At 39.4% G+C, this 144,179-nt stretch overlaps 3 protein-coding genes and 3 pseudogenes across 17 annotated transcripts; 1 reads left to right on the top strand and 5 right to left on the bottom strand.

Annotated features, from left to right (window-relative positions):
* Positions 1-11,442: 11,442 nt before the first annotated feature.
* LOC308490309 (fatty acid CoA ligase Acsl3-like) lies at positions 11,443-13,773 on the bottom strand (annotated as a pseudogene). The gene has a single exon. The product of its transcript is annotated as a fatty acid CoA ligase Acsl3-like (transcript).
* An 11,810-nt stretch (positions 13,774-25,583) lies between these two features.
* ZNF568 (zinc finger protein 568) lies at positions 25,584-88,645 on the bottom strand. Of its 7 annotated transcripts, XM_081032331.1 has the most exons (9): positions 88,379-88,511; positions 83,784-84,604; positions 82,262-82,320; positions 77,476-77,602; positions 77,113-77,208; positions 41,323-41,372; positions 32,526-32,649; positions 32,110-32,208; positions 25,590-28,780 (listed from the first exon to the last, which is right to left on the bottom strand). In XM_081032331.1, the coding sequence occupies exons 2-9, from the start codon at positions 83,857-83,859 to the stop codon at positions 27,336-27,338; spliced, it is 2,076 nt and encodes a 691-aa protein (XP_080888457.1). In that variant the 5' UTR covers positions 83,860-84,604; positions 88,379-88,511; the 3' UTR covers positions 25,590-27,335. The 7 variants fall into 7 exon arrangements, with proteins under 7 accessions (XP_080888456.1, XP_080888457.1, XP_080888455.1 ...); XM_081032330.1 differs by lacking the exon at positions 83,784-84,604 and having other exon boundaries at positions 25,584-28,780; positions 32,110-32,205; positions 88,379-88,527; XM_081032329.1 differs by lacking the exon at positions 83,784-84,604 and having other exon boundaries at positions 88,379-88,527.
* On the bottom strand, positions 51,435-54,549 carry LOC308490105 (translocon-associated protein subunit beta-like; annotated as a pseudogene). Its single transcript has one exon. The product of its transcript is annotated as a translocon-associated protein subunit beta-like (transcript).
* Positions 56,117-57,862, bottom strand: LOC308490311 (merlin-like; annotated as a pseudogene). The gene has a single exon. The product of its transcript is annotated as a merlin-like (transcript).
* Positions 88,646-88,698: 53 nt separating the features above from the next.
* Positions 88,699-103,817, top strand: ZNF829 (zinc finger protein 829). 5 transcript variants are annotated; one of them, XM_081032339.1, is made up of 6 exons: positions 88,699-88,962; positions 89,647-89,710; positions 94,755-94,881; positions 95,189-95,284; positions 96,018-96,095; positions 102,093-103,817. In XM_081032339.1, the coding sequence occupies exons 1-6, from the start codon at positions 88,934-88,936 to the stop codon at positions 103,073-103,075; spliced, it is 1,377 nt and encodes a 458-aa protein (XP_080888465.1). In that variant the 5' UTR covers positions 88,699-88,933; the 3' UTR covers positions 103,076-103,817. The 5 variants fall into 5 exon arrangements, with proteins under 5 accessions (XP_080888465.1, XP_080888466.1, XP_080888463.1 ...); XM_081032337.1 differs by having other exon boundaries at positions 88,870-89,159; XM_081032340.1 differs by lacking the exon at positions 96,018-96,095.
* Positions 103,818-117,695: 13,878 nt separating this feature from the next.
* Positions 117,696-143,106, bottom strand: ZNF345 (zinc finger protein 345). 2 transcript variants are annotated; one of them, XM_081032342.1, is made up of 3 exons: positions 143,019-143,106; positions 138,282-138,356; positions 117,696-120,555 (listed from the first exon to the last, which is right to left on the bottom strand). In XM_081032342.1, exon 3 carries the CDS (start codon positions 120,369-120,371, stop codon positions 119,184-119,186), a length of 1,188 nt encoding a protein of 395 aa, XP_080888468.1. In that variant the 5' UTR covers positions 120,372-120,555; positions 138,282-138,356; positions 143,019-143,106; the 3' UTR covers positions 117,696-119,183. The 2 variants fall into 2 exon arrangements, with proteins under 2 accessions (XP_080888468.1, XP_080888467.1); XM_081032341.1 differs by lacking the exon at positions 143,019-143,106 and adding an exon at positions 139,207-139,323.
* Positions 143,107-144,179: the final 1,073 nt, after the last annotated feature.

Genomic DNA, 144,179 nt, shown 5'->3' on the forward strand with positions numbered 1-144,179 from the left:
ATGTGTGTAAGTTTCAATGAAATGTTTAAAATCGAAACTGAAATTACAGACTACTTAGAAATGAGATGCCTGCGTATCTAAACTTGTCAGATATCACCAAAGTTCTTCTATTCAGTGAAAAATGAATACCCTTTAATGCACTAAGGAAACTTCGTTTGTGGGCTCAGTCTTCATCTTCTTCACTTATCCACCGCTATCAACTCTGGGCCTGTCACACACATAAATGTATTAAAGGAATGAATAAGCATTTATGTCAAGAAATCAGAAACAAAACCAACACAAGAGAAGCAAAGTATAATTAAAAGGATAAATTAAGGAACTAGACAATAGTTGATTTTTTTAAAATAAATTTTTATTTTTCAATTATAGTTGACATTCAATATGTTGGATTTAGGTGTACAGCATAGTGCTTATAAATGTATATAGCTTATGAAGTGATCCCCCTAATAAGTCCAGTACCCGTCTGACACCATACATAGTTGTTACAGTATTATTGACTATATTCCCTATGCTGTACTTTACATCGCTGTGACTATTTGTAACTGCCAATTTGTAATTTTGAATCCCTTCACCTTTTACACCCATTCCCCTAAGCCCCTCCATTCTGGCAACCATTTTGTTCTCTGTATCTATGAGCTTGTTTCTCTTTTATTTATTTTGTTTTCAGATTCCACATATAAATGAAATCATATGGTATTTGTCTTTCATTGTCTGACTTATTTTACTTAGCATAATACCCTCTAGGTCTGTCCATGTTGCAAATGGTGAGATTTCATTCTTTTTTATGGCTGAGTAATCTTCCGTTGTATGTATGTACCACGTTTTTATCTGCTCATCTATTGATGGACACTTAGGTTGCTTCCGTATCTTGGCTGTTGTAAATAATGCTGCAGTGGATATAGGGATGCATATATCTTTTCGAATTAGTGTTTTGGATTTCTTTGGATAAATACCCAGGAGTGGAATTGCTGGGTCATAAGGTAGTTCTATTTTTAACTTTTTGAGGAACCTCCATAATGTTTTCTGTAGTGGCTGCACCAATTTGAATTCCCATCAACAATGCAGGAGGTTTCCTTTTTCACACATCCTCGGCCAACACTTGTTTGTTAATTTATTGATGATAGCCATTGTGACAGGTATGAGGTGATAACTCATTGTGGTTTTAATTTCCATTTTTCTGATGATCAGTGATGTTGAGCATCTTTTCGTATGTCTGTCGTCTCCTTGGGAGAAATGTCTATTTAGATCCTCTGCCCCCTTTTAAATTAATTGCATTGTCTTTTTGGTTTAAATTGTGTGGGTTTCTTATATATGTTGGATATTAACCGTTTATCGAATGTATCCTTGGTAAATATCTCTCTCCCATTCTGTAGGTTGTCTTTTCGTTTTGTTGATGATTTCCTTTGCTCAAACTTTTTAGTTTGAGGTAGTCCCATTTAGTTTTTCTTTTGTTTCCCTTACCTGAGAAGACAAAACCCCCAAAGTATTACTAAGAGCAATATCAGACAGTTTACTATCTGTGTTTCCTTCTAGGAGTTTTATGGTTTCAGGTCTTATATTTAAGACTTTAATACATTGTTAGTTTATTCTTGTATATGGTATAAGAAAGTGGTCTAGTTTCTTTTTTTGTTTCCTTTTTTTCTCACACATATCTGTCCAGTTTTCCCAACACCAATTATTGAAGAGACTGTCTTTACCCTGTTGTATATTCTTGCCTTTTTTTGCCATAGGTTAATTGACCATGTGGGTGCGGGTTTATTTATGGGCTCTCTATTCTTCTCCATTGATCTATGTGTCTTTTTATGCCAATACCGTGCCATTTTTAATTATCATAGCCTTGTGGTAGCTTCTTCAATTTCTTTCTTCAATGTCTTACAAATTCCAAATACAGGTCTTTTACCTCCTTGGCTAGACTTATTCCTAGGTATTTTATTCTTTTGATGCAATTGTAAATGGGAGTGTTTTTTTAAAATTTCTCTTTCTGATAGTTCATTATTGGTGTATAAAAATGCAACCAATTTCTGAATGTTAGTTTTGTATCTTGCTACTTTACTGAATTCATTGATCAGTTCTAATAATTTTTTGGTGGGCTCTTTAGGATTCTGTAGTATCATGTCATCTCTAAATAATGACAGTTTTACTTTTTCCTTTCCACTTTGGATGGTTTTGTTTCTTTTTCTTGTCTGATAGCTGTGGCTAGGATATTAGGATACTAGTATACGATACTTTACTATGTTGAATAGAAGTGGTGAAGGTGGACACCCTTGTCTTGTTCGTGATCTTAAGGAAAATGCTTTTGTCTTTTCACCATTGAGTTTGATGTTAGCTGTGGATTTGTCAGACATTGCCTTATTATATTGAGGTATATTCCCTCTATCTCCAATATCCTGAGAGGTGTTTTTTCTTTTTAAATGATGAATAGATGCTGGAATTTGTCAAATGACTTTTTCTAAATCTATTGATATGATCATGTGATTTTTATCCTTCATTTTGTGTATGTTAATTGATTTGCAGTATTGAATCAATTTTGCATCCCAGGAATAAATCCCACTTGATCATGGTGTGTGATCTTTTCACTATACTGCTGAATTGATGTGCTAATATTTAGATGAGGATTTTTGCATATATATTCATCAGGGATATCAGCCTATAGTTTTCTTTTTTTGTAATGTCTTTGGTTTTGGAATCAGGATAATGCTTGCTCTTAAGCTTGGGAGCCTTCCTCCCTCTTCAGTTTTTTGGAATATTTTGAGAAGCATAGGTGTTAATTATTCATGGAATGTTTGTTAAAATTCACCTGTTAAGCGATCTTGTCCAGAATTTTCTTTTTGGGGGAGTTTTTTGGATTACTGATTTGATTTCATTAGTAGTTATCGGTCTGTTCAGAATTTCTGTTTCTTCTTGATTCAGTCTTGGACGATTATATGTTTCTAGGAATGTATCCATTTCTTCCAAGTTGTCCAAATTTGTTGGCATGTAATTGCTTCTAGTATTTTCTTAAAATCCTGTGTATTTCTGTGGTGTCACTTCTTTTTCGTTTCTGATTTTATTTATTTTGGGCCCTCTCTCTTTTTTTCTTAATGATTGTAGGTAACATTTATCAGTTTTGTTTATCTTTTCAAAGAACCAGCTCTTAGTTTCGTTGTTCTTTTTTATTCATTTTCTTGGTTTTTTTTGTTTGTTTGTTTGCCTCTGTTTCATTTTCTTTTGCTCTAATCTTTATTGTTTCTTTCCTTCCACTAACTTTGGGCTTTGTTCTTCTTTTCTAATTTTTTTAGGTGTACATTTAGAATGTTTATTTGAGATTTTTCTTGTTTCTTTTTTTCCATAACTTTTATTGGGGAATATTGGGGAGCAGTGTGTTTCTTCAGAGCCCATCATCTCCAAGTCATCCTTCAATCCAGTTTTGGAGGGTGCAGCTCACTGGCTCATGTGGGAATCAAACCGTCAACCCTGTTGTTCAGAGCTTGCGCTCTAACCACCTGAGCCATCCGGCTGCCCCAGATTTTTCTTGTTTCTTGAGGTAGGCTTGTGTTGCTATGACTTTTCCTCTTAGAACTGTTTTTGCTGTGTCCCATATATTTTGGGTTGTTTTGTTTTTATTATCATTTGTCTGAGGGTATCTTTTGATTTCTTTCTTGATCTCATTGTTAACCCTTTTGTTGTTTAGTAGCATGTTATTTAGCCTCTATATGTTCGTATGTTTTTAGTTTTTTTCTTATTGATTTCTAGTTGCATACCACTGTGATTGGAGAACATGCTTGATATTATTTCAGTCTCCTTAAATTTATTGAAACTTGTTTTGTGGCTTAACAAAGCCACAGATGTCCTGGAAAATGTTACATGTGCATTCAAAAAGAATGTGTATTCTGCTGTTTGGGGGTCAAGTGTTCTAAAAATGTCAATTAAATCTGTCTGGTATAATGTGTCATTTAAGGCCACTGTTTCTGGATGATCTACAGAGGGTGCCAAAAAAATGTATACACATTTTAAGAAAGGAAAACTGTATTAAAATTGTAACTATCAACATATACCGATAACAAAAGATGAATACAAGACATATTTGACTTCTGCAATTACAAGAGGTGCACAAAGTGGTAACCATCAGCGTCCAGACACTTCTGATTATGGCAAACTACTGCTTGAGCAACGTCGACCAAAGTGTCCACTTGTATACATTTGTTTTGGCACCTCTGGTATTAATTAAAATCAATGAGATGTTGAAGTCCCCTAATATAATTGTAATACTCTCATTCTCTCATTTTATGTCTGTGAATATTTGCTTTATATATTTAGGTGCTTCTACATTGGGTACATAAATGTTTACAAGAGTCGTATCATCTTGTTGGATCGATCCCTTTAATGTTAAGAAATGCCCGTCTTTGTCTCTTGCTACAGCCCTTGTTTTGAAGTCTATTTTTTCTGATATAGTATTGTAACCCCATCTGTTTTTGCTTGTTTGTTTCCATTTGTGTTCAGTATCTTTTTCCATCCCTTTACTTTCAGTTTGTGCACACCTTTGGATCTGTAGGGGGTTTCTTGTAGGCAGCACATGTAAAGGTCTTGTTTTCTTATCCATTCAGCCCCACTATCTTTTGATTGGAGCATTTAAACCATTTACATTGAAAGTAATTGTTGATAGGTATGTAGTTATTGCCATTTTATTATTCAAATTTTTTATCTTTTTTTTTTCTTCTTTTTGAAGAAGGCACTTTACCATTTCTTGTCATACTTGTTTGGTGGTGGTGAACTCCTTTAGTGCTTTCTTGTCTGGGAAACTCTTTATCTGTCCCTCGATTCTAAATGATAGCTTTGCTGGGTAGAGTAATATTGGTTGTAGGTCCTTGCTTTTATCACTTTGAATGTTTCCTGCCAATCCCTTCTGGCCTTCAAAGTTTCTGTTGAGAAATCAGCAGTCTTATGGGAGCTCTCTTGTAGGAAACTAACTTCTTTTCTTTCTTTTTTTTTTTTTTAAACAACAACATTGTACATGCTTTTTTTTTTTTTAATTTTTAATTTTTATTGGGGAATAATGGGAAACAGTATGTTTTTCCAGGACCCATCAGCTCCAAGTCAAGTCGTTGTTTTCAATCTAGTTGTAGAGGGTACAGCTCAGCTCCAAATCAAGTCATTTTTTTCAGTCTAGTTGTGGAAGGTGTAGCTCAGTGGCCCATGTGGGAATTGAACTGGTGACCTGGGTATTATGAGCACTGTGCTCTAACCAACTGAGCTAAACGGCCATCCCCTAACTGCTTTTCTCTTGCTGCTTTTAAGATTCTTTGTCTTTAACCTTTGCCACTTTAATTATGATAAGTCTTGGTGTGGGCCTCCTGGAGCACCTGGCTCAGGTTCATCTTATTTTGGAGACTCTGCGCTTCCTGGAGTTGGGTGTTTATTTCCGTTGCCAGGATAGAGAAGTTTCTAGTCATTATGTTTTCAAGTGGATTTTTAATCCATTGCTCTCCTTTTTCTTCTTCTGGGAGCCTTATGATGCAAATATTGTTACATTTGATGTTGTCCCACAGATTTCTTAAACGTCCTTATTTTTAGGATTCTTTTTTTTTTCTGTTCTGATTGGGTGTGTTCAGCTTTTTTTCCCAAATCTCTGATTTGGTCCTCTGCTTCATCTAATCTGATGTTGATTCCATTTAATGTATTCTTGATTTCAATTATTGTATTCTTGATTTCTGACTGGTTCTTTTTTATGTTTTCTATTTCTTTGTTAAAGTTCTCATTGAGTTCATCTATTCTTTACCTAAGTTTACTTAGCATTTAATAATCAATGTTTTGAACTCTGTATGGTAGATGGCTTGCCTCTATTTTGTTTAGTTTTTTTTCCTGGAGTTTTCTCCTGTTCTTTCATTTGGGACATGTTTCTTTCTCTCCTTATTTTGGCTGCCTCCCTGTGTTTATTTCTACGTGTTAGGTAAATCTGCTACATCTCCCGATCTTGGCAAAGTGGCCTTATGTAGTGGGTGTTGAATAGGGCCCAGTTGCACAGTCTCCCTTGTCACTTGAGCCAGGTGCTCCAGGAGTGTCCATTGTGTGGGTTGCGTGTGCCCTCCTGTTGTAGTCGAGCCTTGATTCTGGTAGGCATGTCGGTGGGTGGGATTGATGCTCAGGCTGACTGTGAGGACTGGCCATGCCCACAGTGGATGAGCTTTTGTGTGGGGGCCTATTCCACAGAAAGGGATTTGATGTAGCAGGGTTCTGGTGCCTGCTGAGTCCACTACTGGGTGTGTCATTTGTGGAGCTAATTGCATGGTGCTCTGGTGTGGCCAAAAGCTGGTCACTTGGTGTATGGGTTCTGGGGCCTCTTGGCTTTGGTGCCAGCGTAGGTCAGCTGCTGCCTGTGTCCGGTCCATTATCACCTGGTGGCAGCTACAAAGTGATCTGTGGTTGGTAGCTGCGTGTGCTGGGTTTGGAGGCACCTGGGAGCGGCTACACTGCAAACCAAGGCTGGCTGCCATTAGTGTTGGGCTGGGGTCTGCTCAGCAAGAGACGCTGGGCACCCGGAGTCCAGCCACCGCTTGTTTGTTGTTTGTGGACCTTGCAGAGGTTTTAGGGATGTCTGCAGCATGGGTCAAGGTTAGCTGCTTGTGAGGAACCTTAACTGAATGTTAATAAGGACTGTATTTTGGCAGGTCTAGTCCTGGAATAGAAAATGAAAGATAATATGTTTAGACCATTAACAATGATAAAAGTGACGTAACTATAGATTATCAAAAGAAATTTTGTTTTAATTATAAGGTAATACTATATATACACATATATATGTACTATATGTGTTTCAATACATGTAAAAATATAGAGGGATTACATTTTTTTCCATAAGAATATGTTGTCACAATTGGCTCTGCTGTAGAATCCAAACAGACCCACAAACAAATGTGTGGGTATAAAGTTTCTGTGTAAGAAAAAAGTCTGATAGTTGTATTGATAAAAGTCTTAAGAAATAGATAATCCTCTATTTAGAGATTTAACTAATTAATACGGCACAGCTAAAATAATCCTGATGCAAAGTAGATGAAGATAGCTCCTGAAAAGCAAACTCTAGACCAACTTTATTTATGAAGATTCTTTTTCATAATTCTAAGATATACTTAGAATTACAAAGTCAGTCTTCACTAGTAGGTCGGTGTGTTGCCTTTCCCAAGTACCAGATATCTCCAGAAGACCCATGTTTAACATAGCATAAGGCCTTAACATAACATTCTCCATAAGTTTGCTTCAGGGAATACTAGTCCTTGGTGATATTTGAAAAAATAAAAAGATTTCTTAGGAAAAAGTGTAAATGAAGCAAAGCAGAAAAAAATCTACTTTTGGGGAAATCCAAGTATACGTTATCAGCTTGTCAAAGGACATAGTAAAGAAATTTTTATTTATCACAGAGTATCTCAAGCTTACTTACTTCATTGTAGAATTCTCACTCCCAGTAGCTATTAACATCTTTAGAATGTAAACCATTTTGGTAGATGCTACCAGTAACCAGAATGAATGTCTTCAAAGGTGTCATTTCAGACATTATGGTGAGTAGATTGTGTTGGGAAGAGGTGAGGAAGGACACTTTTCTTTGCAGTTCACATCACACTCTGAAAGTAGATTCCTGCTTGAATGGAGGACTTGTGGTTTTTTATAGAATAAAAAGATTCCAGCCTGGTCCTTGATATGTATATATTAAACATGTTTAAATATTCTATTAAACAGTGTTTAGGACAGAAATGATTTTTCATTGTAATAAAAAGGCTACATGAAATACCATTTTGTGTATTTTCTTATTTCTTTAAAGTGTGAAGAATCTAAGGTGCATATCTAGAAGTGAAATTGTTCATTGTAGGCTTTATACACTTTCAGTTATACGTATTGCCAGATAGTTGCTTCACCATTGCACCAGTTTTGAATCTCTTCAAATAATTTAATACGAATGTCCACATTTTCCTGTCTCTGTTATGGGTTGCAATATTTAATTTCCCTGTTTACAAGTGTGTTGAGCATCTTTTTTTCATATATTTATAGACCAATTATGTTTCCTTTACAGTGTTTTTTATTCATACCTTTTTCTATTTGGGTCATCTCATTAATCTTTCAGGATTCTTAAAATAATCCAGGCATTGATCATTAGGTATTACATAGGTATTGCACATGTATAAATATAGGATTTGTTTTCTCTCAAGGTGGCTTGTGTTAGATGTAGTTTTTGTTTTCAATCTTATAAAATACCTGTACTCTTTTTTTTTGTCTTTTATGTTTTCTGCCACGCAGTCATGGCATGTGCAAATAGACATAAGTTCCCTCCATATTTATATTATTCATTTTATTTACATTTTTAGCTGCAGTAGCTAGAACTTTCAGAATAAAGTTGAATATTAGTGGGGATAGCAGACATTTCCATCATTTTTCCAAATTAATAGAAATCACTTAACTATTTCCCTATTTTACTTAATGCCTGCTAGATTTTGCCAGAAGCATTCTATCATCTGTTGGTGTGAACATGTTTTTCACTTAATTTTCTTATGTGATGAATTAACAAATTTGTCAAGATTTCTTGACAAATTCAGGGGTTCCTATAACCACTCACGGGTTCAGTAATTCACTGGAACAACTTGCAGAACTCAGGAAAGTAATGTACTTATGATTAGTTTTATTACGGTGAAAAGATACTAATTAGAATCAGCTAAAGGAAGAGACACATAGGGCAAAGTGTGGGAGGGATCTCAATGTGGAGTTTCCAGTCATCCTCTCCCTGTGGTGTCATGGATGGCATTACCTTTTCCTGGTCATGACGTGATGATGTGCACAGGAAAGCTTGCTGAAGTCTTTGGTCCCCAGAGTTTTGGGTTTTTTTGTTTGTTCGTTTTTGGTTTTGTTTTTGCTTTTACATATCTTTATTATTCAAACTTCATGTCAAATTACATATAGTCCACACCATGTAGCTTCTTTATGTACACTTCAGGCAGAAAAATAAAAACAACCAAGTAAACATTGAAAATTAATTCACAGTAAATAACCAACTGTTAAGTATAGAAAGGAGGCGTTACATTTCAGTGTGGTCCAATATGACATTGTTTAAAAGTGGATGGATCCCCTTTAAAACGTCACAGAGGTACATAATTTTCTTTAAAAAAGATCACAGGGACTAATTGTTGAAAAATTCTAAATCTTGTGAATTTTAGCAGGAAGTTTATACCAGGTTAAGCCATTTTTAAACATTGCTGAAAAACTTGCAAACTTTAGAGAACATTGTGGGTACCAAATCCATTACTTAAAAACAAACTACTCCTTAGAAAGTAGGTAACATCTTCAGCTTTGTTATAGATAAAAAATGAAGTTGAAGCTAAAAAATACCAGCAGGGGTCATGGAGGTAGTCACCCATCTATGTGGTATAAACTAAATTTACTGTAACAGGAAATGTTTAAGAATTCTTCAGATTCTTCAGAAAACAACAGGTCTTAGGAACCATTCTTTTAGGCTCTATATTCAGATGTATCAGATTTAGCAATTTACTTCGAAATTCCAAGTTTTGTTTCCCAATTATCTTCTCAGTATTTCTTGTAATAGTTATAGTTTAGGGTTGTTTTTTTATCAACCAACTTTTTCTTTTTGAAAGTATACTAAAACATACTATTTTTCAAGTCATTAAAGGTGGTTTGCGTAGAAGAGTTGTTTGAAAGGGGATTCTACTTATTTAATTTCCTACTCTGCTGTGACATCTGACACCAGACATCTGATATTTTTAAGGCTGAAAGAATTATAAAAAATGAGAAAAATGGAACTAGATATAGATTAATCCAGTCTTATTAGGCATTTCTGAAAAGAAACAACTTTTATTCTGAATCAGTGATAAGCTACATATTTACCTGACTCTATTTCAAGTCACAATTTGTAATATTTCTCCATTGGAGCATTGAACCTTCTTTTTCTAAACACAACCTTTTCAAAATCATTTGAAAGCAAACAATTATTCTGAAGGTAAAACATCTGAAACAAATTCCACTCATCCCAATTTTAATTTTTAGACCACAACATCCTGATAGAGAGGTTCCATTTAATTTCTTATTTTAACTTCTTTTCAGTTTTTCCAAACTTTATGATAAACTATGACCAGGAGAAAAACATTCAAAACACAACACAAATATACAAGAATACAAGTAAAGTTCAATACAAAACACCATATTGCAGTATCTCCAAGTACAATGTGTTTGTGATCTGACCACAAACTACGTACGGGGCCTCAACACTCCCACCATCCTACAGATCCGTTCATCTCTCCTAGTTTTCTTTTGCCTTTTGATGCCTGAAAGTAAATGAGAATCAACAAATCAAGAAAATAACTAATAATGACATAAAAAACATGGTACCTATGACTTAAGTTTTGACTTGAACGCATCTTAATTGGTGCAATATTACTCTTACTAATGCTTCAATAAAAAAACACTGTATTTTACAAGCAGTGTTTTTAGAATCACAAGTAACTTGCATATTGACATAAAACCCTACAATTTAAATCTTAACACACTTCATTAAATTAAGTTCTCATGTAAATTAGCAAGAATAGTATTATTTGAAGCATTTTGAATTATTTTATTTTCTAGTGTAGAAACGTTATGGTGGAAAGAAAGGGTAAGGTGCTTTTTAATAAGCTACCAACAGACACTAACACACACACACACACATACCAGTGCAAACTATCAAAACAGAATCCTAATTTTGAAGCGAAATAGATTAAATATCTAGACTAAAAGTAGATAAATTTCCATTATTAATGTGTCATAAATATAGACAACTCAATTTACAGATGGTCAATGAAATGAAGAATAACTTTCTATCCTTCGTTTTTTAAGTGCTACCCTGTGTAACTTTTAGAATGAATTGCTTCCAATTCTAAAAGTTTGGGTATTTTCCTGATTTCAACAGCTAACTAGAAGACTGAATATTTAGATGGTAAGCTACCAGAGACTAATCCACTGGTGCTACACTGGTTGTGTTTTCTTCCTTACTTTTAAGCCATAACCCTGTCCTGCTATTTTGTTTCATGCAGCACCAACCAAACTTCACTTTTTTCTAATAAAAATAAATATATAAAGACGCTGTCCAAGCATATATTCACAAAGTCTCAATTTCTTAAAACATAAGCATGGGTATATTTATTTCTCTCAAATGCATACAAGACAATAATTACACAACAACAAAGCTTTTGTTCAACAATCATTTGATTCATAAGCATTTGAAATTTACATAATTTCACATCCATACCCTTGCATTTTTAAACACTGTAAGTAAAAAAATCCCCCCAAATAACCAATTCTTATATTTCCTATTTATCCCTCTACACAACCAAACTTTAAAAAGTTACAAACTGAACATTATACAGAACATATAAATCATGTTTAAAAACTTGAGGTTTTAGAATCACTGTTCCTCAGTATGATTCAGAAAAGTCCTCATGCTGACAAAGGCAGTCCTAGGTGGCGGAGCAAATTACAAGAAGGTGGAAGAAAGAAGAGACAGACACAAGTTTGCTGTCTTAATATTTTACTCATCCTGTCAGTTAAAAATGGCGATGTCATGAGAAAGAACAGTTTAGGTTTAATATGAGGAATGGAGTTTGCCTCACAGTTTGGGACATGCATTTCAAGTGTTTTCCTATTTGATCTGAGCTCCCTGTAGCAAACTGGTGTCCTGTAGCAAACTTTTCTTCCGTACATTCGCTCAATGTCCGCCTGGTAATGTGTTTTAAGCTCTTTGCATTTCAGCTTGAAGGCATCTGTCACCAGAACAGTTTCAGGGGTCCATGGTTCAGGGCTCAAACGAATTTTCACTGGAATTTCAAACTTTTCCAGACTTGCTGAAATAGCAAGCATCTTCAGAAAGCACTTTAAGTACCTCATTTTCCATTTCACAACTGTTATACAGCTCCTCCCAAGTCCGTTTAAGTCCTTTCTTTCGCGCTAGTTCTGTTAGTTCCTTTTGATTTGGCACAACAAATCTAATGACGTAAGAATGATAACTGCATATGCACAAATGTTATCTATTAGCGGGAGGTTCTTTAATGCTGCCTCTACTTTCCCAAGAGAAACATATTCTCCTGCCTGTAGCTTTACAAGGTCCTTTTTGCGATCAATAATCTTTCAACAACCATCAGGGTCGAACTCTCCAATATCTCCAGTACTGAGCCACCTCTGTCCATTTTCATCTTCAAAGAATCAGCTTTTGTTTTTGCTTCATTTTTGTAGTATCCCATTGTGACATTTTGGCCACCAATAAGAATTTCACCGCTGGGATGTGGTTTATCAGAATTGAAGTATCCGCCTTCTTCCCAGTTCTTTAATTTGATTTCATAGCAAACTAGTGGTTCTCCCACTCTGCCAGTATTGTAGTCCCACACTTCTGTAATTGTCCCAGCCCCCGCAGATTCAGTGAGTCCATAGCCCTGACCAACGGGGCAGCAAAAACAGATATTCATGAATCGCTGTGTGGTTGCAGAAAGTGGAGCAACCACTTTTTAAATTTATTCCACACAATAAAAGCCGTATATTTCCCCCTAGCAAGCTCTGAACTTTCCGGAAAATGAACCTGTCACACAGTGGAGTACGACGCCCTTTTGAAATCTGTTCCATTTTGTAATTATAAACCAAAATAAATAGATTATGTTGAAAATGACTCATTTCATTCACTTTATTCATGACCTTTTTGTAGATCCCATTCATGATTTCCAGAACCACTGTCATCAGTCTTGGTTTCAACATGGACGTATCCCCTTTGCTCCATTTTTTTATTTTTGAAGACTGATCTGCTAAAGTCTGGTGAAGAGTAGCCAATGCGACACCCACGAGAAAGACCAATGAGCTCAGCACTCAATTCTAAAACATGGGCCACAGGCAAATATCCGATGTAAACATCTTCCTCTTCCAGCGTGGGATCCTCTCTGCCATCCCAGTTATCCCAGTGATGATGTTACTGTGCGAGATCATGACCCCCTTGGGCAGCCCAGGGGATCCACTCGTGTACATGATTACTGCAATATCTAAGGGAGCTGGTTTGCTAGGAGGTTTGTCCACGGTGATGATGTGCCGCAGGCTGGGGACGAGAGAAACGATATCCTTCAATTTTGTTTGTAAGAGTTCCTTACTAGTAATGATGTTGGTCTCCTCGGTTTCATTTAATCCATGGACAATTGCTGGGCCTCCTAGAGTTGCATATAAGGTAACAAGCTAAAAATTATACATAAAGCACTCCTGTGCAGCAATCATCCACTTGGCCCTGATTTCACAGAAGATGGCAATGTTGGTCTTTGGTCTCTGACCCAACATCTGTAAGCCGTTTCCAAAATTAAAAGCTCTAACGAAGACATCTTCATAGGAGAGCCAATTGTAGTGTCCAAGCATAACCTTTTAAATTTTATTTCCATTTGGTTGCACTTCATCTTCCACATTTAAAACTTCGCGTGTTCCCAAGAGTCTTTTGTCCTTAAAATTTGTTTTGTTGCATACACAAAAGCTTTATCTAGTGTATCACATCCAGGGTATAATACTGAGGCCAAGCCATCCAAACTGTTAACAGACCTGTATGCAGACTCAGGTTTTGAATTCACAGGCTTTGCTTTAATTTGGTTTGATTTTTCTTGTCTTGACTCAGAAGAAAAAAAAATAATATGGAATGTATGTTAAAATAGTATAAAGTGATATTATAAAATGTATGAAATATAAAAGAATGGGGTTGATGGTCTGTTTTAGCTTCCTGGTTTTTGGTTTTGAAGATACGTGGTTATTCATAAATGCTCAAAAAGCAGAATTAACAGATCTCCGTAAGAATCAGATGACAACGGTAGGAGGTGCTAGTACCTTCAAGATATGCGCCTTTGTTTCAATACCGCGACGCCGGGGCCCCGGTTCCTGCGGCCTCGGGCCCACGCAGGCCTGGCTGCACCCCAGAGCATTCACGACCCGCGCCGCCTGCTGGAGACTCGGACGCAGCCGCCGCGGCAGCACTGCGAGGGGGCCACCGTCTGCTGCCCCGTCTGCCGCCGCCGCCGCCGTCGCCTCGTCCCAGCCCCGGCCGCGGCGACAACTGCAGCGCACCTCCCCGGCGCCGGCAGACCAGCTTCTCTGGTCCCCAGAGTTTTTACTGGGGCTCAATCACAGTCTGTCCAGGAGGCCGAAGCTCTTTCTGAAGGTGAGAGCCCATACCTTTAGTCTCCACGTCTTCCAGGGGCCGGAACTGACATGGTGTGTTCCAAAAGCCCTATCATAAACCATATTGTTAGACTCTGGTGTCCAAAGGCCTCGAGGAAGCAAAGACACTCTGGAAGGCAGGACATTCCAGGAACCTGGTGATCACTAACAAGTCTAGAAACATGTTACCTGTAAGTAAAATCCTATAGAGTCCATGCTCAGACGCTTTCATTGAGAGGATATTTAACTGGATGTCCTCATATTGGGCTGACACCAAGAATTAGTGTATTGTGGGCTCGATTAGAGCCGTGCTGTGAGTCAAAGTGAATTTTATGCTTGTCTGTATTCCATTTTACCAATATACCAGGAAAAATAAATGTTTTAAAGGCTGTAGGCACTTCAGAAGAATTATTGGGAAAAGAAACAAGAATAAAGGGGCGGTCAGATGGCTCAGTTGGTTAGAGCCCGAACTCTGAGCAACGGGGTTGCTGGTTCACATGGGATGGTGGGCTGCGCCCCCTGCAACTAAAGATTGAAAATGGGACTGGACTTGGAGCTGAGCTGCGCCCTCCACAACTAGGTTGAAGGACAACTACTTTGAGCTTGATGGGCCCTGGAGAAACACACTGTCCCCCAATAAAAAATTTTCAAAAATAAACAAGTAAATATCCTACTGCAGCAAGGGATAGAAGAAACATTTTAGTGTTAATTTTTATTATACATAGTTAATATCTGTTTAATTGGTCCTATTATATTTCCATTCTCCTTTTAAAAAGTTTTACATGTATGTATCTTAAGAATACAATATAGCCTACAAAATTTAAATATCAAATAGAGTCGAAATAAATTGCTGAATCAGCAAAGAGAAAGAACTTTATAAAAATACTGGTATATTCTCTTACATATTTTATGTAATTAGTTCTAATAATTAGTACTAATTACTACTAACTAGTCCTGTTGTTTTAAATGATAGCCTGTATGTAACATAGAAGTAAATATTACAAAATAATATTTAATTTCAAATCTGTTTCATATTAATACATATATATAGTTATTTATTATAAGTAATTTGTTATTCGAGCTTTTTGTTTCATTGCCTGTGCCACAGGTTGCCTCTCTAAAAAGCTGGTCATCCTGTTATCCATTGCCCATTTAAGATTTAAACCAGACTCCCTATTTGCTGTGCCACAAACCACATTTCCCAGGGAATTTGATGGTTATGTTCTTTCCCTATATTTCATCAAAAGTGGGAGGACAAGGAGAATTTGATATATTTGAAAGGTTTGAAAACTATCACCTAGAAATAAGTGCCTCTTCTGGCATCATCAAATTCTACAAATTCAGATTTCTTTTTAATTGATTCTTATCAGTTTCCTAACTTTTTGTGTAGCTGTCTATTGAAGTGAGTCTTAAGGCCAAATTTCAACTGAAGGAGAGATGTCCCCCTCTCCAATCTAGGAATCTTATCTTACCGGCCGCATTTTTAAAACAATAATTTCATTATTCCAGTGGGTAGTCCTTCAGACTCCCACCTCTTCTGTATCCAAGTGTTGCCCAGTATTTCTCTCCTATAACCAACATATTCTGAACATAGCCTCTGGGCCCTATTCACTTTTTTGAGGTAAGTACTGACATGCAACAAAAACCTTCCATCTTATTTAATACTTCAAAAAGAAGATAAAAGAATCGCCAACACGCAGGTGAAAAGATGCTTAGCATCATTAGTTATCATGAAATGAAAATTAAATCCACAGTAAAATACCACAACTCTAACATTAGAATAGCTTAAATTAAAAACATTGACAATACCAAGTACTGGTAAGGATATGGGGCAACTGGAACTCTCAAATACTGTTTGCGGGAATGTAAAATGGTATAACCATTTTTGAAGACTGTTTAGCAATTTCTAATAAAGTAAAACATAAACTTACAAACCAACTAAGGAGTTCCACTCCTAGAAATTTACCCAAAAGAAATAAAACCATATGTCCAAAACATGCTAAGTGAAAGAAACTGTTAGGTCAGCTGCGGGCATGGCCAAAGCGGCTAGGCGCCAAGTCATTTCCCCTTTGCTAAATTAGACCTCTCCTCGACAGACAGAGACTGGGGCCCCTGGCATTTCCCAGAGAAGGCAGCAGACCGCTGGTGCTATAAGCAGCCCCAGACATAGTCGCTTCCCGCCCCCCCCCCCCCCCCCCCGCCCCCCATCTGCTGCTAGAGGGGCCTGCTTATTTGCCACCTCACTCAGCCAACCCCAACCCACAAAATCGCATAAATGCCTCCCTCCCTCTACCCTGGGCCCGACTTCGCCGTCTCAGGGAGCGCAGAAGAAAGCACTCACTTTTCTCAACCCGCCTGACTAGGCTCATTGTTTCTCCACAAGTCTTACATCTTTCCAGCCTTTTTGGTTCTAAAGGGGCGGCGAGGTCAATCTTACTGCTTCCTGCTGATAAGGGGCGGAGAGGGGTACTAGGCCTGGTCAGCGATGGGAGGGCTCGTGGGCAGCAGGGAGTATGGGTGGAGTAGAAGCTGGTTCACTGCAACTCTGGACATCTCATGGAGGCGGTTCTGTAGAAATTTTAAAACACAGGCGGTCATTAGAAGCAGGAGACTGATTAGGACGATAGTGTAGTCGCACAACAGCCTAGCCCACTGTCCCTCCATGTCTTTCCTTAAGGAAAGAAGAGTCTGTAAGACTGTGCCTTTCTGGGACTCTGTTCCATCCTTGTGTTTACACCTTATGTTTCTCTGTCTGGTCCCCAAAAGATGGTTTGCAGCCAAAGACAGGTAAGATATCTCACGGGAGATACAACCTAAGCCAGGCGGAACCGAGTGGGGACCCCAATGAGCTGCCTTAAAAGAATATGGGAAGGGGCCTTGCCTCCCCTTCCCCCTGCCTGGGAAAAGCTGTTGCGGGCCCTGGCTTTTCCCTTGCACCTGTTTGTGAGAGAAGTCATGAGGATAATAAAGATCAGTTCTCTCCACTTATCTCAACGGAGCTGTTACAATATGAGAGACTTGACCCTGAGAAGGTACATACCTTAGGTAAGACATCATGGAACCTTGTGGTTCAGCTGTTTACAGACAAAGGATGATTGGAATAGACATTTTTCTACTATGATGTATGAGTCTCACAGACCTTGTAAAAAACAATGTTACTTTCTTGTAGTTGTATACCTATCAATAAAAACCTTCAGTCAGCCTTATTCTGGGCTCCAGTCCTCTGAGATTGAGAGACCCCTGGCCTTCTGAGAGATTTAACAACATTAAGTCTCTGTTTGTTTCTTTCTTAAAAACTTAACCCAAACCGCCCCTTCTCGCACCCTCACTGCCCTTGTTGTGCTGGACGCAACACGAGTGGGCTTATTAGTGGCATTACCCATGTAGTCAGTGGTGATTGCCACCAATCTGAGAGAGGGTTGGTGGACCCTCTCCGGCGCCAGAGCTCCTCTTGTAACTTATTTAGGGTCTGCACATTTTCCTCGACTAATCCGGACTCGTTGATGTAGTAATAGCATTCTTCCCGGAGAAAGAGGCAGGTTCCTCCTTTCTCAGCGGTTAGCAGGTCCAGAGCCCATCGATTCTGTAAAGCAACTTGGGCTACAGAGGTTAGTTGTCGCTGGAGCGATGCGATGGAGGTTGAGGAGGCCTCTATGGCAACCTGTAGGCGTGTTTCTAAGTCCTGGGCAGAGTGGATGCTGTGCCCGAGAGCACCAGCACCCAAACCGGCAGCTACAAAGGAGAAGGCCAGGGAAACCCCTAGGATAAGGGGTAGGAAAGCAGCCCTCTTTTGAACTGGAGTGGAAATTTTCTCATAGTGAGACTGCAGTTCTGTGAATTCAGCCTGGCTGTAGAGCATTAGTTGGGGGGCTACGGTTGTCGGGATGCAGGGGGTAGGGGAAGAGGTATTTATACACTTGGTGAGTGTCTTGTTGCACCAGAAGAAAGTGCCAGAGGGAGCCTGGAGAGTGGTCGAGAGTGGTCGGGTTGTATTGCATAAGGACTGGTTAGAACCACCGTAGCATATGGGTAAGGTGGGGTTAGATGGGGGAAGGTATAATGGTATCTTGGCGATGGGGGAAGGGCACTGTATGAGTTGTCACTAGGAGCAAACTGTGTTAAAGGTACAGCCGCTAAAAGGGGGCGTTGCAGAGACGCACAGAGAAAACAATCAGTTACGTTAGGAAATCCAGAGATATTAAGGAGGGAGGCAGCTTCTTGTATTATTTTCAGCCAGGTGAACGGGATGGGCGGATCTGAGCTCTTGATCTGTCCTGCAGGCTGTAGTTGGGTTTTTATAGCCTGTTCCTGCTGGAGGATGTTTTGGGACATGTCTCTTAATTGTTCTAGTTGTGGAGGGATAACTCGGATGTACGCCTGGTAAATATAAAGTGTTGCTACGGGCTTTGAAGAGAGAGCCCATGGGTAGAGCTTTCCTTTAACTCCTGATGCCCACCTTTGATGCCAGGGATCTTTAATCCTGAATGTATATTGGCCTTGGCTGTTACCAAAAAAGAACCCCGATTTCCTGTTGACGGTATTTATGTAACAAGAAGTGTAGGGGCATCCACCATATGTGTCCTCCCCCTGGTGGCAGTAGTCGTGGATTTGGTTGTGGGGAAAGCAAACAGCCGGATCAGAAGACCACCGAGTGATAGACTTGAAGGTGTTGGGTGGAATGATAATGGAGACCTGTTGCTGGCATCCTTCAGGCTTGTAATCCCGGTTCCCAGAATGTGGGTGGAGGCCTTCTTATTGCTATGGTATGATTGTTATATAAAACCGCCACACATATGGGTTAATGGGGGAACGGGGCTCTTGGGAGGAGGATAGGGTTAGGGTTAGGGCGACTAAGGCGAACCTTAGTGGGGCCCAGCATCTTACAGGTGTAGAGGTCATACTGCTCTGGGGTCCTCTTTAGTCTGAATAAGTGGTGCCACGAGGGATCACCGAGCAACTTGGCTGCAGTGGGAGTTGTAAGGATGATTGTATGGGGCCCTGTCCACCGAGGCTCTAAGGTCTTGGGGTGTAGATTCTTGAGGAGGACCGAGTCGCCTGGTTGTAGACTTGGTCCTTGGGCTCCGTATTGTGTTGTTCCTGGCTTGGGTAAATACCTGTCAGCGTGTTCACGGAGAAGTTGCCTGAGCAGCGACAGGTAAGGGAGGTAGTCGGCCAGCGGTGGAGGGTCTGTAGGAAGATGGTGATTAAGCAGAAAGGGTCTCCCATATAACAGTTCAAAGGGACTTAGGAAGGTAGGGTTTCTAGGGGTGCCTGAATCCTGGCCAGGGCGATGGGCAGGAGCTCAGGCCATGATTTCCGGATTTCTAAGGACAATTTAGTTAAGTGATCTTTGAGGAGGCCATTAGCTCTCTCAACCTTACCGGAAGATTGGGGGTGGTAGAGAATATGGAGTTTCCAGGCGATGCCTAGGGAAGAGCTAACTTGTTGGACAATATTAGAGATAAAGGCAGGACCATTGTCTGATTGTAGCGAGTTGGGGAGTCCAAACCAGGGAAGAATGTGTGTCAGAAGGACCTCAGTTACTACTGCTGCGGTCTCATAGCAGGTTGGGAAAGCTTTGACCCCACCCTGTCAGTGTGTCAACCAAGGTAAGCAGATATCTGGTCTTTTTGTGGGAAGGCATGTGAGTAAAGTCTATTTGCCAGTCTTGGCCAGGGAGATGGCCTCTCATTTGATGGGTAGGGAAGGTGGGGCGTAGTCCCCCTTGAGGAGAGATGGTAGCACAGGTAGGGCAGGAAGAGCAGACGGCGTTGACCGTTTCTCACAAAGCTGCTGAAGTAAAGAGCGGGGTGAGAAACCTGTAAAGAGGGAGAGCTCCGATATGGAGTGACTGATGGACCTGTTGTACTATTGTTCTGACCTGACCTTGAGGCAGGACGATTTTGTTATTTAGGGAAATCCATCCATCAGGGCCTGGGGTACTACCAAGCTGTAATAACTTGTTCTTTTCAGCTTCAGTGTATTGGGGTTTGACGGAGGGAATACACAAGAAGAGGACTGGGGCTGGGGAATTAGTATCTCGGGTTAGACTTCTGGCTACTGCGTCAGCCTTGATGTTCCCTTACGTGATAAGGGAGGAATCAGTTTGGTGACCCCTGCAATGTATGATGGCTACCTGGGATGGGAGCTGTAGAGCTTCGAGTAAGCGAGTGATGAGGGTAGCGTTGATGATAGGGGAACGCTTGGTAGAGAGAAAGCCTCTCTCTCTCCAAATGGCTGCATGGCAGTGCGCAATAAGGAAGGAGTATTTGGAATCTGTGTAGATGTTTACCCTTTTCCCCATGCTAAGTGTAAGGCATGGGTGAGGGCGATGAGCTCAGCCTTTTGGGAGGTGGTCCCTTCTGGGAGTCGGGCAGCTTCTAGAGTCTGCTCGGGGGTAACTACTGCATAAGAGGCTCTCCAATGGCCTTGGGGATCAAGGTAAGAACTCCCATCGACAAAGAGTGTTAGGTCTGGCACTGAAAGTGGTTGGTCTGAGAGTCCTTCTCGGGGCTGAGTGAAGGCTTCAACTATTTCAGTGCAAGAGTGCGAGGAAAACTTAGTTGTAGGGGTAGTGGGAAGGAGGGTAGCCGGATTAAGAGAAGGAGATTGGGTGAGAGTAATATGAGGGTTCTCCAGAAATAGGAGGTGGAACTCTTGTGTCCAGGAGGAGGCAATGAGAGAGAGAGAGCAGTGGGAGAGCAAGTGCTATAGCCAATAGGTGGAAAATACCTGCAATGGTTGTTGGAGGCAAATTTTTTGGGCCTCTTTGGTAAGAACAGCTGCCGCAGCCAGGGCGCGGAGGCAAGGCTGTCACCCCTGGACTGTGGGATCGAGTTGTTTGGACAGGTAAGCTACTGGGGTTAAGGTAGGGCCTAAGGGTTGGGTAAGGACCCCCAAAGCGATACCTTGTTTTTCATCAGTATATAAATGAAAAGGTTTGTTGATGTTGGGCAGAGAGAGAGGGGGTGAATTTAGGAGGGTGTCCCGGAGTCGGGAAAACTCTTTAGAGACAGTAGAGGGGGATGAAAGAGGGCCGACAGGCATCTCTTTAGCGGCTTGGTAAAGAGGCTTTGCCAGCAGGGCAAAATTTGGAATCCAATGCCGAAAAAATCCAACAAGTCCTAAAAAGGACAATATCTGTTCAGCACAGGTGGGAGGCTGTAGGTCCCTTAATGCCTGTGCCCGGTCTACTGTTAGGCCTCAGGAATGGGGAGTGAGACAGATTCCTAGATAGGTGACAGTGGGCTTCGACAGCTGCGCCTTGGCATGGGAAACACGGTATCCTTTGTCCCCTAGGAAATTAAGGAGGGCTGCTGTGTGCCTTTTGGATATGTCTAGCAAAGGGCTACAAAGGAGGAGATCATCTACGTATTGGAGGAGGGTGCTGGGGGCTAGGGGGCATTGCAGAAGGTCTTTTGCTAGGGCCTGGCCAAATAGGTGAGGGCTGTCTCTAAAGCCTTGAGGCAAAACTGTCCAGGCCAATTGTTGGGAAGTCTGCGTGTCAGGGTCTTCCCAGGTAAAGGCAAAAAGGTGGTAGGAGTCTGGATCGAGAGGGATGGTGAAGAAGTTGTTCTTGAGATCTAACACCGTGAAGTGGGTGGTACCAGGCGGGACACGCGAGAGGAGGGTGTAGGGGTTTGGAACCACTGGGTGGATAGGAATGACAGCCTTATTGATTAGCTGGAGGTCTTGAAGTAGCCTATAGGTCCCGTCTGGTTTCTTGACTGGGCAGATTGGGGTGTTACATGGGGAGTTAATGGGTATTAGGAGTCCTCGACTACGTAGCCGGGTGATGAGGGGCTTGAGCCCTTGGCGGTGTGTAAGAGAGATGGGGAACTGAGGACGAGAGGGAAGGAAGTTGGGTTTTTTAAGAGTAACTTTTACAGGGATGTGATGTCTTCCTACTATAGGAGTAGAGGTGTCCCAGACTGCCAGGGCGACTAAGGATGGAGGGAGAGGGGGTCAGGATTTCTGTGGGGAGAAGGGGAGGGGAGCAGAGTAAGGAGTAGGGAAGTCGAGGGGCCGTGGGGAAACTGAAGTGTGGCCCTAACCTTGGTAAGGAGGTCTCAGCCTAAAAGGGGGACTGGGCATGAAGGGAGAACTAGGAATGAGTGGGTTAAGGACGTGCCTTCTAGGAGACAAGGAAGGGGTGCAGTGGCTAGTGGGCAGGTGGGCTTGCCGTCAATACCCATGACCAAGATTGTGGAGGAGAAAGGGGGCCCGAAAAGGAGGGCAGGACAGAGTAGGTAGCCCCCGTGTCAACCAGGAAGGAGACTGACTTACCCGCTACCTGGAGCGTTACCCTGGGCTCGGTGAGGGTGATGGGGGTCTGGAGTTGGGGCACCGTCAGTCTTCAGGCAATCCCAGCAGGGCTAGTGGCGGGTCGTTCCCTGGAAGAATGGCCCCTCCGCGTCGAGGCGCCCAGAGTCCATCATTCTTCCAGGGGCAGTCACTTTTCCAGTGGCCACTCTGACCACACGCCGGGCAGGGCCTCGTGGGGGCCCGAGGCTGGGGGCATTGCCTGGGCCAGTGACCATCTTTTCCGCATTTGAAGCAGGCTCCTGGTGGTGTTCGTCTCCCCAGCGAACCCCCACCGTGTGCAGGTCCCCAGGGGTTGCCATGGCTGCGGCTGCCGTCGCAGGGCTGCTACCAAGGCTTGGGTTTGCAAATCTACCTTCTGTCGGAGGCGTGCTTCTCGAACTGATTCTGCCTGTTCCTATCGAGAATTAAAAATTTTAAAAGCCATATTCATTAAATCTCGGACCAGGGTTTGAGGGCCATTTTCTGCCTTTTTAAATTTCTTTCGGATGTCAGGGGCTGACTGCGTAACGAAATGCGTGGCCAGTACTGTGGCGCCTGCAGGGGACCCAGGGTCCAGACGGGTATACTGAATAAGGGCCCCAGCCAGCCGATTAAGGAAGACTGCAGGATCCTCGTCTGGACTCTGGGTAATCTCCCTAAGCTTGTCAAAATTGACAACTGTGTGGGATACTGCCTGCAGGCCTGCCAGGAGACATTGGAGCATCTGATCCCTGCAATGACACCCATCTCGACCTTCAGGGGTTCCTACTTGATAGGTCCAGCCCGGCTCTTGGCAGGGGACTGCCTGGGCCCCAACGGGCATGGTAGCATGTGAGATGGGCCTGGTCTGCATAATGGGGGGCTGCCTCAAAGACTCTTTCTCTCTCATCTGCGGTTAGGGTAGAGGAGCAGATGATGTGTATATCATGCCAGGTAAGAGCATATGCCTGGGTTAGATACCGGAATTCTTTGGTGAAGGCAGTGGGGTTTGAGGAGAAGGACCCGAAGCGCTTTTCGATTTGTGACAGGTCGGTGACGGAGAAGGGGACGTGGACTCGGACTACCCCTTCAGCCCCTGCAACTTCAAGGAGTGGGCAGGCAAGGGGGTGTTCAGAGGTAGTAGGAGGAGGATCGTGAGAACGGGTATGGCTACTGACAGGCGACACGAGCCGGGAGGGAGGTGGGGATGGAGTAGGAGAGGGAGGTAAAGGTAACGCAGGAGTGGGGGTGTTGGGTGCCCCGGGTGGTATGGCGGAGGACGGGAACGGGGCCAAGACAGATTTTCAGGAGGCTCGGAGAGGGGAGAGGGGACAAGAGAGGGGAGATGAGCGACAGAGACAGTGGGTTTCGGTTTTTCGAGGGCTATGAGGATTTGAATTGTGGCACAGGTGGAATAGAGGGAGGGACAGGAGCGCAGGTCCCAGAAAGCCTGAACACAGGGGACTTGAGACCACTTCCCGGTCCCGCGGCAGAAATTATCCAGGTCCGTGAGAATATTGAAATTGAAAGTCCCGGTTTTAGCAAATGAGAAACAAAAACTCATAGACACAGACAATAATTTAGTGGTTACCAGAGGGTAAGGGGGTGGGGGGTGGGTGATGAGGGTAAAGGGGATCAAATATATGGTGATGGAAGGAGAATTGACTCTGGGTGGTGAACACACAATGGGATTTATAGACAATGTAATACAGAATTGTACACCTGAAATCTATGTAAATTTACTAACAATTGTCACCCCAATAAATTTAATAAAAAAAAAAAAAGTCCCGGTTTTAGGCCACTGTGACCTGTTTTCCAAATCATATTGGGGCCAAGCGACAGTACAATAAAAGATCAGGCGCCGAGGGCGAAGATCCTGATCAAGGCCCAAAATTGAGGAGGAGACACCCCAGTGGTGTCTGAGGGTCAGGTTTAGAATTTTGGTTTCCCAGGTCTGTTCTCAGGGATCAATAGCCAAGACCAAAGACCAGCGTCCCAGTGCTTTGACCTAGACTACGGACGGACGGAGGGCCCGAGGAGCACCTGGGACGTCTCCACAGCTGTCCTGGGACGAGGACAGAACGGAGGACAATCTCCGAGGCGGCCGCGAATTTACGGACGGAGACGTGGGCGGACGATCGCCTGAGGCAGACACTGAGGGACTCACCTCTCACACAGCCAGGCCGGGTGGAAGGTCACAGGTCCTAAGTCGCAAGGGAGGAAAGGAGGGTCGAGCCCAGTGCGCCAGTGAGCCGGCCGCCTCCCTTCCCGGGTTCAGCACCAAGATGTAAGGCTTGCGGGGAAATAATGAGCCTAGTCAGGCGGGTTGAGAAAAAAGTGAGTGCTTTCTTCTGCGCTCCAGGGTGAAGTTCACCGGTCCCGGAGCCGGCGAAGTCGCGCCCAGGAGGGAGGCATTTATGCGATTTTGGGAGTGGGGGGGGGTGGCTGAGTGAGCTGGCAAATAAGCAAGCCCCTCTAGCAGCAGATGGGGGGAAGCGGCTGTGTCCCGGGGTTGCTAATCGCACCAGCGGTCTGCTGCCTTCTCTGGGAAATGCCAGGGGCCCCAGTCTCTGTCTGGCGAGGAGAGGTCTAATTTAGCAAAGGGGAAATGACTTGGCGCCTAGCCGCTTTGGCCATGCCCGCAGCTGACCTAACAGAATCCATACACAAATGAGCAAATACTGTATGATTCCTTTTTGTGAAATTATAGAAAATGCAAACTATACCGTGTTTCCCCGAAAATAAGACTTAGCTGGACCGTCAGCTCGAATGCATCTTTTAGAACAAAAATTAATATAAGACCAGGTCTTAGACCCGGTCTTATATAAGAGCTGGTATTATACTAATTTATGTTATATTATATTATTATATTACCAGTCTTATATTAAAATAAGACAGGTCTTATATTAATTTTTGCTCCAAAAGATGCCTTAGAGCTGATGGTCTGGCTAGGTCTCATTTTTGGGGAGACACAGTAGTGACAGAAAGCAGATCAGTGGTTGTCTGGGACAGGGTGTGGAAGGAGAAGTTATCTGTAAAGGGCCATGAGGGAACTTTCTTGAGCAATAGAAATGTTCTGCATCTTGTGATGGCAGTTACCTAGGTATCACTTTTCAAAACTCAACAGTACACTTAAAATGGGTACAATTTATTGTATATAAATTATGCCTCAATAAAGTTAAATTACATCAAGCTTTACATTTAAGATTTATGCCCTTTATGCATTTGAAAAAAGCAGCCCCTGACATGCTGGAGCTGGCCTGGTACTATCACTAGATCTTGTTGTTTTCCTGTTGATCATAAATGATTTCACAGAACAACAACAAATCAACTCTGTGACCCTGATGGAACAAGACAATAACAAGATCACTCTGTAATCATATCTAAATAGATAAAACATGAACATTGTCCACACCACAAAATGTCAGAACACTTCTGGATAATATGAATGACGGCTCTTCTTTACCAATTAAAACTTTAATCTTGCTTTAGTCTGTCCTCCCGATAGTAAGGATTTATGACGATATGCCATAGAATTACCCCTGATTTCCTGACAATATCCTATCCAGAGCAAAGCCCCACTTCCTGAAACCTGCTCTAAATCAATAAACACAAGCCTACATCTTTTCTAACACCTTTCTGACACATCCCCATGGTTCCCTGTGATGAGGGCTCAGGCCAGGTTGGACAATTAAAATCAAAAGAGTCGAGTTTTCCGGCCTCAGTAAGCACCATGGGGGTCTTTTGTAAAGGGCGCACAAGGGAAAGGTGCTGAGAGGACTGAACCCATAAGACCTTCTTCTCGTATAACCTTTAATGATACACAATTAGGAAACTAAAGAAAAGTAATAAGAAAAGCAGCTCGTATTTATCCCTTTCAATACAAGCCAGACACAGTTCTAAGGGATAATGTAATTACAGTGGTACCTCGGTTTTTGAACGTAATCCGTTCTGGAAGACCGCTCAAGTTCTGAAATGTTCAAACACAGCCGACAGCTAGGCCTCAGGATCTTGCACTCAGCGGGAGCCGCGTGACAAGTTCGCCTTTCGAGCTGTGTTCGAAAACCGAAGCATTTACTTCTGAGTTTACGGTGTTCGTAAACCGAAATGTTCGTCAACGGAGATGTTTGAAAACCGAGGTACCATTGTATTTAATCTTCATAATGCTACTAAGAAATATGGTGCTAACATTACTAATTTATAAATGAGAAAAATTAAGACATAGTTAAGTAATTTGCCCTATAAGAAATGAGTTTATAATGGTGAAGGTAAATAAAGACTAAATATTGGTTAAATCCTTTCCCACTCTGATTCAGTTAAGGTTAATTTCAGAGAATGAGCTTGCAAATATTAAGATTTGAGCAGGAAAGAAGAATTCGGTGTAACTTTAACTTTAATGTAGCCTTCCTCAGGTATGAATTATCAGATGAATTGTTTGTTAGCTAAAGCAAATGGGTGTCCCACACATATGACAGTAATATTATTAATCCTCTGATTTCCCCTAAGGGCTAATGACTCTGATGTTGAGAAAGGTTTGAAGAAGTAATGTCTCTAACATATTCACTGCCGCCCTAGGCCTTCCCACTTTCCTTACACTCATGGAGTTTTTCACTTTTCACCAACTGAACTCTGATGTCAAATGAATTCGGAAAACACATAAATTCTCCCAATCCTCAACAATTGATAAGGTTTCTCATCAACTACAAATGCCAAATAAATTCTGGCTCTGAAATACTTTATATCCACACATGAACTCTGATATTGCTTAATTTGTTATCCTCGAATGCTTTCCCACATTTCTTATAATCACAGGTCTTTTTGTTTTTATTTCACTAGTATGAATTTCAGATGACAATTAAATTCTGAGCCTTCCCATGTCTTCATTCACTCCTCTGTACTGTATGAATTCTTTGATGTTGACTAAGGTGTGAGCCACGAATAAAGGCCTTCCCACATTGCTTACATTCATAGGGTTTCACACCAGTGTGAATTTTCTGGTGTCGACTAAGTTCTGAGCCTCGACCAAAGGCCTTCCCACATTCTTTACACTCATAGGGTTTTTCACCACTATGACTTCTCTCATGATGAGTAAGCTCTGACCTTCGAATAAAAGCTTTCTCACACTCCTTACATTTATGGGGTCTCTCACCAGTGTGAATTTTTTGATGTCGAATAAGTTCTGTGCTACAAGTAAAGGCCATTCCACATTCCCTACATTTATAGGGTTTCTCACCAGTGTGAGCTCTCTGATGTCGAGTAAGTTCTGAGCCACGACGAAAGGCCTTCCCACATTCCTTACATTTATACGGTTTCTCACCAGTATGAACACTCTGATGCCGAATAAGATGTGACTCAGAGATAAAAGCTTTCCCACATTCCTTACATTTATGAGGTTTCTCACCAGTATGAATTCTTTGATGTAGACTCAGTTGCGAGGCACAGCTATATGCCTTCCCACATTCCTTACATTCATAGCGTCTTTCACCAGTATGAATTATTTGATGAAGACTAAGTTGGGTGTCATAACGAAAAGCTTTACCACATTCCTTACATTTATGGGGCTTCTCACCAGTATGGATTCTCTGATGTCGAAAAAGGTGTGAGGGACGGGTGAAAGCTTTGCCACATTCTTTACATTCATAGTATTTCTCATCTGTATGAATTCTCTGATGCAAATTGAGTTGTGAGGTAGATGGAAAGGCCTTCTCACACTCCTTACATTTATAGGGTTTCTCACCAATATGAGTCCTTTGATGTTTACTGAGTTGTGAGCTAGAATGAAAGGTTTTCCCACATTCCTTACATTTATGGGGTTTCTCACCGGTATTAATGCTCTGAGGTTTAGTAGTTTCAGTGTCACAAGTAAAGGCACATTTCTTATTTTCATTTTTTGTCTTGCTTTCATGAATCCTCTGATGCTTGATCAAGTCTGACCTACTATTAAAGACTGTCCCACGTTCTCCACATTTAGAGTCTTTTTCTTTATTATGACTTCTTTCGTGTTGAATATGGTGTGACTGGGACCTCAAAGCTTCTTTACATTCCTTGCAGTCACATGATTTCGCTCCAGTATGAATTATCTGAGGTTCTCTATGAGCTGTGCACGGAATGGAAGTGGACCTTTCTTCAGAGGTTATTGCAGCTGGTCTGAAATGTTCATCCTGTTGTCTCTCCAAGCAGCATTTGAGTGCACTATTATCACTGACCCTAGAGCACTCAAGGTTAGAGATTATAGATTTTCTTGTTATCTCCAGTTGCAATGCTTTCATTTCATAACTGTCCTCCTTCAGAGATAAATTCTTGGTTTCTCTTCTGGACTCCCAATCTGTAAGATAACAAGAAAGAAAATAGAAGGTATTTTCTTTCATGTTGTAGGAAAAAGGAAAGTTGTAAGGCAGGAAATGACAAACTAAAAATAGCAAATAAATAGCTCTTAACACTGCACTGCAATTAAAAAAAAGAGGGCGGGTAATGAGAATAGAGAAGATGAAGAGAGCTTATAAAGGAAGTGGTTCTTCACCTCTGGTGAGAATCAGAATCAGATGGGGAACCTGTTAAAGATACGATGTCCAGGAACCACCTAAGACCAATTAAATGAGAATCTAAAGGACTAGGACATTACATCTAACAACAAGTCCTCTCATCTCTAGCCTCAAAATACATCCAGATTATGACTACTCCTCTGCCAGTATCTCTACCACCTGTCCAAAGCCATCCCTCACTAAGATTAACACAACACTATCCTAATGGTCTCTCTACTGCCACTGTTGTCCTCTAATATCCCATATACCCAACACAGTAGCCAGAATGTTCTTGTTAAGATAAGTTAGATTATGTCATTTTTCTACTGAAAAATCTCCAATGGATTTCCCTCTCATGAAGAGTAGAAGTCAAAGTCCTTACGTGGTCTAGAAGGCCTTCCCTCAACTTGTCCTGCACTATCATCTTTCTGACCTCACTGCCGATCTCCTCCCTTTAGCTTGCTCTGTTCCAGCTCCCTGACCAACTGGATGTTCTTCGGACTTGCCAAGCACACCCCACACCCTTCCTTCAGAATGTCTGCCTATAAGTATCTTCCCTAAGTTATCGATATGGCTCATTCAATTACTTCATTCTGACCTCTATTCAAATGCCAACTTATGAGATCACTCTTTATAATACAAGACCCTCATCACACTACTTACACTTTCTTTTTTAAACATGTGTTACTTTTTGTTTGTCTTTAATTTTATTGGGGAATAATGTGTTTTCCCAGGGCCCATCAGCTCCAACTTGTCCTTCAATCTAGTTGTGGAGGGCGCAGCTCAGCTCCAAGTCCAGTGGCCGTTTTCAATCTTTAGCCCACCATCCCATGCAGGAATTGAACCGGAAACCTTGTTGTTGAGAGCTTGCGCTATAAGCAACTGAGCCATCCGGCCGCCCATCTGGAGCCTCAGTGGCAGCTTGTTGTCTTCAATCTAGTTGTGGAGGGCGCAGCTCACTGGCCCACGTGGGAATCAAACTAGCAACCCTGATGTTCAGAGCTTGCGCTCTAACCAACTGAGCCATCCGGCCGCCCCATACTTACTCTATTTTTTACAGTGTACTTTCATCATTGTACCTATTTCCCCAATATTATTATGAAAACTTTCAAACATACCGAAAAATTAAAAGAATTGGATTGTGAACCCCCATATTCTCACCATCTAGATTCTACAACAAACATTTGGCTCTTCTTCCTTTACACATACTTATCCCTCTAGCTACCCATCAATTTGTCTTGCAAACATCTGGATATTTCACTTTTAAACTCAACAGATTATATTATGTATATGTCGTTTACTTCTGTATTGCCTGTCTACCCTTCACAGAATACAGTAAGTACTTGTTAGATGAATAAATGACCACTGGTATTTTTATTAATCTTCTTCAGTGTTCTGAGGCAACTCAAAGTATGGGACTCACTGTTTAAATACGGTGCATTTCGTCTGCACTTAGAATAAAATACAAAATTTCTTACCAGACCTGCAAAACTGCATCATCTGGACCCTGCTTCCTATTCACCTTCATTTTAAGGTGCTCTCACCTTCACTCACCATGCACCCACCATACTGGCCTCCATCCGACTCCTATATCATGATAAATACTTGCTTATCTTAGGCACTTTCAGGAAATGTTTCATATCCCATGAATGCTGTGCTCCAAGATCTTGAAATGGCCAGCTTCTCTCATCCTAAATATCTTAATTTTCTGTCAAGTCCTCTGTTCTTCACCCTCATAATCTTTTTCTCAATTCTGGAATTACATGTTAGTTCATCAGTTTTTCACCAGTCTAGTTCCTTTCAAAGTGGCCTAGAACTAGCATAACACTTATTTCACTCACCATGACATAACCAATCACCAGCACATAGTTCAATTAATGTTAAGTAATTACTAGATTAAGGGTATTCCAGTGGAAACAGAAGGAAACATACTACAGATAATGAAATTAGGAAAGTGACTTAGGAATCAGGTAATCACTTCATGCTTTTAATTATTTAACAGGTGCTGGAGGTATCAGATCCCAATTTCAATATGCTCTCCCTACATCACTTCCCATGCACGTAACAGGAATGCACAAGCAAGCTGGCGCTCGAGTGCGTCTGTACATATGTCTGCACTAGTCTCCTAGAATATTGGCAGCTTTACACAACAATGAAAATTTTATGTAATTCTGAGAATATTCTAATGAAAACTGAGGATACTATGGCAAACATTTATGAGGTTGTATGGTGTTGTGACAAAGAACACAACTTTAGGGCTGGCCCGGTGCCTCAAGCAGTTGGAGCTCCGAGCTCCTAGCTCCTATGGCGGTTGGATTCCCACATGGTCCAGTGAGCTGCACCCTCTACAGCTAACATTGTGCATAACAGTTCTCCCTGGAGCTGGGCTGCCGTGCAGCCCGTGGGCTACCGTGTGTTGCCATGGGCTACCTTGTGCTGCGGTGGGCTACTGTGTGCTGCCATGGGATACCGTGTGCCACCATGAGTGGCCGGTGGCTAGCGTGAGCAGCTGTGAGCTACTGAGAGTGGCCGACCGACGATGGTGACTGACTGCCTCAGCCAGGGGGGAGCGCAAGGCTCATAATACCAGCCTGGGCCAGGGAGCTGGGTCCTACACAACTAGACTGAGAAACAACGGCTTGAACCGGAGTGGCGGGGGGAGCCAGCTTGCTTGTGCATTCCTGTTACGTGCATGGGAAGTGATGTAGGGAGAGCATATTGAAATTGGGATCCGACCTGTTAAATAATTAAAAGCATGAAGTGATTACCTGATTCCTAAGAACTGTATACTTTAAATAAGTGAATTTTCCAATAAGTGAATTATATCTCAATAGAGCTATTTTAAAAAGTCAGGACAAAACTGGACCCTAAGTACAGGGAAAATGGATGTCTCTTGTGAAGGAGGAAGGCACTTCCTTTGTGAAATCAGAGGGAAATATGAGAAAGGATAGCAAAAGAGTGGCAAGTGGAGTAAAAATTGGAGGCCTCATGCTGAAACATCCTTACTTTCTTTTCCAGATCTCAGGCCTTTTCAGGGAGCTTTCCTACCAACATCTTAGAAGTGTTACCTTCTCACAGGCGAGCTGGGTGACCACCTGCCATGGCCTCTCCCCTACGAGTCACCATCACTCACCTGGGAACCATTCTTTTGTCTCCTTCCTTTCAACCATCCAAGGCTCCTTCCCTTGCTCCAATAAGGAGATCACATCTGGCTTAGACTCAGAAAGTCCTGCTCAAGAAAAAAAAAAAAGGGATGAAGTTATATTTATTGTGAGTGTCCCCAAATTAAAATCAGTTCACGATTATCAACAAAGAGGAGTAATTAGACTAAGGGTCAGCGGAAGAAGTTAAGGTCAAAGGAATGAAAAGGATAGAGTTGTACAATGGAACAGCCAATTTCTAACTTCACCAGAAACTAACTATTCTTTGATAAGCAAGAATCATAACTTCAACCAGGCACTTGAAAAAATACTCCCAAGAAATTCATAACAAAGAACATAAAAATTCGAGGAGGCCAATTCTGAATTTTGAGGGGGCAGATGAACTTACCCAGTGAGATCAGGTTGTTATAATTCTCCAACATTATATCTCGGTACAAATCCTTCTGAGCAGAATGTAAGCATTCCCACTCATTCTGGGAGAAATAAATGGCCACATCTTTGAACTTTAAGCCCTGAAATCACAAATAAATATACTACTTGTGAAATTAATGGGCTAAATCTTTACAATGGACTAAAAGGCACAGTAGGGGAACACCATTGGGAAAACAGGCTGTGCTTGACCCTTCAACATGGATGGGTCAGTGGGGGAACAAGAGAGATCAGAGCACGCATCATTCTTGGTACAAACATTGTTCTTAAACATTCCTGTAACTATAGATGTAACCTCTTGGTATTATCCTCTTTCATTATCCACTAAGGTGTGGAAGCAAAGCAAACAAAGCCCAGATAACTGTGTTTCCCAATTAAATAAAACTATGCATTCAAGTCCACAGCGTATACCACTTGCAATCATCCCCTTCCCAATCATCCCCTTATAAAATTTCTTTTTCTGAAAAAAGGATTTAAATATAACTTTGTGACAATAATTTCTTAAAAACTCAGGCTTATAATTATGCCAGAATATTAAATCCTAATCACTTTTCATGTCACCAAAAATTCTAAAATAGACTGCATTTTTCCTGGTTATACGATACCCCATCTTATGTATTCAATGTTCTTATTTTGGGGTACTAGGTGGGACAAGTTCTCTAAGGTTCTTTTGCAGTTATGAGAGTCATTACTCTTCAACAATCTGGCTCTTTATACATCTGGCTATACTGTTCTATTACCATAAATTATCCCTAACTATATACACTCCTTGTTCTTGAGCTACCAGAACTGATGGAGGAAGACCTAGATTCACACTGATGTGACCCAAGAAGAACATACAATACACAAGATCAAAATGGACTCACTTATTGGTGTCTACCTGGCACTGATTCCTTGGAATAACACTTAACTCCATGCACTGAATCTATCATATCCCAAGTACTAAAAATCTCAGAGAGCTGGAGATATGGGCAAATACTGAGACTGCGACAAATCAACAATTACCTTCTTGTCTAACTGAAAAACCCAAGTTTGCAACATGGGATCCCACTTAACCACTCACCTCCACTTCATTAAATCACAGCTCTAACAAAACAGGTATACAATTTCCAACAAGGGTTGGTTTCCCCACTCCATTAGTACTCCTGGTGGAAGGATATGCACTTAAGAAACGCTAAGTGGTTTGCAAAATGAATCCTAAACACTTGGAGAACAGAGGGATACTTATGGGATAGCAGCCTGTGGGAGCATCATTCACTGGAATGGGAAGAATTGGCGAGCAAGTTCCTTGAGGGGCTCAGGGAAGTAGGAATTTTCAGAAAAAAGAAATCCACTGTTCAAATCTTCCAAAATAAAAAATGCATTTAATGAAAGAGAGGAGAAATAGAAATCCACATACATATAAGGTCTGACAATTAAGTTCACGAACTTGTTGAACCGATGTTGCTAACCTGTTTTGATATCAGAGGGATTATTCATTATGAAGTTGTACCAACTGGACAAACAGTTAACCAAGTTTACTATTTAGAAGAGCTGAAAAGGCTGTGTGAAAAAGTTAGGCAACCTGAACTTTTCGCCAACAATTCATGGCCCTTGTATCACGACAATGCACCAGCTCACACAGCACTGTCTGTGAGGGGGTTTCTAACCAGTAAACAAATAACTGTATTGGAACACCCTCTCTACTCACCTGATCTGGCCCCCAATGACTTCTTTCTTTACGTGAAGATAAAGGAAATATTGAAAGGAAGACATTTTGATGACATTCAGGACATCAAGGGTAATATGATGACAGCTCTAGTGGCTATTCCAGAAAAAGAGTTCCAAAATTGCTTTGAAGGGTGGACTAGGCACTGGTGTAGGTGCATAGCTTCCCAAGGGGAGTACTTTGAAGGTGACTGTAGTGATATTCAGCAATGAGGTATGTAGCACTTTTTCTAGGATGAGTTCGCCAACTTAATTGTCCAACCTTGTATGTAAATGCCAGTAGACAGATTAAAGAAAACACAAAGAAGATTCTAGACCAGGCCAAAAGGCTACACAATCTTTTTTTTTTTTTTTAAGTAGGATTACTTCATTTATTTTAACATTAAATATTCAGAATTTCTCTAATTCTATACCTTCAAATATATTTTACAATGAAAATAAAACCCAATCCCTTAAAATAGAGAAAATATAGAGAAAAAATTGTAATGTAATTTTCACCTTCACTCACCATGCACCCACGATATTGGCCTCCATCCGACTCCTATATCATGCGAACTACTTGCTTATCTTAGACCCTTTCAGGAAATGTTTAATCTCCCATGAATGCTCTGCTCCAAGATCTTGGCAAGGCCAGCTTCTCTCATCCTAAATATCTTACTTTTTCTGTCAAGTACTCTGTTCTTTACCCTTATAATCTTTTCTTCAATTCTGGAATTACATATTTGTTCATCAGTTTATTTACTGGTATAATTTCTCCTAGAACTAGCATAATACTTATTTCACTCACCATAATATAACCAATCACCAGCACATAGTTCAATTAATGTTGAGTAATTACTAGATTAAGGGTATTTCAGTGGAAACAGAGGGAAACATGCCACCAATCCACTAGAATATTCATAGCTTTACACAACAATGAAAACTTTATGTAATTCTGAGATCATTCTAATGTAAACTGAGGATACTATGGCAACCATTTATGAAGCTGTATAGTATTATGACAAAGAACACAACTTTAGGGCCAGAATGCCTGTGTGTGAATCTCAGTCCCATGATTTGCTGGCTGCATGGCACCAGACAGTTACTTAACTGCTCAAAAATCAAAGGCTGGTCTGAGACAGGGAGATGCTTGTTCTCCATATGCTCAGTGTACGGTGTCAGAGCTTTACGCAGGCACCCTCCTGCACAACCTATTCCCTTTACTTTTGTTATGGTCCAGGATTGTTGGATTGGCCCAGAGCAGGATGCAGAAAAGGCAAACAGCTGGGAAGTCTAGAGAGATGAGTAAGCCTGGCACAACTGGTGAGCAGAGAAGATTCTTCTGTGACTAATGCATGATCTGTATCTGGGATCTAATGAAAATGCCGCTTACACTGGAGATAGCTGTAAGTTTGTCCTTGGAAGAAGTAGCACTCCTATTCTCAGGGCTACAAGGAAGATGGCCTGACTTGAACCCTGGCAGTTGGTGGAAGGGAAACATTCTCCCCTGAGGAACTGTAACCACAACTCAGCCCTCCCACATGTCTGTGGCTTACATTCACATTACTAAGGTGAAGCTAAAACACTAGCCATTTATGAATCTACTTTAAGGTGGTTCTGGTTTGGCACTACTGTTGGCAGAAGCAAACAGTCCTATTCTAGAGGAAAAACCTTCAACCATGACTCAAGAATCCATGGGTAAAATTCCAAGGAAAATGACCCAAGAGTCAAAAATAACACAATATGGGGGCTGGCCTGGTGGCTCAGGCGGTTGGAGCTCCATGCTCCTAACTCCGAAGGCTGTCGGTTCGATTCCCACATGGGCCAGTGGGCTCTCAACCACAAGGTTGTCGGTTCAACTCCTCGAGGCCCTCAAGGGATGGTGGGCTCTGCCCCTTGCAACTAAGATTGAACACGGCACCTTGAGCTGGGCCGCCTCCCGGATGGCTCAGTTGGTTGGAGCGCGTCCTCTCAACCACAAGGTTGCTCGTTCGACTCCCGAAAGGGATGGTGGGCTGTGCCCCCTGCAACTAGAAATGGCAACTGGACCTGGAGCTGAGCTGCGCCCTCCACAACTAAGACTGAAAGGACAACAACTTGAAGCTGAACGGCACCCTCCACAACTAAGACTGATGCTGAACAGCACCCTCCACAACTAAGATTGAAAGGACAACAACTTGAAGCTGAACCGCACCCTCCACAACTAAGATTGATGCTGAACAGCACCCTCCACAACTAAGATTGAAAGGACAACAACTTGACTTGGAAAAAAGTCCTGGAAGTACACACTGTTCCCCAATAAAGTCCTATTCTCCTTCTCCAATAAAATCTAAAAAAAATAAAAAATAGAATGCTCTTCTATTAAAAAAACAACAATATAATATTGTGAATGTAGTAAATGCCACTGAACTCTACCCTAGAAAATAGTTAACTGTATGTTATGTGAATTTCCCCTAAATAAAAAAGTAAATAAAAATGAAACATGCAAAGAGGCATAATTCCATGATCTCAGAGTCAGGACTATAAATCATGAATTATTTCAACTTTTCTATTTGAAAATTTCCATAATAAAATACTGGGGGGGGGGAATATCACATATACAAAGATCCATATATTACAAAGATAATGCCAAAAAATATAAAACAAGTATTTAATATATATTTTTTAAAAAGGAGGTAAGATGGTAAGAAACAAAACTCCACAAAATGAAAGGCAGATTTAAAATAAAAAAATTAAAACTGGGCGGTCCGGGGCCAGCCCGGTGGCTCAGGTGGTTGGAGCGCCGTGCTCCTAATGCCAAGGTTGCCAGATCGATTCCCACATGGGCCAGTGAGCTGCGCCCTTTACAGCTAAGATTGTGAACAATGGCGCTCTCTGGAGCTGGGCTGCCGTGAGCAGCTGAGGGTTGGCGTGAGCTGCTGAGGGCTGCCGTGGGCTACCGTGTTCTGCCATGAGCAGCTGGCAGCCAGTGTGAGTGGCGGGCAGCATCGTGAGAGGTCGGCAGGTGGCAAGAGCTGCCGTAAACTGCTGTGAGTGGCCGACCGACAACTGGCGACAGATTGCCTCAGCGGGGGGAGTGCAAGGCTCATAATACCAGCATGGGCCAGGGAGCTGTGTCCTACACAACTAGAGTGAGAAACAACGGCTTGAACTGGAGTGGGGGGAAAATAAAACCAAACTGGGTGGCGGGTTTGCTCGGTGGTTAGAGTTCAGTGCTCATAACACCAAGGTCACCAGTTTGATTCCCACATGGGCTAGTGAGCTGCACCCTCCACAACTAGACTGAAAACAACAACTTGACTTGGTACTGAGCGGCGCCCCCCACAACTAGATTGAAAATAACGACTTGACATGGAGCTAATGGGTCCTGGAAAAACACAGTTCCCCAATATTCCCCAATTAAAAAAATTCAAACTTCTAGAATAAAAAACATAATTCTTTAAGTTATACAATGGCTGGAATAAATATCTCTGAAGAGAAAAATTACTGGACTGAAAGATATAAAAATAGATTATGCAGAATGCTATCAAGACAGACAATGTGGAAAAGTATAAGAGAAGTTAAGAAATAAAGTGAGAGGTTTAAGAGATATCAAACTAGAGTTCTGGAAGGAAGAAAAAGAAAACTGACAAAAGGCAATAAAAGAAGACATAATGACAGAAATTTTCAGAACTGGCAAACAAAGCATTATTCAGAAGCCCAGTGAGTCTCAAAAAGAATATAAATAAAAAGAAATCCTAGACAATCATATCAAAACTGCAGAGCATTAAAAACAAATAGAATATGTTAAAAGCAATTTGAAACTAAAGACAGATTATCTGCAAAAGAATACGTCTGCTAGACAGATGACTGATTATTCAATAGCAACAATGTAAACCAGAAGACAGCAGAATATCTCAGTCAGCGCAAAGAAAATTATCTTTCACAAATAAAATCAAATAAAGACATTTTCAAAAAACAAAAAGAAACTCCAGATATTCACCAAAGTGTGTCTATGTACTTCCATCTGAAGGAAAATTATCCCAGGTAGAGAGTTTGAGATATAAGAATGGTGAATGAAGAAAGTGGTAGTAAATATGTGGATAACATAAGCTAACTTTCAAATACATAAAATAATAAAAATGTTTATGGGTTAAAAAAAATGATGGAGGAAAAATATCTGACAACAATATAAGCTGTTTGATCAGTTGGAATATCCTAGTTTCTTATACTATTCTATTCAGTAAGAGCATATAAGTGTTCTTTAGTTTTAGACACTGGTAAGTTGAGAAACTAAGTTGAAATTTCTAAGTTAAGAAACTTACTGGTTTATGAGGTCTGACAATTAAGTTCATGAACTTATCCTAGGAAAAGTACTACATACCTCATTGCTGACTATCACTACGGTCACCTTCCAAGTACTCTCCTTGGGAAGCTATGCACCGATCCCAGCGCCTAGTCCACCCTTCAAAGCAATTCTGGAACGCTTTTTCTAGAATGGCCATATGGCAGAGCTGTCATCATATTACCCTTGATGTCCTGAATGTCATCAAAATGTCTTCTTTTCAATATTTCCTTTATCTTCGGGTAAAGAAAGAAGTCATTGGGAGCCAGATCAGGTGAGTGGGGAGGGTGTTCCAATACAGTTATTTGTTTACTGGCTAAAACCTCCCTCACAGAGAGTGCCGTGTGAGCTGGTGCATTGTCGTGATGCAAGGGCCATGAAACGTTGGTGAAAAGTTCAGGTCATCTAACTTTTTCACGCAGCCTTTTCAGCAATTCCAAATAGTAAACTTGGTTAGCTGCTTGTCCAGTTGGTATAAATTCATAATGAATAATCCCTGTGATATCAAAAAAGGTTAGTAACATCATTGCAACAAGTTCGCAAACTTAATTGTCACACCTTGTACAATGAACGTGAGAGAGTTGGAGCTTTATCCTGAAAATAACAGAGATTCACCGAATAAAAGAAGTAATGTGAATGGACTATTTTATTGGCAAGGAGTAAAAGCAGAGCCAGGGAGCCCTCTTACAAGGTCAGTGTGCTATCCATTCGCACAGAGGTCTGATCTGGTACACAGACAATGGAGTAAGGTTGTAGGGCAGGAAGGAGACAGAAGTAATAAGGTTTGGCACCTCACTGAATGTTGGGAAGACCAGGAGGTAGGAGTTGGGGGGCCTCCAGGTGCCAGTTTAGGTGCACATTCAGGTGAATTTCCATTACCATCATACTCCCCAAACCTTATAGACCACGTTGTAGAGAGGAAGCTATGAGGAAGCCCATGGTCACAGAGCTAATAAATAGCAGAAATGGGGTAAGGCTTTACCCTTTTATAGCAGTGCATAGCCTCTCATTAACACAGAGAAAGGACAATCACCACTCCAAGGGGAGGAGGAAATAGAGGGAGAAATGGACAGTCAGGGTTGAAGGGCAAGAGGAGCAGGAGTTACTTCTTTACCAAAATGTGCTGAGAATGAATGGGGAGGGTGTTGACCTCTTCTAGAATCTTAGGAAGGTTCTGGCCAGGATGGGAATCGGAAGATAAATTCAAGTTCTCATAGAATTCAGAAGAAAAGTCAAAGACAAACGAAGAAACAGATTAATCCTGAATACAAAGAATATTTCTTAGTCTTTAGAAAGAAAGGAATTCTTGAGAACTGACTGGCCAGAATTAAAGAAGAGCCACACTCAGACACATCTAGGAAAATAACCCTGAACATATTATAAATAGCATGCCATTCTTTAAAATTGTTTATGCCAAAGTCATAGAAAAAAAAAGTCTAAATAAATACCCCAAATTAGGAATTTTACAACCAACATTTTCTGGTCACATCTCACACCAGTTACCTTAAAGATTAAATTGTTTGGACAAAAGTCAAAAGTACTTTCGGAAAATGAGTGACTTTTTTATTCTTATAGTAGGGAAAACCTTCTGGCAGTACATAAAGGGAAGAAAACCGTTTCGGAAAACTCTGAAATCTAAAATAACAGATAACATAGATTGTGAAAAATATTTTTAAAACAACTTATAAATGACAAAGAGAAAATATGCTTAACATATAAATTTGTTTAAAATAAATCAAGAAGATAACACTCTTTGACAAGTGGGAAAAGGAAAGCAGTAGGTAATTTAGAAATTCCAGTTGTACCATTTATTAATATGTAATATTGGGGCAAGTAGCTTAATAGAATCTATTTCCTCATCTGTCAACTTAGAATAATGGCACATTTCATCAATTCTGAGATGCCAGTGATTGTAAAGCCACCACTATATACCAGGAAAGAAAAAAATGCCATTAATGAAACTATGACTTACCGGAAATTGTAAAACCCATCTTCATTTCAGAGAATTTAAAGTGTGATAAAAGAAGTGTATCATAGAATTAATGAAATATAATCAGACCTGTCTTATAGGGTTGTTATGTGGATTCAACAAGATAGGTAATACACGTAAAGAATTTCAAACTACAACTGGCTTACAGCAAACACACAGTAAATTAGTTGCTTGTATCAGTAACACAATCCCCTTGTGAAAACAAATTACATACCTAAACATATATGCAGACAAAATAATTTGAAAATATTAATAGTGACTACCTCTAGATGGTGGGACCATGGGTGACAAACTTTAATAACCTTCTCAAGTTTTGAAATTTTTGCAAGAACCCTATATTACTTTAATCATTAGAAAGAGAGAAATTATTATTTCTATCTTGGGGAGAACATATCTAGACCTCACGAGGGCAGGCAAGCCCAGGTTATTAGAAATTAGACTGAAGTCAGTAACCTTAGTCTGTTCTTTAACTTCCCTGCCAAATCACTTGGGCACATTCTGTCAAGACTATTTCTGGGAATGAACAAAATCCAGGGAAACAAATTCTAGATCAGATGAGACAATGTATACAAAGCAGAAAGCCCTGGTTTAGGCTCCTGTCTGGTTTAGGAACACTGCTCCATAAATGTAGTTCCCTCCCCTCTTCTCCTTTCTCCAAATCACTACTGTAAATCTTATGGATAGAATCCTGAAATAGGATAGCATTATGAAAACCAAGAAACCCTTTACAAGAAGAAAGTGCCACTGACAACTTACCTCCGCCATGACTTTTGATGCACTGTGGCTCTTCTCTCCTCTTCTGGATTCTTAGACAACAAAAAAGGTGACAAAAGATTAAAAAACTAGGAGACAACGGTCCTTCCCTGGAACACGGAGGGGGCCAAGTCAGAATAAATCCCTGCCTCATCCCAGGCACTAAGCGGGAGCCCAAAACCAAAGAAGCCTGCAAGTCCCGCCATCCTCTTCCATCATCACAAAGAAGAGCAGGTGACCTTAGGGGCCCCCTATGGGAGTCCTGGGATAGAATCTCAGACTGTGGCCTCCGTCCTCCATAAAAGCCTGAAAGAACTCCATAAAAGTTCTTTCAGGCCCAGTCTCTTAAACTGAGCCCCGATCTGTGGCTCCAAGGCTCAGCCTAAGTGGATCCATCTGTCAGAGACCCGCCTCTGTTCTCTATGGGACTGGATCTCCTGCGACCATAGAGTGAAAGACGAAAAAGTAGAAGTAGGAGGGGCTCCCAGCCCCAAGCTCTGAAAAACCCGCTGGACAGCAGACACAGCCTCGGGGCGAACGCCATTCACAGTGCTAGAGAGCGAATGGCGGCGGTTCGGCGGTGTGTCCGTTTCCGCTGGGCTCAGAGGCAAAGGGAACTACAAAGACTCAAAACACAGTCGGGGTCCGAGGCAGACGGACGCCCCACACCCATCCAGGCGCCAACCCCACCCCGCGTCTACCAAGAATGTACAAAGAGGGTGCCCTTCCCAGTTCTAAGCCCGAAGGCAGAGGCGGCCACGCGGCCACGCGGGGCTGTCGCACACAGGGCCACAGAGACCCGCCTGGCTAGCACCCACCACGGCCCCGCAGGCACCCGCCATCCGGCGCTGGGCGTTGGGCGCACAGTCCACATCCCGGGCCCAGGCAGGAGGACACACAGCTGCGACACCCATGATCTCCATACACCTGCAGTCTGCTCCCACGCCACCCTGAAACCACACCCACCCGAATAGAAGTGCGCTGGCTCCCCCTCCCCCCAGGCAGGACCCGCGGCCTCGACACCCCCACCCTGCGCGTCGTCCTTTATTTTTCAAGCGTGGGCGCGCAGCCAGGACGTGCCCCACAGCCACGCATATTTAAGACTCAGACAGTCCAGGCTCCGGGGGTCCTCACCGTCCACTTCTCCCGGGTCGTCGCAGGACCACTCTGACCGAATCCGCCCCAGACCAGGCAGCTACGCCGCCCGGGACGCGCTGACCCTTGGCGTCCGAGCTCTGTCCGACTCAACAAGGGTCAGCCAACTCCGGCTGGAAGTGGCACCTGTCGCGGAGCCCTCAGGGAAATGTAGTCCAGGGGAGGACAAATCCAGCTAGAGCCTGGCGGACACAGCAGTCTTCTCCGTCGGGTCGCGCGGTATTGCCGGCCTTCAGCGCAAGTCAGTGCTCATCACCCAGCGCGCCCGAGCTTCCCCCGAAGACCTGGGCGAGCGACAGGGCCAGGGAGCAATCGGCGGCTGCTGAGGGGTAAGAACAGGTTGTAGACCGTGGAGGCCTCTGAGATATGTAGCCCACAGCTGGGGAAAGGGCGGGGCGCTCCTCTACCGGGATGTCCCGAGTACCCAAAGCTAACGCGTCTGCAACAGTCCTCGCCCCAAACTGGGAGATGCCCAGAGACCTCTAAGAACTTTAGTTAAAAGCCAGGAAGCAGAATGTCCACAGCGTTCTTTCCACAAGGAGCCGCGCTCTCAGCGCGGGACCTGGAGAGGACGACTTCCCGCCACACCACCACCTAGGAGTCCTCCGGGACCTGAGCGGTTCAGCCCTTGGCGCCTCGCAATCCTGGTCCAGCTAGGTGCTCAACTTTCGGCTGAGAATTATTAATTCATTCCTCAGTCCCGGGGGTCCCCGGGAAGTGTTCCTCCTCAGTCAGGAACACGTAACGCTGCAGTCAGAAGTCCGGGCTTTACAGCAAAATTCCGGCGGCGGGGGCCACAGGGACAAGGGGTAGCGGCTGAGTCCACCCTGGAGGCTTCCGGGAAATGTAGTCCCAGCTTTGAGAGTGGGGAATGGGACGGAGGAGAGACTGAAGGCTGACAGTCTTGAGTCTGGTCCGGGGAGTCTAAGAAGGGACTGGGGGTTGAAGGAGGACAACCCTGGGTCCAGAGTGGAAATAAGGGAGAACCAATATTAAACATCATATGCCATGTAATACTGTTTTCAAATTTTTTATAAGTACATAAATACACTTGATAAGATATCTGGAAAGCTACACTAACATTTGTTAACAGTAGTTAATTTCTAGGAGTATAATTGTGATATTTTTTCTTTGGACTTTAAGAGTGTTCTCTTATATTTTGGCCATTAGTATGTCCTTCTTATGAAACATTGCTTATTAAATTACGTTAAATATAAAATGAGTAAATATAGACTCTGAAATTGATGAGCTAGAAAACAAAAAAGTGGACCAGATTTTTAAAAATTCACAATTTGGTTCTAAGAGATAAATGAAACACAATATTGATAAACAATAACAAAACAAAACAAAAAATTAAATCAAAACAAAAACCTTGGAAATCAGGGGTTAAACCACAGACATACAGTTTAAAAGAATTTTGAGCCTGTTATGTTCAACTGTTCAACTCTATAACCACAGTAGAGGTAATTGTAGATTTTCTAGTAAAATTTAAATTATTAATTTCTAGTAAAGAGTAGAAAACTTGAACAGAACAATAACCATAACAAAATTTAAATGTATTTTTAAATGTGTGCTATTTTAAAGATTGTAGGTGGTTATAACTGAGTTTTAGCTAATTTTTGCACTAATAATGATTATGCAATTTATTCAGATCCTAGGACAAGATGGAATGCTCTCTAATTAATTTGTCTAACTAGTATAAAATCTGATAAAGACAGGCCAAAAGAAAAGTATCATTTGTGTTAAAAGATAAACTGAGGCATGTTACAATTTTCAAGAGTTTATCTGAGCATACAGAGATTTGAGTCAGGCAGAGTTAAACTGAAGTGGTTAGGAGTGATCCACAAACAGGAGCTACTGGAGGGATTTCTGCGGAGAGATTTTTATGGAGAAGACTGAGAAGCAAAGCAAAGTAATTATTTGGTGATAACTTAAGCACTTGCCTTGTTTGGAAAAGCTAAGTTGGCTGTTTGTGACTGGTTGTTCTTAAGTTTTATTTTTCTCCAATTTGAGTCACTGACTGGGTTAGATTTTGGTTTGCTTATGTATGGAACCAAGGCATTAGAACCACCTCAATTTGATGGCCTCCTTGCTTAATTACTTTAACATTTGTGATTGATTATAGATGCAAAAATTCCAAATAAAAGGATGATTTCAACAATGTAGTATAAAATTTGTACAGTGAATTTTTCAAAGATTCCTTAATGGAAAAACATTAAGAAATCCAGTGACAAAATGCATTTCATGAACAAATTAAAGGAGAAAAAAGAAAAAACATATATTAAATGATTACAGTAGGATAATTGGTAGACAGAATAATGCTTCCCCCCTCCCAAGATGTCCAAGTCCTAATCCCCAGAACTTGTGAATGACTATGTTATTTTACATGGCTAAATGAGACTTTGCAGATATACTTAAATTAAGGAGATTTTGAGATGAGATTATCTTGGAATATCTGAGTAGGCCTAATGTAATCACGAAGTCCCTTTAAGAGGAAGACAAGAGGATCAGTCAAAGAGGAGATGTGAAGACAGAAGGAGAGGTCGGAATCATGTACTCTGAAGATGGAATAAGGTGCCTTGAGCCAAGGAATACAGGTAGCTGCTAGAAGCTGGAAAAGTCAATAGATTAACTCCCCCCCACCATCCCATTCAGTGGTGCAAGGAGCACAAAATGTACAAGAAGTACGAAGTCAGACAATTAAGTTCACAAACTCATCCTAGAAAAAGTGCTCCATACCTCATTGCTGAATATCACTACAGTCACCTTCGAAGTACACCCCTTGGGAAGCTATGCACTGACCCCAGCACCTAGTCCACCCTTCAAAGTAATTTTGGAACTCTTTTTCTGGAATGGCCATCAGAGCTGTCATCGTATTGCCCTTGATGTCCTGTATGTCATCAAAATGTCTTCCTTTCAATATTTCCTTTATCTTTACGTAAAGAAAGAAATCATTGGGAGCCAGATCAGGTGAACAGGGAAGGTGATCCAATACAGTTATTTGTTTACTGGCTAAAAACGTCAGTGCTTTGTGAGCTGGTGCGTTGTTGTGATGCAAGAGCCATGAATTGTTGGCGAAAAGTTCAGGTTGTCTAACTTTTTCATGCAGCCTTTTCAGCACTTCCAAATAGTAAACTTGGTTAACTGTTTGTCCAGTTGATACAAATTCATACTGAGTAATCCCTCTGATATTAAAAAAAAAAAGGTTAGCAACATCGTTGCAACAAGTTCACGAACTTAATTGTCTGACTTATGACTGAAGACTGACTTAATTGTCTTCATATGCACATATATCATCAATGGTAAGAAACAACTTTGGAATGGGGCACATAGTATAGTCCTCTGCCAACCTCATTTAACAGAGACTATGTTGTGGGTTTTATATAAAATCGCTGCTCCTGTTGCTGTCAGTTATTCAATTTAGTTAGAGGAGAAATACCAACTGGTTTTCTGGGAACACTAAAACAGTCATTAATTATGTCGCAGCAACAGCTGCTGAAGCTTGTTCTGGATTTTACACTGGTACTCTGCCTAAATAAAGCCTCATGCAGCTGATGTTCACCTATATTTGTTGTTACACAAAGTTATCAGTATAAATTGCCACTGCTACTAGTTTTTCATGGGTTGCCAAGCCAAGAAAAATGAACCTACTGAGACTGAATTAACAGCATCAAAAATTAAGCACATTTTCATAAACATATACCTTCTATAGGACCCAGCCAATCCACTGCTAAGTATCTATCTAAGAGAAATTAAAACAAAGATCTAGACGAAGACTTGTACCCAAATGTTCATGATAGCTTTATTTGTAATAGTCTCAAACTGAAAACAACACAACTATTCATCAACAGGTGATTGTATAAACAAATTGTGGTACCCTTACTCAGCAATAAAAAGAAACAAACTACTGCAACACACAACATGGATTAATCTCACAATATCTGAGCAAATGAAGCCAGATACCAAAGACATTGTATGATTCCACTTATATGAGGTCCTAAAACAAGCAAGGTGAATGTAGGCAGATGGAAGTCAAGAGTGAGTACCTCAGAAGGGGACAGTGGTCACTGTCTAGGAAGGAGCCAAGGACCTTTCTGAGGGAATAGAAATATTCTATCTCTTGATCTGGGTGGTAGATACACAATTATCTACATTTGATGCATACTTAAGATTTTTATATTTTACTACATGTAAATTATACCTCAATTTTTAAAAAGGGAAAGAGAAAAAAAGAAATTAAAATAGCCCTTCAGTCATTAAGGAAGTGGGTGGAGAAGTTTTAAAGACATTAGTCAGGGATAGAGTAAAGAAAAGGAAAGAAGTAATGATGGCAAACAGCCTGATACCTGTGGAGTAATCAAAGGCCTACCAATATTTTAGACCTATGTGTAGGCTTTAAAGTACGAGAACTATAAGATGAAAATTACCATTATAATCAAATGTCTCTAAAATTCAATTTGGCAGGTTTAATACTCAACATACTTTTATCTAGATATATAAAAATAATTTTGTAACCTTATGGTGGCATGAGAAAACCTCTTGGTCTCTTCTCCTAAAATTACAAGTTACAGAACTATAATTCAACAAAGTATTCCTGGCTCAACACACAAACATGTCTGAGAGATGTGCACATTGAGACATCTGAAGGGGGGGACATCACAGTGAGCAGGGTGGCGGGATGGAGGGAAGGATAGAGACAGGAGCTGCATATCCACTCTGGTGCTTGCTGTGGTCACAGTGGACATGATAGAAGTGGCAGCCATGGAAGGTTAGGTTGCAACCACCACTGTGCTGACCAGAGGTGCGGAGGCAGCAGCATTCCAGCCTGAGTGGCCAGTGCACATTGAGCCTGAGACCAGGGACAGGGGTAGAGAGGCAGTGGAAAGTGTGGTGGCCGTGGTTGAGCATACACCATCACCAGGGAACTACAGCTGCAGAAGCATGAATCCACTCCCCTGCACTCCCATAGTCTGCCCAGCATTATAACCCTTCCTTGGCAGGTCAGGAAGGGGCAGAAGCAGCATTCCAGCCTAAGTGGCCTATACTCATTGCAGGTAAACCCAGTAGAAAAAAAACAAAGCTGCAGGCCCAAGAACATGCCTCCTCCCATTCACCCTTCCCCTATCCATCAGTAGAACCCAGTAGAGGCAGCTGGGCCACCTCAGATAGTGTGGCACAGCTAGTGACTTCTGGTCGTAGGGGAACAGTGCCAGGAACTCACAGGTACCGAGCCCCATTGTCCATGCTCTGAGATCACGCAATCCAGTCAGACAGGGGATACCCACCTCCCTAGGGAATATGGGGCATTTTCCATGGCAAAGGTGACACCGCACCACAGAGTTCCCAGAAGTCAAATGAGACCAGGTAAGAGGAAACAAACTTGCACTATAGTACCATCTACTGAAAAACAAAAGAAAGACTTCTACTTATCAACCCGCTAAGTGGTTAAAAGCAAAACAGAAAGATTTCAATCTCTCAAATGACCAGGCAGAGAAATAATCCATGAAGTACTATGAATAACCAAGGTAACAAGGTAGCTCAGAAAAAAAATGAAAAGGCTCCAGAAAATAAACTAAAAGACATGGAAATATGTGATTTAAATGACAGAGAATTCAAAATTGCAGTTCTAAAAAGTCACAAGATACAAGAAAACTCAGAAAGGCAGTTCAATGAACACAGGAATAAAACCAATGAACAGAGGGAATACTTCACTAAAGAGACTGAAACTGAAAAAAAAACAAACAACAAAACATAAATCTAGAATTGAGACACATATCATAAAAAATAGGAAATGGAGGGGAAAAATCATAGATACCCCAAAAGTAAAAGACAGAAACACAAGGGAAAAGAAACAATGGAGACAGAGCAAGCACAGGACAAAAGATAAAATGGCCATAGGAAGTCCTCATAGATCAATAATCACTCTAAATGTAAATGTTCTAAACTCACCAATTAAAAGCACAGAACAGTGGAAGGGATGAAAAAACAAGACTCGACTGTTTGTTGCCTTCAGGAGACCCATCTCAGCTACAAAGACAAACATAGACTCAAGTGAAGGGGTGGAAGGTGATACTCCAAGCAAATGGCTTCCAGACAAAAGCAGATATAGTTGTCTTATATCTGACAAACTAGATTTCAAGATAAAAAAGGTAATGAGAGACAAAAATGGACATTTTATAATGATAAAAAGGACAATACACCAAGAAGACAAAACACTTTTCAATACGTGTGCAGCCAGCCTGGGAGCACCAATATATAAAGCAAGTACTAACAGTCCTAAAGGGAGAAACTGGCAAAAATACAGTTCTAGTAGGGGATGTAAATACCCCATTGACAACAATGAATAGATCATTGAAACAGAAAATCAATAAGGAAATATTGGCATTAAATGATACATTAGACCAAGTGGACAAAATCCACATTTACAGGGCTTTCCATCCCCAAGCAAGAGAATATATATTCTTCCCTACTGCACATGGAACATTCTCAAGGATAGACTGCATTTGAGGGCACAGTGCTAGTTTCAATAAATTTAAGAAGACTGAAATCATACCAAGCTTATTCTCTGACCACAATTGTATGAAACTAGAAATCAACTACAAAAAGAAAGGTGGAAAAAACCACAAATATGTGTAGATTAAACAACATGCTACTGAACAACTATTGTGACAAAGAATAAATAAGAGATCGAAAGATGCAGAGAGACAAATGAGAATGACAATACAATATATTAAAAATTTTGGGATGCAGATATCTAGTCAAGATGGCACAGTAGGTAAACGTACATATTGGTACGTGCTTACCTTTTCTCACTACCACATCAAAATTATAACTAAACCGCAAAACAACCATCATTGAGAATCACCTAAAATTTTGCTGAACAAAGCCCTATAACTAAGGACACGCTGAAGAAGCCACCTCGAGACTGGTAGGAGCGGCAGAGATGCAGAACAGGCTGGCCCCAAACCCGCGTGTGACCATTAAAAATCAGGAGGGATATCTCGGCTGCAGAGGTCCCCCTGAAAGAGTGAGGGGTCATGGCTCCTCCCCAGCCCAAGGTTCTAGTCCCGGGGAGAGAAGTCCCATAATTTCTGGTTGTGAAAACCATCAGGGATGGTAGCTGAGTGAGACGGAGGGAGGCTGGAGTCCCAGGCGCTCCTCTTAAAGGGACTGAGCGTGGACTTGCTCACTGACTGAATCACTGGCTGTGAGCTCCAGCGCTGGGGCAGCAGCTGAAAAGGCAGCAGGGACATTCCAGCCTGACAATTAAGGTCTGACAATTACGTTTGCAAACTCATCCTAGAAAGAGCTACATACCTCATTGCTGAATATCACTATGGTGAACTTTGAAGTACTCCCGTTGGGAAGCTATGTACTGATGCCAGTGCCTAGTTCACCCTTCAAGGCAATTTTGGAACTCTTTTTCTGGAATGGCCATCAGAGCTGTCCTCTTATTATCTTTGATGTCCTGAATGTCATCAAAATGTCTTCGTTTCAATATTTCCTTTAACTTCAGGTAAAGAAAGAAGTCATTGGGGGCCAGATCAGGTGAGTAGGAAGGGTGTGCCAACACAGTTATTTGTTTACTGGCTAGAAACTCCCTCATAGACAGTGCCGCGTGAGCTGGTGCATTGTCGTGATGCAAGAGCCATGAATTGTTGGTAAAAAGTCAGGTTGTTTTCTTATGACTTTTTCATGCAGCCTTTTCAGCACTTCAAAATAATAAACTTGGTTAACTGTTCAGTTGAGACAAATTCATAATGAATAATCCCTCTGATATTAAAAAAAGTAACATCATTTTGACTCTTGATTTGGACTGATGGAAATTTTTTGTTTGTGGAGAATTGGCTGACTTACACTGGGCACTTTTATGCTTTGTTTCAGGGTCATATTGGTACATGCATGCTTCGTCACCAGTGACAACATGGCCCAAAACACTGTCTTGCCTCTCCAAAAGGTCTTGCAAACTTTGACTCTCCTTTGCTGGTGTTCATTAGTGAGCTCCTTCAGGACCATTTTTGCACACACCTTTCTCATGCCAAGATTTTCAGTTAAGATTTTCCTGTTTCTCTATCAATGTTTACTTTGTCTGCTATGCTTCTCACAGACAGCCGATGATTTTGACAGACAATTTGACGAATTTTTGCAATGTTTTCATCTGTTCTGCTTGTTATGGTTGCCCTGACCTCTCTTCATCAGTGAGGCATTCTTCCCCCCCAGAAAAATGTTTAATCCATTTGTACACTACCATTTTCTTCATGGCATTATCCCCATTAATTTGGACTAACATGTCACTGATTTCATTGCCACTCTTGCCAAGTTTAACAATAAATTTAATGTTTGTTCATTGCTCTAATTCAAGCTCAGACATTCTCGCGATGGCATCAAAAACATGCAACAACAATAATGAATGCCACTCAGCATAAATGCCACATAAATGTTATAAGCAATTTGTAAAACACTAAGCAGAGAAAGATCTGGAATTGTTAAGATTAAAAGTAATGATTTGTTAAGCTCAGATGAAAAGAAATCTGGAGATTTTAAACCATTCATAGTCCTGTACCTGAAGAATGAGGTTACACAGGAATGTTACTTTCTAAGGTAATTTGTTCTGTAATTCTCTCTATTTCTTAATAAATTTAATTACTTTTATAAATTTTCAAAGTTCCATAGTAAAAATCAAACGTAGAGAAAACCTTTAGATGATGAAAAGCAAGTACCTACATCTCCCTTTAAAAAATTAATTTATTTTCTAATTACAGTTGACATACAATAAATTAGTTTCAGTTGTACAACATGGTGATTAGACATTTATGTACCTCACAAAGTGATCACTGCAATAAGTCTAATACCTATCTGACATCATACATAGTTATTACAACAATATTATTGACTATATTTCCTATTCTGTACTTTACATCCCTGTGACTATTTTCATAACTGGCAAATTGTATTTATTAATCCCTTCATCATTTTTACCCCTCCCGTCTGGAAAAAACAATAATTTCCCTGTATCTATGAGTTTGTTTTTGTTTTGTTTGTTCGTTTATTTTGTATTTTTTAGATTCCACAAGTAGGTGAAGTCATGTGGTATTTGTCTTTTTCTGTCTGACTTATTTCACTTAGCATAATAACCTCTAGGTCCATCCATGTTGGTGCAAATGGATGCCTTTCATTTCTTTTGCTTTTCTGATTGCTCTGGCTAGAATTTCCAATACTAAGTTGAATAAAAGTGGTGAAAGGGGACATACTTGTCTTGTTCCTGGTCTTAAAGGAAAATTTTTCAGCTTTCCACTGTTGAGTATGATGTTAGCTGTGGGTTTGTCATATATGTACTTTATTAGGTTGAGGTATTTTCACTCTACCCCACTTTGCTGAGAGTGTTTATTAATGGATGCTGGATATTGTCAAATGCATTGTCTGCATCTGTTGATATGATCATATGGTATTTATCATTTTTTAATGGGTGTATCATGTTAATTGATTTGTGGATATTGTACAAACTTTACATTCCAGGAATCAATCCCACTTGATCATAGTGTATGATCTTGTTAATATATTGCTGAATTTGGTTTGCTAGTATTTTGTTGAGGATTTTTCCATTTATGTTCATCAAGGATATTGGCCTATAATTTTTTTTGTAATGTCTTTATCTGGTTTTGATATCAGGATACTGCTTGTCTCATGAGTTGGGAGTCTTCCCTCCTCTTCAATTTTTTGGAATAGTTTGAGAAGGATAGGTACCAATTCTTCTTCAAGTGCTTGGCAAAATTCACCAGTGAAGCCATCTGGTACAGAACTTTTGTTTGTTTGGGAATTTTTTTGATTACTGATTTGATTATGTTAGTTGTTATTGGTCTATTCAGATTTTCTTTTTCTACCTGACTCAGTCTTGGATGTTTCTAGGAATTTATCCGTCTTCCAGATTGTCCAATTTGCTGGCATATAATTATTTGTATTTTCTCAAAATCCCTTGTATTTCTGTGGTGTGAGTTGTCACTTCTCTTTCATTTCTGATTTTACTTATTTGGGCCCTCTCTGTTTTTTTCTGGCTAAAGGTTTATCAATTTTATCTTTTCAAATAACAAACTTTGGTTTCATTGATCTTTTCTATTGTTTTTCAGGCTCTCTTTCATCTATTTCCACTCTGATCTTTATAATTTCCTGTATTCTACTAACGTTGGGTTTTGTTTCTTCTTTCTCCAGTTCCTTTAGGTAGAAGGTTAGGTTGTTTGAGATTTTTCTTGTTTCTTGAGGTAGGCATGTATTGCTATGAATTTCCCTCTTAGGTGTGGTTTGGCTGTGTCCCATAGATTTTTGAATCATTGTGTTTTCATTTTAATTTTCTCAATGTGTCTTTGACTTCTTTCTTGATCTCGTTGTTAACCTATTCATTGTTCAATAGCATGTAGTTTAGCCTTGATGTATTTGTATGTTTTTGCTTTTTTCTTGTTATTGATTTCTAGTTTCATACCATTGTGAACTGGGAAGATGTTAGATATAATTTTAATATTCTTAAATTTACTAATACTTGTTTTGTGGCCTAACATGTAGTCTATCCTGGAAAATGTTGTTTTTGGGTGAAATATTCTAAAAATATCAATTAAGTCCATCTTGTCTAATATGTCATTTAAAGCTGTTTCCTTGTTGATTTTCTGTCTGCATGATCTATCCATTAATGTCAATGGGGTGTTAATGTCCCCTACTATTACTGCATTACTGTTGACCTTTCCCTTTATGTCTATCAATATTTATCTATTTAGGTGTCCCTATGTTGGGTGCATAGATGTTTACATGTGTTATATCCTCTTTTTGGATAGATCCCTTTATCATTATGAAATTCCCTTCTTTGTCTCTTGTCACAGCCTTTGTTTTAAAGCCTATTTTGTCTGATACAAGTGTTGCTACCTCAGCTTTTTTATTCATTTCCATTTGCATGAAACATCTTTTTCTAACCTTTTATTTTCAGTCTGTGTGTGTTTTTCAATCTGAAATGGGTCTCTTGAAGGCATTATACATATAGGCCTTGTTTTTTATCCATTCAGCCACCCTGTCTTTTTTTTTTTTTTTTCAGAGTGGCATTTGTTTTTATTAGAAAACCCCATTTGGTAAACACGTCCCTCACCCAGAACAGAGACTGGGTCGCCTCCAAGAGTCCCACAGCTTTCGTTTTACCTCCCGCCCTCTTCTGATGGGCGGGCAGGCGATGGGGCTGGTGTTAAGCAGTCCCCAGCGCCCCCTCCTGCGCCCCTGGGAGCGTCACACTGCCAGCAGCAACCCCCACGGCACCTCAGGGGCGCGCCCAAGGGCCCTGCCAGATCAAGGCTGTTGCCGACGGCAGTCCTGCTTGTATGGCTTCAGGAGGGGACCAAGCGGCTCTGGACTCCTGGGCCTGGCCCTTCACTCTGGTTGACAGCAGGGCAGGATCCAGGAGGCGGCCAGACTGAGGGAGAGGGCTGCGTCTGAGGTACCTTCTGGAGTCTAGAAAGCACCTAGATTTCTCGGGGAAGGCTGTGGGCAGCACACTCAGTTCTTCTTGGCTTTGGGGGTGTCGTATTTCCGCTTGCTGGAGTACCACAGCAGCAGGGGGACGCCGATGGAGGGCAGGGTCATGACCCCGAAGGCTGACCAGTCCAGAAAGTGGGGCGAGAATCTTCGGTCAAACTCGCTGAGCCAGGATTCCTCCCTGCCCTGGGGTGCTGGTGAAGCCGATCACAACGGGCCCGTCCTCCTGGGCCAGGTAAGTAATGGTTGCTGAGGTGAAGTTGAAATAGCCAGCCTTGAGGGGATGCAGGACCACGGTGTGGGACACGTTGCTAGCAGGGGCAATCCAGTCCCATTTGACATTGAGCATTCCAGAGACGATGCCAAAGTCCTCTGGAGGGAAGGAGTCATCAGACAATTCCACATCTAATGCGCACTGGAGCCAACGTTGTAGATGTTGTACTGCAAGGTCAGGTCTCGGCCCTCCACCGGGTATCTGCTCAGCAGTGACTAGGAAGCCAAAAGCCTGGCTCCTTCCTCTGCCTGAGTGACAGCAAATAGTGCCAAGGCCACAAATGCCAGCAGCCTCATCGTGTTCAGCCCAAAATCCTTTCCACCCTATGTCTTTTGTTTGATGCATTTATCCCGTTTACCTATACAGTAATTATTGACAGGTATGTAGTTATTGCTTTTATTGTCTGTGTTTGTAGTTCTCTTTCTTTCTTATTCTTTTGTTCTCTTCTCTTGTATGCTGATGGGTTTCTATAGTGTTATATGAACCCAAACAGGCCCACACCAAGACACACCATAATTAAAATGCCAAAACTGAAAGACAAAAAGAGACTTAAAAGTAGTAAGAGAAAAGTATTTAGTCATGCACAATGGAGATCCCATAAGACTATCATCTTTTTCTTTTTCTACCCCCCCTTTCTCCCATTCCCTCCCACCCCAACTCCGGTTCAAGTCATTGTTTCTAAGTCTAGTTGTGTAGGACACAGCTGCCTGACCCATGTTGGTATTTTGAGCCTTGTGTTTCCCCCAGCTGATGCAGTTGGTTGCCAGTCGTCAGCCAGCCGCTCATGGCAGCACAGGTAGTCCATGGCAGTACATAGTAGCCCACGGCAGCTCACAGCAGCCCAGCTCCCGGGAGAGCTGTTGTTCATAATCTTCGCTTGTAGAGGGCACAGCTCACTGGCCCATGTGGGAATCCAACCAGCGACCTAGGCATTGGGAGCTTGGTGCTCCAACCACCTGAGCCACTGGGCCGGCCCTATCATCTTTTTCAACAGAAACTTTGCAGTTTGGATTCCTTTCTCTTTTTTTATTGTATAGCTCTTATAGATTTTTAGTTTGTAGTTACCATGTCCTTCATGTATGCCATTTATGTTTTTAGCATTCTATTTTAACGTGATGGTATCTTAAGTTTGAATACATTCTAAATCACTACAATTTTTATTCACCCCCTCCACATTGTGTTTTTATCATTTTTAAACTCCTTTTGCATGTTTTTTTCTGTTCTTTAATTTATTTTTGTAATTACACAGGACCTTCTAACTTTCCTTTTAACTTTTTTGTTAGTTTTACACTTTGTTGATCCACTGCTTTTATTGTTTGTCCTGTCAGTGATATTTTTTTTAATTTCTTATTTTATTTTCTTATTCATTTTTTATTTTTTCTTTTCTACTTAAAGAAGTCCCTTTAACATTTCTTGTAATACTGATTTGGTGGTGATGACCTTCTACAGTTTTTTCTTGCCTGGGGAATTCTTTATCACTCCTTTGATTCTAAATGACAGACTTTCTGGGTAATCTTGGTTGCAGTTTTTTTTTTTTTTATGAGGAAAAACAAATATTTCTTAAGAAATTTAAAGACTCAGGTCTGGAGAACTAGAACCCCATGAGAGAAATCTCTGCCGGGCCATAGTTCAAGGCTATTGCACATGAAGGGGGTTGGGCTCTCCACTCAGCTGGGGGACGGTCCAGAGCTCCATGGAACCTCCCAGACAGCCCACCTACAGGTGGCTCCCATGGTGTCTGACCCATCCGGCTGGTGCTGGGAGCAGCAGAAGTGGCAGATCCAGGGGTGGCTGAGTCACCTACTAGAGCTCTTCAAAGAAGGCCACTTGGGATTTGGCACTCTGCAAGGTGAGTTTGAGGGCTCAAATGCAGATAGGTCTTCTGCCTTGGGCTTGAGGCTTTTTAATGGTATTGTGCTTGCTGCTGGTGCCAACCCCGTCGGAGTTCTCGTTATGCAGAATATCCAAGGCCATCTTTCAGTTTCAGGGCCTCAATCTCAGTCTTGAGTTTATTGAGCTGCTCCTGCAGATGCTTCCTCTTCTCCATATACTCCACTTTCTCTTTTTCTATCTCCACGGAAAGCTGCTTCATGTCAACATCCTTGAAGTCGAACAACAGGCTGTCTCCAATGAGGCTGAAGTATGGTATGTCAGGAGGCAAAGATGCTGGAATTGGGTTCATGGATGGGTATGTGGGCTTGGTGGTGATTCCACGACTTTTGCTTGGCTCTTTGCGAGCTTCCTACATGTCCTGCTTCAGCTGATCAGCCTCCTCAGCCCTCCTCTCTGACTCCTCAGCCATCTTCAGTGCCAGCACCTTAGCCTCTAGCACCTTCTGCTCCATCAGGCGTTTCTCTTCCTCCGTCCGAATGGCTGTGGCCTTGATGCATTGCATTTCCTGTTCAGCCTCTGCGGCCTTCAGTGCCAGGAGTTTTGTCTTCTCCTCAGTGATTTGGGCCTTCTCCGCCAACAGGTCAGCCGTCTCCTCAGACCGCATGAGTGCTTCGTTGGCCATTGTCGCTTATTCTTTCATCTGCAACAGGCTCCTCTCCAACTTGTCCCTCCTGCGTTCAGCCTCCTCCCTTATCTGCTTCTCTTGAGCAAGGCGCTGCTGCTCCACCTCTTTCTAGCTTTCCCCTCCCTGGGCTTTCATCTGCTGAACTTCCAAAGAATCGGCCTTCCTTCTCCTCATGGAAAGGTCATGGTTCCCGATACAGAGCTGAAGAATCAGTTTATTAACGCGAAGCTTTGAGGAGTTAAACTTGAAGACATCAATTTTCTTATCCAATGGTTTAATTGGAAACTCCTTGTCACTGTATGAGATGTTTCGGATTTCATTCCATGGGAAGGAGATCTTGGGGGCCAGTCTGTTCTCAGGGTCATAGATGTGAAACCCCAGAGCATCCACTCCAAGCAGCAGCTCTGTGCCCTTTTTATTTCGGATTGCAAAGTAGTTCACGCCATACATCTCCAGGTCCTGAGCTACCTTCAAATATTCCACTTCAGTTTCATCCCTGGCTCGGCCTTGGTGTTCTGCATACCAGGTTGTAATCCTCTCCTCCCACATTTCTGGAGTCATTTGATACAGATTAATTACTCTTTTGGGAAGCAATTCCTCTTGGGCCCAAAATCCCTGCTTGTGAACAGAGGGGTTGTAGTCATCGAACTTAGCCTGGACGGCGTAAGAAGCCAGGAGCACAGAAGCCTTGGGAGGGAGCAGATCTTTTCATATGAAATCTTCTTGACCTGCCAGAAGAATAAATGTTGTGTGATCTCCTGAACCAGCTCCTCCTTGGCATTCTCAGGATAAAATTTGGCGAGGAAGTGAAAGGTGACTGGCTCTTCCTTTGAAACGTCATGATCCAGCATCTTCTTGTCCATTTTGAGCCAGGCCACAGTGTCCTTGATTGTGTACTGCAGTCCCAAGAACCAGGATTCCCGAAGCCCCACGGTTGGGCACACCAAATCAAATAGGCCCTTCCTTTTCCACTTCATCTCGCAATTAAACTCCATCTCTGTGTCCATGGTGACGATTCGCATGGTGAACATGTTAAGCTGCTTCCTCTTGAGTGAGCTAAAGCTCATGCGGGAAGCGATGGCCCGGGCCATGGTGGGGTCTTAGGCCTGGGACCCTCGCATCCTGAGGCCAGAGCTTTGGGACTGTTAGCCCCCCTGGATGAGCTCCATAGGCCTCAGGGCCACCATGGTGGCTGGCCGGCCAGTCTGGGAGCTGTCTGAGCTGTGGGGGCCCCAAGCGGCCATCATGGGCCGTGAGGACCCTGCCCCGGGAGTGGAAAGGGGGAGTTGTGGTCTGAGCCCCTACAGCGGTAGGAAGGGAATGCCTGGTTGTAGACTTCTGCCTTTCATCACTTTGACTATTTCATGTTATTCTCCTCTGGCCAGCAAAGTTTCTGTTGAAAAAGCTGATAGTCCTACGGAAGCTCCATTGACTATTTTTCTCCTGCTACTTTTAAGACTCTCTGTCTTTAACTTTTGATATTTTAATTATGGCATCTTCGTGTGGGCCTATTTGGATTCAAATTGTTTGGGATTCTCTGTCCTTTTTGGATTTGTATGTCTACTTCCATTGCCAGATTAGGGAAGTTTTCAGTCATTATTTCTTTAAATAGGTTTTCAATCCCTTCTTCTCTTCTTCTTCTAGGGCCCCTATTATGTGAATGTTGGTATGCTAGATGTTGTCCCAGAGGTTCCTTAAACTATCCTAATTTTTAGGATTCTTTTTTTCTGTTTGCTGTTTTGATTGGGTGACCTCTGCTACCTTGTCTTACAGATCGCTGATTTCATCCTATACTTCGTCTCATTGGCTGTTGATTCCCTCTAATGAATTCTTCATTTCAGTTTTTATAATCTTCAGTTATGATTGGTTTTTATTGTTATACTCGCTTTTTTCTTTTTCTTTTTTTTTTTTTTAGAAGGACATAGCTCACAGTGGCCCATGCAGGGATCAAACAGACAACCTTGGTGTTATTAGCACCACGCTCTAACCAACAGAGCTAACTGGCCACCCTCTGTAATCTCCCTTTTTGATGGTTTCTTTGTTGAAGTTCCCACTGAGTTCTTTTATTCTACTCTGAAGTTCATTGAGCATCGTTATTACCAGTGTTTTGAACTCTGTAGATTGCTTGCCTCATTTTGTTTTCTTTTTCTGGAGGTTTCCCCCGCCATTCTTTCATTTTGGATATGTCTCCTCATTTTGGCTCACTTGCTGTATTTGTTTCTACTTATATGTATTCAGTAGATCTGCTACATCTCTTAGTCTTTGACAAAGTGGCCTTATGTAGAAGGTGTCCTTGAGGCTCAGTGGCAAACTCCCTTTCAACTGAGCTGGGTGCTCCAGGGGTGTCTTCTGAGTGGGTTGTGTTTGCCTTGCTGTTGTACTTGGGCCTCAATTGCTCCTGGCACATCAGTGTGTGGGTTTGACTCTCAGGATGACTGGATCTGAGGGCTGTGACTACAGAAAATGAGCTGTCACGTGTAGGCTGACCCTACGGAGTAGAAGTCACTTTAGTGGGGATCTGATGCCAGCTGAGGCCCCTTTTATGTGTGTCAGTTGTGGATGATTGGGTGGTATTCTGGTGCAGTCTGAATCTTGTTACCAAGTATGTTGGGTCTGGAGACTCTTGGGAGGGTCTCCTGTGTAGGCCAAGGTCTGTCACCACTAGTATAGGGCTGGAGCTCCTTAGTAGAAGCTACAAAGTGATCTATGGTTGGTTGCTAATTATGTTGTGCATGAGGTGCTTGGGAGAGGATACACTGTGAACCAAGGCCAGCTGCCACTTCTGTGGGCTTGGTGCCCTTTGGTGGGCATTACAATGCAAGCTGAGGCCAGCTGCCACTTGTGCCTGGCTTGTTATCGCTTAGTTGGGAGTTGTTATAGGCCAGGACTGGCTGCTGCTCATGCCACGTTTGGAGCTGCCTGATGAGAATTAAAATGTAACTTGAGTCTGGTCACCACTTGTGCTAGGTTTGGACCCATTTGGCAGGAACTTCAATGTACGTGAAGGTTGGCTGCTGCTTATATGGGGTTTGTGTACCTTTGAGACAGTCTGCAACATGAGGGCAGCCACCACTTGTGAGGGATTTGAAGACTTGAAAAAGTCTGCAGCACAAGCTCGGACAGTCACCACTTGTTTGGGGTTTGTGGTCCTTTGAATGAGTCTGCAGCATGAGCCAAGCCTGTGAAGGAGCTGCTGGAAGAGGCTCAGGCTGGGCAAGTGAGTTGGGTGTGGCAAACAGTATTAGCCAGGTTAATGGAGAGCACAGATTTGACGCCTACCTGTGCCAGGCTGGCTGGCTGAAAGGAGAGCTCAACAAAGGAAGTCCCTGCCAGCACTTCTGTCCCCAGAAGGATGCCCCACCCCTTGCCTTGCCAGCCCGCAGCTGAAGTTAGTCAATTTAGTTCCCCTGTATGTCCCTGGTCCTTTTTGAGCTGTTCCCCTGCACTCGAGCTTGGAGTGAGTGAGTCTGTGCACTAGCCCTTTAAGAGCAGCATATGTTGGTCTCCCATAGCCCTTTCTCTCTTTGGCACACAATTCCCACTGGTTTTCACAGCTTGATGTTATGGGGATTCCTCTTCCTGGCACTGACGCCCTGGGCTGGGGAGCCTGGTGTGAGGATGGGACCTCTCGCTCCTCAGGGGATTTCCACAACTAAGATATCTCTCCCATTTCTTAATCACACGATGGATATGGGACCTGCCCAGTCTGCATCTCTGGCCCTCCTGCCAGTCTTAACATATATTTTTTATATCCTTAGTTATAGGAATTTTATTCAGCTAGTCTTCAGGTGGTTCTGTGATGGCAGTTCTATATAATTTAGTCGTAAGTTTGATGTGATCATGGGAGGCAATCTCAGCATTTACCTACTCCCCCATCTTTTTTTCCTTCATTATGCATTTTAAGTATCAATATGTGCATGTTTCATTTTTAGTTATAAATTTTCTAGTCTGTTATAACTAATTTCCCATCTTGACCAGAAGTCAAAATAGCAGTGCTTAAAGAGTGGTTTGGGAAATTCTAGGCATCCCTTAGATCAAAATTATTTTCATAATAATTCCAAGACTTTATTTTCCTTTTTCACGCTCATTTTCTCATGTATAAAGTGGGGTTTCCCAGTCTACATGACCTGTGACATTGCTACAAACTGAATGCAGAAGCAAATGAGAATCCATCTTCCATTAAACCATTAAAGGTATTTGCAAAAGTGTACAACAATGCCACTCTTCCCATTAAGCATTTTTGTTTTAGAAAATAATTATTTTTCAGAAAATGCTATTTATGTTAACATTTAATAAATGTATTAATTTTTAAATGAATTTAAAAGTTTTAAAAATTTCAGTTTGAGAATTGCTGTTGCAAAACGCTCCACTGTCTTAGGTCAGATTCCATGGAACACAGAATGTGACATGGAAATTTATGATGAGGGTTATTAGGAAGAGCTGTTGGGAATATTATTTGTAAGGAAATGAGGGAAGCAGAATTGAGTGGAAGGTAAAATTGAACTGTGATGCAGTTGTAATCCTTTGGGGAGCTCTAGAACTGAGATGGCTCTTCAGACTTATTCTAAATTGAGCCAAAGGGGGCCAGGACGCCCCCAGGGAGGCAGTGTAACCTTGCATAATCCAATAATCCAATTGCAGCGTGCTTCATCCAAGAGAAATTCCTACACAGAGGAACTTGTGAGTTGTCAGTAGTCCAGATTCTCAGCAGTTGGTAGCACAAGTGCCTCAGTGCTGAGCGGGGGAATCTTGACAGCTCTGAGGTGTAGGTTACACTCTAGAGTTCCCTTAGAGATCAGGCTGAAATCACTCATGGCAGGCTATGGCTGATATCACAGCCTTGATTTATCCCTCTTTCCTGTCCTGCTTCCTCCAAACCTTTACCCTTCTTACTGGGAGAACTTCCTTAACAAATCACTTGCATAGGAATTCTCATCTCTAGTCTGCTTCTGGGAAACACAAGCTAAAAGAAGGTCCACAGTTGATCTCAATTCCATCCTCCAATCTTTTGTTTCTCCCTAGTCTGCTTAATTTTTAGCAAATGGATAACCAACCAGATAGTTGTTCTCCAAAAAAATGTAGGAGGTATCATTTATCTCTCTCCCTCATCTTTCATATCAGCAAACTTCAAATAAAGTTTGAAATATAGAATGGAAATTCTCCAGGAAGCAGCTCCCATGTATCCAAGTAAAGAGGGATTTATTGTGGTTTAATATTTTTTTCAGAGGTTATCTCAGTCACTTATACCTTATTTCTACTCACACTCCTTAGGAGAGTGAAAAAATTTAACTTACAGAGACCAGATCATCTTTTCACTGACATACCATCAGTAAGACATCCTTCCTAGACTTGAGATTCAGGTTTACTCTCCGGCACTTTATCTCACTCAATAAGCACAGCCACTATTATTAATGGGAGAGGACGAAAGAGGCACCTAAGGTGGTCCCTATGGACCATAAATGAAATTTAAAATTTTTCTGTTGACTACAAAGTAATGTAAAGAAAGGGGCAAAGGATTCAAATGAAGCATGAGCCAAATAAATAAACATGAAGAAGAAAATCAGAGAGACAAATTACAGATTAGACAAAGCAAAACAATCCAACAAAATATCTTGGAACTAAACATATTTACATAGGTTTTCTTGTGTAGGTAACACATGAACTTTAAAAACTATTTTTAGAAAGTCTACACAAATTAGGTGCACTCTCATAATTAGACTTAGCATAAAACCTATTAAAGAAGAGATTATGAAATGACAATACTCATTTAGATATTTAAGTTCTGGTAAGTTGTTCTTTTCATAAAAATCAGTTCCTCTTATTTACAATTATAAATCACTGTTGATCTTCAAAAATAGCTAATAGTAAAAACGAATATAGTCATGTTTGTACGTCACTAGTTTGAGAGAGAAATACTGAGTTTTGTGCAATCAGCTTCAAACAAATACAGGTGACATTCAAACATTTAATGCTGAAGTTCCCTTTTGATAAATTTCCCCAATCTTTACTCCTTTTAAAAATGGTGCTGATTTTTGTATGTGTGTGTCAAATAATATCGTAGAGATGGCATAATAAAATAATTACCTTAAGTAAGGGTTGGTTCCTGTATTGTTATAGAGAAAGAGGTCCTTTTAAAGGAACTCTTATTACTGCTCAGGATCTGAGACCACCACCACTTCCAACCAAAACTAGATAGGTTGTGTAAGTCAAGGGTCATGGAAAGAATAAAATGATCTGTAGAGTAAGAGTGAAGCAATTTTATAAAATTGCTTATGGCCACTACAAGAAAATAAAAGGTTTTCTCATTTCAAAATATTGTAAACAACTAACAATGATATTAACGCCTATGCAGGTTGTATGGAAACTTGCAGGGTAAGAAAAGTACTATCTCTGAATCAGTTTCTCAGGAAAATCCTATTCTCTTCACAATGTCTCAAAACATATTACTAATTAGTTAGCTATGAATCCAAAGAATCTATTTTCATATAATGCAAAACACACTGAGAAAGTAGGGATCATTAGTTGACCATGATGTCGTAAAACAGTACACAAAATCACATTTGATTTGTCACAGTGCTATCAGATTATAAAATTTTTAATAATTACATATTTACTTGAATCTAAGACACAATTGAGTAAAAGATGAATCCCAACTTCACAAATGTTAAAAAAGCATAAGATTGATAAAATATGATAATTTCATATTGTATAGTAAATACATTACTAATTTTCTGGAAATATTTTTGATAAAATAGTTGAGCACCTGATAGGGCATATGAATCCATTATTACATTTTCCTATGGGCATAGGCTTCCCCTCGCCCTACATTCTGAGAAATAACTACAAAAACACTATTAAGACGAGACACCCAGATTACCATTGTGTAACATTAACTTTTAAGATTTATTTTATATGCTAGCAATCTTTTTTTAAGGCATAAAAATTACAAGTAAAGCTAAAAGCTCCCTTTGATCAATACCCTCAATCCTAATCTCCTGCCAGAGACTACACTAACAATAATTTGGTATGTATCCTTCTAGTTCATTTTAAATAGTTTTACATACATCTTTCAATAACAAAAGCATAGTTCTGTTCCTTATAAATGATTTCATTCCAATTTACATGAATGTCATCATATAATATGTTTCACTCGGATCTTGATTTATTTTTCACTCGATATTTAGATAACTATCCATATTATAAAATACAGATCTAGTCCATTGCTTTTAACTGCTGTTTCCTATTCCATTATTTGAACACATCACATTTTATTAATCCATTATCATTCCATCAATATCTAGGTTGTTTTCAATTATCTATTTCTTATGCACATTTGTGAGTTTCTCTAGAATGTATATCCAGAAGTAGAACTACAAGTTCTTTTTGTCTTTTAAAAAATGCATCACTGCCTCAAAGTCATAAACAATATCTTTTATTTCCTTCCAAGGATTTCAGAGTTTGGCTTTTTCACATTCCAATACTCAAATCCTTTGGTATTCTGTTTATTTATATGTTGTAAGGTTGTATGTAACTTTATTTCCCCCAATATGGAGAGTCAAATACTCCAATAAATTCTCTGAACTATGTTATCAGTTCCCAAATGATTCATGGTGTCATGTCTAATATATACCAATTTCATTGTTTTATTCTTAGGCACTCTATTCTGTAAAATCTATTTCTTACCTATTCATGCCTAATACCACATACTATTTAGTGAGCATAACTTTATATGTGTAGTATATGGTAGAAGGTTTGTCCTCTCTGTTCTTTTTCAAAATTGTCTCAGCAATCCATAGACTTTTCACATGAATTTCAGAATATCCATAGACTTTTCACATGAATTTTAGAATAATTTTGTAAAGATCCTAGAAAATTCATGTTAGATATTTGGAACTATATTGAGTCTATAGATTAATTTTGGGAGAACTGACATACTGGGTTTTTCCAACTACATACATGGTATTTCTATTTAATTCAAGTCTTATGCCTATCAGTAAAGGTTTACAATTTTTCCATAAAGATCTGATTTTTTTGTTTATGCCAAGATATTTTAAAAGTTAAGTAAAGCATGGGTTGGATTTAAGAGGTCTTCTCTCATTTAGTACACTCGGCGTTTCTCACCTGTATGACCTCTCTTATGTATAGAAAGCGATGCTCTTTGAGAGAATGCTTTTCCACATTCATTACATTCAAAAGGTTTCTCACCTGTATGACTTCTCATGTGTATAATAAGTAATGAGCATTGAGAGAAAGCTTTTCCACATTTATTACATTCATAGGGTTTCTCCCCTGTATGACTTCTCACATGAAGAGTAAGGGATGAAATTCGAGAAAAGGCTTTATCACATTCATTACATTTAAATGGTTTTTCTCCAGTATGAATCTTTTCATGCTCAAGAAGATTTTGTCTCTGACTGAAAGCTTTTCCACACTGATTACAATGATACGGTTTCTCTCCAGTATGAATTTTCTCATGTTCAGTGAGATTTGATTTCTGACTAAAGGCTTTCCCACATACTGTACATGCATAGGGTTTCTCACCAGTATGGATTCTCTGGTGTCGAATGAGGTTAGACATCTGAATAAAAGCTTTCCCACATTCATTACATTCATATGGTTTCTCTCCAGTATGAATTTTTTGATGTGTAATGAGATTTTCTTTCCGGCTAAAGGCTTTTCCACATTCATTACATTCATATGGTTTCTCAGCTGTATGATTTCTCATATGTACTGTAAGGGAAGAACTTTGAGAGAATTCTTTCCCACATTCACTACATACATAGGGTTTCTCACCTGTATGACTTCTCATATGTATAATAAATACTGAGCATTGAGAGAAAGCTTTTCCACATTTATTACATTTATAGGGCTTTTCCCCTGTGTGACTTCTCATGTGTAAAGTAACTGATGACATTCGAGAAAAAGCTCTACCACATTCATTACATGCATAAGGTTTCTCCCCAGTATGTATTTTCTCATGCTCAATAAGATTTTGTTTCTGGCTGAAGGATTTTCCACATTCCTTACATTCATAGGGTTTTTCTCCAGTATGAATTCTCCCATGTTCAATGAGATTTGATTTCTGACTAAAGGCTTTCCAACAATCCTTACATGCATAAGGTTTCTCCCCTGTATGAATTCTCTGGTGTCTAATAAGGTTTGACATCTGAATAAAAGCTTTTTCACATTCATTACACTTGTATGGTTTCTCCCCGGTATGAATTTTTTGATGTGTAGTAAGATTTTCCTTCCTGCTGAAGGCTTTCCCACATTCCTTACATTTATAAGGTTTCTCTCCAGCATGTATTCTCCCATGTCTGATGAGGTCAAGTTTATGGCTGAAGTGTTGTCCACACTGATTACACTTAAAGGAAGTTACAACACTGGATGAGCAATGGTAAAATGGTTTCTCATACTTATTAAATTCATAGTTTTTCTCTCTCATATAGCCTTTCTCATAACTAAGTAAGTCTAAATTATGTTCCAAAGCCTTATCAAGGGAGTCACATTCATAGACGCTTTGTCTTGAAGTAACAATGTCTGAGCTCAGAGGAAATATTTTTGTAACATTTTTACATTCAATGACATTTTCCTTAATCAGAGTTTTCTTGGAAGTGGATGTGACTTTCCTCACAAGTGTTCCCTTTTGCTTCTTGATCTGTTCATCAACTTCCCAAACTTCTAAAATGGAGGACCAAAAATTATTACTTTTGAATTTTTCTGCTACTACACTATTAATAACATTTCAGAAATTTGTATGTGCTGTTGATCTTTGATGTTGGCTTTAGTCTCCCTATATTAAAGAAATCCAAAGTGCAAATGTCCCTAGTTCCTAAAGTTTGAGAAGTTAACTCCTACAGAAAATATTATGGACAGTAAATTGACATTTATAAACCCAAGTAGCTTTGATTGATTTAAAATTATACTTAAACAATGCAGAAATCAGTAAAATGAATGGAATGATTAAGATAAAAGGGTAAAGACATAAATGATGGACAAGGAGTCAAACAACTAGAGGATAAAACTAACACTTGTGGTTAAACACAGTGGATTAAATGTATATTTTTTTTTCTCCTCCTCCCTAAAATTCCATTAAAATGACAGTAAGAGAATAATGGGTCAAAACCACAAGAACCAAGGGAACAGGAGTGTAAAGAAGAATGAACAAGAAATTTCAACAAAATACTGGCAGATAAAAGGCATATAGGGAACTGTTAACTGATAGCAGGGTTAAGAAGTAAAAGTGCTACTGAAAATGCAAATGCCAAGCAACAACGTGCTATGGCCACAAAAAACTGGAAAAGCTAAAAAATTAGAGGATTCGGGTACTCAAAAGCTGGAGATGAGATTGGGGCTGAAAAAGAAGATTAATTTAAAGTCTGAATAGGGAGCAGTTACACTCCCTGTGGCAGGTATTATGAATCTGTTTAGGTAACATCTATTCCAACCTCCTACTATGTTTTTGCATTCCACAAAGGCTGAGAGTTGAAACTATATTTCTTAGACACACTTGCATATAGGACTCTGGATGTGATTTAGGTTTGCCATATAACATTTTAATACAGAAATAAATTAAGAGAGGAAAGAAAGTAGGCATTTTGCTTATGACATGACAACAGAAGTGGCAGGGTTCTGGAGTTCATAGCAGGAGAGGCACTTCCCTGGTTCAATCAGAAGTAATTTCTTGATCATAGTGGGAAAAGAAACTCACTTAGCAGCCTACTTCTGTGGTATGCTTTTGAGACTCATTCCTAAAAGCTTATCCTATAGCCAGTCTTTCAGTACTCCCAAAGACACATTTAATACTGTCATATAAATTCCTCCCTTCTTAAATTAGTAGTTGGTAGATTCTTATATCTGTAACTGAACCTTGACCAATACACCACCATACCCCAATTCACACAGGAAGTCGCCATGTACCCACAGCCCAAGCAGGAAAGGTAAGGCTTACTTTCTAGAGAAAATAAACCATAGAGGCTCTAGACTCTAGAGGAAAGGATACTAAAAAGCTAGGAATTACGTGAACACATATATTGAATAGTGAGACATCCAATCCCTTTTTGTTGCTTAGCCTCATGAATGCTGGCATGCACCTTCAGGAAAGAGGCAGAAAAATTAAAAACAGAACTCATAGAACTGGCATTTGGAACTCCACAAAAAAACTTCTATGTCCTAATTCAAACATTTCACAGTACATCTCCTACTCAAAAAGCATCAAAGTTTGTTAACTAAAATATTTTAATAATTTCTTTTTATCCTTTCATGTATCAAAATGAGGTAAACTAATGACACTGACGGATTCCTTGTTTAAACAAAGATTTTGAGTCTCATTAAAATTAAAACTATAGGGCCAGACTGGTGGCTCAGGCGGTTAGAGCTCCATGCTCCTAACTCTAAAGGCCACCGGTTCGATTCCCACATGGGCCAGTGGGCTCTCAACCACAAGGTTGCCAGTTCAATTCCCCAAATCCCTCAAGGGATGGTGGGCTGTGCCCCCTGCAAGTAAGATTGAACACGGCACCTTGAGCTGAGCTGCTGCTGAGCTCCCAGATGGCTCAGTTGGTTGGAGCGCGTCCTCTCAAACACAAGGTTGCCGGTTCGACTCCCACAAGGGATGGTAGCCTGCGTCCCCTGCAACTAGAAAACAGCAACTGGACCTGGAGCTGAGCTGCGCCCTCCACAACTAAGACTGAAAGGACAACAACTTGAAGCTGAATGGCACCCTCTACAGTTAAGATTGAAAGGACAATAACTTGATTTGGAAAAAAATCCTGGAAGTACACACTGTTCCCCAATAAATTCCTGTTCCCCTTCCCCAATAAAATCTTTAAAAAACAAACAAAAACAAAAAACAAAAACAAAAAGAACTATATAGAAACAAAGCAAAAAAAAAATTGGGCAAGTAGTAACTCTAGGAATGACAAAAAGATATATAAGGAAATGTAATTAATACTCATTTCTTGGCTAGCAGTAATGATATATCAACAATCAGAAGAGAACAAAGTAAGTAGTGAAAAAACTGATTTAGCCAAAAATTATGATATATCTATATTCAGAGAAAAAGAAAAGGGGAAGTGACAGTAGTGGTGAAAAGTACTAAACCTCATCTTTCATTAATATCAACTTGATGAAAATTTGAAAAATTACCAAAGAGCAGCTATCCAGAGAAATCTACCTCCCACCCTGTTCCTGAAATACAGATTACTTCTTTGTCCTACAGGTAAGCATTTTTGTTAATTTTGGATTCTTCTTATATTCTTTAAGGAAAAAATATATGTGCATACACGCATACACACACACACACACACACATACACACACCCCTCACACCCTTTTTTACAAAATCGGTAGCATATTCTAAATGCTGTTCTGCATATTGACTTTTTTCACTTATATATCCTGAATAGAAACATGACATCTCTGACTTGTATAGTTTTTACATTGAAGCCACATAAATATTTTACATAATGAAAAAAATTAAATCAAAAAGGGAGGAAAAAGGTCAAAACAACCCGTAAAAATGGAAAACAAACAGAAACAAGTAAAATTGCATATCAAGGTAGGGCCATAATCATACAGAGAAGAATTACTTCAAGTGACTTTAAACATACTAGTTTGACTATATCCTAAGGGAGAAAAAAACACATGCAAAGAAATCTCAAACAACATTCAGTAGTCTTTTTATTATTGGTAATACTGGTATTACTGTTAATTTGGAACTTATATAAAAAGAGAGAGAGAGTGATCAGTTTTGCCATCCCCCCCAACACCCCCCACCAAGGGATATTAGGCAATGTTTGGAAGGTCTGGAGACATTTTTGGTTGTCACAACCTGGAGGCAGGGAGGAGAAAGGAGGATGGTGTTACTAGCATCTGATGAGCAGAGGCCAGGGATGCTGTTAAACACGCTGCAATGCACAGGACAGCCCCCCACAACAAAGAATTATCTGGCCCAAAATGTCAGTAGTGCCAAGTTTAGAAAACATGTATCGATTAAGCCAATAAATATTTCAATGCAATAAGGAATCAAGATTTGCAGCATAAAAGACAAATACAAAGCAAAAAACCTAAGTAACAACCCTATGGTCTTTACTTTGAATTGGATGTGTCAATATAAAGACATACAGTTTTTTTTTTCTTTCTAAAAAATGCATTATCCTAGCTTTGTCTACTTAAAGGCTCCAGAAGCAATGACAACCCAGTAATAATGAGTAACCAGAGTGCCAGATATCATTTTCCACTAAAGGAAAGAGTTTTTAGGGAAATGGCTATTTTCCATGTCTAGAGCAAGAAATTTACAAAATTAGCCAAAGAATCCTCTTGTTGACTCAGCAATCCCTTTCCTGGGTATCTACCCAAAAAATCTGAAAACATTTATCCATGAAGACACGTGTGCTCCAATGTTCATTGCAGCTTTGTTTACGGTGGCCACGACATGGAAACAACCAAAATGTCCTTTGATAGATGAATGAATAAAGAAGTTGTGGTATATATACACAATGGAATACTATTCGGCGGGAAGAAAAGATGAAATAGGACCATTTGTGACAACAGAGATGGATCTTGAGATTATACTGCTAAGCAAAATAAGTCAGACAGAAAAAGTAGAGAACCATATGATTTCACTGATATGTGGTATATAAACCAAAAACAAAAAAGAAACAAGACAAAACCAAAAACAAAAAGAACAAGACAAACAAATGAGAAACAAAAACTCATAGACATAGACAATAATATAGTGGTTACCAGAGGGTAAGGGGGAAAAGGGGTGGTAGCTGAGGGTAAAGGGGAACAAATATGTGGTGATGGAAGGAGAACTGACTCTGGGTGGTGAACACACAATGTGATTTATAGATGATGTAATACAGAATTGTACACCTGAAATCTATGTAACTTTACTAACAATTGTTACCCCAATAAATGTTAATTTAAAAAAAAAATAGAATCCTCTGGTTAAAGACAATTTGAGCATCAAAATAAATCTTATTCTCTATATATTTATTAACAATGTGTATTTACTAATAAATAATATATATTTTATATATACTATTTATTACATGCACTAAATATTTATTTTGATGATCAAATTATATAAATTTATAATGGTTTCACTTGGCAAACTGGAGAATGCTAGGGCAACCATTATTCTAAAAGTTTTTGAAGGGAAGGGATCGAGTACTTCTTCCTGTCCTGTGAAAACTGTACTTCAGGGTAATCAAATAGTTGATGAAATAGTTCTTCTCTATGGGAGAATTTCAGCTAACAGAAGCAGAAGGAATCTCTAATAAAATAATGGATCTAGGCAAGGATCATCAACAGCTGTTAAAACCTTTAAAGGAGAGGTTGATAAGGAAATTTTAAATAGATGGATTCTGATTCACAACATATGAATCTACTGATCAATCTCAATATTTCTAAAAGTGGGACAAGCTAACAAGATGCAGTAAGATGCACACAGCGCCTTCTATGAAGTTTCCTTGTTAAAGAATCAAACTTGAATATAACAAAGCCAGATTATAGGAAAAATGGGGTAAAGGAATACCTTAAACAACATCATGAGGAAGCAAGTTGCCAAATCCAGGATGTGGGACATGCTACCGTGTTTCTCCAAAAATAAGACCTAGCCGGACAATCAGCTCTAATGCGTCTTTTGGAGCAAAAATTAATATAAGACCTGGTATTATATTGTATTGTGTTATGTTATGTTATGTTATATTATACTGTACTATATTATATTATACTCAGTCTTATACTATAATAAAATAAAACTGGGCCTTATATTAATTTTTGCTCCAAAAGATGCATTACAGCTGATTGTCCAGGTAGGTCTTATTTTCAGGGAAATGGGATAGAACTGGGCTTGGTAAACAGCCATAGCCTGTATTTGTACAGCCTGTAAGCTAAGAATGTTTTTTACATTTTAAAAGGGCTATTAGAAAGAGAGGGATAGAGAAAAAGAATGTGTGACAAAGACCTTATGTGCCCACAAAGCCTATGTATTATTTGGCCTTTAAAGTGAAAAACTGCTGACTCTTGTTCTAGAAGACAAATGAGCTGGATTCTACACAAATAAAATGGTGTAAAAAAATGAGTTGAGGAGAGGAGAAGGAGGAGGAACTCTTATGAATTAAAACAGATCTAAGAGTATATCGAACAAATGCAGTGTGTTGATCTTTATTTAGATCCTGATTCAAATAAGCCATCCATAAAAAGACATTCTTGAAATGTCAGAATATGATCCATGAAAGCATCCATTGACTTATTAAAAAAGAAATGAAATGGAAATCAGTGATCTTACCTTACACTTCTCTAAAAGAGATTGCTTAAGACTGTCAGTCAACTCTAAACATTCTAATGTATTTGAAAACATTATTTTGTACAGCTAAAAATTAACATTCTTGAGACAACAGAGGAAATATGAACAGAGACTAAGTATCAGATGATAGTAAGAAGTTATTAGGTGTGACAGTAATATTGTGGTTTACAGTGATTTTTTTAAATTTTATCTTTTGGAGATACATATAACAGTATTTAAAGGTGAAATGTAAAATAGTTCAGTAACAAAACAAAACTGAGGCGGTATAGATAAAACAAGTCTGGCAAATGTTGATAACTATTAAAGCTAAATGATGAATACATGAGGATTCCTTTATTCTATTTTTGTGAACGTTTGAAAATGACTATAATAAAAAAACTTAGAAGTATAAGCACATTTATTTAGAAATATGGAGGTTAATACCCATATTACAGGCCTATCTCAAGAAACAAGAAAATCCCAAATAAACAACCTAACATTACATCTTAAGGAGCTAGAAAAAGAAGAACAAATGAAACCCAAAGTCAGCAGAAAGAAGGAAATAATAAAAATTAGAGCAGAATTCAATGAAATAGAGAACAAAAACACAATAGAAAAACGTAAAAAGAGCTGGTTCTTTGAAATGATTAATAAAATTGACAAATCATTGGCTAGACTCATAAGGAAAAGAAAAAAGACACAAATAAACAAAATCAGAAATACCCAAATAAATAGCTAAGTTGAAAATAACTGCCTAAATCAGGTAAAATGTGAGGGCAGAACAGGGGACTTCTATATGCCTTGTATTTTTATGGTTTCTTAAAAACATGTATTAATTGAGAAAAATTTTAAATGCACATTTAAAAGGAAAGAAACGATATAAAAGGGAAATAATAACAGTAGCATTCGGCTTGGAGAAGCAAATTACAACCTAATTTCTTATTACTTTTGCCTAGATTAACTGCCGTATGATCCTGAAAAGTTTATCTCTTGTCCATTCTGCAGAGCACAACCACATTAATTTTCATAAAGTTCTGATTTCCTTATTTCTGTTAAAAAAACACTTGAAGCTTAGGCTATCCAAACTTAACCCAACTCCACATTGTTAATAACTATGAAGACAGCTCCAACTTTCCTTCTAATTGCAATTCATTCTCATATGTGCCTAAAGAACAAGGTATACAAGTATCCAATAAAAAGATCAGAAGGCAAGTCATCTTTGTTCAGGATGTGATTCACTGCAGTGTTCTAATAGCAGGTACCACCATTTTATCCTATGTTCATTTCTAGATACTGAAACTGTTCTTTCCAGCATATCCTTACTGTGTTTTGCTTTTGTTCTTTATTCATACTGTGACCCAAAATGATAACAGTCTTTACATTATAGCTCTACTTTGGTTTCCCATACTTCTGGAGTTGCATAAACGGTGGATAACTTAAAATTCAGATAACTGGACATATTTTTTTAACCTTTCTATTCAGTTATCTTATAAGCCCCTGCTTGTAACTGACTATTGTAACCTTGGTGCCACCAGGCACAAGGCATAACTATAGCTGCAGTGGTGAAAAAAGGGAAAATTATATTGCCTACAAAATTTGAAAAATAAAGGCATGAAGGCTGGCAAAATTCAGAACTCTCTGACTCTACACTAGATGGGTTCATCTTCCCTTTCACTAATCCCTTACTGTCCATCCTCCTCCAGTCAGGCTCTGCTTCTCATTTTACCCTATAAACACACATTGTTAATTTTACTCTCCAAATTTTTGTTATATTTTCCTAATTTTTTAGTAAGGCTTAAGAATCTACAGATTTTACAGGAAAACAGATTTAATGCCAAGCTCTCCCTTAAAAATGAAAAGAAAACCTTCTTAATCTTGTTACTCCTACAGACAGCCCTTCTCTTACAACCTTTAAGGTATTCGCTATCTGATTTACTCATTTACTATAATAAATACATGCTCCACAGGCAATTTAAGATCTCAACAATATTGCACGTGGCTCCGCCCTGTCTTTTTACTCTAACCTGAATTCCTCTGCATTTACATTGAAGGTTTGCAAGTAAATATTTTCAAACAACAAAAGCAGTAAGAAAAATTTCTCCAAATATAGCTCTACATCAATCAATTCATGAATCAATTTACATGAGGAATAAGATAGACTTTCTCTCGATGGGTTAATAATTTAAACTCATAAATCAAAGTATAATAACATATATAAGACTGTATGTTTTCAGACTCCAAATCACTCTGGAAGACATAAAGCAGAAAGTTAGCTCAAAGATGAGGGAGATCGATAATGGCTGGAAGTGTTGGAGACCATTTGTTGGAATTTGAGCTACATGTTAAATAACTGCTAGAATCAGGATAGCTAAGATCACTTACAGTTAAAGGCAAAGATGTGAAGAATTTCACAATGCTGGAGACATTACAGATATATAGTCCAATGTTGTCATTTCTGGAGTTAAATACTGATTTAAAGGTTGAGCACACCTGCATCATGAAGGTAAATAAAAGAAAAAAAATGAGTCTATATGTAATTTAGAACTGTTTTGGGTAATGTCCAGTGAGGGACGGAGAAAAGAAGTCATGTAAAATACACTTCATAAAGCAGGAATAAATAAACAATAAACAAGAACTGAGGAGAAAGCAGAATCTTTAGAGGGGAGCAAAGAAGGAAGATAATCCAAGAAGGGTGATCCAGGATCAAATATAATGTAACAGAGCATTTCCCATTTCAATATTGTTGAATTAAACATCTCTGTCTCCTCTCCTCTCTGCAAACATGAAAAAGAAACAGAAAAAGAAAATACATCTTCAATGAAACTAAAAGGCAGCTTAACTCCAATCCCAGAATATAAGAACAGATCAGAGAATAGACTGGACCAGATAGGGAAGAAACCCAGAGACAGTGGCTGTTCTTTCTTATCTCAGACAGTAAGCACAGTGAACAGAGTTCAAAACAGAAGGCACGCCCTGTGTGTCGAATAAACATGTTTTGCAACAGTGGGATCCAGATGTGTTAAGACTAATGGCAGGAACATAATGGTCTTCATCTGGCCCTATCAAACGGTAGGGAAGGCAGGGCTAAACAAAGAGATGCAAACAGTCACTATTTTTGTATAAACAGTCTTTCGGTATAGGAGGATAGAAGAGATACTGAGTGCCAGAGGAAGCATGCAACTGATAATCTCTAATTCAAGAGAAGTAAAGGACAAACCAACTCTCAACAGAAAACTTGATATGATAAAGGAGGTCAACATGACCAACAAAGGCTTCCTACTAGGTCAGAGCATTTTTCTGGAACTCTTCAACATTCTCCTATAAATGGTGGGTCCAACAAGAAATAATCTAATTCAAAGAAGATAATTATAAAAGGTACCAGCTTCAGATCTATATAATGATGCTATAAGAACCAAAAACTATAAATATACATTGCTAGGAAAAATTTGATACTAATTGATCAACAGGCCTTATAAAGTTCTAAAGCCTTAAAGAAAAAGAAACATTTGGGCATACAAGGCAAACAAATCAAGTCATCCACCTATAAGGGGGAACAACCAGGCTTCACATTTCTCCAAGCAACATCAGAGCCAGGAGACAATAGAGAATTGTCTAAAGTTTTCAGGGAACTATCTACAAAAACAACAACATATGGCTCAAGAATTTTATACACAGCCAACTATCATCCAAATATAAAGGTTAAAAAAAAAGATATTTTCTCATGTGCAAAATTTCAAGGACTCTAGTTCCCACTAAATCATAAGTTCCATGAAGACAGGACTTTGTTTTGTACACTGTTATATGCCCATACCCAGACAGTATTTTATCTTTATTGTTATGACTATAAATGCGGTTTCCTTTCCTTTGTATCTTTTACTTGATTATTGAAGTATATATGAAATCTATTGATTTTTATTTGTTAATTTGATATTCTACCATTTCATTGGGTTCTTTTAGTATTTGTTGTACTTTATCAGTTGATTCTCTTGTGTTCTTGAGGGATACAATTTTAATCTTTAAATAAAGATGGTTTTATAGGTTCCTTTATAATTCTGACAGTATTGATTCTTTTTCTCTTGTCTAATACTTAGGTATAAACTTAATAAAAAATGTAAAACCCTATAAAGGAAAAACTTGGAATGTGTTTCTGAAGGACACAAAAGTAGATAGATCTGTACACAGAGCATATTCCTAGACATTATAAAGATGTCCAACCTTGACATTATAAAGATGTCAAATCTCTGACATTAATTTATATATCTAACACATTCCCAATAAAAAGCCCAACATGGTTTTCTCTGAATAGGTAGAATCAAATCTAAAATTATATGATAAAATAACAGTCCAGAATAGCCAGCACAACTCTGAAAAGGAAGTGTATGCAACAGGTAAAGAAAGGGACTGATTGTCAAGGATAAGAGGAAGATTCACTTTTCAATGTATCTTTTGGACTATTTATATTTTTTAACCAAGTGTACATATATTATATTTTCTAAAAAATTAAAGTAATGGAAGGTGGCGATAACCAGGAAGGAGGCACAAATTTCTAAGCCAGAAACTTTTAAAACTACACGGGACTGTGACCGTTGTGAGGTACAATGGAAAGTGTGAGTGCTATTACAAAACACTCATTGGAGGCTTTTCAAAATGGGAAGAAATTAAAAGGAATCTAAGTGTGAAACATTTTTTTAAAATACCACACATCCATGAAATACTGAATGCGTAAGAAAATAAAACTATGAACACAAACAAAAGAGAGAGTTTAAGGATCACAATAATCCTGAAAGTAGGATGTAAATGAATCAGGGAAGGTTGGCATCCTGAAATCAGAAGAGACTACTGGCCCTCTAAGTTTGAAAAAGGAAGATAGCTCCAATATAGGAAGAAAATAGTATCTGGAAATGTCACAGTAATCCAATCCATCCATACCATTTGTCACTCTAGAAGGTTACAGCCTTTAAGAAAATCTTGGAAAATGTGAAATATCAACTCCATGAATAACTATCATGTGGCTTTCTCATTTAGAGCTGCCTTTTCACTTATTCACCTGGACAGTGTGTCCCAAACAGTTCTTCCTCTATCACCCATGGCTCCTCTTCCTGCTCCAACTTGAAGATCACATCTGGTTTTGTGACTTGATAGCCTATTATGGGAAACAGCAAAGGATTTGGATGTTAATGCTGGAGACAACCTTCCAGATCTTGGGCTGAATCCTGGGGGCTTGAGAGCTTATAAGGATGAAAATGGAGGAAGTTCCACAGTGAGACAAAGTAAGTAGACTTTACCTTAAAGACAAGTACATACACTCATGTGAAGAAAGGGAAGGCTACATTGATTTGGCAAGTTAAAGTCATCACATATTTCAAAGATGGAAAAGGTATTCCCTGTAAAATTGTAAAACTACCCTTACCCACTGTGACCAGGTTGCTATAGTTCTCCAGCATCACATCCCGGTACAAGTTCCTCTGAGCAGGTTTCATTTGCTGCCACTCCTCCTGGGTGAGGTCCACAGCCACATCCTTAAATGTCACTGTTTCCTGTAAAAACACAACCCTAACTAACATAAAGTCATCAAAATTAGACACAATGGGAGAGTGATGTCAGAAATATAGTAGAATGAGGGTGCTCCTTGAAAAGCTCCCCTGGAAGTTTTGAACAGCTATAGTTCAACGAAGAATAACCTACACAACATACAAACCTGTCTAAGAGATCCGCGCATTGAAACATCTGAAGGTGGATGAATTGGAGCAAACAGGCAAAGAGGAAAGGGGGAAGTATAGAGGCAGAGTCACGGGACACAGCCTGGAGCTCAGTGCGGTTCTGGGAGAGGGAAGGTTTGAGATGGCAGGTGCACCTTCTGTGGCCCCAGCAATCCTGCCTGAGGGATCAGCATATAATACGGCTAAATCCAGAGATGGGGCAGAGACCTCCAGACAAAGACCAAATACAGAAGAGCAACAATGGAGGTCAAACAGCTCTTGCTGCCAGGCAGAAAAACAAAGCCATGGAGTCTGGCGGCTTCCCCCACCCTCCCAGAGCTCACCTCCCCCACACTCTCCCAGTGGTAGCAGCAGGCCACAGGAAAAAATAAAAATAGTAGCAGTGTCAGATTAAATAAAAGAATATCTACAGCCCTGAGAACGGGAGAGAGAGTTCCTGAGCGGGGGACGCAGCCTGATGTGGCTAATCTCAGTGACAGGGGAGGAGCTACGACAGCTGTAGTCTGGCACTCGCCATTATTCGGAGGAGAGCAGAGCATCTGCCACCTCTCCCAGCTCACTCTGCCTCCACCTTTCCTGGATGATCGCAGTGGGTGCACCTAGGACTGCTGAGGCGCAGGGCTCTGAATTTGTGTGCAGAGGCAGCACTGCGGTTCCAGAGGCTCAGAATCACATCCTACCATAGGGATGGTGCCCTGGGAACACCTCCCCAGGAAATCTTCCACCATGGGAGAAGCCTGAACAGCTCAAAAGAAAATAAAATACTCCAGGGGTACCTACTGAAAGGCAAAAGAAAGACCTCTTCATATAAACCTGCTACAGAATTCACTCCCGTAGATGCCCAGGAGGAGAAATAATCCAGTAATTGCCATGCATAACCAAGGTAACAAGGCAGCTCAGAAAGAAAATGAAAAATCTCCAGAAAGAAACGGAAAGACATGGAAATATGTGACTTAAATGACAGAGAATTCAAGATTGCAGTTCTGAAAAAACTCAAAAAGATGCAAGAAAACTCAGGTGGACAGTTTAATGAACTCGGAAATAAAATCAGCAACAAAAAAATATGAATATTTTACCAAAGAGATTGAAATTTTAAAAAAGAACCAAAGAGAAATTCTGGAGCTGAAGACCTCAATAAAAGAGATGAAGAATGAAATATAGCCAGCTTAGGACATAGAGCCGACCAGGTGGAGGAAAGAACTAGTGATATCGAAGATAGAAATCTGGAAATGATGCAGATGGAAAAAGAGAGAGACTTTAGCATTTATATGAAAGGACTCTACAAAAACTATCTGACTAAATCAGAGAGAGTAATATAAGAATAATGGGGGCCGGCCCGGTGGCTCCGGTGGTTGGAGCTCTGTGCTCCTAACGCTGAAGGCTTCCAGTTCGATTCCCACATGGGACAGTGGACTCTCAACCACAAGGCTGCCTGTTCGATTTCTCGACTCCTGCAAAGGATAGTGGGCTCCACCCCCTGCAACTAAGATTGAACACGGCACCTTGAGCTGAGCTCCCGGATGGCTCAGTTGGTTGGAGTGCGTCCTCTCAACAACAAGGTTGCCAGTTTGACTCCCGCCAGGGATGGTGGGCTGCGCCCCCTGCAACTAACAACGGCAACTGGACTTTGAGCTGACCTTGAGCACCCTCCACAACTAAGATTGAAAGAACAACAACTTGACTTGGAAAAAGCCCTGGAAGAACACACTGTTCCCCAGTAAAGTCCTGTTCCCCTTCCCCAATAAAATCTTTTTTAAAAAAACCAAGAATAATGGGTATACCAGAAGAAGAAAAGGGAGCAGGGCACAGAGAGCATATTCAAATAAACAGTTGAAAGAACTGGATCCTTGAATCCAAGAAGCAAACAGAACGCCTAATTACTTCAATCCTAACAGGGGTTTTTCAAGGCACATTATATTGAAGTTGTCAAAAATTAACGACAAAAAAGAATTCTCAAGGCAGCCAGGGAAAAGAAGGCTGTAACCTACAATGGAAAGCCCATTAGATGATCATCGGACTTCAGCAGAAACTCTACAAGTGAGGAGGGAGTGGAATCAAGTATTCAAACTACTAAAAGAGAGAAATTACCACCCAAAAATAATATATCCAGCAAAGTTATCCTTTAGATATGAAGGAGGAATAAAGACCTTTCCAGATACATAGAAGTGGAGAGAATTTTGCACCACAAGGCCTGTATTATTGGAAATACTGAAGGAGGCTATTTGACCTAAAGCAAGAAGACGAAAGGATACAAAACTATGAGCAAGATTACTAACAGACAGACAGAAGCAGGAAATGGCAACCTCAGCACAGAATAGGATACTATACATTTAAACATAACATGAAGAGTAAAGAAGATAACATAAAAAAGAAAAAGAAAAGAAGACAGTTTGTTACTGTAACTCAGAAATAAACTCAGAGCATAAATAGGGATAATTTGTGACAACAAAAACATAAAAGGGGAGGGAGTAAAGGTCTAAATATGCAAAGGGGAATGGACATAAGAAGCATGCAGAAGAAAAAAGACTACTGTATATATTGAACTTTCTTCTACACAAAGTTAATGGTAACCACTCAAAAAAATCCAGAACTGAGACGTAACATTAAAAAAAGAAAAAAAAGAGGAACAAATCATACCATACCACTAAACTAAAATAGCAGACAGAAACACAAAGGCAAAGAAACAATGGAGACACCAAGCTACCAGAAAACAAAAGATAAATGGATTTAAGAAAGTCTCATATATTAATAATCACCCTAAATGTAAATGGACTGAACTCACCAATAAAAAGGCACAGAGTAGCAGATTGGATCAAAAAACAAAACCCAACCATATGTTGCCTCCAAGAGACACATCTCAGCTAGAAAGACAAATATAGACTCAAAGTGAAAGGGTGGAAAACGATACTCCAGCAAATGGCATCTAGAGAAAAGCAGGTATAGCCATCCTTATATCTGATGAAACAGACTGCAGGATAAAAAGGTAACAAGAGACAAGGATTCCCGACATTTCATAAAGATAAAGTGGACAATACAACAAGAAGACATAACACTTATTAATATGTATGCTCCCAATCAGGGAGCACCAAAATATACAAAGCAACTACTAACAGAACTAAAGGGAGAAACTGACAAAAACACAAGTATAGTAGGGAACCTAAATATGCCACTAACAGCTATGGCTAGATCGTCTAAACCCCAAATCAATAAGGAAATATCAGCCTTAAATGACACATCAGACCAAATGGACATAACTGACATTTACAGAGAATTGGTATATTTCTGCTTTCTGTATTACAAAATCTGTTCTGTTTTGCTTTATTACAGTGTTTATCGTAGTTTTACTGAAGAGAAGTATTCATTTTATGAACCCAAATCAGACATCTTCTCTCTCATTGGTATCATATGTTAAACAAAAAAGGCAGGTGAATGAATAAAGCCAGCATATCCAAACTTTTCATGTAGAAAAGATTTACATAGATAATTATTACTAATACTATCATTTATGGAGCACTTACTATGTGCATTTAGCATTCCCAACATTACTACGGGATAAATACTATTATTATCCCCATTTACAGATGATGTAACTGAGGCCAAAGAGATTAAGAAACCTGCTCATAATCATGCACTTAGTATTTTGCTGAGCAAAGATTTGAACCGAAGTCTGTCTAGGCCCAGAGAACAACTCTGCCAACAGGAGAAATAACTGGATGAACCACATGATCATATGGTCAAAAGAAGTGTGTGTGTTTCAGGGTGGGAAAGACGAAAGTTTAGGAAAAAGAGGCAGTGTAGTGGAAAATGTCTAAAATATAGAATGTGAGAGATTCTGGCGTTGGAAACAAAAAGAATCAAGAGCAGAGGATACTTGTTTTCTAAGAAGACAAACAACATTGCATCTTCTGAGAATATAAAAAAAGATGTGGAGAGTTGTGGATACCAAAATTACCAGATTTGCCATAGAATATTAGTATATATTTTAGCTCAAGTTATCTCAACTGAAGAAAATATATATGTAGGATCATTTGAAAGACGTGTTCCATTTATTCTTTCAGATAATTTTAGTTTTTAATCTTTGGCCAAGACAGACATTTAAAAAACAGAGCTTAAAATTATAAGAATTACGGAATTATTTTGGAATTTCTTTTTTACTTAGGTGCCAATGAAAAGCTTTCTTTCCTTAATTTTAATTTTTTCCTCATAAACAGTGCAAATTATAAAATGGATTTTGTGTCCATTTGCTTTTGCTTCTCCAGATCATATTCAAATTTGAACTCAACTTTGATAATTCTATATGGACCTGCTTCTGCACAGCCATACCCCAAGTTTACCCTTGTTTTGATATCTATCTGTATTTTTCTTCACTTTGATTTTCACCAATTTAGTTTTTTCCAACTTACTGGTACGTTAACATAACCACTGCCACTGCATTGCAAAATAATACTGGAAAAGAAATAAGTGCTTAAAACATACAAGAGACTTGGTCATATCCTCTTCTTCCTCAAAAAGGGCTGAGTCCTGAGAACACCAAGCTGAGGGAAAAAAACAAACAGATTTACTTCAGAACTCCAGACAAAGGAGTATAGATATCTTCAACACCAGTTTGTTGTAAGATCAGCACCAGACTGAAATGTACATGGGTAACTAATTTAACAATATGTCGTGGGACAGAAATTTCTGGAGGGCTAGGTATGGGTGCCAATGGATCCACTGACAATATAGTATTTCCCTAGGATCCTGCTATTTTATTCCTAATAGGAAATTTATCTTAAGTATATAAAAATAAAATACCATGAAGATTTAAGGATTAAATCAATTATGAAGTACTGTAGAGAATTTGGAAAAAACTTTAATTAGATAAAAGATACAGGTATTGTGGAACATTCATATGATGAATGAAATTCAGTCACAATTATAATGACATTTTAAAGTAACTTAATTGATTTTTTTTACCCTAAAAAATTCAGGGGCCTCAAGTTAAAAATGGAAGACTTGAATACTTGCTTTTATTTCTGCTCTCTCCCAAACCTCATCAAAATGAAAGTAAAGGAACAAAGGAAGCCAAATTGCACAAGGATTTCAGCATATACGAGATGTCAATAAATTCTGGAAGCTATAGAGCAGATGACTGGTATCTAACTTAACTTAGAGGGTGGGGAAACCATGGCAGAACACTTGAAAGGCTCAGGAATGAAGGCACTACGTATTTCTGTAGGCTTAAATTTGGGGTGGGGCTGAAAAACGGGGAGCTGAATATAAGGTCGGGTTGCAATGTAGAGAAAATAAGGCAGCTAAGTAACATTGTCATACTGAAAGATGAGGTACTCCCACCAACTTCATTCCTTTATTTGCCTCCTAAAAGCAGGAATTCTGGATTATATGTCTATAGAAAGTCTAGCGCCTCTTGATGGGGATATTGAGTAGCCCAAAAGAAACTGCATACAAATCCTGACATTTAGCCAACCTTCAACCTCCAATAAAATATCATACTAAAAAGAAGGGCAAGGAGAAGAGTGGATGGGGTGGGGTGAGGGTAATGAAGAAAAACAGATAACAAACAGAGATAAATCCTTACCTCCACTGTCAAAAGTCAATAGGTAATATATAAAACTGAGCAACTAAGCATTAGCAGTATGAGAATATTATTCAGAAAAATGGAAGTGAATACCAGTATATCCAGAAAAAATTGATTAAAATGCTTGCCTCTGGGGAGTGGGAACAGTGAATAGGAAGGATGGAATAGGAACCTTTTGTTTATGGTTATATATTTAACTTTTTAAAAAAATCTAAATGTACTTAAGAAAAATGGAAATTACCTTTAAAATACTTAATTTTTTTAAAAGTCAAACAAGTCAAGTGAATTTTTAAAAATGTCTACCCTGCACAGTCAATACTTTCTTGGTAGGAGTACTGAATCTCCTAACTCCTTTTACTCTCTGTCCCTGAATGTACAGTCTCTCTCTCCTAAACTCTGTCCATCTCTGAGTCACCTCACCTCTCCTTTCCATTATCTGGGTCAAAGTCTCCATTATCAAACAGCTACCGCTCATTTCTGAAGGCGGAGATGTCATCAGGCCTTGTGCACTCTTGGTAGAAGGTTTGAGATGGGCTGCAGGTCCAGGAATTTCATGGTCCACTCTATCTCAGGACTCTCCAGCTTCTCAGGTTAGGAAGTCTCTTTCCATGATCGGTACCTACTCTCCAGGTGTCTTTCTACTCACATCATTGATCTGTCTTATCTTTGTGGAGCCAGGACCTGTGATATAAATCCAATTTACCTGAGGTCTCACTGGATCGCTATACTAATGAGCCTCCAAGATAGTCCCCAATGATCACAACCTTCTGTATTTATGTCTTTTGTACACCACTCCTACATTTAATAGAGTTGACTTTTATAATTGTAGGGACGATGTTAAGAAAAGTTGCCTTCATTGGCTGATGTGAGCTTTTGTCTGTTAGTTTTTGTTCCTTTGTTTTCCCACATGAGAGACTACATGTGGGGTTCCCTCCCATGAGAGACTGCATGTGAGGTATTGGTTAGCTTAGGGTTAAAAAAATTTCTCGATAGGAGGATGTTGCTTTCTGTCTGTTCACCCGCATCAGCAGATGACGTGAAGAAGTAACTAAATTATATCAGAATGACGTGACAGGCATGTTGCCAGGCTTTGGAAGGCCTAGGGCTGATGGTCCCAGGCGAGAACAGCAGGTGTTGTTTGTCCAAATGAACTGGCCTTTCAGTCGGATAAGTAATATTCTTATCACTGTAACTGCCGGACCCTCCCGGAACCGGCCAAGGATCTTGGCTCTAGGGTACATCTGAAAAAGTATATAAGACAGACCTCAGTTGGCAGTGTATTTTAATAATTTTGTCATTTTTCATTCGTGATTTTTCATCATCCTAACATTTTGAAGACTCCTATACAACATGCAATTTACAACACCTGGAGACGCCCTGACTTCCAGCCGCGGACCTGGTGAGGTCGGGCTGGTTCCCAACCTCTCCAGTGTTGTTCCCCACGGTTAGCCTTCTTGAGAACTTGTTAGCATTTTAGAAACTTGCATACAGCTTGCAGCTTGCAGCATCAGAAGACACCCTAACTTCCAGTAACAGCAACAACAACCGCAACAGCAACGGCAACAGCAGCAACATTCTTGAGAACTTGTTAGCGTTTTAGAAACTTATATGCAGCTTGCAGCATCAGAAGATGCCCTAACTTTCAACAACAACAGCAACAGCAACAATAGCAAAATTCCAGGTAACTAGCAAGCAGCAGTGGGAGACACCTGAATTTCTCTCAGCTGCAGACGTGGCAAGGTTTTTAATCCTCACCTTTCCACTGTTGTTTTTCCTATGGTTTGGTGAGCTTTTGGCAACTACTGTAATAGTTGCTATCCTATAGAGTTTATTACTGTTTTTGGATACTCCTTATTGATGTTATTTGTGTATGTAGCCAAGTGATTTTTGATCAATAGTAAACACAAGATGAGATCTCTTAAACTTATATGTATGTATACTCCTTTGACATGACATTGTTATCAATGTATGTAGTTTAGTCTTAACCACCTTTACTTTCTGTCATTAACACATTCTTTTAAGTGTCTTTGTCTTTTGCTATTGCACATTGCTAAATAAATTGATTATATATTGCTAAATAAATTCATTCATCACACTCTAGTGTGCTCCTCCTCTTTCTTTTCCCCTCGTCATTACAATCATGGATAAGGTATTGTAGAAATGACGGTGTGTCACTGACTTCCAAGGTTAGGTCATAAAAGCCGTTGTGAGAAATTCTGGTCAAGATGGCAGGGTAGGTAAACACTGTGCTTGCCTCCTCCCAAGATCACATCAAAATTACAAATAAATTATAGAGCAACTATCATTGAGAACCACGTGAAGACAAACTGAACAGAATTCCTATAACTAAGGACATAGAGAAGCCATGATGAGACTGGTGGAGGAGGGAACATGAGGGATGGGCAGGTCTTACACCCACAGTGCAGTGAATAAGAATCAGAAGGGATCCCTCATCTGCAGAGGTCTACCCTGAGAAGCAAGGAGCCCCCACCCTACACCAGGCTCCCCAGTCCAGGGTACCAGTGCCAGGAAGAGGCATCCCTATAAAATCTGGCTGTGAAAACCAGGGATTGTGACCAAGTGAGACAGAGGGCTGCAGGAGACCTAGGCAATCCTCTTGAAAAGCCCATGTACAGACTTACATGCTCACAAACTCATTTGCTCTGGGCTCCAGTGCAGAGGCAAAAAGCACTGGGGACATAAGGGAAGGAACAGAGTTGACTAGCTTTAACACAAGGGCTGAAGGGGTAGGGGCCAGGGCAGTTCTATCTGGGACAGAAGCACTGGTAGGCACCATTGTCCCTTTGTTAAATTCCTCCAGCCCAGCAGGCAGGTGACAAATTTGTGCTCTCCATTAATCTAGTTAACACCATTCACCAACCCTGGTGATTCCCTGAACCACCCAACTTGTGCACCTGGCCCAAACCTTTTCTAGAGGCTTTTCCACACAAGTGGCCTGCCTCAGCTCGTACTGCAGACTTTCCCCAAATATCTCAAAAGTCCAAACACCCCAAACAAGCAGAAGCTGGCCCCAGAGGGTCCTGTACATCTTTCTAAGTGTCCCCAAGCCCAGCACAAGCACAGACCAAGCTCAACTTGCACTGTGGCTTCCATAAGGTTGCAACAAGGCTGGCATAAGTGGTGGCCAGACTTAATTTGGAACACAGCTTCAACTCATTGGCCACAAGCTTGGCACAAGTGGCAGCTGTCCTCAGCTAACATCATGGTGTCCACCAGAGTTCCAAGCCTGGCACTAGTGGCTGCCAGCCTTGGTTTTTAGCACAACCTCTCCGAAGCTACTCAGACCCACACAGCTGGCAATCAACCAAAGATCTTTCTTTCTTAAGGCTGTATCTTATTCCATTTTATTTATATACCTCATTTTCATTATCCATTTATCTGTTGATGGATATGTTTCCATATCTTGAATATTATGAATAATACTGCAATGAACAGATATTAAAATGGTAAATTTCATGTTATATGTGTGTATATGTTATCTATATTTGACCATAATTATATATGGATACCTAAATGTATATACAATGTACATATATATAAATTACTACTACTAATTTGGGGTATTTAAAATTAGAAGAAAGTAATATATCAGATAAGAATAACATAGAAATGGGTGGGTCATGTGGAGTTCAAGTGTTCTAAAGTCTTATTTAAGTTTGGGTTTTGTTAAGTATGTATGTTAAAAACTGAAGGATAAGAACAGAAACCAAAGCAGTAGGGAAAGAAGAGGGGCTGTTTAACCTGCATAAAAAGAGGGTATCATAAATAGAAAATAAAACAAATTTATATCAGCAATTGCAATAAACATAAATGAATTAAACTCACCTATTAAAATAAGATTCAAATAGGGTATAAGGGAAACAAGTCCAGTAATATGCTCTTTACAAGAAACAGACCTGAAGCATACACATAAAGGGAATGAGTTGGAAAAGAAATTCCTAAAAAATATTGACAATATCAAAATCTGAAAAGCAATATTATAAAAGAGAACTTGGACTAAGAGGCATTCACCAGGATAAACAGGCATATTCTGAATGTGTAACCTTGGTCCCAATTCTTCAACTCCCTCTGATAGGATTATACATGCACACTCTGCGTAATTTTGCCTTGCCTTTGGACTGTGGGTGTAATTGATGTGTACATTTAGCCATGTGGTTGCTTTGGCTAATGTAATATTAGCATATTTGGGAGCAGGGGTTTTAAGGATGTCTTGTATAATCTGTCTTGTGCTCTGGTGATCCACAATAAGAACATGTCCCAGTAACCACTGTTCTTTTAGCTTGAGCTGCAGAAACACATGTAGAGCTGATCTGAATCTATCCTGCAGCCTAGCCAGCCGTTCAGTCAAGCCCAACCTAGATAAATTGAATACAGAAAACCTGCACACTGATAAGCATGAGAATAAATTCTTGCTGTTGGACGCCACTGAGTTTTCGGGTGGTTTGTTAGGCAGCATTATTATCATGGCAACAGCTAACCAATACATATAACAAAAACCATATGATCATGAGATAAAGAATCTGGAAAAGATCACCAAGGAAAACTGCAAAGCAACAGAACAGGGCCAAGTACTTCTGGGGGAGAAAAGGCAGCAAAGCAGACTAAGGAGTGGCCAGTGGAGAGAGTGGACCACTTGAAATCAAATACTGCAGAAAATTTTTTTCAAGCAGTTATCAGCTATGACAAATGCTACACAGAAGTCAACACAAGTACGGCAAGACCCACTACACATATCACAAACACCTCACCAGACCTTTTCTGACAATCACACAGGCAACGCCACACGTCACCATAATCACACACAACCAGAAACGTCACCAGGACATAACCACATACATCACAATCACACATCCCCTCACAATGACTCTATCACCCTCACACCAGCACACCACCATCACTCTCACACACTTAACTCCTGCCACAGTTTCTTGCTCCAACAACTCCTAGCACTCTCCAAGCAGACTCCCACCAAGAACACGGTGCACTGCCCTTACTCTGAACACTCCGGGCCTCCTTAGAGGCCCCGCCCGTCGGCAGCGTGCGACGGTGCATCCCCGCTCTCCTCCCCGCGCCGCTCCAGGGATGCGGCAGCGTCATCTGCCGGAAACGGCCGAAGGCACATCCAACGCGGTTTCTGGGAGGTGGAGTGAAGACGACTGGCCAGCAGGGAGGCCCGGGCCAGGCGCGAGGAACGCAGAACCAACCACCCCTCTGCGCCCGCCTCCCAAGCCAGGTGCCGCGGCACAACAACGCCTCCCAGAAAGACCCGCGGCCGCTGTCAACATCCGGCCAGAACGGAACCTGCGTTTCCTGTGGGGGGCGGGGGGGGGGTAAGCCAGGTCCGCGCGCGAGGCTCAGCAGAATCGCGCTCCGCAACCGCGAGTCGCAACTTCATTACCCGACTAGACGCTGAGAGTTGCATTAGGAGTCGTTTCGGGTGGGCCGGGTCGGGGCGCTGAGAGAATTGGCTGTGGCTCCCGCTCAGGACCACATTTCCCAGAGGGCCTGGGGGCCTGTCCCTCTTTTCGCAGGAGCTCGAAAGTTTCGTCATGCCTAGCGGGACCGTTAGATCGGTGAGGTGAGGGATCGCGGGCCCCGGGGCAACCGGCTCGGCTGTGCTGGTTGCAACCCCGGGAGACCAGAAAGGCCTAAATTGCGGAGATCGGAGATGGGTACCGAGCTGAGTCCTCGGGCATGTGCGGGCGGAGTGACCTGAAGAGGAGAGATGGTGGGGTTGTCAGTGAGAGAGATTGTGACACTGCGACATGTGTGCAGGTTTGGGATGCCTATCATTGTGGGGTTGTGACTGTGTGTTATGGACCCTTTGGTGCTGTGTGATTGCGACACTGAGGGTGCCTGCGACTGTCAGTATGACTGTATGTTGTGTGAGTATGTGATTGTAACTGTTACCATGTACCTGTGTGTGTGCGGGTGTGGAGTGCGTGTCCGCTGGGTTTAAGGGTATGGCTGTGCCTAACGTATGTGGCATTGTGTGTTCGCGTATGGGGCACCTGTCAACTGTGCGATTGTGACTCCAGAATTCTGTCCCCAGGAGACCTTTGTGAGGTTTCGGCAGATTATAGCCCCTCGACAGCAGTGACCTGTTTTTTTCTGAGACACTGGGATTGGGCAGGATGTCCCATTCTCCTCCGATCTCCGTGCCCTGTGTATGGTGGGGGCTGGGGCTGGGAATGACTTCTGACCTGGCCAGTTTGAGCAACAAGAAAACCTGGTGTCTCACAATTACTTTTTCCTCTCCCAGTTCTACCCTTCTCCAGGTGAGGCGTGCAGAAGAAAAGGAAGGAATACATGATGGACTGCTACAGGTAATGTCCAAAGTGTGTCGGGGTTTCCCCTTCTCTTTCCTTCTTCTGAAAGTTAATGCTTAGTAAAGATATGTCATTAGGTCCCTATAAACTATTAGAAAAAGAATAGTTGGGCCCGATGGCCCCCATATACCTAATGTTCACTTACTTGGAAAAGGGTTCCACTTCTGTTTGCTGAGTTTTCTTCATTTTAAATGCAGTGATTGTTATGATTTTAAAATAAAAGTATGATTATTTTAGAGATTTCAAAAACACAAATACCAAGAAAAAATAAAATGTGACCACACAAATAACTAGTGTTAATATTTTGATGTATTTTCATTGCTTTTCCAAAATCTAATTATACTTCATTTACCATTGTATATCCTATGTTTTCACTAAAAAGTGTCATTCTCCCGTGTCATCACATGGTCTTTGTAAATATCATTTTTCAAAGATACATGTTATTTCTTTGTATGAATGAGTTAATGGTTTATCCTTTTCAGATCAGTTGTGTCAGACTTTGAAATCTTTAAATCTTTATATTCACACACATAAATACATACACATAGGTTTAAATTTGATTTCCATGATTCATAATGAGATTGAACATGATTTCATGTTTATTGATTATTAAAATTTCTTTTTTTGTGACATGCCTGTTCATAAATCTTACCTATTTTGTTATTGATTGTCTCTTATTAATTCATAGGAGCTCTTCATATAATCTGCATAGGACTTTTATTGATTATAATTTTCTACTATTTGGATTGTTTTATCACTTCTTTTAAGACAGTTTTATGAATAGAAGTCCTAATTTTAACAGTCAAATTTATCAACTCTTTATGGTTGGTGCTTTTTGTATCTTATTTAAGAAATCCTTCCCTGTGCCAAGGTTATGTAAACATTCTTCTGTGTTTATGCTTAAAGCTGTAAGTTTTGCCTTTCCCATTTACGTCTTTAATCCACCTGTAATTGGCTTTTGTGTATGGTATAAAGTGGGGGTCAGGGTTTTTTCCCCTTACGAATACCCAATTTTCTCAGCACTGTATATAAGAAAGTCCATTGTGTTCTCACTACAAATATATCCATATATATCCATATATATATATATATATATATATATATATATATATATAATGCAAATATATCCAGTGTCTATATGTACATGAGCTCTTTACTTGGTTCTGTTGATCTATTTATATATACCTGTACCAGTATCACAGTCTTGATTGTTCTAGCTCCTCCTTTGAAAGTAATTTGGCTTTTATTCCTGTGGCTGTTTTTAAGACTTTCTCTCTGTTTTTGGTTTTCTGTAATTTTAGTATAATGTGGTTAAGTGTGCATTTTAAAAAAAATTACCTGCTTGGGATTTGTAAAGGTTTTTGAATTAGTTGATAGGTTTCTTTTATTCAAGAAAATTCTCAGCCATCTTCAAAAACTGCCCCTTCTTTAGTCTCTCCCTCTTCTCTCATTCTCAGGCTCTAATTAAAATATTAGGTTAGAATCTCTTATTACTTATTTTTTAAATCTCTTAATCTCTTTTTGATTTTTAGAGTTGATACTTACAGCTCAAATAAAAGCAATATTAAGCAAAAAATCTTGCCTTGTGTTAGGAGGGGGCGGAAGGCATGACATGTAGTTAGAGTTTTTGAATTCTTCCCCCAGCTAAATTCTAAATCCTAGTTCGAAAGAAGAGGGCTGAATCTTTCCAGTGCGTTCTCCTTTACCAAAGCCCAAACAGAGTTTCTGGTTCCTTTTTCCCATCAGTTTCTAATTATAATCACCATCTCTATAGTGAAGATTATTGCCCAATATTAATAGGAATAACTCTAAGAGGTAATATACTGTAGTAGAAAATAAATTTTAAAAGGAATATGAGCTTTGTTCTCAGATATTTACCTGATGTTTAATCAGGAAGTATTTGAAGCAGGAAATATTTTAATCAGGAAGTATTCCCAGTAAAAATCTGAAAAAAGACAAGTATATATACCATCACCAATGTTGTTTAACATTGTTCTTTAGGTATTAACTGAAGCACTTAAACAAGAGAAAACAATTAGGTTAAAAATTAGAAAAGAGGATATAAAATTATCATTTTTTGCAGATGATATGACTATGTACCTAGAAAATTAAACCAATTATAACTAGCACGTTAAAATAGTCAGAAATCCATAGGGAGCAAGCAAACGAAATTATTTTTCCCATAATTTCCACACTCAGCCCTCTGTGGGCTCATTTTTTTGTTGTCCTAGATAAACTTATGCAGTCCCCATAATTGTTTTGATCACTCATGGGTAGCCTTTGGTTGATTTCAGTAACAACGTCAGCCTCATTTTATTACCAATTACAACCTCTAGTTGAACGTAATAATTGCAAGTTTCGTTTTAAGCCTTTTCTCTGAGCTCAGGCTTGCTCTAAGCTAGAAGCTTGCAATGTGAAAAAAGGGATGCACTAAGCTTCTTTGTTTCCTGAACGTGAACTTCTCTTTTTCCTGTCCAGTAGGCAGTTTCTGGCTCCTATGAGATTGCCAGAGGGATAGGGAAGAGGAGGTAAGAAGAAAAGACTCAACTGGTACTGTTGTTTTGCTCTTGGTCTCTCTTGCTTTTATAAATGTTCAACGCTGACTCATTTTCTGATAGGGTGCTTTTGTGGGACTCAAAGTCCCTGTTATAAACCTCTAATTGCACTTCCCTATGAAGTGGGCAGCACATCTCCTTGAAATGGCTACCGGGAATACCTATGTTACACTTGGGCATTCTGTGTTCTACTCCTTTGTTGGGGTCACATTGTCCCTTCACTGGGTCCAAGAAGGGAAACAGGTACCAGTCTGTGATACCCTCTCAACTCCGGGGAACACAGTAAGAATTCTCCTAAACAATCTCACCATTCCACTTTGGACCCGGGAATCTAAAAAGTGCCCTCTTGGTTGGCTTAAGATGAAGAAGACGTAACCTAATTTCTCCTGTAGGATGGAAACGTATGTCATTTTTCAAACAACTAGTTGTTGGACACTAACTGGATGTCCTACAATTTAATTCAATCCTGACACTAACTACACAGAGTTAGCACCCCACAGGTTAAAGGGCTCATTCTCACAAAATTGTCCTATTTCAGACACCAGCCTCAAGTTTGAGGTGCTCCTAAGGTACTGCATTTCTGTCCAGTAGACCACAAGTTCAGGCATTCCCATGATTCCCACTCAGGTTCAATAATTTATTAGAATTACGTACAGTCACAGCCTAATGTAGAAATATATTTAAAACCACAGTTTTATTATAAATGATACAACTCAGGAAGAGCAAAACGGAAGAGGTGCATAGGGCAAGGTACAGGGAAAAGGACCATATCTGGAAAGGATCTTAAGGATTTTGCCTAAGAAAATGTCTGAAATGAGATGTTTTTCAGTAATATTTATATTGTGGAAAATTCCGCCACTAGTAAAATTATAAAGGTTAAAGAATTTATGTTAATAGGAAACAATTTTTATAACAGTCATAAGAGATCTTCAATTTTCAAGAAATTTAAATTATGTTCTTGTCTAAGATAGTGATATTTTAATTACTGTTTAACCAATTTTGCATTTAAAAATTCAAGAAATGTTCAAAGACTTAGTGAAAAATGACAGGGTTTTGTCCCAGTATGCAATTTCACTCCCCTTAAGTGGCTACCCTCAATTCTTTGCTGTTTCTCTTGGCATTTTTCCTATATTTCTAATAAATATTCCCATATTGCTATTTTTTTTGAGATTTCCCACACCAAATTCCTCATTTCCTGTCCCTGCAAGAGTTATATTACAATTTTTCTTTAAATCATTGATATTGATGTGATTAGGATCTTGCATATATTGTTAATCTGAGCCAAGTAGTATACTAGACTCTATTTAGTACAATTCTATTTAGTACAATTTTTATTTTTCTGAGGGTAAATTACTTTGTTTTTTTCATTTGCCTGGTTCCATATATATGTGTTGCTATGTTTTTTTAAAACCAAATCCACCAACATTGCTGTCGGTTGCCTATTCATAGTATTTTCCATGTGATGAAACATATTAGCTCTCTAGTTTTCCTTGGAGACCTCTTTCCCATAGTTCTCTGTCCTCCTGTTCCTAGGTGTTGCTCTCTAGGTCTGCTGCCAGATATTGTCCTGGGACTTGCCTTTTATAATTGTACTGGGACTTTGTTCACCATTCTCATGTTAGTTTTCTAGTTTCTGAATATAATACCTTTTCTTTTTTAATTTACTCGCTAGTTTTGATGGAACACGTAGGCCAGTAGCTTCCTAAGAAAAGCAACATCGAGGATTGTCTTTTTTTTTTTTTCTTAATTGGGGAATAGTGTGTTACTCCAGGGCCATTGTTGTCCTTCAATCTAGTTGTGGAGGGCACAGCTCACTGGCCTACGTGGGAATTGAACCGGCAACCCTGTTGTTCAGAGCTCATGCTCTCACCAATCTTTGGCTGCCCCAAAGATTGTCTTAACTTAATCTTCATACTAGCTTGGTATTTAATCTGGCTCGGTATGTACTCTTCGCAGTAGTTTTGATTGGGCATAGAATTCTAGGCTAGAATTCATTTTCCTTGGTAGTAGTAAAGGAATCACTTTGTATTCTTATTTCAATGGTGCTGTTGAGAAGTCCATTGCCATTCTGATTCCTGAAAATTTTTATGTGAGCCATATTTTCCTCCTGAAAGCTTTCAGAGAATTCTGTTTTCTCCAGATATTCTGAAATTCTGCTGCAAAATACATCGTAAGTTTTTTTTTTTTTTAAGTCCATCTTATTTTCCCTCTTTTGGGGCTTAAAAGGAAAATGGGAAGGGTGAAGGAACTCACATTTATTCAGACTTTACGACCAGGCATTGAGCTACATGTTTGCTATTTCATTTCATTAGAAAAGTCCACTCTACTTGCACATTCCTAGATAAAAATATTCTGATATAATAGGGTTCCAGACCCTGCAATTTGCTTAATAATCTTTGTCCTTTTCCGTAGAGCCCTCTGTCACCATCCCTACTACCATTTTTTTCTTCTCTCCTTCCACTGTGAAAGCATGTTTATTGTTTCAGGGGTCAATGATGTTCAGGGATGTATCTATAAACTTCTCTCAGGAGGAATGGGAATGCCTGGACTCTGGTCAGATGAATTTATACAAAGAAGTGATGTTGGAGAATTTCAGCAACCTGGTTTCAGTGGGTAAGAATAACTGTCCCCCAAAATTCAGAGTCTGCCCTCAGGAATATCTTCTTTCTCCATTGTAAAGTATTTTGTTTCAAGTAATCAGATAAATTTCTACTGTCTGTTCCCCCAAGGAATGGTTTGAGTTGGAATGAAATGGAAGAATTGGAAATGGGCAGCTTCAATGGGCTGGAGCAGAAGTTTCATCTTCATCTTGCCCTGGTCCTTCCTATAGTGGCGTATCTTTCTTGATCACCAAGGGACTGGATCTGATTTCTAGAGCACCCACAGCATAACCATGTCCTATGTCTTTTCTTGTGATCAGGTCTTTCTAGTTCTAAGCCAGCTGTGATCTCCTTATTGGAACAAGGAAAAGAGCCCTGGATGGTTGAAACAGAAATGAAAAGAGGCCTTTGTTCGGGTAAGTGATAATTGATATGGCAATGACTTTGTCCAAAATTAGGTTGTTTGTGTTTTTATTATTTAGTTTTATGTTATTTATATAACCTAGATACAAGTCTGTAATCAGCTATGTGATTTGAAAATATTATCTCCCATTTATTGAGTTGTGTTTTCACCCTCTTGATTTTCTCCTTTAATAAAAGCACAAAACTTGTTAATTTTGATAAACTCCAAAAAAGTTTATTTTTTCTTCGGTTATTTGTGCTTTTGGTATGAATCCCTTAAGAGCCTTCATAATTAAATTTATATTCTCTGAAAGTAGAAAAATATTTCACACCCTATTGATAGGTAAAAGATTATGTCAGTTATATCTCAAAAAATAAAGTTATAAGAACACTGCCCTTTCCTTTGTAAATTTTTTCTCAGTTGTACACACAAAGAGAGCTTTCAACTTTAGTTCTTTAGTTTAGCCATGAGACAGAATAGTCCTGGGTCTTTTTTCCTTTCCAGGAGACACACGGTATTACAAACAAACAGACCCACATGAAAGATAATAATAAAAATTATCTGTTGTCTTACTTACAGAGAATGAATCCCCAGATAACTGGAACAGATTTCCATCATCCCATTTCCATTTCCATTAGACTTGGCCCCAAAACAAAACCCAAAACACATTGGGGAGGGGGTGGTTGAGAGAAACAGTGAATAAAAGTAGAATTTTCTTATTGCTGCTTGGGATTTACTGAAGACAGGATTTAAGAAGACATGCGGGGGCTTGGATAGCCTACAAGGTACGCTTCTCAAGTCACACGCTTTACTGACTCCTACAGGTGAGTCCATTTGAACATCTCAGTGAAACCTTCAAATTTGTCAGAATATAACATTTAAACTTTTCAAGTGTATAACGTTTTAAAAGTTAAACATGACTTTTATAAATAAATGATAAGCATATTTGAAAGATTTATTTAGTTGATTAATGAGAGAACCAGTGGAATGGTACAGCTGGTTCAAATTATCTTGGAGAGATTGAGTTTCCATTGTCCTGGAGAGAAAGAATGCAGGAATCACATCACTAAGTTGGATATAAAAACTAGTTACTGTCTTATAGGATAAAACCGTAATCTTCAGGCTATCTTTTCCACAAAACAAATCATTTGCAACCTATCAATCTTTTTCAATTTAACATCTAACTTGAACAGATCCTCGGCCCTAATGAGTAGTAAATAGTAAGTGAAACAAAGGTAGACATTTCCATAGACACATTCCATAGAGAATTAAATAATCCTCGAATGGACCTATTAGATAATACACTGGTGTGACATTGAAAAGACATGCAGTATTTACCCTTTTGCGTGATTTTCAATTTTAGATAATTCAGTGTTTCTACCCACACTCATCATGACCCACCTTTCTACTTTCCCATGTCTAATAAGTGAAAAGTGATATTTTATTGCTTTCATTTGCATTTCTGATTATTAATAGGTATGAACATCTAATAGGTCTGTTAACTCTGTTGTAATCTTTATCAGTATTTTTATTGGGGTCCCTAACATCTTTCTGTTAATCTGCAAGTATCTTCTAGTCTACTGAGCATTAAATTTATGGTGTCCTTCATTTAACAGAAATCCTTAATTTTGATGTATTTTCAATTCATAGTTTTGCTTATGGTTTGTACTTGTGGAGTTTTAAGTAAGTTATCTTTCCCCGCCTATTTTTCACAAAGGTTTTCTTCTATGTTTCATTTTAAAATTATACTTTTACCTTTCACATTATATATTTAATCCATTTGGACTAATCCATTAATGTGATGTTAAGCAAGAATCCAGGATTTTTCCCCCCATAAATTGAATCATTTCCCCCTCTACCATTCATTAAAGAATTGAGCTTTCTTCATTTATTTCTGGTGCCATCTTTATTGGATAATAAATTTTCAAATACAAGTCTGTCTCAGTGCTTTATTTGCTTCCTTTAGTATAATACCAGTACCAGAGTGTCTATTTCTATGGCTTGTATTTTTTAATATCTGAAAGAGCAAGCCCTCCTTTACTCTTGTTTTTCATATCTAACGTTTACTTAGCATCTGATGTACTTTTGCTTTTCCATATAAAATTTTAGAATAAATTCGAGCCATTAAAAAATACCTAACTAGAGTTTTGATCAGATTACTTTGAATTGATAGATTATTTGGATAGAATTGACATCTTTGTGATCTTAAACTGTCCCTTCTAGAATCATGGAATATTTCTTGATGCATTCAGTTTTATTCTAGTCCTTTATTAAAGTTAATTTATTACTAAATAATTACTATTAATAAAATAGTAATGTTTTAAATTCTTTGTTGAGTGACTTTCTAGATTTTTAATAGATTTCGTTATTGTGAGCATCTATAATTTTCTAGTTGGTATTGTTGGTGCAGTTTTCAACTATTTTTTAATATATAAAAAGGAGTTTAATTTTACTAATTATCGGGGAAATGCACATTAAAACTGCAATGGGATACCATTATGACACCCATAACATGAGCAAAAATTTAAGTCTGACATTAGTAAGAACAGGTAAGAATATGGAGCAATATGCTCCCTCATAAGCTGTTGGCAGGGTGTAAATTTGTACAACCACTTTTTTGGTCTTTTTTCTTTTCCTTTTTAAAAATTTTATTGTGATAAGAACATTTAACATGAGATCTACCTTCTTACCAGATTTTTAAGTGTATAATACAGTATTGTTAACTGTAGGCCCACCATTGTATAGCAGATCTTTAGAATTTATTCAGCTGGAGTAACTGGACCTTTATACCTATTGATTAGCAGCTGCCTGTTTCCCCTTCACCCCAGCCTCTGGCAACCATCATTCTACTCTTTGCTTCTGAGTTTTACTCTTTTAGACACCTCATATAAGTAAAATCATGCAGTGTTTGTTCTTGTCTGACTGCTTTATTTCACTTAGCATGATGTCGTCAAGGTTCTTTCATGTCACATATTGCAGGATTTCCTTCTTTTTTAAGGCAAAATAATATTCCATTGTAATACACACACACACACGCACACACACAGTTTTCTTTATCCATTCATCCAGCTATAGGTTTAGGTTGTTTTCACATCTTGGCTATTATGAGTAGTGTGCAATGAATATAGAAGTGCCAATATCTGTTCAAGATCCTGGTTTCAATTCTTTTAGGTACGTAAATACCCAGAAGTGGGATTGATGTATCAATCATATACTGGTTCTACTTTTCAATTTTTGAGGAACTTGCATACTTTTTCTGTAGTGGTGGCACCATTTTGCATTCTTGCCAAATAGGGTACAAGGATTCCAATTTCTCAGCATCCTCATCAATACTTGCAGTGTTTTCTTCTTTTTTTTTTTATAATAGCCATGCTAGCAGTGATATGTGATAACCATTATGGTTTTGATTTGCATTTTTCTAGTGATTAGTGAAATTGGGCATCTTTTCATATATCTCTTGGTCATTTATGTGTCTTTTTTGGAGAAATGTCTATTCAAGTCCTTAACCCATTTTTTAATTGGGATATTAGTTTTCTTCCTTCTATATTTTAGATATTAACCCCTTATCAGACACAGGTATCCCCCACTTTTTAAAAGTTCACATTATGCCACTTAGCTTTTACAAAAGACCTACATTACTCCCTGTATTCACTAACTGAAATAAATCTGAAGAAGATTTTTGCTTTTTTGAAAAATGACAAAATATGAGGATTGCATTCAGCATTTGTTTTGCAGCAAGGCAGTGTAGAGGCAGTGTGCATACCAGCAGCAAGAATGGCACCGCCAAACTCCTTCCATGAACTACACTCAGCATCTCAGTGTCAAGTCGCCATAGCATTAAACTGTATATCTCTGAGCATCTGTGCTTTATCTTGATTTATTTTGTGTATTCATTAGCAAGATGTGTCCTAAGGCAGAAAAGCCTAGGAGAACTGGTAAGGATGTGTCCTGAGGTAGAAAAGCCTAGGAGAACTGGTAGTGTGAAACTGGACATAAGAGTTGTGGTGAATGACATAAAGACATTGTGCATGCATTGAATTTTGAATCTGGGAACACAAAATTTTTTTATATACATTAATGTAATTGCTTCTTTGCTTACAAAAGGTTTCATAGGAATACTGTACTTTTGGATAGTGGGGCAATCTGTATGTGGTTGGCATGTATTTTCTCCCATTCCATAGGTTGCCTTTTCACTCTTGTGCAGCAGCTTTCACTCTTGTTTTCTTTTGCTTTGCAGAAGCTTTAAGATTTGATGTAGATCCATTTGTCTGGTTTTTTGTTGTTGTTGTTGCTTGTGCTCTTATGTCGTACCAGTCTCTGACCCTTCCCTTTCTTTCCTCCTTTGTTCTCTCAGGTATACCCACCTTCAGATGTTTCAATTCAAGGATCTCTCAGATGTGTTTGTGTGTTGAGCAGTAAATCCTTTGTTATATTATAGTGGTCCAACTAGTTTTAACTTCCAGTGGAGAGACCATGCAGCTGACATCATTCTGTTGAGAATTTTTATCTTGAAAGAGTGTTGAATTTTATCACATGCTTTTGCTGCATCTATTGAGATTATTGTATAATTTTTATCCTTCATTCTATTAGTGTGGTGTGGTGTATCATGTTAATTGATTTTCATATCTTCAACTATCTTTGCAACCCAGGAATAAATTCCACTTGGTTGTGGTGTGTGAGCCTTTTAATGTGCTGTTGAATTCAATTTACTCATATTTGTTCAGAATTTTTGCATCTATATTCATCAGAAATTTTGGCCTGTAATTTTTTTTGGATGGTGTCTTTGTCTGACTTTGGCATGAGAATAATGCTGGCTTTGTAAATTGAGTTTGGATTTGTTCCCTTTTAAACTTTTTGAAAGATTTTCAGAAGGATTGGTATCATTAATTAAATGTTCGGCGAATTTCACTGGTGAAGCCATCTGGTCGTGGGCTTTTCCTAGTTGGGAGGTTTTTGATTACTGATTCAATCTCCTTGTTATAGGTCTATTCAGTCTTTCTATTTATTTTTGATTCAGTCTTGGTAGGTGTATGTTTCTATTGTTTCTATTCAATTTCCTCAAGAGGTACCAAGGTCTAGGAGAGTTGCACTAAACCTCAAGAGGTACCAAGGTCTAGGAGAGTTGCACTACAGGAGATTCTGTTACCATGAAGTCAGAGTGTGTCACCCTACTAGTACATAGATATGTTCACCAACCAGGGAGCTTCCCCCCAATCCTTGCCCTGAGTATTTTATTGGGATTTTATTATGTAGGCATGAGTGGCCAGCCCTTCCTTTGAAACTGAAGGCCCACTGTGAATCATCTCATTAGCATGAACTCAGGTGTGATCAAAAGGAACTTGTTGTAAATAACAAAAAAACACTACTATCAGGAAATTCCAATGATTTGTGAATTCCTATGCCAGGAATGAGGAACAAAGACTAAATATATTCTTTATTATATCACAAGTATTTATGTTTTCTGTTAATGCCTTGTTCTCAGCTCAGTACCCAGGCCCACAGCTACACGTGATGTTCCTGACTCCAGATTCACTCTGGTTTCATTTTTCTAGATTTCTAGTTTTCTGTAAGAATGGAGAAGTATAATCCTTTTGTGTGGGATGTGAAAGGGATCTTAGTGGTCTCACTACTGATACAATATTTGGACTCATCCTTCAGGTTTCAGCATTTTTTGTGCACCCCACTATTAGAAGTGCCTGATGCCTCCAGTTCTTGTGTATTTGTGGGATCTGTACCATGAATCAGTGCTATGGAATTCACTTACTGTAGCTCAGTTTGACTTTCTCTTTTATTGCTACTGTCTCTTCTCCATTATCCTTTGTCCTAATGGGATTTTCCCCCTCTTGTTAAGCTTTTACTGTAATTTTCCTGTGGATTCATGAATTAGCCCTTTTTTAAGTACAGTTGAAACTCATTACTCGGATTCTATAATTACATATTCACCTACTTATTAGATTCATTTGTAAACCCAAAATCAATACTTGAAGTTCTTTCATGTTCATTGTGGATATACGCAGAATGGCAACCAAAAAAAAAAAAAAAGGTTGACATGGAGTTCCTCTCTTCTTCTCGCAGAGTATGTTTCATTCTTACTCTCTTCTTTCTTACGCGGGCTGCCTTCCTTCTTAGCCACTTCCATAACTTAAGGATTTCATTTCTCACTCTACAAAAGACAGCATCACAGAATTCTAACGCAAACTATTTTCAGTGAACCCAGCATATCCGACTCTAGCTGCAGAAGACATGTACTGTTTACCATTGACAGTTTCATTCAGCACCTTAGACTTGCTGCAGGCTGTCCTCTGATGTGAATTTGCCAGCAACATAACATACCCTTTGCATAGAGTCTGTGACCACCCTCTCCCAATTTATACATTCAACACAATTATTTCTCTATAGTCCTTTGATATAGGTCTGACAATTATCCACAAACTACAAAACAGACATAATATCATGCTCTGAGTGTGTGAGCATATGTTTATAAACATGTATACACATATATGATTCGAATCACTGTGTAATATGGAGGATAGCCCTGAACAAGTATAGTTACTGAAGTTTCAAGTGATTCTGATCCACACCAGTATTTCATGATTATTGAGGTCATCTAGTTCCCTAAACATCCTCCTCAACTTTCTCTATTACCTCTCCTTAATGTCTGTGCTTATCAATTTTACAAATTGCTTAGTCATATTTGATAAGTGTCCAAGCATTTACTCTCTCAGATATTATTTGCAGCTTAATTTTCCCATTTCTTTTTTAGAAGTTTAACCTCTCCCAGAATAGTAAAAATAAATATATGCCTTTTTATTTTTGTTCAGATCTGGAATCAATGTGTGAGACCAAGATACTATCTCTAAAGAAGAGACATTTTAGTCAAGTAATATTTATTCATGAAGAAGACATGCCCACTTTTATTCAGTCCACGTTTCTTACTCCACATCAAAAAACTATTAATGAAGAGAAACCCTGTGAATATAAAATATGTGGAAAGAACTTTAATCAGAACTCACAATTTATTCAACATCAGAGAAGTCATTCTACTGAAAAACTCTATGAATGTAAGGAGTGTGGGAAATCCTTTAGTCGTGGCTCTCTTGTTACTCGACATCAGAGGATTCACACTGGTGAAAAACCCTATGAATGTAAGGAATGTGGCAAGGCTTTTAGTTGTAGCTCATATTTTTCTCAACATCAGAGGATTCACACTGGTGAGAAACCCTATGAATGTAAGGAATGTGGAAAAGCCTTTAATTATTGCTCAAACCTTAATGATCATCAAAGAATTCACACTGGTGAGAAACCCTACAAATGTAAAGTATGTGGAAAAGCCTTTACTAAGAGTTCACAACTTTTTCCACATCTGAGAATTCATACCGGTGAGAAACCTTATGAATGTAAGGAATGTGGGAAAACCTTTACTCAACATTCAAGGCTTATTCAACATCAGAGAATGCATACTGGTGAGAAACCTTATGAATGTAAGGAATGTGGGAAAGCCTTTAGTAGTACCTCAACACTTACTAATCATCACAGAATTCATGCTGGCAAGAAACTCTATAAATGTAAAGAATGTGGAAAGGCCTTTATTCAGAGCTCAGAACTTATTCAACACCAGAGAATCCATACAGATGAAAAACCATATGAATGTACTGAATGTGGGAAGGCCTTTAATAAAGGATCAAACCTTACTAGACATCAAAGAATTCATACTGGTGAGAAACCCTATGACTGTAAGGAATGTGGAAAGGCCTTTGGTAGTCGTTCTGACCTCATTCGCCATGAAGGAATTCATACTGGGTGAATGATAAGCCCTTTTGATAATCTTTATAATAACAAGTAATTTTTTTAAAAGTACAGGTAATGCATGATCAGAAGTTCTCCTGTATTGTAGTTTTCTAGGGCTCCTGTAATAAAGTACCAAGTGTGACAAAACTGGGTGACTTAAAACAACAAAAGTTTATTCTCAGTTTTGAGAAAGAGAAAGCACACCTATAGCCCACTCTAGCCATCCTGTCCCACTTCCCAGTAGGAGTGGGGGTGGGTTTGAGAAGCACTGGTGAAATTTACAGTCCAGTGGCAGTTTCACCAAAAGACTGAGATCTGATCATAGGACTATAAAATGCTTCCTTTCCCCTACACCTTACCACCACATCACTAAGGGCCTATTTACCAGTGTTACTTTTACCTAGTACACCATGCCTAGATTTCAACAAGAAATTAGAAGGCATACAAAAAGGCAAAGAACACAATTTGAAGAAGAGTAGTAAGCATCAGAACCATACTCAGACACGTCAATAATGTTGGAATTATAAGACTGGGAATTTAAAACATTAATATGCTAAGAGCACTAATAGGAAAAGTATAGCATATGCAAGAAAAATGGGATGTAAGCAGAGGGATTCTTCTCAGAAAGAATCAAAGGCAATACTAAAGATCAAAAATATTTTAACAGTAATGAAGTATGCCTTGGATGGACTCATTAGTAACTGGACTTGGCTGGGGAAAGAATTGCTGAGCTTGATGATATGTCAATAAAAACTTCCAAAAACTATAAATTGAAAAGAAAAAAAAACATTTAATAACAGTACAGAATATCCAAGAACTATGGGGTTCCCGAGTGATTCCCACATGACCGTCTCTTGATTCCAATGTAGCCATCACATGATTTTCTCGTGGCCGACATGTGATTGCCGAGTGATTGCCAAGTCATGGTACCAGTGTGACCACTAAGTGATTCTGTGTGATTTCCCATGTGAGTGATGTGTGATTTTCTGGGGACAGTCGTGATTTTTGGTGCCCCTGCCACAAAGCAAGTTCCTCAGAAGAATCACGGATTACACCTCAAAGCACCAATATGGCAGCTGCCAGTGCTGGTCAAGCAAGTTTACTCCAAATAGATGTGACCTCAGGCCCAGAATTTTGAGCAGTGTGGCAGCTGCTGCCACTAGAGTAAAGCAAGTTTATTTAGAGCACATGTCAGCTACCCCCCGAATGGCCAGTATGTCAGCCACAGGTGTCCTAAAGCAAGTTTTCTCAGAACAGACCTAGCCTACCACCACTAAGTAACAAAATGGCAGTAGGTGGTGCTGCTTCCATAATGCAAGTTTTCTCAGAACTGACCTGGATTCACCCTGGAAGTGGGAGCAGTGCAACAGCCATTGCCACTGCTGTAAAGCAAGTTCCCTTAGAACAGAAGTGGCCTGTACGTGAAGCACCAGTATCATGGCCATTGGTGAAGCCAAGGACTATGTCACCTGCCCTTCCCATGGCTGAGATTTCTTCACTCACACCGACACTGGGTTCCCCACCTCTGTTTCCCACCAATACACACGCGAGCAGGAGGGAGTGAGGCCAGACTAGTATGTAACATCCCACCACCTTAAAAATGGAGGGATTCAGCATGTCCCACTCTTTCAACCACTGAATGGGCATCAGGTATTGGGGGAAATTGGCTGCCTCCACTTCACCTTCTGATTCTGCACGCAGATTGTCTTTGTCCTCGCACTTGACCTTGAGACTCCCACCCCAGGCACTTGTGCAAAGGCCTCAGGTAAGACAAGGACAAATCATTCCAATTTAGGTCACCACAACAGATAATGGGCATTGGCTACGGAACGAGGTTCTCCAGGTCTGGCTGAGCCAATGGTAGTGGAGCCAATGCCAGCAGCTAGGGACACACAAATGTGTCAGTGTGACCTGGGGGCAGAAGGAACTACAATTTGCAGAAGCCTCTGTGGGAGATTTTGCCCAATGGGGTGGGTTTGGAGCAGAGGGAGGGGGCGTACTGCAACCAGTCCTTCAGCTCTAGGCCCATTCCTTCAGCTCCAGCACTGTAGGCTTTAAATGATACAGATAATTACAACAGCAACAGCACAAAGGCGTGAGTGGCACACTAAGGTCCTTGCTTTTTAGAAATGGTGAAAGTCCTAATTCACACTTTTAATAACTCAAAAATTTATAACAACATGTTAACATAAGTGACATTTTTATAAAAATCAGTTTTCAAAGAAAAAAATCAGCATTTTTCTGCATCTTTTTTGTAAAGGAAGAAAACTTTTACATGTTCAGCTTAATAAAAAATAGCTGGGATTTCTGGTCAAGATGGCAGAGTAGGTAAACGCTGTGCTCACCTCTTCTCAGGACCACATTAATTACAACTAAACCACAGAACAACCATTATTGAGAATTGCCTGAAGTTTAGCTGAACCGAAGCCCTACAACTACAGATGTACAGAAGAAGCCACCTCGAGACTGGTAGGAAGGGCAGAGATGTGAAACGGGCTGGTCCCACACCCATGTGTGACCATTAAAAATCAGGAGGGATATTGTGGCTGCAGGGGTCCCCCACTGAAGAGCGAGATGTCCCAGCCTCACCCAAGCCCAGGATTTCAGTGCCACGGAGAGAATTCCCCATAATTTCTGGCTGTGAAAACCAACAGAGATTGTGGCTGAGTGAGACAGGGTGGCTGCTGTCCTAGGTGCTCCTCTTAAAGGGACCACACACAGTAATGGACTCACTCTGAGCTACAGCACTGGGGCAGCAGCTCAAAAGGCGTCAGGGACATACAGGGAGGAACTGAGTTATCTAGCATCAGGGTGAGGGCTGGAAGGACATCTTTCTCCCAGATAAGTAGCTGGTGGAAGCCATTGTTTCTTTGTTGAGCCCTCCCCCACCCTGTGTGCAGACACAGGCAGACACTATATCTGAGTCTCCAAACTGGCTATTACCTTTTGTCTCTAACCCTAATGATTCCCTGAGAACACGCCCACCCAACTTTTGGGCACACCCAAGCCACTTTCCATATAAACGGCCTGCTTTGGCTCATGCTGTGGACATTCCTAAAATCTCAAAGATTCACAAAACCCAAACAAGCAACATCTGGCTGACGCACTGTAAGCCTAGTACTAGCAATAGTTGGCCTTGGTTCATGGCTTGGTCTCTCAAGGCACCTCCAAGCACGGCGTGGGTGGCAGCCATCTCTAGATTGCTTTCTGGCTCATGCCAGGTGGCTCTGGGCAAGGAATAGACTACAGTTGAACTTGGCCTGCAGTAGGTCCCCTCTCAGGAGGCTCTGGGGCTGGCAGGCACAGTGGCCAGCTTTGGATTGGCCCAGAGCATAACCCAGCCACCTTCAAGGGTGACACACCCAAAGGACAAACAGCAGGCATCAGAGCCCTGCTAAAGTGAACCCTGCTTTGTAGGGTCAGCCCCTGCACAACAGTTCTTCCACTGTAGTCACAGCCAGTCCTCACAACCAGTCAGCCGGAGGGTCAAGCCCTCCACTGAAGTGCAAACAGCAATAAAGTCTCAAGTATAACAGGAGGGCACAACAACCTACACAAGGGACACATCTGGAGCACCCAGCTCTGGTGACCAAGGAAACTGCACCACTGAGTCCCATAGTACACCTACTATATAAGGCCGCTCTACTAAGGTTGGGAGGAATAGTAGCCCTACATAGAAACAAACAGGGAGGCAGACAAACATTTCCCAAATAACAGAACAAAGCTCCAGAAAAAAGAATTAAACAAAATGGAGACAAGTAATCTATCAGATGCAAAGTTCTAAATACTGGTTATAGGAATGTTCAGTGATCTCAGGGAGAACTTCAACAAAAAGATAGGAAACATAAAAATGGAGATAGAAAACATAAAAAAAGAACCAGTCAGAAATAAAGACTACAATAACTGAAATGAAGAATACATTAGAGGAATCAACAGATTAGATGAAGCAGAGGATTGAATCAGTAATTTAGAAAGTAAGGTAGCAGAAAACACCCAATCAAAACAGAAAAAAAAATTGAGAGTTTAAGGGGCCTCTGGGATAACCTCAAGCATACCAACATTCGCATCTTTGTGGTACCAGAAGGAGAAGAGAGAGAGCAAGGAATTGAGAACATATTTGAAGAAATGACAGAAAACTTCCCTAATCTGGTGAAGGGAATAGACATATAAGCCTAGGGAATGCCAAGTCCCAAACAAGATGAAACCAAACAATCCCACACTAAGACACATCATAATTAGAATGCCAAAGGTTAAAGACAATCTTAAAAGCAGCAAAAGAGCAGTTAGATACCTACAAGGGAGCTCTCATAAGACTATCTGCTGATTTCTCAACAGAAACTTTGCCAGCCAAAAGGGATTGTCAGAAAATATTCAAAGTGATGAAAAGTAAAGACATACAACTAAGATTACCCAGCAAAACTATCATTTAGAATCAAAGGACAGATACAAAGCTTCCCAGACAAGAAAAAGCTAAAGGAGTACATCACCACCAAACTGATATCACAAGGAATCTTGGAGGGACTTCTTTAAGACAAAAAGACATATATATATATATATTTGAATATATATATATTTGAATATATATATATTTGAATATATATATATTTGAATATATATATATTTGAATATATATATATTTGAATATATAATTTGAATATATACATACACACACAAGAAATATATATATATATATTTTTGTGTGTGTGTGTATGTGTATATATATATATATATATATATATATGTATATGTATGTATACACAAGACCCTTACATACGCTGCCTACAAGAGACTCACTTCAGATCGAAAGGCACACACAGACTGAAAGTAAAGGGAAGGGAAAAATGTATTTCATGAGGGGCAGCCAGATGGCTCAGTTGGTTAGAGCGCGAGCTCTGAACAGAGTTGCTGGTTCAATTCCCACATGGGCCAGTGAGCTGTGTCCTCCACAACTAGGTTGAAGACAACGAGCTGCCGTTGAGCTGCCGGAAAAGCTGCTGGTGGCTCAGTTGGTTAGAGCGTGAGCTCTCAACAAGGTTGACTGGACTTGGCGCTGAGCTATGCCCTCCACGACTACACTGAAGGACGACTTGGAGCTGACGGGCCCTGGAGAAACACACTGTTCCCCAATATTCCCCAATAAAATCTTTATAAAAAAAAGTATTTCATGAAAATGGAAACAAAGCTGAGGTAGCAATACTTATACCAGACAAAACAGACATTAAAACAAAGGCTTTAACGAGATAAAAAAAGGACCTAGTAATCCCACTTCAGGATATTTATCTGAAGAAACCCAAAAAGCTACTTTGAGGGGACAAATGCATCTAGATATATGTTCATTGCAGCGTTGCTTATAATTGATTGGATAGGTAGAAAGGTAGAAATGAGAAGGAGGGAACTAGCCCCAGTTAGGAGAACCCTTGCAGTTACTCCTACTTGGGTTAAGGCCCCTTGCAGCTGCTTTCACTTGGGGCACAAACACCTTTTTTACTCAGCAAAATATTGAGAACAAGATATGTTGTTAGAAGAAGGGAAAATGCTGGAGAGGGAGAAAAATATCCCACTTACCAGAATATACATCCTGCTTCTCAGGACCATTTTGAATGAGCTTCTCAAATAAATCATGGGAAATTAACAGGTTCACACTTATACTCTGAGAAACAATCTGGAGAACCAGAGGGGAGGACAGGACACATCAGAGAGCAAAAGATAAGACAGAGGGAGAGACATTTCCAATCATAGAGATAAAAACCCTCACACATTGTAAGGAGAGGCTACCTCTGTCTCTTGGGTCAGCCCACTCCATGTCTTGGAGTGTAATCACTTTCACTAATAAACTTTTGGCTGTCCTATGTTGCACAAACTGTGTCTCTTGACTGAATTCTTTTCTTTAAAAGACAAGAGCTGAGGTGCAACATCATTCCTGGTAACATAATGGCCAAGAATTGGAGACAGCCTGGGTGTCCGTCCATGGATGAATGGATAGAGTAGGTGGTACATGTATATGATGGAATGTTGCTTGGCCATGGATGGGAGAGGATTCTTGCCATTAGCAGCGGCATGGATGGACCTGGAGGGTATTGTGCTGTGTGGAGAATGTCAGACAAAGAAAGAAGGATGCAATGTGATTTTGTTTATATGTGGAATCTAAACAGCAAAATGAACAAACAAAACAGAAACAAACTGAGATACACAGAACATTTTGATGGTTGCCAGGTGGGAGGGGGTTTGGGGATGAGTGGAAAATGGGAAGGATTGAGAAGTACAAATTGGTACAAAGTAACAACCAATCATGAGGATATAGGGTGTAGCATAAGGAATATAGTCAATAATATTGTGATAACTATGTATGGTGTCAGATGGGTACTAGTTTTATTGGGGTGATAAATAGGAGGGGATTTGGGGGGCAGGGTGAAAAAAGGGAAGAGATTAAGAAGTACAAATTGGTAGTTACAAAATAATCATGGGGATGTTAAGTAAAGCATACAGAACATAGTCAATAATATGGTAATAACTGTGTAGTGCCAGGTGGGTATTAGACTAGTCAGAGAGATCACTTTTTAAATTATATAAATGTCTAACCACTATGCTATACACCTGAAATTACTATAAAGTAATATTGAATGTCAAAATAAAGTGTAAATAAGAAAAGAAATTAACATCTGACATATTTGGGGGGGGGGGGAATTAAAGGAGTCAACTTTAAGGTAATAGCAAGTATTATAAATAGCCAAGCTGTAAATACAAAATTCCCTTCAGTACATAAAATTATAAAAAAAAAAAATAGGCAAACTCTTTAAAAGTAAACAAAATTTTAATTCACTCCTCCCAGGTTACGACAGTTCAAATAAATCAAATAAGGCATTTGAAAGCTCCCATTAACATAATTAATATAGTGTATCTATTTAGCACTTTAAAATAGTATTCTATATGAACAGTAAACATCTTTCTTTCAAGTGTTTATGGAAAAGTAAAGGAGGTTGAGCATTTTATTAGGCAACAGAAGAAAAAGTCAAATTCCCAAAGTAGGAATAATACAGAAGAAATTATACTTGTTTAAACAACACAGGAAAATGGATTTCAATTAAAAATAAAAGACCACTATATGGGAACTGTTTAAAAAATATCTCAAAATTTAGAATTAACACAAAATTGAACATTTTATAAAAAATCAAAACATTGAAACATAAACCAGTGGAAAGCCTAAGAACTAGTGATTGGATAAAATAGTTTAATATAAATTATTCACTAATAATATATTAATTATTCAGTGTTCAAATTAATGTTGACAATGAAGAAGTTAGATTCATACCAGAATAATTTGAATAAAAGGATAATACAAAATTTAAAAAGAGAAAACATTAATTCTATAAGGAAAATAAAAAGAGGAGAGCTATTAAAAATACAAGAATTGTGTTTTAGCTACTCTAATTTTGAAAAGCAGAGAATGTTCAAATATAAACAATGATAGGGGGCTGGCCTGGTGGCTCAGGCGATTGGAGCTCTATGCTCCTAACCCCGAAGGCTGTCAGTTCGATTCCCGCATGGGCCAGTGGGCTCTCAACCACAAGGTTGCCAGTTCAACTCCTCGAGTCCCGCAAGGGATGGTGGGATCCACCCCCTGCAACTAAGATTGAACACTGCACCTTGAGCTGAGCTGCCTCCTGGATGGCTCAGTTGTTGGTTGGAATGCGGGCTCTCAACTACAAGGTTGCCAGTTCGATTCCTCGAGTCCTACGAGGGATGGTGGGCAGCCACCCCTGCAACTAAAATTGAACACAGCACCTTGAGCTGAGCTGCCGCTGAGCTCCCAGATGGCTCAGTTGGTTGGAGCATGTCCTCTCAGCCACAAAGTTGCCGATTTGACTCCTCGACTCCCGCAAGGGATGGTGTAGCTGCGTCCCCTGCAATTAGCAATGGCAACTGGACCTGGAGCTGAGCTGCGCCCTCCACAACTAAGATTGAAAGGACAACAACTTGACTTGGAAAAAAGTCCTGGAAGTACACACTGTTCCCCAATAAAGTCCTGTTCCCCTTCCCCAATAAGATCTTTAAAAAAGAGAGAGAAATGATAAAGGAGAATTAATTGTAAATAATATTAAAGAAACCTTGAGAGAATAACTTAACTGCAGTTTAAAAAAAAAAAATTCCAGAATGAAATGTTTTGTTTTCAAAGAAAACATAATTTAACAAAGTTCCCAGAAGTCAGGCATGCCTGCTAGGTCCTCAAGCCACCACACCTTAACATACTTGGGCCTAGGTCCATTTCTTCAGCCCTAATGCCCCTGTAAGGAAAGTCGGAGAGCATGCCAGCAGCATGGATAGTAGAAGGGGCCTGGGGACTGCACTCTTTGAGCCAAGGGACAGGGTTAAAAAATAAATAAATGACCAATTTCTCGTTGCCAGAATCTAATTCCCCTCTATCCTCAAGCTGGTTGGGCAGAGGGCTTGACAGGAGCCAGGGACCCAGGAGTTGGGGTGCCCTGATGAACCTGGAGCCCTGCAGTGGGTGTGGGTATTCCAGGGGGAAGGGGTGAGATGAGTGTGGTGGGGAAAATGGGTGGGGTTGGGGTGGGTGAAGAAGGTAGGAGAATGACAGAGGAGAGGGAGGAAGAATTGGGTGGGTGTAAATGGACATAGAGGAAGAGGGGAATGGGATGTTTGGAGGACTGGGGAGATGAAAGGGACAGGTTGCAGGTGGAGACTTGGAGGAGGAGGCAAATAGAATGGGGGATTTGGAGGAAGAAATGGTGCTCCACGGTGATGCGAGGAAACAGAAGGGAAGAGGAAAAACACATTGCCTGGCCAACATCAAAAGCATGGACAACAGCTGCTATATATTGAGAACTAGTCCTCCCTCAAAGAAGCCTATATTGGGCAACTTACCTCTGCAGGTCAAGGTTCCAGGGGGTCACTGAATCAATGTCAACTCTTCCCTGTCCTCCCAGAGCTTTCCTTAGGGGGTTCAAAATGCCCTGCCCCAGGCTGGTTCCATTATGTACAAGAGAAAACTTGAGGACAGAGCCAGGGAGAGGAAAAGCTCCAAGAAGAGAAGTGGTAGGCAGGAAAAGTGGATTTTGGTTACCCCTTTGTCATTCAACACACTTGGAGCTTAAGCATGAATACTGTGACCTGGACATTCAGGGTAGGGAAGAAAATGGAAGCCCACATAGCCAGCTGCCGGTTGTGCTGATTCCCCAGAAGGGGTGACATCAGACTTCCAAATCCAGGCTAATTCCAGCCAGGCCCCCAGGGAGCTGGACAGAACACGGCTTATTCTCCTGGGCCTTCTGAGTGTTGGTTTCTTCCTCTTTTGTGGCATTGTTGGGGATGCCTCCCCCATTGTTGGGGGAGGGTTGTAACCCCCCAGCCTTTACTGGGTCACTAGCAGAAAGTTTCATTCAACCGAAATGTTTGATTTGTTTGTCCTAAACTTGGAACAACTTGTCAAAACTCTTGCAAACAGAAGTTATTCCATAAATACCAGATTCCTCCTGGAGCCCACACTAGTTTGTAATAATACCCCCTCCCTATCCTCACCCCAGGCCAGATCACAGGGAGATAGAGTTAGCTTTCACAGCCCCAGTACCTCTGGAGACCCCATGAGAAACAAGGCTCAGTAACCCAGCTCTGGCCTTGGCTAGTAGGGCAGCCATTACCCAACAAACTCCTGGGAGCCCAACCTTACCTACAGTGCATTGACATCTTTTACCCTCGAAATCATAACTTCATTTGCATTCCCTTTTTGCCCTAATGGTAGAAGTTCCCACCTTTAGCCAGTGGCTAGTCCTCCCACCAGTTCTGATTCTGGAGAAGGGTGGTCACCGGACAACACTAGAAATTTCAGGGCTGATTTCAACCAGGATTTCCAGCCTCTCCCACTTACTCACTTTAACCTTAGATAATTATTCTGTGAAACTGGCCTTTTCATCCAGTTTCTCACCCCATCAAGTTAAGTGAAATATGTCAGACTGAAATGGACAGGAACCCTCTGATTTTACTAAGGTGAGATTAGAACGGAAAGAAAAAAAGAGGCAAAACAAAGACAAATTCCTAGATACATACAACACACAGTGGGGACCAGAGGGTAAAGGGGTTGAGGGGAGAATGAAATGTGTAAGGGGGTTCAAGTAGAAGGTAAGCATTGTGTGCTCAGCAACCAATAAAGTACGCAGGTGTTGTATAATAAGGATGTTCATCTGAAATTTATACAAAATTATAAACCAAATTTCCCCAATTTTATTAAAAAAAAAAAAAACAGCAAGTTTTGGATTTCTAAACCTGAGTCACAAATTTTGCTTACTACAACCCAATGACAAATTAGGAAGTGCCCTTGATTTTATTTTGTTTTAAAAAATCAATTCACAGAGGTGTTTAGTACATAACATTTTATTATTGAGAGTAATTTTAAAATTACGTATGCATTGATGTTTTATGAGAACATGTCATATGTGGTAATACTCAGCTTTGAAAATAAGATAAACTAAAAGGTGTACATTAAACAATGATCGATAAGTTGGCTTCGTTAAGGCCAGAAAATTTAAACATTACATTCTGTTTAGAGGTACCAATCAAATACGGAAATTGAAATAATGCTGTAATAATAAGTACATTATCCATTTCTCAATATTTTTCAATTATGTAAACTTTGTAGAAAAATTAACAATCCTCATGATTAAAAGTTGTATAAGCATACAGATTTTTTCCATGGCCTTTGACTAGGCCCCAAAACTCCGTGTGGCAGTTGAGAACTGGGAGGGATATCTCGGCCATGGAGGTTGGAAAAATGAGGGATCCCTGCCCCACATCGACTTCCCCAATCCAGAGTACTGGTGCCAGAAAGAGGAGCCTCCACAATATCTGGCTTGAAAAACAGTAAGGATTCCAACTATCCAGGTGGGATGGAAAGCTGCAGGAAACCCTCTTAAACAGCCCACTCAACAGACTCATTCATTTAAAGGCACTAACCTAGAGCTCCAGCAGAGGGATGGTGACTCGGGGTGCATTGAAGGTATACTCGGGGAGCAGGGGCATACAGACTGAGGTGTGTGGCTTCAAGATGAGGGCTGGGGACAGTTGACATTTTCCCTGTGTGGAGTCCTCCCATGCAGCTGGTGAGCAAGTGCCATCTTTTCTGTGTTGAGCCCGCCCCCACAGGTCAAATCTGAATCTGATTGGCCTGGAGGGCTCCACTGCTCCACACTGTTTCCACACTGTTGACTCACTGTCCCACCTAACCTCGCCCCCTACAACTCCGAAGGCACTTTATCAGCCAGCGCCACATGCATTGCACTTTTTTGAAAAACTATCATAATCTGTGGGCCCCAGATGAGTAGTTCCAGCCCAAAACTGGCACAAAACCAAAAACTATATTAACCTGGTGACCATAACTCTTCCCATTCTAGTGACTCCCTGAGACCCTGCCTCATCCAACTCGTGAACTGCATGAGGCTTTATCAGGGACTGAACCTTAAGGGAGACAGCAGGTGGCAGCAGACGTCTGGGTGTCCTGGCTTTTTGGGGGAACTACCCCATGCCTGGTACGAGTGGCAGTCATCCTCACTTCGCAGCGTGGTCTATCCAATGTGCCTCAAGTATTAGCACCGGCAGCAAACCACTACGAATCACTTCAAGTCGCTGTTCTGAGTCTAGTTGTGGATGACGCAGCTCCCTGGCTCACGTTGGTATTATGAACAAACATTGCACTCTATCTGGCTGAGGCAGTCAGTCGGCAGCTCACAGTAGCCTACGGCCGCCCAGCTCGAGGTTGAGCCATTATTCACCATCTTAGCTGTACAGGGCACAGCTCACTGGCCCATGTGGGAATTGAACAGGCGACCTCGGCATTAGGAGCACTGTGCTTCAACCATTTGAGCCACCTGGTCCCCCTAAAAAAGTCCATTTTTAACTGATAGCAACGTAACTTTGATCACATACAAAGCTCTATTCTTTCACTGCTCACCTTTTATGTTTTTGATTTTACCATTTACCTCTTTTTATATTGTGTATTCATTTAAAAATTACAGTAGCTAATTTTTGTACTCTTTTCCATTAACCTTTATACCATAGTTAAATGGTTAACCCACCACCATCTTACAGAAGTAGAGTTTTCTAAATCTAACTGTATATCTAACTAGTGTGTTGTATATTTTTGTATGTTGCCTTTTTATGAATTAGCATTTTTTCATTTCAGCTTGAAGAACTACTTCAGCATTTCTTATAAGGTGGGTCTAGTGGTGATGAACTCCCTCAGGTTTTGTATGGTAACTTTTATTGTTCCTTCATTTCTGAAGGATAACTGCTGGATGTTCTTCACTGGCATTTTTTCAACACGTTGAATATATCATTCCACTCTCCTGGCCCGTAGATTTTCTTCTGAGTAATCCGCTAATAGCCTAATGGAGGTTCCTTTGTGTATTACATTTTTTTCTCTTTCTGTCTTTAGAATTTTCTGTCTTTGATTTTTGAAATTTTCATTATAATGTGTGTAGGAGGTCATTTTAAATTGAGATAATAGGCTGATCTGTTATATTCATGAACTTGGATGTCCAGTGTCTTCCCAGCTTCTGTAGTCCCATGTCTTCTGCAGTTCTCAGCTATTTTTTAAAACTAAACTTTCTTGTCCTTTCTCTTCCTCCTTTCTAGAATTCCAGTGATTCTGATATTTGTTCAATTTAAGGTGTACCATAGATCATGTAGGCTTTCTTGCTCTTTTTCATTCTTTTCACTTTGTCCTGCTCTGACTGGGTTATTTCAAAGTTCCTATTCTCTAGCTCTCTGATTCTATCTTCTGTTTGGTCTCTTCTGCTGTGGGTGCTCTCTATTGCATTTTTCATTTCACCCATTCAATTATTCAGCTCCAGAATTTGTTTGGTTCATTTTTATGATTTCTCTTTGTTAAGTTTCTCATTTTGTTCATGTACTGTTTTCCTGATTCATTAAATTGTCTTTTGTGTTTTCTTATAGCTCATTGAGTTTCCTCAGAACAGACATTTTGATCTTTTTGGGGGGCAAATCACAGAACTCTGTCTTTGAGTAACTGGAGGATTATTGAGATATTTTTATGATTCATGTTAGTTTGGTTCGTTTTTTTGTTTTTTTTTTTTGTTTTTTTTTGGAGTTTTGCATTGCTGTTTTCACATATGAGGTCACAGTCACCTCCTCCAATCATTACTAGTTGCCTTTAGGTGGGAGATACTTTTTGTTGGTCCTGTTTATATCTGGGGCTTTCCTTCACCTTGTATGGATACATCTGCTCCATGCTTCTTGCTTACTCATGGCAAAATCTTAAGCTTTTATGTCCTTTTTATACCTTACAACTCACCAGGCTAGCTGTGGGAAACCTATTTCTTTTTCTCTAAAGTAGAACAACAGCTCAAATCTGTGATTTCTCCCTAGCCCACAGACTCTGGCCTATTTTCTGCATGTACGTCCTGACTATCAGAACTGGCCTCACTGCTGCACTTGGGAGTGTGTGCAAGAAGCCAGCCACGGAATAGGTTTAACATTTGAAGCACTGGGGGTACCTGCAAGCCAGGTGGGAGGGATCCTCAGGTGAGATTCCCCAGCAACTTGTAGTGGGCTTCTTGCCCAGGTTGATTGCAGTCAGTAGGAACCACATTCCTTTAATGAACTCTGATATTCTTAACTGCCTTTTTCCTGATCTACACCCTCCCCAATGTCATGGAAGTATTGCCTCAATACTCTAGGTGCTACAGGAGAGAAACAGGTCTCTCCATGTCCTGTATAGCTAGGGAAGCTGGGCACTCACCACTCTCTCCCCTGTGGGACAGGTCATGGCTGGCTGGTTCAGCCCCATGTTGTGCTGCCAAGAGGGAAGGGGCAGCACTGGCAAGGTTCATCTTACCTTTTTCAATCCATTCATTATATGTGTGTATATATATATATGTATATATATATATATGTGTATATATATATATATACATATATATACATGTGTGTGTGTGTTTACACACACATACACACACACACACAGGGTGTCAAAAAAATATATACACATTTTAAGAAAGGAAAAACCTGTATTAAAATTACACTGATGGTAACCACTTTGAGCACCTCTTGCAATTGCAGAAGTCAAACATGATTTGTATTCATCTTTTGTTATCAGTATATATTACAATTTTAATAGTTTTTTCCTTTCTTAAAATGTATATACATTTTTGGCATATATATGTATATATATACATATATATACATCTGTATATATGTGTATATATATATGTATATATGTGTGTGTGTGTGTGTGTGTGTATATATATATATATATATATATATATATATATATATATATACATACATATATATATATAATGAATGTGTGTGGGTGTCTGCCAAAATCAGCACTCTCCAGGTTGTCAGCCTCCCTGACTGTGACCAAGGGCTGGGGCTTGTTCAGAATCCTGCTGGTTCCACAGTCTGTACCAAGGACTGTTTTCCTATTACTTGATGCACAGATGGGCAATACTTCTCTCAGGTCCTTTAGTGTATGGTGTTGGATCCCACAACTCCCACAGAGGCACTTTTATTTGTGGATGGATACCCAATTTTTGTTGTTAAAAGGGATGGGGGCAAAACAGAGGGGCATCTTCATTCTTCAGTATTCAAATTTTTATGAAGGAGCTACCTTATTTTTATTTTTACCTTAGGAAATTTTATGATGCATTTTGCCTTCTTATACTTTACAATCTTATTTTTCTTTAAGATGAATTATCCCTTGTTCACTAAGGAATGAATGTGGATTACACTTGTCCTTTATTCATTTATGTGAATGTCTTTTTTCCACTATGATGTCTTTGATATTGAGTAAGATATGGATCACGGTTAAAAGTCTTTCCATAAATAACAGAGATTGAGAAGATAATGGTGATGGCTAATACTAACCAATTACTATATGATAGGCACAATTATAAAATCATAATAAGCCTCTGAAGTACATTACCACAAACACATTATATATGCATATGTAAGGATCTAAAAGTAAAAGTAAGTTGGTTAATGGGGAAAAACTGAGGTCAGAATGTTGGTCAAAGGGAAACAGTTTTATCTATAATGTATAACTCTTAAAAAGCAGAAGGTATCCACATATCATCTCTGAAAAGCACAATAAATAAAGCAGACACATTCAAAAGGAGCTATCACGGTAACTCTTTATAATGGCAAATTTTCAATATTTAACAAAACAGGGTTTTGATAAAGACAGGTGAATACTTTTAAGCCAATAAAATAGCAACAATTTATTTAAGAAAGAATATTAAAAGCTAGTTATTGTATAGCATAATCACACCTTCTTTCAAAAACAATGACATACAGTCTTAAAAGGTTTGCTCCAAAAGTTTGAGTAATTGTCTATGAATGGTAAGAGTACAGGTAACTGTATCTACTTTATTGTTTATATTTACATTTTTATAAAAGAAAATTGCTTTGTAAAAAGAAGAGTATAAACTTTGTAAAAGGAAAATAAAACAATCTTCCAAAACAAAAGGTACAGATTCACAAGATATTAAAGGATAGTTAAAAGTAACAGTCACTTAATGCAACAGGGTGAAATAGATACAAAACACAGATATGCAACTTTAAAAAATAACGACTGATCTTATATCCAAGAGTTATGTATATAAAAATATTACTTACTATCAAAGAGGCAATAAAAAGTACAAAAATAGATGTGGTTATTGAATAAATGCTATGAGGATCAGAAATGGGGGTGGTAAAAAGGGTAAATTTAGACCCTCAGTAAATAATTTAAGATAATTTTGATATGGATCAGTAATTCTGTATAATCCACAAAAAGTTAAGAACATTAAAAAATAACAAAAGTAGCAGAATTAGCCCCCAAATGAATTTTTCAATGTTTAAAATAAAGCCAAAATATGGTAAAAGGTTTTTCAATTTTTCATATTCACAAGTATGAACTTTCCAAAAGTAATGAAGGAATGACTATAAAGATCTTCAAATATTTATTTTACTCAGTTGTTTGTTTGTTTGTTTTGTATACTAATTCAGACTGACTAAGTGGTAAAGCAAAAGTCATCTGTACCTTAATTACATTTGTAGGGACACTCACTAGCATTATTTCCTTATGTATCATGTATCCTTCCAATTTAATTCTAATTTATAGTTTCCAATTCACAGAGCTCCTCACCCCTATGACTTTTCTTATGTTGTTGAATCTCTGAACCCCTCCCAAAAGCCTTCCCACATGCCTTACATTCATAGGGTTTCTCACCTGTGTGTATTCTCTGGTGCCGATTAAGAGCTGAGCCACAACTAAAGGCCTTCCCACATTCTTTACACTCATAGGGTTTTTCACCAGTGTGAATTCTCTGATGTTGAGTGAGGTCTGAAACACTACCAAAGGCTTTCCCACATTCCCTACACTCATAAGGTTTCTCACCAGTGTGTATTCTTTGATGCTGAATAAGTTTTGAACCACTTCTAAAGGCTTTCTCACATTCCTTACACTCATAGGGTTTCTCACCAGTGTGAATTCTCTGATGTTGAGTGAGATCTGAGCCACTATTAAAAGCTTTTCCACATTCCTTACATATATAAGGTTTCTCACCAGTGTGAATTCTTAGATGTCGAGTAAGGGCTGATCCAAAGCTAAAAGCCTTCCCACATTCATTACATATATATGGTTTCTCACCAGTATGAATTCTCTGATGCCGAGTAAGGGCTGAACCACTACTAAAGGCCATTCCACATGCTTTACATTCATAAGGTTTCTCACCAGTATGAATCCTCTGATGTTGAGTAAGGTTTGAACCACTGCCAAAGGCCTTCCCACAGTCCTTACATTCATAAGGTTTCTCACCTGTGTGAATTCTGTGATGCCGAGTGAGGGCTGATTCAAAACTAAAGGCCTTCCCACATTCCTTACACTCATAAGGTTTTTCACCACTGTGAATTATCTGATGCCGAATAAGGCCTGATCCAAAACTAAAGGCTTTCCCACATTCTTTACATTCATATGGTTTCTCCCCAGTATGGATTCTCTGATGATGAGTAAGGTTTGAGCCACTACCAAAGGCCTTCCCACATTCGTTACATTCATAAGGTTTCTCACCAGTGTGAATTCTTTGATGGTAAGCAAGGTTTGCACCACTACCAAAGGCCTTGCCACATTCCTTACATTCATAAGGTTTTTCACCAGTATGAATACGCTGATGTCGAATAAGGACTGATACAAAACTAAAATCTTTCCCACATTCCTTACATTCAAGGAGTTTCTCATCAGTATGAATTCTTTGATGCTGGGTATGAAAAGTGGGCATGTCTTCAGGAGTAAATATCATGATATGTCCTTCCTGAGATTCCTGTTTTCTCTCAAAATGGCTTTTAAATTCCTAATCACTTCTGAAACTTGAACACTCAAGGCTGTTTCTAATAAGTCTTTCCATTATCTCCCATCAGGATGATTCTATTGCATAAATATCCTTTTCCAGAAATAATGTCTTGGTCTCAACCTTGATTCACATTCTGAAAGAAAATATAAAACGAAACATTCATTTTTTGTGTTCTGGTACAAATGAAACTTTTATAATAGATATTTAAAGACTTCACTGAAACTGATTTTCAAAAAAAAAATACAGTTCTCAAATATCACTGGGCGATTTGACAAATTCATAAGAAACGTAGGAAGAATGAAAAGTCACACTGGAAATTGCAAAGGAGTTATTTAGGAAACAGATTAAGTCAGTTGTTCCTAAATAATTATTTAGATAAAAATCCCCTACAGTTGTGGGGAACTTAATACAAATAAAGATGTCCAGGCCCCATTCCAATTTTTTTTTAGAGAATAAATCTAGTGATATACACATTTAAAAATGAGGGTAATTACCATTTAACCCATTTTTTAGGGTAGTTTGGAGCATTAAGTAAGTATCCCTGGAAAAGAAAATCTAGGATAGTTTGTTTCTTAGATCAAGTAACAAACATAAATTGCATATAATCTAAAGGAGAATGAAGAGACAGTTACTCCAGATGTAGCAGTATCCTGATGAAAGATTAATGTATTGAATGAGTCTGGAATGAGCAATGGAGAGGGAAGATTCTCCTAAGGTTAGAATGTGGTTTGTTTATGCCATTTGATAAAATCCATGTTTGTCAAGGAAGTCTATGAGGCTAATCTTGGGAAAACAGAAGAGGAGGCTGAGCAAAGGCTATAGCAGAATAATTGAGAATGTAGTTTTAAAGTCAGAGAGAAGGGAAGAGAAGATAAAAGGTAATGTGACACCATTGAAAGATTACAAGAAGGATGCAGAAAAATGAGTATTCTCAACACCAGTTCTGATGATTATTGAATGATTCTGAAATCACACATAATATATTTATGTAGTTGTGTAAAGTAACTGCACAGTGTTTGGTAACTATTATTTTGGAAGGCTTATAAGTCATAAAAGAGACAAGGAAAAGGAACAATTTAAATACATCAATTAAGACTCTGAGCAAATGCCTCATGTCCCAAAAGGTGAAAACATCTCAGCTCTATTCTCTTCCTCTAACACTCATACAGAAAGTTTGTTTAAAATAAGCCTAAATGTGTTTTGAAATTGTTCTTTCCATCTCCACTGTCAATAGATAAACCAAGCCAAAATTATCTTTTAGTTGTACATGAAACAACATTTTATCTAGCTGCTTGCATTTCCAGTTTTGCACCCTTACCAGCCAAAGTGATATTCAGTTGAGCATTGTTCTGCTCAAATGTTTCAATTGTTTTCCATCATCCTTAGGATAAGATCCACACCCTTAACTTGGTCATAAATTACTCAATGATCTGCCTCCTGCCTGACTCTTCAACCTGGTACCTTTAACCTTCAACGTTAAGCTATAGCTACAATGGCCTTCTCAGTTCTTCAAATACACTAAACTGTAACACACACATACACACACACACGATTTAATTTGCTTGAAAAATTCTTCTATACTCCCATTCCCACTGCGCCCACTCTTGGCCTTGCACATTCCTGGCCATTATTTGGGTCTCTGCTAAACAGCGTTATCTTAATAAAGATATTTTCTGAATATTCAGTATTAATTCTGCACATCTTGCCATTATTTTTTCTTCTTCCTTTCTTTGTGTTTTGTTTTGGTAATAGATAATTACACATGTGTCCCCTACAACTGCAAATTTCATAAGTTTTTGAATTTTTGCTTAATGTCTATCTGCTACAATAAGCCAAGCTTCAGGAAGGCAAGGATAACATCTTAATTTGAACTCTGGAACATGCAAAAAGACCAAAATAAATTTACTAAATGGGTAGTATAATAAATTAATTTAAAATTTTATCATCCTTAAACTTCTAAGAAAAAGATTTCCCTAGAAAGAGGTTATACTTTCAAACAGGACACGTGGATCACATACAGTTATTCCTACACTCTAAAACTTCACTGAAAGAACTAAAATGGATTTTTTTTAAAAAAGAAACAAACCCACAAGTCAAAGAGAATTAAAGATGAAATAGAGGCAACAAAACTTTTAAAGTTGGAAAGCGTGAATATAACTGATGACTAACTTAACAAATCAAAAAAAGATGAAACCTAATCCCAAAGTAAGCAAAACCCAGAAGGGGATGATTCATATTGCAGAACCTCAGAAACGCTTAAGAAATGGGGGCATTACATCTCTAAGAAAGTCTACCAGTTGGCATATAAAACGTTTAATGTTTTGAAATTTTTCTTTTTGAAATTGTTCTTCTCTCTGTGTCCACTCTAAAATACAGATAGGCAAATGACATGCATATTTGAGGAAAACTTGTAGTGTATAAGAGATTAAACAAAGCTCAAAGGAAGTTAGAAAAGAAACTACATAGAAAAACAAGGACAATTCCAGAAGCCACCATTAATATCCTTAGTGGGATATGAAAAGCTATTCCACATGACAGAAGAATAGGAAAACATAAAAGGAATAACACACTAAAAAGAATTCTTAAAAAGTGGGAATAAAAACAAATAATTAGAAGGGCTAAAAGATAAATGAAGGAAATCTTTTAAAAATAGAAAAAAATACGCAAATGCAAAAATAGGAAAGAAAACTGGAAGTTCATACAAGGCAGTTCAACATCTAAAGAGAGGAGATCACTTTTAAAAGTGTGCTAAGCATCTTCCAAGTCTCAGGCAGCAGGCTAGAAGGAATGAGGGAACCTGAAAATCGCCATTTTGAAATCGCCTATCTAATAATTGATTCAGGCAAGGATACTCAATGGATTCTAAAATCAGAAAATGAATAGTTGTTGGAAAAAGGGAGATTCACTTAGTCTCATAACATCACCACACATTTTTTTTTTACTAATTATAAAGGAAAAATATACCTTTATACTGGAAAGATTTGGTATTCGCCACCTTTAACGTTAAGTGATAAAACCTGGCATCACCAATAGTGGAACAACCTGACATTATGTGATTTCCGATGTAATGCAATAAAAGGTACACCACCGTAGCTACCCAGGTATTATATGAGTACTTGCCAAAAACACTTAAGTTGAATCTAAACCTCCTATTTCCATGAGAAAGCCATCAGACAAATGAGGCTGTGAGAAAGTCTATAAAACAACTGTCCTGTATTCTCCAAAAAATTCTATGTCATATAAACCAAACAAAAATGAGAGGCTGTTCTAGATTAAAAGAGACTAAGAGACCCAGCAACCAAATTAGTACATCAATCTTGACTGTATCCTAGATCAAGCAAACAACCAAATAAATAAACAAAACATAACATCAACTAAAAAAAGACATTTTGGGGAACCTCTGGAAATATTTGAACATGAAATGTTTTAGTGGTGATATTAGTAAGTTAATGTTAATATGCATAGATTTGCTATGTCATTGTTATTGTTTGGAAAAGTCTTTATACTAAGGAGATGCATGCTAAAAGTATTAATGATAAAATATCAGAATGTCGCCAACTCATTTTCAAACGATTCAGAGGGAAAAAGTGTGTGTGTTTGTGTGTGTGTGTGTGTGTATTTAGAAAGATAAAGCAAATGGGACAAAATGTCAACAATTGGTGATTTTAAGTGATGGCTATATTAGGTTCATTGGAATAGCCTTTCAATTTTTCTGTATGTTGAAAATTTTTTAAAGAAAATAGAATTTACATATTCTTTTTAAAAGTACTACTTTAAGAAAAATGTCCAGAACTGAAGGATATGAATGTCCACATTTAATAGGCTTCTTTGCATAACAAATAAAAATGATTCCCACTAAGATATATTTTCACTAGGATGCTGGGAACAAAGAAAAGACCCTAAAAAGGATCCAAAGAGTTGAAACAGGGCATAAACAAAAGACTAGGAATGAAAATGGCTTTAGAGTTCTGAACCATATCCTAATCCAAAAGTCCTAACTTCAAAATCGTGAAGGAAAATAATTTTAAATAGAATGTCATGCCCTGCCAAGGAATCAACATACTGGTTGAAAAAGCCCTTTTTAGATATACCAACACTCACAAACTTAACACACTTATCCCTTTTTGCACACCACCTCTAACAAAAACCAATTTTGAATTTTGGAATTTTCATGGAGTAAACGAAGAAATTGGGAGGCATGGAATCCAAGAAATAAAAACACTACGAAAAAACAGCACAGGATTAAACTATAAGGCAAGTTCTGGAATAATAATTGTACAAGTACAGTCTGCAGAGAAGATCAAAGGGTTGTAGGAAGGCTGTTATTAAACACAGGAAACTGACAGATTTCCAAAGATTTATTTTCTGGCAGACTTTGAATATGAATCAATGATAGACAATGGACAACGAGGCAATACTCTCCCTTAAAAAAAAAAAGGTAATATTAGTTACATAGAAAACAAAGTTGTATAACAATGTAAACATGATTCATAGCTCAGTTATGAATAAAGTCCATTATAAAGAGTAAATAAATAAGTCACAAGACAGAAGATATTTATAAAATATTTGTCAGTCAAAGATCTAGCATCTAAAATATAAAGATATTTGTCAAGTTATTAATAAAAAAGCTAAATAAACAAAGAGAAAAGAAACTACTAAATAAATGAAAAAATATGTTTTATAATAAAGAAGTTGGTCTTTAATTCAGGTTCCTAGAATAGAGTTTCTAAAACCCTTGGAATTTAATAAAAGTGTCTTTGTTATTGGATCACACCTGAATTTATGCTAATAAGGTGACTCATGGTCCACTTGTAGGTAATTTCAGGATAGGGGCTGCTAGAAAGACTGAGCCAGCCCAACCTCCGGGAGTGGAGCTAGAGATTGATTTAATTATTAATCAATCATGCCCACATAATGAAACCCCGTTAAAACCTCTGGACACTGAAGCTCAAGGGAGCTTCCTACTTGGTGAATACATTGATGTGCCAGAAACGTAACACTCTGATTCCACAGGGAAAGGGCACAGAAGCTCTGTGTTTGAGTTCCTTCCAGACCTTGCTCTATGCATTTCTTCATTTGGCTATTCCTGACTTGTATCCTTATTGTTTATAATAAAACTTTAATTAGAAGTATAGTGGTTTCCTGCATACTATGAGTAATTCTAGTAAATTATCAAACCTGGTGGGGAGGGCAGTCATGGGAACTCCTCCCCAACCAGCTTTGTGGCCAGTTGGTCTGAAGTAGGGGCAAATAAACTTAGTGAGCTAAAACCTATGAAGCTTGACACTAACTCTGGGTGGCTAGTGGCAGAACTGAACTGCAGTACACCAGCTGGGGTTGAAACGGAATGCCACTCCACGTGCATGTATTAAAAGACTTCAGTTAAGATGGCAATACTCCCCAAAGCAATCTACAGATTCAATGCAATCACTATCAAAATTTCAATGGCCTTTTTGGAGAAATTGAAAGCAAATCTTCCAATTCATATGAAGAGGGCCGCTCCCAACGTTGAAAAAGAAAAACAAAGTAGGAAGACTCACCTCCTGATTTCACAACTTACTATTAAAAAGCTACAGTAATCAAAACAGTATGACACTGGCGTAAGGCTATACAGACCAATGGAATAGCATATAGAGTTGAGAAATAAACCCAAACATCTAAGGCCAATGGACTTTTGACAAGGATGACGATGAGGAAAGAAAAGTCTCTTCAACAAGTGGTGCTGGGATAACTGGATAAACACATGCAAAAGAATGAAGTAGGACCCACTATCTCACTTAGTATTAAAAAATTAACTCAAAGTGGATCAACCACCTAAATATAAGAGCTAAACTATAAAACTCAAGAAATTATAGGAATTTGTAAATCTTCCATGACCTTGGAATGGCAAAGGATCCTTTGCTTTGACACTGAAAGTGTAAACAACGAAAAAAAAATACTTGTATTTTAATTCACCAAAGTTAAAAGTTTTGTGCTTCAAATGAGTGAGTGCAGGGTGTTTTTATGGAGAAATGAATAAGTTTTGAAATTAGAGAGACTTGGTTGCACAACATTTTGAATACAGGTTAAATACCACTGAATTCACACTAAATACCACTGAATTACATACCTTAAAATGGTTAATTGTATGTTATGTGAATTTTACCTAAATAAAAATAAACTGAAGAAGAGACAGAAAAGAAGCCAAAGGAAACTCAAAAGATGTTCAGTTTCATTATTAATCGAGAATTTTAAATTAAAACCACGATGAGGTATCATCATACATACATGAGATAAAGAGTTTGACAATTCCAAATGTTTGCAAAGATGTGTAGCAACAGGCAAACATACACTGTTGGAAGTAAAAACTCAAACAACCACTTTGAAAGATTTTGGTATTAACTAGGTAATATGCATATTCCCTAGGACTCAGCAATTCCACTCCTAGGAAAGACATAAGTTAGAATGTTCATAGCAATGGTTTTTATTAAGAGCAAAAAGCTGGAAACCCCAATATCCACAAGAATATATATTGAGTAAACTGTGATATTGTCATACAGTTTATGAACTATTAGGTTGGTGCAAAAGTAATCGTGGTTATTGCAATTTGTTTTTAAGCTTTTAAACCACAATTACTTTTGCACTAATCTAATAGCACACAAAGGTGAAAATAAACAAGATACATCTAAACTATTTAATATTAATTTTAAAAATAAACAAAAATTAACAAAAGAACATATACAGTATGGTTTAATTTACATAAACTTTTAAAGCAGGCAAAATTACAAAACATTCTTTAGGGTATCATACAAAGTTGGTAAAACAAATTTTTATAACAGCAGACAAACTAGTTTTACAAAAATCTGTTTAATGGTTACACCTCAGTCAGGAGTGAAAAAGCCCTCTGCCTGTTTGGGCAGGCAGAGGGCTTTGAAGTAATAGCAATGTATTCTTTAAACTGCATGATGGTTATATGAGTATTATCATTTAAGCTAGAATATATTTTTATACATGCCTGAATGTACAAAACATTTTTTTAAAAACTTTAAATTTTAAAAAAGAAACAGAACATTCCTCAATTTATCTGATGAAACTCGGATAGTCACGATAACAAATAAGAAAAGGACTACACAAGAGAGAATAATTTCAGGTTAATCTAATTTATAAACATAGATATAAAAATTGGATCAAACTGAATACAATAAGTAATAAAAAAGAAAACATTACAACTAAGTTGATTTTATTTAAGGAATACAATATCGCACTAACATTAGAAAAATCTATTAATGTAATTAACTATATTAACAGATTAAAGAGAAAACAATTATCTCTAATTGACAAAGAATATTTGATAAAATTCAACATCCAATTATTAAGAAAAAAACCTTTTAACAACATGTGAGTAAAAGAAAATTTCCTTATACTGAATAGTACCTACAAAATACAGAAAAGAACATACCAAGTGATGAAATAGTGTGTCCTTTAAAGTTGTGGCAAGTAAAATACATAAGCACTGGAAAGCAAGAAACAAAACTGGTATTTGCAGTTTTTATGATTGCCTACAAGGAAAAAAGTCCAAGAGATTCTCTAACAGTATTAGATTTAGTGAGAGATCTTGCAGAACTCTCAGAAATAAACCAGAAAACAAAAACCAACTGCCATCTCTACATACCAGCAAAATTAGAAAAATACATTTTATTTACTAATAGCTTAATGCAAAGTACTTAGAAATGCATATGTGTTTGGAATTATAAAAGTGGACTAAGATATTAAACACCTAAATAAATGGAAATGCATTTTTTAATAAAAGGGAGCATCAACTTTATAAAGATATCAATTCTCCCCAGAGTGATCTATATATTTAATGTAATTGTAACCAAATTCACAAGTTTTTCATGGGTCTTGACAAGATGATTCTTTAACTTATATAGAAGACTAAGGGAACAAAACACTTCTTAAATATAAGCTGGAGGAACTCTACCATATGTCAAATACATTATAAAACAATAGTCATTAATTGTGGCATTGGCACAGGGATATAAAAATTAGATCTATGGCGCAGAAGACAAAGAGGAATATATTCCTACACATGTGGAAACTTATGATCTGACAATCTGGGCACTGTAACAGTGAGAAAAAGGGAATCTTCAAGAAAAAGGTGCTAAAATAATCAAATATTCATTAAAAAATTATACCTATCTCACCTTGTATATAAGTTAAGATTAACTTTAAGATTCTTAGAAGACTATATGCTAGTTATCAATTTATTGCCTCTAAGCTCCAAATTCACCCTTTATTACCTACTCTGTGAAAGTGGATCTGAGCTATTGAAATATTTTTTCCTTTGCAGTACAATGTTAACATTTGTCAGTAGAGGACGTTAGCCATTGCAGGAGGAAGTATTCCCTTCTGGTTCTGGTATGCTTGCTTGTCAGGCTTCTCCAGCACCTAGGTCCACCTCCTGCAGTTTCCCCAGTGCCCAGCTCCTGCAACTTGGGTGGCTTCACCAGCCTCCCCCAGTGCAAGCAGCTTCTCCAGCTCCTGGCTCTTAAGATGGCCAGCAGCATCCAACAGCCAGCAGCTTCCTCTGGCAGTTTTGTAGCAAGTACTTCTGGTAAGAACCCTAACCCTACCCTAAAGATCAGATTTCTGGCAAATTCCAGAGGAGATATTTCCAGCAAGTTCACTGGCGCAGCACCATGGCCAGGACAGAACCTTGGTGAGGCAAGCAAGGCTCCTAGGACACGAAATCTGAGCACTCACTCTCAGGTGCCAACCCTGCACTTGTATGACCGTGAGAATGACGGTCCCCTTAAGAATGAGGCACGTAGGTGCAAAATTTGAGGCACTCACTCTCATAGCTCTGAAAGTGTACAGTAGACACCTGAGAGTGAGTACTACCTTGAATTTTGCACCCTGGGCACCATACTTGTCTCATCTTAGTCCCAGCTCTACTCCACAGCAACTATTGTTGTCATTCAGTGAACCACCACTGTGCCCTCTGCAACAAGGCCTACCTCTCAGCCCTGGGCTTCTTTGGGTATCTCAAACATTACTAGTGGCTGCTTTTTATAACTGCTATTCCTGTGATCTTTAGCATTCTCTTTACTTCTTTCTAGCCAAGCCGTACTCCAATCCCATTATAGTTAGTAATTCTTTATATTGACCTTTCCCAGTTCAAATTACTACTGTATGTGCTTTGTGTCTCTTGACTGGATCCTGATTGCAACAAAATTGGTACCTGAAGTGGTCCCAGGAGATAAGGCATGTAAAGATGGGATTTCAGAATTAGTTTGATCATGCCTTTTAGCCATCCCTTAAATCTTTGTTGCATTGAGCTGTTCTATTCTTTTCCAAATTATGTATTAATCCCTTGGGCTTGACTAGTGAAGAGCTCCTTGCCAATAGAATTTGGGATGCTAAAAGTCCACGGCATGCAGTTGGATCACAGTCAAGCACAGCTGGTTGATTGTGATGTAATGTCAACTAATGTGTATGCATTGGGAGCTAAGGAGTTGTTCTATTTAACGGTTATGGCAGTAATGATCACTTACAAGGACTGTGGTGTGGGATGGATTCATGTGAGCTCACTCAAGTGCTTACAAAGAGAACTTGACAAGACCTGGTCTGTTCACTCAGCCCAAGTCACAGTGTTGAGAACCAGAGCACTTCCACGAAAATCCTAAAGAATCTCCATTTCTTGAAGTCATAGGGCTGATATTGCTAAAAAATCAAACACAAAAATTGTGCAGGTTGTTGACTTACGATAACAGTTGAATTCACAGTCTTGCCATGTTTTTCATGTGAAAGTTAGAGGGCTGATTGGTGAAGAATATCTTTAAATATGGAATTAGTTGGGACCCAGATGAAAATGACAATCTTGAACCCTCCGGTCGTTCTGGGCCTCTCTGATCAATGGAAGTAATTTATAATCCACTGTCTGAGAGACTAGCATCTCTTCCAGATTACAGAAGGCTAAAAAGAGACATGATAACCAAACTCAGTGTGTGTACCCTGGACAGTGCATGGGGTAGAGAGGGTTAGGATGGAATGAACTGCTACAAAGAACATTACTGGGGGTGAAAATTTTTAAATATGGACTGTTAGATAACAGTGTTTTATAATTTTTAAATTTTCTTATTTTAATAATTGTACTGTTTTGATTATATAAGAGAATATTGCTGTTATTAGAAAATAACTGGGGCTGGCCTGGTGGCTCAGGTGGCTGGAGCACCATGCTTCTCACGCCAAGGTCACTGGTTCGATTCCCACATGGGCCAGTGAGCTTCACCCTCTATAGCTAAGATTACAAAAAATGGCTCTCCCTGGAGCTGGGCTGCTGTGAGCAGCCGGAGGTTGGCGTGAGCTGCCATGAGCTGCCGCGGGCTCCTGTGTGCTACCAAGTGCAACCTGAGTGACCAGCAGCCATCGTGAGCGGCTGGCAGCCGGCAAGAGCGGCCAAGAGCTGCTGTGAGCAGCTGACTGGCGACCAATTGCCTCAGCCGGGGGAGCGCAAGGCTCATAATACCACCAGCATGGGCCAGGGAGCTGTATCCTACACAACTAGACTGAGAAACAATGGCTTGAACCGGAGTTGGAGTGGGGGGAGAACAGAAAAAAGGGAGGGGGGGAAGAAAATAACACACTGAAGTGTTTAAGGATAAAGGGACAAATGTATACAACTTATTCTAAAATATGTGTATTATGTATGTGGGGTGCAAGTGGACACACACATACAGAGAGACAGAGAATACTTGCACGTGCATGTAGGAATGATATGCAAAGGGGGCAAAAATGTAAACAACTGGTGAATCTGAGAAAAAAATACACAAGAATATAGTATTCTTGTACTTTTTCTGCAAGTTTGAAATTTAATAAAAACTTAAAAGTTACCCAAAACAAAACAAGACATATTCCTAAATAATTGCCATGTTCCTATGAAACTAAATAGAAATATAAAATACCTAGAAATGAAGTGAAAGGAAAGTTTGATATATAGACACAGTAAATTACTCCAGAAAAAGAAAAATTAATAACATGAATCTCTAATAACATTAGACTTGAGAGTTAAAAGAAATAAAAGAAGAGGCAGCCAGTTAGTTCAGTTAGTTAGAGCGCAGTGCTCTTAACAAGGCTGCCGCTTTGATTCCTACATGAGCCACTGTGAGCTGTGTCCTCCACAACTAGATTGAAACAACTACTTGACTTGGAGCTGATGGGTCCTGGAAAAACACACTTAAAATAAATAAAAGTTTAAAAAAGAAAAAAAAGAAATGAAAGGACTTTATAAGAACTGACTTCATCAGAAAGAGCAATACAAAAATAATGAGTCTACCAAAAGAAGAAAGGGAGAAGGGAACTGAAAGCCTATTCAAACAAGTAGTCAATGAGAACCTTACAAATCTATGGGAAGGACTGGATCCTCAAATCCAAAAAGCAAACAGAATACCTAATTATATCAATCCTACAAGGCCTTCTCCAAAGCACATTATATTAAAACTGTCAAAAATTAATGACAAAAAGAATTCTTAAGGCAGCCAGAGAAAAGATGGTAACCTAGAAAGGAAATCCCATTAGATTCTGCAGCAGAAACTCTACAAACTAGGAGGAAGTGGAATCAAATATTCAGACTATTTGAAAAAGAGAAATTGCCACTCAAGAATAATACATCCAGAAAAGTTATCCTTTAGATTTTCCAGACATACAGAAGCTGAGGGGATTTTCCACAAGGCCTGCATTACATGAAATATCAAATGAGGTTATTCTACCCAAAACAAAAAGACAAAAGCATACATAACTATGAATAAGATGATTAACAGACAGAAGCAGGAAATTGCAACCCGTTTCCAGAATGGGGCACCATACACTTAAATACAACATAAAGGTAAAAGGAGGTAAAAACATTGAGAGAGAGAGAGAGAGAGAGAGAGAGAGAGAGAGAGAGGAGACAATAGCTACTGTAACTTAAAAAAGAACTCTCAGCATAAATAGGGATAATTTATGACAACAAAAACATAAAAGGAGAGGGGATAAAGGTCCGAACTGGCAAAAGAAAATCGAGATAAGATGCATGCAGAAGAAAAAGAACTATTATATATATAAAACTTTCTTTTACATAAACTTAACGGGAACCACACACACACACAAAATCCAGAAATGAGAAACATAACATAAAAAACGAGGAAACAGAGGTAAAAATCATAGAATACCACCAAACTAAAATAACAGACAGAAACACAAAGGCAAAGAAACAATGGAGACACTGAGCTACGAGAAAACAAAAGACAAATGGCCATAGGAGATCCTCCTATATCAATAATCACCCTAAATATAAATGAACTGAACTCACCAATACAAAGGACACAGAGTAACAGATTGGATCAAAAAACAAAACTCAACCATATGCTCTTTAAGAGACACAACTCAGCTGCAAGGACAAATACAGACTCAAAGTGAAAGGGTGGAAAACAATACTCAAAGCAAATGATATCCAGAGAAAAGCGGGCGTAGCTATATTTACATGTGATGAAACAGAGTTCCAGATAAAAAAGGTAATAAGAGACAAAAATGGACATTTCATAATGATAAATGGGAAACTATATCAAGAAGGCATAACGATTAAAATAATACACCCAGTCAGGGAACACCAAAATATATACAGCAACTATTAACAGAAGTAAAGAAACTGTTAGTTAAAACACAATTATAGTACAGAACCTAAATACCCATTGACAGCTATGGATAGGTCATTCAAACAGAAAATCATTAAGGAAATATCAGCCTTAAATGACACATTGGAACAAATGGACATAATCGACATTTACAGGGCCTTTCATCCCAGAACACCAGATTACACATTCTTCTCCAGTGCACATGAAACATTCTCAAGGATAGAACATATGGTGGGGCACAAAAGTAGCCTCAGCAAATTTAAGAAGATTGAAATCAAACCAGGCATATTCTGACCGCAATGCTTTGAAATTGGAAATCTGCAAAAAAAAAAAAAAGGAAACACGAGAAACTATGAATATGTGGACATTAAACAACATACTACTAAAGAACGACCAGGTCAAAGAAAAAATAAAAGTAGAGATCAAAAGATACATAGAAATAAATAAGAATGAAAATACAACATATCAAAACTTTTGAAATACAGCCAAAGTGGGAATAAGAGGGAAGTTTATATCATTACAAGCCTATCTCAAGAAACAAGAAAAATCCCAAATAAAAACCTAACATTACATTTTAAAAGAACTAGAAAAAGAAGAAATGAAGCCCAAGGTCAGCTGAAGGAAGGAATTAATACAAACTAGAGCAGAATTAAATGAAATATAGAAAAGGACAATAGAAAAAAATTAATGCAAAAAAAAGAAGTGGTTCTTTGAAAAGATAAATAAAATTGACAAACACCTGGCTAGATTCACTAAGAAAAAAGAGAAAAGACATAGATAAAATCAGAAATGAAAGAGAAGTTATGATGGATACCACGGAAATACAAAAGATCACACAAGAATACTATGAAAGACTATATGCCACCAAATTCAATAACCTAGAAAAAATGGACAAGTTCTTACAAATACATAACCTTCCTAGACTGAATCATGAAGAACTAGAAAATCTCAACAGACTGATCAATAGTAAGGAAATTGAAACAATCATCAAAAACCTCCCAAAAGCAAAAGCTCAGGACCAGATGGCTTCACTAATGAATTCTACCAAAAATTCAAAGAGGATTTAATACCTGTCCTCACCAAACTCTTCCTAAAAAATTGAAGAGGCGAGCTTTGTCCCGGCGGAACTTGCACATGGATCATCGTGTCTGCAGGCTATTGGGTTGCAATCCTTTCCCCATCTCACCAGTAAATACTTTTTGGTAACGAAAAAAAAAAAAATTGAAGAGGCAATACTTCCTAACTCACTTTATGAGGCTAACATTACCCTGATACCAAAACTGGTAAGGATAACACAAAAAAAGAAAACTACAGACCAATATCTCTGATGAATACAGATGCAAAAATCCTAAACAATATACTAGCAAATTGAATACAACAATACATTAAAAAGATTATACATCATAATCAAGGGGCACAAGGGTGGTTCAACATATACAAATGGATTGATGTGATACACCACATAAACAAAATAAAGGATAAAAATCATGTGATATCAACAGATGCAGAAAATCATTTGACAAGCTACAGCATCCATTTATGATTAAGACACTTAAATAGATATAGAAGGAAAGTACCTCAACATATATGACAAACCATCAGCTCATATCAGACTTAATGGTGAAATACTTAATACTTTTCCTTTATGATCAGGAAAAAGACAAGGGTGTCCTCTCTCACCACTGTTATTCAACATAGTATTGGAAGTTGTAGCCAGAGCAATTAGGCAAGAGAAAGAAATAAAAAACATCCAAATAGGAAATGAAGAAGTCAAATTGTCAATTTTTGCAGATGATATGATTCTTTACATAGAAAACCCTAAAGACTACACCAAAAAAATTACTGAAAACAATAAACAAACACAGTAAAATTGCAGGATACAAAATCAATATACAAAAATCCATTGCACTCCTATATATTGACAATGAAGTTTCAGAAAAATAAACGAAAAAACAGTTCCTTTCGCAATTGCAACAAAAAAATAAAATACCTAGGAATGAACTTAACAAAGGATATGAAGGACATATACAATGAAAACTACAAGACACTATTAAAAGAAATTGAAGAAGACAAAAGGAAATGGAAATATATTCTATATTCATGGATTGGAAGAGTCAGCATAGTTAAAATTACCATATTACCCAAAGCAATATACAGATTTAATGCAATCCCCATCAAAATCCCAATGGCATTTTTTAAAGAAATAGAACAAAAAAATTATCAGATTTGTATGAAATCACAAAAGACCCTGAATAGTGACAGCAATCCTGTGAAAAAAAGAACAAGCCCAGAGGTATCACATTCCCAGACTTCAAATTATACTACAAAGGACAATAATCAATACAGCATGATATTGGTAGAAAAACAGATATACAGACCAATGGAACAAAACTGAGAACCCAGAAATAAATCCACATATATATGGGCAAATAATTTTCAACAAAGGAGCCAAAAACAAACAATGGAGAAAAGGAAGCCTCGTCAATAAATGGTCCCGAGAAAATTGGAAATCTATAAAAGAATGAAACTAGACTGCTACCTGTCACCATATACCAAAATTAATTCAAAATGGATCAAAGACCTAAATATAAGACCTGACACAATAAATTGCATAGAAGAAAACATAGGTACTAAACTTATGGACCTTGGTCTTACAGAGGACTTTATGAATTTGACCTCAAAAAGCATGGGAAGTAAAAGCAAAAATAAAGGAATGGGACTATATTAAACTGAAAAGCTTCTGCACAGCAAAAGAAATCATCAACCAAAGAGGCTACCAACCAAATGGGAGAAGATATCTGCAAACAACATCTCCGAATGGGCTAATATCCAAAATATATAAAAAACTTGTACAACAACAATAAAAAAAGATCCAATTAAACAATGGGCAAAGCACCTGAACAAACACTTCTCCCAAGAAGACAAACAGCCAGCAGATATATGAAAAAATGCTCAAATTCACTAGCTATTAGGGAAATGCAAATCAAAACAGCAATGAGAGGGGCCAGCCCGGTGACTCAGGCTGTTGGAGCTTCGTGCTCCTAACTCCGAAGGCAGCAGGTTCGATTCCCACATGGGCCAGTGGGCTCTCAACTACAAGGCTGCCAGTTCCATTCCTCAACTCCCACAGGGATGTTGGGCTGCACCCCCTGCAACTAGCACCTGGAAACTGGACCCGCAGCTGAGCTGCACCCTTCACAACTAAGACTGAAAGGACAACAACTTGAAGCTGAACAGCACCCTCCACAACTAAGATTGAAAGGACAACAACTTGACTTGGGAAAAAAATGTCCTGGAAGTACACACTGTTCCCCAATAAAGTCCTGTTCCCCTCCCCAATAAAAATCTTTAAAAAAAAACACAAACCCACAGCAATGAGATATCACCTCACACTTGTCCGAATGGCCATTATAAACAAGACAAGTAATAACAAGTGTTGGAAAGGTTGTGGAGGGGGGGGATGGGGGGAGGAAGGAACTGTCATACACTGCTGATGAGAATGTAAATTCGTACCGCCACTATGGAAAACAGTATGGAGGTTCCTCAAAAAATCAACAGAATTACCATATGACCAGCAATCCCCCTTCTAGGTATCTACGCCCAAAATTTGAAAACATTTATCCATAAAGATATATGTACCCCTATGTTTACTACAGCATTAGTCATGGTGGCAAAGACATGGAAACAACTGAAGTGTCCTTCAATGTGTAGATGATTGGATAAAAAAAATATGGTATATATATACAATGGAATATTACTCAGCCATCAGAAAAGATGAAATACTGCCATTTGCAACAACATGGATGGATCTTGAGATTATCATGTTAAGCAAAATAAGTCAGGAAAAGTTGAGAACCTTATGATTTCATGAATATATGGGATATAAAACTGAAAGCAACAAACGAAAAAGACTAACAAACAAACAAACACTCATAGACATAGACAATAGTTTAGTGGTTACCAGAGGGAAAGGGGGGATTGGGAGGAGGTAGAAAAGGATAAAGGGGGATCAAATATATGGTGATGGAAGATTTGACTTTGGGTTGCGAACAAATGATGTAATATGCAGATGATGTATTATAGAATTGCAGACATGAAACCTACATAATTTTCTGTCATCCCAGTAAGTTTAATTAAAAATTTGCACAGTCTTTTAAGAAAACAGTTTGGCATTGTCTAATAAAACTGAAAATGTACAAACCCTAGCCCTCAGCAATTTAATCAACTTTAGTATAGATACTAAAGAAACACAAGCACATGTGTACCAAAATATGTTCACAAACTGTTCACAGTCATATTGTTTGTGTTAACTAATACTACTATCACACAATGAGATAGTATATATACAGCAATGGAAAAAAATGAACTGTAGTTATAGGAAACATGAAGCTCACAAAATTTTTTTATGAAAAAACACAAAAGAATGTTTATTCATACAAAGATAAAAAACTAAAATTAAACCTAGATGGTTTTAGAATTCATACGTAGGTATTAAGTTCTAGTGAAAGGCAAAGAGATGATCACAGAGGTTATCACCAGAGGAGTACAACTGTTTGTGATTGTAGAAGGGTACATCAGGGACTTCTTTAGAGATGGTTATATTCTATTTAACCTGGTTATTTCTTAGATGGGTCTTTACAACTATTTGTTAAACTGCACAAAGGAGTATTATATGTCATTTCTGTATCTAATTTGAAAGAAAAAAAAATAAGCCATAGGCAAATAAATATGCACCTCTAAAAATGTTTCAAATACTAAGACTATGGGAAAATACTTAAATATAATTTATATGAAAATGTAGGCTACAATAAGGTAAATACTGAATGAATTCAATTTTTTAATCATATTTTATATTTGTACATAAAACATATTGGGAAGAAAATGTCCAAATGTTAATTTAGCATTGGCTTAATAGCTGGGAATTTAAATTTTCTTCATTGGAGGTTGCTGTGCTTTTGAAATTATAAAATAATCATGTTTTACTTGTATAATCAGAAAGAAATAGCATTTAAAAAAAGGGTAAAGAAAAATTAAACCACTTGACAAATCAGTAAGAAAAAAATCAGGTTTGGAGCCAATCGCATTTTCACAAAGGGGATATTCTAGGGATCAGGTCTTGATGGGCAAGAATTTTCAAAAGAAGGAAAGGAAGTCGTGTCTTGACAAAGAAAAGGGGATTTCAGGAAAAAGAGGGGAAACGACAAGCTACCTTGCAGGTGTCTTGTGGATATTCAACAGCCATTCTTTACTCCACTCTGGAAGCCTCTGTGCAAGCAGAGCAGAGCTGGAGAAGGAGAAAGGAGTCAGGAAACAGCAGGCTTTCCCGGGAGCGCAGTCAACCTGGCCACCCACCACCTACAGATGTAGGTCAAGCAAAACTAGGGCGTCCTGCTCAATACCAGCATTACAGACAGGAGCAGGGTCACTACAGTTCTAGGCAGAATCTGTTCCTGAGCTCACAGAGGTCTCCAGGGAACAGAGCGCTGAAGTCACAAAGGCACAAAGGCGCCCCACACCTACAGTGCCATAGGGACAGATATCACCCAAACTCACACCACGGGGACACAAACACTCCAAACCTAAACAAAACGGGCCCCATAAGACCACACAAGCATAGACACCACGGGGACAGGCACAGTCACGACCGCAAAGTCATAGGAACCCCACACACACACCTCATGGGGACACAGTGACAACAAATTCACACGCACCCTTACCAACATCACAACACACACACACACACACACACACACACACACACACACCATAGGGAAACAGTCGTAAATCCCACAGTTAAAGCATCCCACACCTCCATCACGGTTCAGCAAATATCATAAACAAACACACACACCAAGGTTCACACCGTTTTACAACCGCGGTCAAGGAGCCCCACACTCGCGAACAATGCCACACGCCGTCTCAGTTAAATCCCGACCACACCAGCACAATCATAACCGCAAATCAAGCCCTCCTTCACCGCCTTCAAAGTTTCGTACACGGTCACACAGACACAGACACACAGTCACCATCATACACACACGCCTCATACTCTCCCTTTCTCAGCTGGTTTCTCCACACACCCCGCACAGGCCGGAGGTTCCAGTCACACCCTTCCCCAAACCGGGCCACCTCACCTACGGCTCCTCAGGTCTGGGCAGCGCCGCTCCACGGTAGCTGGACCCAGTCGAACTCGGAAGCCTCCACAGCGTCCTGAGCCCGTTTGCCCTAATCCGCTAGAAGATTCCGCCCACGGGTAAGGAGAAGGTCTAGTTCTCGCGGGAAAGAGTACTGGGCCTAGAGGCCTCTGGGAGATGTAGTTCAAAAAGCGCCAGGATGCTAAAAGCTGTCTCCGGGTCATTTTGATTCCCTGTAACACGGAGCCTGGATCTGGCCAAAACTGCATTTTCCAGCTGAGCCGCACACCGGAGGCTTCTGGGAGTCTCAGCTGATAAGGTTCCTTTGAGCCCCATCTTTGACTAGGCCTCGTCCTTGACCTGCTGACTCTAGTTCAGCAAGAATCCCCCAACTCTTGAGACTTAAATAAATTCCTCTTAGTAGTTTTCCATCCACTGACTCCCTTACCCTGCCCATTGGCTATAAATCCCCAGCTACTGTTATATACCAAGTTGAGTTCAATCTCTCTTCCCGATTGCAATAATTTTAATAAAGCCTTTCTTACCTATTTAACTTGTCCATGCATTTTTTTCTTTGACACAGCCCAGCCTTAGAGTGCGGCTCTCTAATGCTTTGGCAACTCACCCCCTGCAACATACTGGGCCCCATGGCCTCCAGGGAAATGTAGCCCAGGACTTAATCAGGGGCCAAATGGGCCCAAACCACGTAAGCTCCAATCTCTAGGCACTGAGGAGTGGCCCAGCTGCAGTTAAGTGCCCAGGAGGCTGGTCAAAATTCTGCTTTGCCTTGGGAGCATGCAGATGCTCTTGAGACAGGCTGCTGCAGAGTGCGTTGGGAAGCCAGAAGAACGAACCAGAATGTGGGACCAGCGCATCTGGGACCAAACCAGCTCGGGAAGTTTGAAGCGGAGGAATCTGCAAGCCCAGTCATGTATTTGAGAATGGGCAAAGGAGGGTCCGCGTGTGAGAGGCCATGGTAAAACTGCGTTTGTGCCTGGTTTGTGGGGTTGTTGAATGAAAGAGAAACTACATGTACTTAAAATTGAACGTGAGAGAGATGGGATCAAGATTATGTGTGACTTTGTGAGGACAGAGGGTCATATTGTGGGTGTGTGTAATTGGAGTAATTGTGTGGGTGTAAGTGGTGGGGCAGGATTGTGTGTGGATCCGTGTGTATGTATATGTGTGTGATCACATGAATGTGTGTCAGTGCATGCGTGGCTGAGATTGTGGAGGATTCTGAATACTCCAAGTGTCATTTCTTCTTCAAATTGTGATAATATGTCTTCCTTATAGCATTTTCATATAAACACTTAAGATTCCAAACATTTGTTCTGAAATAGAATACCAAATCAATATGACTTTTAAACAGGGTATATTTTGTTACAGAGGTGCTTGTTTTGGATTATGTCCACAACCTTCCCCCTCCTCAGGCATTTTCTCTTCTGTTCTTTGGGAGACATTGGTGGGATAAACATTTAGAGATGTGATTGTTCAATTCAACCAGGAGCCACAATTAAAAGATGTTCAGAGGAAGCTGCTGACTTAGAGGTCATTGCTACTTTTCTCCTTCCTTCAGTTTTTAAAAAACTTTTCTGATTGTTTTTAAAGGAATCATCTTATGACTTAAAAAATTTAAATAAGGTTATAGTGCAAAAAGAAGTCTCCCTTTCGCTATTTTTCTTCTCCACCTGCATCTACTGTGACTAGTTTTTTTGTGTAAACTGCTTTAAGTTTTTTTTATGATTATACCAACATATCTGTGTTATATATCCCCTCATGTTTATTTTTCACAAATGTTAGAAAACTATAAAGCACTTTGTTATTTACTCACTATTATTTCTTAGAAGACATTCCATATTAATACATACTCCTTATTCTTTCTTATGGTGATATAGTATTTTGTGGTAGGGGAAATGTCATACTTTAACTAGTATCAATTTAGTGAATATTTAAGATGTTTTCAGGTTTATGCAATTCTGGAATGAATATCCTTATATATTCAGCTTTGCAAAGATGTGGATGTACATCTTTGTAATATATTCCTCTAAGAAGTACTGGGTCAGAGGTTATGTGTAAGTATTTGCAATCCACAGAATACGAATCACTTTCCATTCCCACCTAAAAAATTATGAAAGGGCCTAAGTCCTGTTCCTGTCAAACACTGTATTTCTCCATTCAGCAGATATTTATTGAGCCCTTTATCTGTGCCAGGTGTCATTCTAGGCATTAGGAAAGCATCAGTGAACAAAATGGCCAGAATTTCCTGTCCTAAAGGAGTTCACATTCTAGTTGGGGAAAGTGGCCAATGAACATGTAAATGAAATATATAGTATTCCAGATAAAGGTAAGATCTGCAGAGAAAAACAAAGCTTGGCAATGGGATAGTGAGTGCCAAGGGAGTTGCAATTTTAAATAGACTGGTTAGGAAAATCCTTACTAAGAAAATATTTGAGCAAAAACAAAAGGAAGAAGCAGTGACATTTAAAAATATTTGGATAGGGCCGGACCGGTGGCTCAGGTGGTTAGAGCTCCCTGCTCCTAACTCCGAAGGCTGCCGGTTCGATTCCCACATGGGCCAGTGGGCTCTCAACCACAAGGTTGCCAGTTCGATTCCTCGAGTCCTGCAGGGGATGGTGGGCAATGCCCCCTGCAACTAAAATTGAACATAGCACCTTCAGCTGAGCTGCTGCTGAGCTCCCGGATGGCTCAGTTGGTTGGAGAGCATCCTCTCAACCACAAGGTTTCCGGTCGACTCACACAAGGGATGGTGGGCAGCGCCTCCTGCAACTAGCAATGGCAACTGGACCTGGAGCTGAGCTGCGCCCTCCACAACTAAGACTGAAAGGACAACAACTTGAAGCTGTACGGTACTCTCCATAACTAAGATTGAAAGGACAACAACTTGACTTGGAAAAAAGTCCTGGAAAAGTACACACTGTTCCCTAATAAAAAGTCCTATAAAAAAAATAGTAGTTTAAAAAAAAAGTGAAATCTCATCACTTTTGCCATATTCTATTCAGTAGAAACAAGTCACTAAATTTAACCTGCACTAAAGAAAAGGGGTTTACAGAAAGGTATGAATACCAGGGGGAAGGGATCATTGGGAGTCCTTTCAGAAGCATCCTACTATGTCTTCTTACTTCTACTCCACCTACAATCCCACCCTATACAATTTTTCTCATTCCTGAGCCAGAGAACACTGTTACAGGTTAATCCAGAGTCACATACATGTCACCTAAAACCAGTATGTCTTCTTGAGATACAAAATGGACCCTGCTATAGGTTTTCACCTCTTAGGGATTCTTGGGAAACACCCCTTTATTGATAGGAAATCAGGTTCCAATCATTTCCTAACCTGGCCTTAAAGGCTTCACAAAACCTGAGATTTCACCACATACTTAGACTGAGACCAAACAATACTAAATTCTATTTTATCTACAGACTTGGGTCTATGGAAAAATTTAGAACTTTACCAAGTGCAGTCAAATGGTATCATCCTTTGTTTATCATCAAATTGCAGACCTAACAAGAGGTGATCAAGTTTCTCTCTGAAGGAACTTCATTTTTACTCCATCTCTGCTATAGACAGAATACTGAGTACATAGGAGAGACTGAATGATTTTTAAGGTACACATATGAACAGTGGTTGAGAAGACTGAGGCACACAGGAGGGATGTGGATCGCATCCACCCAAAACTGGGAGGAACTGGGGCTCAGTTCTGGGATATAAGGAATTTTCAAGATGAAAAATGAAAATCTTCACATAACCTAAAAAAATGACAAAATTTAGCATTGAAACACCAACTTACATGAGCCATGGTTTTATAATTCCAAGAACTAGACAGTTCTCCTTGGAGTTCATCTACTCAAGAAGCCTAGAATCCAGGGAAGCCATATCTGGAGGAGGAGAGAAAAAAAATGAAGCAATGAGATCAGATTTTTCATGGAGTTCACAAAACGTCAAGCTTTTTTCTCCTCAATTTTTTCTTCCAAACCAACCCTCCCCCCATATACATATACTGGGAAGATTAGGAGGAGTCTAGGGAACCACAGGGAACCCTGACGTACACAGATGACCTCCTAGTGGAGATTATGCATTAAAACATGTCTGGTCACTTTAATAGAATTTCTAGCAGTCCTACCTTCTGGGATCCTGAGCTGCACTTATGATTGGACTGTGCACACTTGCTCTTCCAGGCCTGAGGTGGGACTATAGCATACATTAAGAACCTTCTTTAAGGCTTTTGGAACCTGCTTGATCTTCCACATCTGAAGTGACAAAATTGCAGACCATGCCTGGCAGTGTCTAAACTAGCCAGGATTATAACTCTCAAAACCCTTGGGGCTCACCACTCTCATTTAGGACCCAAACTGGGTCCTAAAGATGAAATCATGCCCACTATAATTTTAAAAAACCCAAAAAACAGAAAGAATAAATTTCTGTTTTTTGTGGGTGTTTTTTGTGTGTGATTTTTTAGTGGTGAAAGCCCTAATCCATCAGACCCTATTATGAGATTAAGAACCATCAATTAGCAGACCTTATTGAAGGGCCAGGTGCCCATGACACATCCACATTAAGCTATACTTAATGGGGACATCAAGAGGCTGCTATTAAACTGTACCATCTTTCTTCCTCTTGAGTATTTAAATTGAGGTATAACATGCATACAATAAATGCGTGAAGTACACTAATCTTAAGTATTCAGCTTGGTTATTTTTTACACTAGGGTGACCATTACCCAGATTGAGATATAGAATATTTCTGACATGCAAGGTTTGGTACTGCCCCCTCCCAGTCTATACCCCCTTAGTTGACCAATATTCTGATATCCATCATAATTGATTTTACCTGCTTTTGAACTTCACGTAAATGGAATCATGTATTATGCACTCTTTTGTGACTGATTTCTTTCACTCACTATCTGTAAGACTCATCATCTGTGTTATCCCAGTACTTTCTTCTTTCATAT

The sequence above is a fragment of the Rhinolophus hipposideros genome, assembly GCF_964194185.1.
Source record: "Rhinolophus hipposideros genome assembly, chromosome: 21".
Classification (NCBI taxonomy): domain Eukaryota; kingdom Metazoa; phylum Chordata; class Mammalia; order Chiroptera; family Rhinolophidae; genus Rhinolophus; species Rhinolophus hipposideros.

Bases quoted from the DNA above. Each gene is read 5' to 3' on its own strand.
- ZNF568 (XM_081032329.1), bottom strand. From the start codon at position 88,481: ATGACGCTGCCGCATCCCTGGAGCGGCGCGGGGAGGAGAGCGGGGATG. The intron at 77,603-82,261 runs GTATGTTTTAAG...GTGTTTTTACAG, and splicing joins AGGATATGACCAAGTCTCTT to GAAACAGTGACATTTAAGGA. The intron at 77,209-77,475 runs GTAAGGGTAGTT...TTCCCATAATAG, and splicing joins TAGCAACCTGGTCACAGTGG to GCTATCAAGTCACAAAACCA.
- ZNF345 (XM_081032342.1), bottom strand. From the start codon at position 120,371: ATGATATTTACTCCTGAAGACATGCCCACTTTTCATACCCAGCATCAA.
- ZNF829 (XM_081032336.1), top strand. From the start codon at position 89,519: ATGTCCCATTCTCCTCCGATCTCCGTGCCCTGTGTATGGTGGGGGCTG. The intron at 89,711-94,754 runs GTAATGTCCAAA...TTATTGTTTCAG, and splicing joins TACATGATGGACTGCTACAG to GGGTCAATGATGTTCAGGGA. The intron at 95,285-96,017 runs GTAAGTGATAAT...TACTGAAGACAG, and splicing joins GAAAAGAGGCCTTTGTTCGG to GATTTAAGAAGACATGCGGG.